The following is a 144,179-nucleotide window of genomic DNA, read 5'->3' as shown; positions in this document are numbered from 1 at the left end:
GGGGTTATAGGGGGTGACCTGGCAGGGCCTGGGGAGGAGTTTTCTGTCGCATGTGTCATGGCACATGCGACAGAAATCAGAGGAGTAGGGTGAATGCGGCCGGCGCGCTGCTGTGCGCGCGGCCATCTTGGATTTCTGGGAGGGCATCAGGGGGGGCACTTTGGCGACACCGGGGGACCGGAGGGGACCGGGGAGGAGATTTATCATTTTTGTTCATGCCAGATGGGAGATAAATAATTTTTTACCGGCGCTGTCATTTACTGTAACGTGATCATCGGTGTGCGGTGTATACCTGTGATCACGTGAGCGGGGACCGGAAAAACTGTCCTGAATCATGATCTCCAGGGTCTCAGCTAGCCCTGAAACCCCGGAGATTTTCTGATGCTGGGGGGGCGCTATTCACTTATTTCTGCCTGCTGTTTATAAATGGCAGATCAGAATAAGGCTACATTAACACGACCGATCCATTTTTGCGGTCTGCAAAAAACAGTCCATTTTTTTTCACGGGTGCATCCGTGTGGCATCCGTTTCCGTTCCGTAGACGGTCCGTATGTCATCTGTTTGTCATCCGTGTGCCTTCCGTTTTTTTTGTGTACTGCAAAAAAACTGAAGGAGGGTAAATGCATAAATTTACCCAGGATCCATAGCTTCATCCTACATGAGGCGGTCACATGTTCACTCCAGTGCCATTTTCTACTGCTTTTCACAGCGTAGAGCGCTCTGGTGATTTTCTTGTGCTTGTGCACTTCATATCAGTCTTTTCTGTCATTATAATGGCAGAAAGACACATAATGTCCCACTCTCCTGCATTTTGTAATTTTGCACCCTTTGGTGCCTTTCATGTGGCACTAAGGGGTGCTTAGCTTTGTATTTAGCCAAAAAAATGAAAACAAAATGACGTAGGGTTCCCACTAGTTTTGTAGCCAGCTAGGGTAAAGCAGACGGCTGCAGCCTGCAGACCACAGCTGGCAACCTCACCTTGGCTGGTAATCCAAAACTGAGGGCACCCCACGCTGTTATTTTAAATTAAATAAATAATTTAAAAAAAAAACACGTAGGGGTCCCCCCAAAATTGGATCACCAGCCAAGGTAAAGCAGACAGCTGGGGTCTGATATTCTCAGACTAGGGAGGTCCATGGTTATTGGACTCTCCCCAGCCTAAAAATAGCAGGCCGCAGCCACCCCAGAAGTGGCGCATCCATTAGATGCGCCAATCCTGGTGCTTCGCCCCAGCTCATCCCGCGCCCTGGTGCGGTGGCAAACGGGGTAATATATGGGGTTAATACCAGATGTGTAATGTCACCTGGCATCAAGCCCTGGGGTTGGTGAGGTCAGGCGTCTATCAGATACCCGACATCACCAACCCAGTCAGTAATAAAAAAAAATAGACGACAAACACATTTTTATTTGAAAAAACACTCCCCAATACATTCCCTCTTTAACCAATTTATTAGAAAGAAAAACAAATCCAGGTCTGGTGTAATCCAAGGGGTTGCCATGACGATCCACACTGTCCCAGTCAATGAAGAGCAGAATGTTCCCCATTGGCTGGGAGAGCAATGCAGTGACCTGAGCTAACATCAATGGGTCAGCCCAGGTCACTGCAGGGCATAACAAGTGCTGCTGTCAGCGAGGTACATTACCTGCGCTGATCTCCAGCACACTGACAGCACCTGTCACTGAGTTAAATGACCGCCGCCTTCACAGCCAAGTATCGCGAGAGGCCCGTGACATCACCGCTAGTCAGTCTCGGGTCGGAAGCAAGAGAAGGTGATGTGACAAGCGGCGGCCATGGAGGACAGTGACAGCGCTGAGGTCGGGATGGTGGGACTTCATCACCGCAGGTAAGCCGAGCGGGACCATGTGTGCAGTGTGTGTGTGTGTGTGTGTGTGTGTGTGTACACGTACATGCCGCGTGCAGGAGGGGGCGGAGTGAGCTGAGCGGGGAAGTGTGGGCTTACTGCACGTAACTAGGATAAACATCGGGTTACTAACCAAAGCGCTTTGGTTGGATACCCGATGTTTATCTTGGTTACCAGCTTCTGGCAGGCTGCCAGCGATGGCTCCTGCACACTGTAGCTGTAAAAAGCCCTGCTTTTTGCTGCTAGAACCGTTCTCGAACGTATCTAGAACTATCGAACTTTAGCAAAAAGCTCGAGTTCTAGTTCGATCTAGAACAGCCCCCAAAATCACTCGAACCGCGAACTGGAGAACCGCGAACCGCGCTCAACTCTACACAAGAGTAATTGGACATAGACTGAAAGGCTGTTTCATGGGTAGGTGTGGGCAATTCATTTGTTATTTCATTCTCAATTAAGTACATAAAAGGCCTGGAGTTGATTTGAGGTCTGGTGCTTGCAGTTTGAAGTTTTTGCTAAGAAGTAAACATGAGGTCAAAGGAGCTCTCCATGCAGGTCAAACAAAGCCATCTTTCATGTGCAAAAACACAAAAACAACAGGCAAGAAATTGCTACAATATTAGGAGTGGCTAAATCTACAGTTTTGTACATCCTGAAAAAGATGCAACAATGCAAAAGACCTGAACCCCCATGGAAGACAGCAGTGGTGGACGATCACAGAAAAATTACCATGGTGAAGAGAAACCCCTTCACAAAATCTAACCAAGTGAACAACACTCTCTAGGATGTAGCAGGATCAATATCCAAATCTACCATAGAGAGAAGACTGCATGAAAGATAATACTGAGGGTTCACTGCACAGAGCAAGCCACTCATAACCCTCAAGAATAAGGCTAGATTAGACTTTGCTAAAAAAATCTTAAAAAGCCAGCACAGTTCTGGAAGAACATTTTTTGGACAGATGAAACCAAGATCAAACTCTACCAGAATGATGGAATGAAAAAAGAAAGGCAAAGGCATGGTACAGCTCATAATGCAAAGCATATCACATCATCTGTAAAACATGGTGGAGGCAGTGTGATGGCTGGGCATGCATGGCTGCCAGTGGCACTGGGTCCCTAGTGTTTATTGATGATGTGACACAGGACAGAAGCAGCCGGATGAATTCTAGGGTTCTCAGAGACATACTATGTGCTTTAATCCAGCCAAATGCAGTCAAACTCATTGTTCGATGTTTCACAATACAGATGGACAATAACCCAAAATATAAAGTCAAAGCACCCAAAAAGTTTATTAAAGCAAAGAAGTGGAATATTCTTGAATGGCTATGTCAGTCACCTGATCTCAACCCAATAGAGCCGCATTTCCCTTATTAAAGACTAAACTTCAAACAGAAAGACCCACAAACAAACAGCAACTGAAAACCGCTACAGTAAAGGCTGGCAGAGCATTAAAAAGGAGGAAACACCACATCTGGTGATGTCCATGAGGTCAAGACTTCAGGCCGTCAATGTCAACCAATTATTAGAAATTAACATTTTATTTCCAAATATTTAATTTGTCCAATTACTTTTGAGCCTCTGAAATTAATGAATTGAGTTTAAAAAATGCTTTAGTTCCCTCACATTTTTAAGTAATAATTTTGTTCACCCCCTGAATTAAAGCTGAAAGTCTGAACTTAACTTCATCTGAGTTGTTTTATTCAAAATCCATTGTGGCAATGTACAGAACAAAAATGTGAAAAATGTTGTCTCTGTCCAAATATACAACGTTTCTACCAACATTAGGTCTTTGTCAAGCATAAGCTTGACAAAGACCTAATGTTTTTCAAAACGTTTCTGTGACATATTAAAGAAAATGTACTGAAAATAATCACTTGTGGGGTGCTGTCCATTTATTGGTTTAGGTACAAGAACATAGACAGGAGACAAGATGGGAACAGGTACAGGGAACTGGTCAGGTGCAGGATTCGGATGGAACTGGTTCAGGTTCACCGAGCAACTGACTAGAAAGGGGCCTATTGCTCAGGCACCTCCCAAAAGGGGAAGGTGCCTAAAATACACTGAGGCTCTCAGCGATATTAGATGGATGACTTTAGATGTGCGCATGTTGTCCCTCTAAGAAACAGGGACCATGGGCGCACACCCTAAGGGCCATACCCAGAGACCTGCATGGTGTGCACAGTTCCAAGCACAGGCAGAAAAGCAGGGCTGAGTCAGCGGCAGTGAATTACTCGGCATCCTTGCTGGGAGGGAGGTGAGGAACCATGCAGGGACGCCGGCGTTACAGGGACAATGCACTGTCAAAAATTATGATCTTTTATGCAAACTGAAAGAAAATTTCAACCAATTAACGGGCATTTTGCTTGATCATTGCATGATCGGCAGTGTGTTTGTATAGCACTATTATCGTGAATGAGCATTCCTAGAAATGCTTGTTCTCAATAATCTATTAGTATAAATAGACCTTTAATTTTATTTAATTGTTCGGATGCTGGGTTATAGCGATAAGTAGGGCTAATTAGGTGTCAATACTTCAACACCATGTAAATGGAAATAGGATGGAGGAAAGGGCACAATCAGGGATGGGGAGATGCAGAGGTAGTGAGTCGCCCCAGGCTTCCTCTGCTGCATAGGATGCACCAGTTTATAAATGATGCATGGTAAATTGGGGAAGCAATTATAGGATTTTTATGGCAGCTCATAGCCTTCAAGTTAGACTCCTATGAAATGTAATATAGAAGAAAAAGTTAAAGAGCTTGATCTTATGTTTATGTAAATATTGAAAGAAGCACTTTTTGTAATTTTCCCAATAAAGTATAGTTTTTACAAATTATCCACACACAAAAAAGAATTTGTCTACAAGAAAATGTGACAAAATATTTAGACATTTGCTTACTCCTTGCTTTGATTCAGACACTTCAATCACATTAAATATTTCTACTTTGTTAGTATATTAAAAAGTGTGGATATTTATTTTTGCTATTTTGTCAAGGTGCTTGCCTTTTTGACAGGATGGTTGCTGAATTTTTATGTCTGCTTTTCTAGTTGTAACAGGCCTCTAGAGACCTATGAGAAGGAAAAACACACATTCTTTATGCCTTTACAGTGCACATGGCTACAGCTGTTAAAAGTACTACTATTTATGTTGGCTATACAGTTTATGTTGGCTCAACTACTTCTTTATGGTTCAGAGTGAGTTATTCACATTTTATTAAACAGCCAGTGCCCGACTATTAAATATATGAGGCTTGCTTGAACATTCTGTGAGGACTGCAGCGCTAGTGTGGAACTATATAAAACATTAGGAGACTCCAAGAAGAAAAATGGAATTATATGTTGCAACGTTCATTACTGAACAGAATTAAATGTTTTACATGGTAATGATTCTATAGTAATGTCCATACAATTGAAACATAATTACTAGAAATAATCAAATTGGTCTGTTACATATTGAAATTGTGTTGAATTTTATGAATTTGAACAATTTGCAATTCAATTCAAGCAAATCGTCCCCAAAAAATATCTGCCGCTATTTAACATATGCAAAACAAGAATGCCACGGAAACACCATCACATGTTTCTCAATGCTGACAGGAAACTAGCCAGTTCTTTCACCGGAAAGGAACAACCACGGGAAGGGCAGTCTCCAGTCAAGGATGCCGCCTATTCCAAAACATGGTATCCATCCACAGACAGCTGTTTCGGGGTATTTGCCCATCATCAGTGTGGAGTAGGAAACTGGCTAGTGGGAGCTATGCCTAGTAGAAGACTACATAGGTAAGGATGGTTGACCTCGGGGAGATCAACATCCAACAACGCAGAGACACCATCACATGTTTCTCAACGCAGTGACACTAGAACAAGGCCCCCTGGGAAAATATGCAAAACAAGAATGCCGCGGAGACACCATCACGTGTTTCTCAATGCTGACAGGAAACTAGCCAGGTCTTTCACTAGGAAGGAACAACCACGGGAAGGGCAGTCTCCAGTCAAGGATACCGCCTATACCAAAACATGATATCCATCCACAGACAGCTGTTTCGGGGTATTTGCCCTCATCAGTGTGGAGTAGGAAACTGGCTAGTGGGAGCAATGCCTAGTAGAAGACTACATAGGTAAGGATGGTTGACCTCGGGGAGATCAACATCCAACATCGCGGAGACACCAACAAGGCCCCCTGGGAAAATATGCAAAACAAGAATGCCGCGGAGACACCATCACATGTTTCTCAGCACAGTGACACTAGAACAAGGCCCCCTGGGAAAATATGCAAAACAAGAATGCCGCAGAGACACCATCACATGTTTCTCAACGCTGACAGGAAACTAGCCAGGTCTTTCACTGGGAAGGAACAACCACGGGAAGGTCAGTCTCCAGTCAAGGATACCGCCTATACCAAAACATGGTATCCATCCACAGACAGCTGTTTCGGGGTATTTGCCCCTCATCAGTGTGGAGTAGGAAACTGGCTAGTGGGAGCAATGCCTAGTAGAAGACTACATAGGTAAGGATGGTTGACCTCGGGGAGATCAACATCCAACACCGTGGAGACACCATCACGTGTTTCTCAACGCAGTGACACTAGAACAAGGCCCCCTGGGAAAATATGCAAAACAAGAATGCCGCAGAGACACCATCACATGTTTTTCAACGCTGACAGGAAACTAGCCAGGTCTTTCACTGGGAAGGAACAACCACGGGAAGGGCAGTCTCCAGTCAAGGAAACCGCCTATACCAAAACATGGTATCCATCCACAGACAGCTGTTTAGGGGTATTTGCCCCTCATCAGTGTGGAGTAGGAAACTGGCTAGTGGGAGCCATGTCTAGTAGAAGACTACATAGGTAAGGATGGTTGACCTCGGGGAGATCAACATCCAACACTGCGGAGACACCACCAAGGCCCCCTGGGAAAATATGCAAAACAAGAATGCCGCGGAGACACCATCACGTGTTTCTCATCACAGTGACACTAGAACAAGGCCCCCTGGGAAAATATGCAAAACAAGAATGCCGCAGAGACACCATCACATGTTTCTCAACACTGGCAGGAAACTAGCCAGGTCTTTCACTGGGAAGGAACAACCATGGGAAGGGCAGTCTCCAGTCAAGGAAACCGCCTATACCAAAACATGGTATCCATCCACAGACAGCTGTTTCGGGGTATTTGCCCCTCATCAGTGTGGAGTAGGAAACTGGCTAGTGGGAGCAATGTCTAGTAGAAGACTACATAGGTAAGGATGGTTGACCTCGGGGAGATCAACATCCAACACCGCGGAGACACCATCATGTGTTTCTCAACGCAGTGACACTAGAACAAAACCCCCTGGGAAAATATGCAAAACAAGAATGCCGCGGAGACACCATCACATGTTCTAGTGTCACTGCATTGAGAAACACGTGATGGTGTCTCTGGATGGATACCATATTTTGGTATAGGCGTTTCCTTGACTGGAGACTGCCCTTCCCGTGGTTGTTCCTTCCCGGTGAAAGACCTGGCTAGTTTCCTGTCAGCGTTGAGAAACATGTGATGGTGTTTCCGCGGCATTCTTCTTTTGCATATTTTCCCAGGGGGCCATGTTCTAGAGTCACTGCGTTGAGAAACACATGATGGTGTCTCCGCGGTGTTGGATGTTGAGCTCCCCGATGTCAATCATCCTTACCTATGTAGCTATTTAACATACGGCACAGTATTGTATCAGCCACAGAAAGCTCACATTACTTCGGGCATGGCCATACAGGCTTCTCCATAATGCCTTGATGCTATCACATTACATAGTATAGCACAGCCAATCAGGACGGACCATCATCTATATATAGTTATATATACATACAATTCATTTATTTTGAATGTTGAATGCATTCATTATACATGGTCAAACAACTAGATCAATCTGACCCAAATTTGGTACATCAGCAAATCAGACACATGGAAAGGTTTAAATCACCAGGTATCAGCTATCTACAATTCTAGAGATATTCGCCAAAATGTCAAAACAAATATTAATTTACAGCCAAACAACTGGACCAATCTTCCCCAAATCTGCTGCATAGATAAATTGAGCACATCAAAAAGTTTTATATTAGATTTCAGATTTCTAAGTCTACTGTTTGAGATATTTGCCAAAAAAAAGTAACAAGTGAGCAAATAATATTATACAGCCAAATGACTGCACCAATCTGCTCCACATTGACCACACAAGTAAACCAGGCTTCAGTCTTCTCTATGACCTATTTGCCAAAAAATATAACACAAAAGCATTTGAGATATTCACCAAAAAAAACAGAACATAAATATTGCTTATATGTAAATCAGGCACTTCGGAAGATTTTAGACCAAGTTTATGCTGTCTCAGATCTACTCTTCCTGAGATATTTGCCACAAAAACGGAACACAAATGCAAATGTGACGCCCTCGACTAGCCAGGTAGTCACAGATAGACCCCCGCACTACACCTGTACCCCAAAAAGGTGTCATCAGCCAACCATTAAAACCCTAGTCACCTCTCTCAGTGCTTGATGGACACACCAGGGGGCTGAGCCAGGTAGTTGGCCACGCCCACCGAGGAGTTCGGAGGGCCTGAGGCAGGAAAAACAGTTCGGTCTAGTCTGGCAAGTCAGTCAGTGAGTAGAGAGAGGAGTCTGACAGGTGCCGGGGTTGGAGGCAAACGGTGGCCTTACCCTGCAGGAGCCGGGAAGATGGCTCGGTGGAACCGTGGTGGACCGGGACAGGGTAGTGGCCCACCGGTAGCGACCCGGGGAGCCGACTTGAAAACCGGAGCACACAGGGGGGTACTCAGACCCTGAAACGAGGTCCAGAATCCACTGGACTGAGTTAATTAACTGATTGCGGTCTGGACTATAGGTCCTTTCCCACCCAAGTCCCAACTGAAGACAACAGCCCAACGAGGAGGATAGAAAGCCACTGCACAGGCAGAGAGATCCCACAGGCCAGCGTCTGCGGGCAAAAGGGCTCTCCTGGCATCCACAAAGCCGGGGAGCGGACTCCTGTCGCTGAAGCGTTGCCAGTCCAAGTAAACAACATGGTGCAGGAGAAAGGCCAAGACCACCGAACCGGGTGGGGGACCAGACGCAGCCAGCTGCGGGCACCGACCACCATCAACTTGGTTTACCAGAGACTTGTGTGTGTCAATAACAGTGAGTACAACAGTGCCATCCGGCCGCGCATCGCCCTGCACCGCCCAGCAGCCCCCAATGGGGCCCGAAGGCACCATCCCTGCCTACAGAGGGGTTAACAAATTGCTGCATAACATCTCCCCCCGGGTGCCCCGTAACTGCAGCGGTGGTGTCTACCTTCACCACATCCCGTGGGTGGCGTCACGAACTCAAGCGCGGCTCCGGCCATGCACCTACCTAACCCCCACTAAAAGCGCCAGCATCCCCTTTCAGAGCGAAGTGACCCCGAGTCCAGAGGCACTCGAGCCACCCACCAACGAACCCGGATCCGAGCGGCTCGGCTGCAGCCGAGCGCGGGGCAGTACACAAACATTTAATTTACAGCCAAACTATGTGACAATTCTGCCCCAAATTTGCAACAATGGTAAATCAGGCATTTATAAAGGTTTTATATGACACTTCAGCTCTTTAGCCGTCCATTTGAGATACAGTATTTAGCAAAAAAAAATATAAAACAAACGAGGCCCATCTGTACCAAATTTGCAAGCATTTAATTCAGGCATGTCCAAAGGTATTAAACTAGGTTGCAGCTCTCCAAAACCTAGCATTTTACAGATTTTTTTTTTTTTTTTTTTTTTTTAAATAGAGCACCAATGCAAATATCAGTAACAGAAAAAGATATAATTCACAAACTAACAACAAATAGTTAAACCAAATACATCCATAAGAATCTTGGTAATTTTTCTATTAGCGTATATAAAAGTTTAGACAGGGAAAGCAGTGGTCATCATAGGATTTTACAGCCTAAAGCCCACTTTACACGTTGCAATTTCGCATACGATAGCGTATCAATTTGTTGAACGTGACGCACACACGATTAAACCCCGTTACACGTACTTACCCGTCCATACGACCTCGCTGTGGGCGGCGAATGTCCACTTCCTGGAATGGGAGGGACGTTCAGCGTCACAGCGACGTCACGCGGCAGCGGCCAATAGAAGCAGAGGGATGGAGCTGAGCGGGACGTAAACATCCCACCCACCTCTTTCCTTCCGCATTATCGGCGGCAGTCGTGGGAGGCAGTTAAGATCTGTTCAATGTTCCCGGGGTGTCACACACTGCGATGTGTGCTGCTACGGGAACATTGAACAACCACACGTTCAATTCTAGAGACAGGTACGATGTGTATGCGATGAACACGTTAACGTTCAATTGCAATCGCACGTACCTGTCACACACTGCAATGTACTTACAATGCCGGATGTGCGTCACTTACGACGTGACCCCGCCGAAACATTGTAAGATATATTGCAGCGTGTAAAGCGGGCTTAAGGCCTGTTTCACAAGTCAGTGAAAAATACAGATGTTTTTCACTGACATGTAAATAACGCATATGTACCTCCATGTGCTGTTATTCATGGCACACATGGGTTATCCATGTGCTATCCGTGATCCGTGTCCGTCATTCGTGATAGCAAATGGACGCATGCTCACCTGTCCCCGCTCCTGCTGTCAGTGGTGCTGAACTCTTCAGCTCTGCTGTGTTTCCGGCCACCTCTGCAGCAACATCCGGGTCGCAGTGACGTGCATAACTGAATATGCATGCCAGTAATTAGCCGGCTCCAAAGTAGCAGCCAGCAGCTGCCTGAGACAGCGTCGCTGGAGAAGGTGAATATAAAATGCTATTTATTTTCAATGTACGTGTTCCTCTGGTACGTATTTCACAGACCATGTGGTCTTTGGGACATCAGAGATGCCAGAAAAAAACGGACATGTCTCCGTGCGGAGCATACGGACACGCATGTACGCCACATGGGGACACGGTCAGTGAAAAATCACTACTGTGTGAGCAGACAAATTGATTATAATGGGTCTGCGTATGTCCGTGATTCTGGTACGTATAAAAACTGTAACATACGTACCAGAATCACTGACATGTGAAAGAGGCCTTAAGAAATGTGCTCAGAGTCCACAGCTCAACATTAGATGAAGGGAGAGAAAGGCCTAAACATATTGGACAACTAATGCAGTACGGTGAAAATAGAAAATGGGAGTAATAGTAGTCTGTAAATAATAAATATTCAATGTAGAGGAGAAGAGAGTGATAGGAGAGTTGCTTGACCCTTCATACCGTGTGTAAGTTGATCAGACAATGATATATTCACGTAGGGCATCTTGATCAGCTGCTTGTGAATTAAACTACACATTTTTTACATTCTTTAAGCACTCTAAACCAGAAAGGCATTTTAATGCTCCTCAATCCTATTTTTTCTACTGAAGAAAAAAGTGAATCAGAAAGTGTGCATCCTGACTTGTGATGCTGCCAAGTGATAAAACACACCTTTTTGTATTTTTTTTGTCGACTCTTTTTTTGTCAACCGTTTTTCTTTAACAAAGACAAAAATTAACAATAATACTACAGTCTGCTTGCAAATTCTGTTTTCAGGTGAGTATATAAGCTTTTTTTGTGATGGCCTTTTATCATAGGGGGAGAAAAATAAAGCCAAAAAAAAGAAAAATGTAATTTTAAATATAAATGTCTTAATTTTTGCATACCTGTTTTACTAGTTCAATTTGAAAAGCCTTCATGACACCAGAAAACTGCATGTGTTGCATTGCTGCTTTTGTCTTCCTGGGTGGTGTGCACTTACATGCCATTTTGTTTATAAAAAAAAAAAAAAAAAGTAAATCTATGCAATCAACTGTGCGCGTCTTGATTGGCACATCTGTTTATGGCCTGGCGATAGCGGCACAGGCGCTAGTAGTGTGCCACCCCCATGCCCACAGCAGCCGGGCTGCTCGGATCCGGACCCGCTGTGTGGCTCGAGGGATCCTTCGGACCCAGGAGCCACGCGGACACGCCGAATGAAAAAGGGGACGTAGTTGTACGGTCTTGGCTGTATTCGGTTCGTGACGCCACCCACGGTGTGTGGTTAAATGGGACACCCGCTGCTGTTGTGGGATAACCGGGGGAGATGTAGTGGCAGCTGGATGTTAACCCCTCCGTGGGTAGGCATGGTTGCCCCGGGCCCCGTGTCTCTGTGCAGGGTATGGCGATGGCAGGGGCTTGCACGCCCGGATGGACCAGGGGATGTTTGGTTACTCACAATTAAATGAATCACACGAGTCTTTTGGTAAACCAAGGTGCTGGTGGCCGGCTGCCGCTGCCGGTTGTACTCTGGTCTCCCACCTGGGCTGGTGGTCGCCGTCTTTTCCTCTGCACTAGTTGTGGTTGTGTGTTTAGACTTCCCGGTATGGAACACGGGAGTCCGCTCCCTGCCTTCTTTGTGCCTGAGGAGCCGTGCCCGCTAACGCTGACCTGCGGGATCTATGGGCCCTGGTGGTTGCCCTATCCCTCTCTGTAGGTGGTTGTCTGCTTTTGGGACTTTGGTTTGCACAGGACCTGTAATCTTGCCCTCAATCGGTTGATTAGCTAGGCCGTTGGTTCCGGTCCTTGCTTCAGGGTCCGAGTACCCCCTCTGTGCACGGTTTCCGGTCGGGTCTCTGGTGTCGGTACCGGCGGGCTCCAACCCTGTCCCGGTCCTCCTCGGATCTGCTGAGTCGACTTCCCGTCTCCTGCTGACGGAGACCACCGTCTGCCACCTAGCCAAGGTACCAGGGCTCCAACCCTGGCACCGTCCAACTTGAACTTCTCCTCCGCTGGAGCTACACCTTGCTCCAGCCTCCACTCCTCTTAACTTGAACAACAACTTTATCTGTTTGTTTTCCCACTCTGGTCTGTCTAGACCCCTAGGTGGGCGTTTCCTAACCGCCTGGTCCCGCCCACTGGTGTGCCTGTCTTGCCCTGAGGGGGGTGACTAGGGTTTCAGGTCGGCTGTATGTGACCTAGGTGAGGGAAGGTGTTATTCGGGGGCCTATTGTGTGACTACCTGGTTTTGCCAGGGCATCACAGTAGTACTGCTTTGAGCCAGGGCAAATGTAGAGGTGGGAGATTGATAGTGGATGGAATGGCAAGTAGCTAATGACATTTACCACACTGAGGCAACTGGCAGCCAATTCATGGATTAACTGCTCCTTTATGAAATCAAAACTGACAGTAAATCTCAGCAAGGCATACGTTTTCTTTCTACCCCACCTGATGCTCATCTTTCTTCTAGCCAGAACGCATCCTCAAGAAGTACCTGGTTGGTGTTATCATCATGGCACTACTGGGCATCCCTCAATTTCAATGGGAAGTAAGCATGATGTGTCTTTCACCTTCTGCACTGGCCCACCATTGCGCTTATTGTCTTCAGCGTTACCCATTTCTTGGTGGTTTTTCAAGAGTTAGGCTATGTGCGCACTTTGCGTCGAGGTAGTTGCAGTTCTAAACGCATCCTCTGGCAGAAATGGTCTTTGTCAAATTTGGTTTTTATTTAGGCGTTTTAGCCTAATTTTTACCGCGATTTACATAATTTTTCACTGCTTAAAGTCAGATGCGTTTTGACTACAAATACAATGCTAAATAAAGTTCAAACATGCAAACACAATGAAAAAAAAGGAATAAAATTATATCAAATATCATGATTAAAATCATATACAAAATAGCTTATTTTATTAAAATGATAACTGTTTGCTAATATTTATGCATAAAATAACGTTAATTTCTTGATGTTCATAAATTTAATTATTGGACTGTGTGTGTGTAAAGGGACATATCATGCCCTTAATATTTTGTCAAAAACACATGCATTTATTTGGTCCAAAAAGCATGCTTTCTGCATCAAAAAAGCATGTAAAATGTTAGAATTTTGAAGAAGAATGCGTTTTGAAATTTCTCATTGACTCCAATGTTAGCAAAACACTGCCAAAATGGCAAAAACAATTGACATGCTGCTTCTTTGTGGGGGGAGGTGGGGGGAGGGTTTTTTGCAGCACATGTGGGGGGAGGGTGGCTTGCAGGACATGTGGGGGGAGGGTGCCCTCCCCCCACATGTGCTGCAAGCCACCCACCCTCCCCCCACATGTGCTGCAAGCCACCCTCCCCCCACATGTGCTGCAAGCCACCCACCCTCCCCCCACATGTGCTGCAAGCCACCCTCCCCCCACATGTGCTGCAAGCCACCCTCCCCCCACATGTGCTGCAAGCCACCCTCGCCCCGGGGCCCCCCCTCCTCCATGTGCCATCTCTCTCTCCCATCAGACTCTGCCCCCCTCCCCGATCTGCTGCCTGCTCTCTCCCATCCTCTTCATCTACTGCCCCCTCTCACCCTCCTCAATCTGTTGCCTCCTTCATCTGCTGCCTCTTCTGTCTGCTGTGATCCTGCTGCCTAGATCCATCCTGTAAGGTAGGTATCCCCATCTTACCTCCCTCCCCCCCATCCTCTGCCGCCCCTCCATCCGCTGCGCCATTTCCCATCATCCATCCGCTGCATCCATGAGTAGCGCGATCAGCTGCTGTCAGTCAGGTAACTCACGGCCACCGCTGGATCCAGGGTAACCTCAGTGACAGCAGCTGATCGCGCTTCTCATCTCATTAGCTGCGTGGAGGTGACCGGAGCGGCGGTGTCTTCTGCTGCTCCTGTCACCTGCATGCAGCAGAGCTGGACGCGACGCTGGAGGTCCGTGGAGTACGCCGGACATGGAGGGTTTGTCGGGGTTAATAAATTGGTAATGAGGGAATTTGTTTGTGTTTTTTATTTCTAATAAAGGATTTTTTTCGGGTGTGTGTGTTTTTTTACTGTAACTTACAGATTAATCATGGAAGGTGTCTCATAGACGCCTGACATGATTAATCTAGGACTTATTGGCAGCTATGGGCTGCCAATAACTCCTTATTACCCCGATTTGCCAACGCACCAGGGTAAATCGGGAAAAGCCGGGTACAGCACCAGAACTGTCGCATATAATGTATGCGGCAATTCTGGGCGGCTGCTGACTGATATTGTTAGGGTGGGGGGCCCCCCATAACGTGGAGCTCCCCATCCTGAAAATACCAGCCTTCAGCCGTATGGCTTTATCTGGCTGGTATTAAAATGGGGGGGGACCGCACGCCGGTTTTTTTAATTATTTATTTATTTATTTTACTGCACAGTATAGACACGCCCACCGGCTGCTGTGATTGGGTGCAGTGTGACACCTGTCACTCAGCGTGGTGGGCGTGTCTCACTGCAACCAATCACAGCCGCCGGTGGGCGGGTAAAGCAGGGAATACGAGATTGATTAATGGGCGGCCGGCTTTTTCAAATTAGAAAAAGCCGCCGGAGCAGTGTGAACGCCGTGCAGCGCCGGGGATCGGGGAACGGTGAGTATGAGAGAGGGGGGGACACTTCAGTCACTCGGGGGATTAGTGGTCACCGGTGAATCCTTCACAGGTGACCGCTAATCAGTACACGGCACAAAGACAGAGCCGCGGCATGACAATGAAGTCGGGTGAAGTTCACCCGAGTTCATTCTCATCCCGCTACTCTGTCTTCCGACATGTAGTAACGACATTTTGCATCACACACGTACATTTCACACGGACAACACATACACATGTCAGTTATTTCACTCACGCACACACGGACATTCCACACGCACATACGGCTAGCATACGGGATACACACGCAGGCCACACATACCATAAAAACGGACATAAAAAACGGAAAACGGACCTGAAAAACGGCCCGTTTTACACGGACGTGGTTTTCACGGATGTGTGGCGGAGCCCTTATGGTGCATTTTTTCCTGATACCCTTGTGATAAAAAAAGCTACCTGGTTGAAGCAACAGTTTTGTGGTAAAAAAAATTTTTTTTCTTTTCACGGCTCAACGTTATAAACTTCTGTGAAGCCTCCAGGGGTTCAAAGTGCACATCAAACATCTAGAAAAAATATTTGAGGGCTCTAGTTTCCAAAATGGGGTCACTTATGGGGGAGCTCCATTGTTTAGGCACCTCAGGGAGTCTTCAAACCCGACATGGCGTCCGCTAATGAGTGCAGCTAATTTTGCGCTCAAAAATTCAAATGGCGCTCCTTGCCTTCCGAGTCCTGCCGTGTGCCCAAACATTTGATTTCCACCACATATGAGGTATGTGCGTATTCAGGAGAAAATGCACGATACATTTTATGATGCATTTTTCCTGATACCCTTGTGAAAATACTAATTTTTATGGCTAAAGGAACATTTTTGTGTTAAAAGTTAAATTTTCATTTTTTCGTCTACATTGCTTTGGTTGCTGGGAAGCTCCTAAAGGGTTAATAAACTTCTGGGATGTGGTTTTGAGCAGAGTGAGGGGTGCAGATTTTAGAATGGGGTCACTTTTGGGTATTTTCTGTCGCCTAGGTTTCTCAAATCACTCCAAACGTGATGTGGTACCTAAAAAAATATTTTTTGTAAATTTTGTTGGAAAAATGAGAAATTGCTGATGAACTTTGAACCCTTCTAACTTCCTAACGGAAATTTTTTTTTTTTCAAAAATTGCGCTGGTGTAAAGCAGACAAGTGGGAAATGTTATTTAGTAACTATTTTGTGTGACATATCTCTCAGATTTATGGCCATAAAATTTCAAATTTTGAAAATTGCAAAATTTTCAAACTTTTCGCCAAATTTCCGAAAATTTCACAAATAAATGCAAAACATATCGGCCTAAATTTACCACTTACATGAAGTACAATATGTCACGAAAAAACAATGTCAGAATTGCCAGGATCCGTTGAAGTGTTCCAGAGTTATAACCTGTCAAAGTGACACTGGTCAAAATTGCAAAAAATGGCCGGGTCTTTAAGGTGAAAACAGGCTGGGGGCTGAAGGGGTTAAACGCTGAGTTTTTGCCAAATTTTCTGCAACTAAAACGCTGCGTTTTTAACAGCATTGTGTGCACAAAAATCCCTATTTCCCATAGACTTTACTATAAAATTAAAACGCATGCCTTTTGGCATTAAAACACTGCAATTCAAAACGCTGCGGAAACGCAGGACAAAAGGCTAAGTGCGCTCATAGCCTTAAACAACCCATTTTGAAACAGCAATATACTCTGGAATCTTTGCCATAGAGAGACCTTGCTGGTGCAGTATAACTACCTTCTGGCTTGTTGATGTGCTCAGTCTTGGCATCATGTATGATTTGTGGAATAAAAGGAGAACAAGGAATCCTGGAATTGATTATATAGCCTGCACATTGCTATTATTTTAACATTATTAGGTCAGTCTGGGCAGTGGCGTAACTAGAGTTTGATGGGCCCTGATGCGAAATTTGGACCGGGGCCCCCCTCTACATACCCCGACACTTAGGGTACGGGATAATGACACTGACACTCGGTGTACAGGATAATGACGCTGACATTTGGCTTTTACCCACAGCACCCAGGTTTCCCATGATCTGAAATCCCTCTATCAGCACCCAGCTTTGCTATGTTCTGATATCAATCTTACCCTCAGCACCCAGCTTTCCCATATCAGAGCATGGGAAAGCTGGGTGCTGAGAGAAGATGTACAGCAGAGCATGGGAAAGGTGGGTGCTGAGAGAAGATGTATAGCAGAGCATGGGAAAGCTGGGTGCTGAGAGAAGATGTACAGCAGAGCATGGGAAAGCTGGGTGCTGAGGGAAAGAGCCTTTTCCCCTTCACCACAAAACATTACCATCCCATGCTTGTATCTTTGTCCCCCTTGTATATAGTTCTCCAAATACTATAATGGCCCCCACATAGCCTTCCATATAGTATAAAGGGTCCCACATAACCCGTCATATATTAGAATGCACCCTAATAGTCCTCCATGTATTATAATGCATTTCCCATAGTTCTCGATGTATTATAATTCACCCCATAGTTCTCCATATTTTATACTGCACCACAGTCCTCCATGTTTTATAACCCCCATAGTCCATGTATAAGGTAGGCTCCATAGTCCTCCATGTATTATAATGCAGCCCCATAAATCATCATATTGTATTATGCAGCCCTATACTCCTCCATGTATAATGCACCCCTATATTCCATGTATAAGGTGTCCTTTATGTTTATTATGCAGTCCCATAGACCTCCATGTGTCATGCAGCCAGCCCCCCCCCCCCAGGGCCTCAATGTGTCATGCAGCCAGCCCCCCCAGGTGTCATGCAGCCAGCCCCCCCAGGGCCTCAATGTATCATGCAGCCAGCCCCCCCAGGTGTCATGCAGCCAGCCCCCCCAGGGCCTCCATGTGTCATGCAGCCAGCCCCACCAGGGCCTCAATGTGTCATGCAGCCAGAACCCCCCTGGGCCTCAATGTGTCATGCAGCCAGCACCCCCAGGTGTCATGCAGCCAGCCCCCCAGGGCATCTGTGTCATGCAGCCAGCCCCCCAGGGCCTCAATGTGTCATGCAGCCAGAACCCCCCTGGGCCTCAATGTGTCATGCAGCCAGCACCCCCAGGTGTCATGCAGCCAGCCCCCCAGGGCATCTGTGTCATGCAGCCAGCCCCACCAGGGCTTCCATGTGTCATGCAGCCAGCCCCCCCAGGGGTCATGCAGCCAGCCCCCCCCCCCATCCTGGGCCTCCATGTGTCATATAGCCAGTACCCCCAGGTGCCATGCAGCCAGCCCCCCCAGGGCCTCTGTGTCATGCAGCCAGCCCCACCAGGGCCTCCATGTGTCATGCAGCCAGGGCCTCCCCCAGGGCCTCAATGTGTCATGCAGCCAGCCCCCCCAGGTGTCATGCAGCCAGCCCCCCCAGGGCCTCCATGTATCATGAAGCCAGTCCCCCCAGGTGTCATGCAGCCAGCCCCCCCCAGGGCCTCCATGTGTCATGCAGCCAGCCCCACCAGGGCCTCAATGTGTCATGCAGCCAGAACCCCCCTGGGCCTCAATGTGTCATGCAGCCAGCACCCCCAGGTGTCATGCAGCCAGCCCCCCAGGGCATCTGTGTCATGCAGCCAGCCCCCCAGGGCCTCAATGTGTCATGCAGCCAGAACCCCCCTGGGCCTCAATGTGTCATGCAGCCAGCACCCCCAGGTGTCATGCAGCCAGCCCCCCAGGGCATCTGTGTCATGCAGCCAGCCCCACCAGGGCTTCCATGTGTCATGCAGCCAGCCCCCCCAGGGGTCATGCAGCCAGCCCCACCAGGGCCTCCATGTGTCATGCAGCCAGGGCCTCCATGTGTCATGCAGACAGCCCCTCCAGGGCTTCCATGTGTCATGCAGCCAGCCCCCCCAGGGGTCATGCAGCCAGCCCCACCAGGGCCTCCATGTGTCATGCAGCCAGGGCCTCCATGTGTCATGCAGCCAGCCCCACCAGGGCCTCCATGTGTCATGCAGCCAGGGCCTCCATGTGTCATGCAGCCAGCCCCTCCAGGGCCTCTATGTGTCATGCAGCCAGCCCCCCCCGGGCCTCCATGTGTCATGCATCCAGTACCCCCAGGTGTCATGCAGCCAGCCCCCCCAGGGCCTCTGTGTCACGCAGCCAGTCCCACCAGGGCCTCCATGTGTCATGCAGCCAGGGCCTCCATGTGTCATGCAGCCAGGGCCTCCATGTGTCATGAAGCCAGCCGCACCAGGGTTTCCATGTGTCATGCAGCCAGCAAAATAAAAAGACAAGTACCTCTCTTCTCCTTCCGACCATTACGACCGCGGTAGTTACGCCCCTGCCGCCATATGTCACACCCCTGCTCCCCATACAGCCTGCACCCCCCATATCACACACACTACATTCTCATATGTCTCACACCCTGCTGCCTGTACCTCAACTTACCCCTCTCAAACACTCTGCACCCCTTCACAACCTTCTGTTAAAGTCTGCAGCCCTCATCTGCCACTCACCCTGCACACCCCTCATGTCCTCTCTTTTTTCATTACGAGTCATAAGTCCAAAATCGTTCAGGAATCAGTATCTTCTCCTGCTTTCTGCCCGGCAATCCTGTGTCTCCTCCCACACAGTCACATGGGCGTGACATCATCGCAGGTCCTGGAAGGATGGATTCCGTGTGCTGTGCAGGAGCACTTCTGCTCTGCCGCAGGTCAGAGAGCCCCTCTCACAGGCCGGCCCCCTGACGGTCGCGTAGTCGGCCACTACACAGCGGCACTACACATAGGGGCCCGGCAGCCGGCTATGCAGAGCGGCTGCCGGGCCCCTATAACCCAGCGGGCCCGGGCGCAGTGGCGACCTCTGCGACCGCGGTCGTTACGCCCCTGAGTCTGGGCTTATTTCTGAATCATTTCTCATTCTACTAGATCAACTTCAGTCAATTCTAAGCACTATTGTGAATAAGAAGTGTCTACGACCTGCACACCAGCCTAAGATCGCCATGTACCATGCCAAGCATCTGCTAAAGTGGTGTAAAGAACATTGTAACTGGACTCTGGAGCAATGGAGATGTGTTGTCTGCAGTGGTTAACCCAGTTTTACTACCTGGAAGGCTGAAGAATGAATCTGGGGTTGGCAGATAACGCTACCTACCTCAATGCTTAGTGCCTAATGTAACATTTGTAGGAGGGGGGTAGTGGTATATAACTGATTTTTAGGGATTGAGCTAAGCCCCTTATTCCCTGTGTAGGGCATTTTAGACAACTGCTTGCTTCCATCTGCTAAATTCTACACATTACATTAAATGCAGCAATTTTATAGTTCATATTTAAAATTAAAATGTAAAATAGTCCAAGTCTTAGATTTCAGAAAGAAAACTGTAGAAAGTGTGACACATAAAGTAACTCAGCGTGGCTCAAAATGAGAGTGCATGAAAGCTTTTATTTCAGACAGTTTTTGATCTGCCTCTTGACATCAGCACTTAATAACAGAAATAAATGTGGAAAACAGCAAGAGGCCTCCAGGCTCAATGGACCAGGTTTACACTGTGGTAGCAGACGCCTGTTTGAATTAATCTTTATGTTCTCTGATCTCTGAACAACATATGCATGCAGGGCCGCCATAAAAACACTGCGCTTTTATTGGAACACTATATATATATATATATATATATATATATATATATTGTATATATATAGTGTATATATATAGTGTATAATATTTTATATATATATATATATATATATATATATATATATTATATTATATTTTATATTTTTATATATATATATATATATATATATATATATATATATATATATTATATATATAATCTTATATTTTTTTATGGAGCAACACTGAAGATATGACCCTCTTATACAATGTAAAGTAGTCAGTGTGCAGCATGTATAAGAGTGTAAATTTGGTGTGCCCGTTAAATAATGCAACACACAGTAAAAACCACTGCCAGCAAAGGGAGTACACCCCTAAGTGAAAATAGCCAAATTGTGCAAAATTAGCCATTTTCTCTCCCCATGTCATGTGACTCATTAGTGTTACAAGGTGTCAGGTGTGAATGGGGAGTAGGTGTGTTACATTTAGTTTTATCACTCACACACTCTCTCATAATGGTCACTGGAGTTATAATATGGCATCTCATGGCAAAGACTTCTCTGAGGAACTGAAACAAAGAATTGTTGCTCTGCATAAAGATGGCCTAGGCTGTAAGAAGATTGCCAACACCCTTTAACTGACTTGAAGCCTGGTAGGCAAAACCATACAGCGGTTTTACAAGACAGGTTCCACTCAGAGCAGGCCACACCATGGTCGACCAAAGAAGTTGAGTGCACGTGCTCAGCATCACATTCAGAAGTCTTTTTAAAATAGATGGATGAGTGCTGCCAGCATTGCTGCAAAGGTTTAAAGAGGTTGGATCACTGCATCAAATTGGTCTGCATGACTGTCGTTCCAGAAGGAAACATCTCCTAACCATGATGTAAAAGAAAGCTTGCAAACAATTTGCTTAAGTCAAGCAGACTTAGGACATGCATTACTGGATCCATGTCTTGTGGTCTGATGAGACCAAGATAAACCTATTTGGTTCAGTTGGTGTCACGCGTGTGGGGCAGCAACCAGGTGAAGAGTGCAAAGACAAATAAGTCTTGCTTGCAGTCAAGCATGGTGGTGGCAGTGTTATGGTTTGGATGCAAGAGTGCTGCCAGCTGTGGGAAGCTACAGTTCTTTGAGTGAACCATGAATGCCACATGTACTGTGGCATACTAAAGTAGTGCATGATCCCCTACCTTCGAAAAACTGGGTCACAGGATAGTATTACAACACTATAATGACCTCAAACACACCTCCAAGATGAACACTGCCTTGCTAAATAAACTGAGGGTAAAGGTGCTGGGCTGGCAAACTATGTCTCCAGACCAAAAACCTATTGAGTATATGTGGGGCATTCTCAAATGGGAGGTGAAGGAGTGCAAGGTCTCTTACATACACCAGCTCCATGAAGTAGTCATGGAGGAGTGTAAAAGGATTCCAATGGCAACCTCTGAAGCTCTCGTGAACTCCATGCCCAAGAGAGCAGTGCTTGAAAATAATGGTGGCCACACAAAATATTGGCACTTTGGGCATAATTTGGCCATTTTCAATAAAGGGTGTACTCACTTTTGTTTCCAGCGGCTTTTACATTAAAGGCTGTGTGTAGAGTTCTTTAGAGGGCACACAAAATTTACACTGTTAGACAAACTTTACTCTGACCACATTGTATCAAAATGTCTTATCGTCAGTGTTGTACCATTAAAAGATAGAATAAAATATTTTTTAAAAAGTGAGGTGTGTATTCACTTTTGTGATATACTGTATATATATATATATATATATATATATATATATATATAAATTAACGTGTCACAGATTTTCTAATTACATATCATTTTAAAGGTGCTTTTGACATGAAATTCTCACCAGATGTTGGTTACAACCCATACAGTCCACACAGGGAAAGAAATTAAACCATAGCTGTCCATAAATTAAGTTATGTGTAATAATGACAGGTAAAAAGCAATGAACACAAGGAGAAAGAGAATTGCAAAAAGCCATGTAAAGTCATGATACCAGGTGATATCTATCAGTAATTAAAAAGCAATCCTGCCACTTAGTGACAAATTAATATCAGCTGGTTCAACTGATGGCCTATAAATAGGTATCTCATTACTTGGGTGCCACACAAGAAACATCTCATGAAGGGTAAAAAACAGTAAGTTGTCTCAAGATCTTCTCAACCATATTGTTGCAAAACATACTGGGGGTATTTTTTACAGAAAAATCTCTAAACTTGTGAAAGTTCTATGTGAGCACTGTTGGGGCCATAATACAAAAGTGTAAGGAACATAATTTCCCCATAAACTGTCCACAACCAAGTGCACCCCACAATATTTCAACCAGAGAAGTGAAAACTTTCAGCAGAACTGTTGTCCAAGAGCCAAGAACAATCTGTGGAGACTTACAGAAAGACCTGGAATCAGCAGGTATATTTGTTTGTTACGGGGGGCTGTCTGATAACCTAAAGGAGTATCAGACAGTCAGGGTCCACCGTGCAAAGACTCTGCTGCAGACTATGGCAGAGTGCAATACCTCTGTTAACTCACAGAAGGATATAATAAGTAAGTAAAGCAATTCCTCCCTTACTTGGAGGGTGTGTGGAATGATCTCTGTTAATAATCACAGAGACAAAGGCAATGTGTGCGAAATGGCACCTACCTAGGTCCGCTCTTCTAGTGGTGCAAAAGAGACGAACAGCAGCGTAAGCCGCACAAAGCTCCTACCTGCGTTCGCTCCACTAGTGTGCGAGGACACGAACCACTAGATATGGCACCTGCCTAGGTCTGCTCTTCTAGTGGTGCAAAAGAGACGAACAGCAGCGTAAGCCGCACAAAGCTCCTACCTCTGTTCGCTCCCCTAGTGTGCGAGGATACGAACAACTGCCAGACGCAGTATAAGGAACGTTACCCTAGCGGCAAAGTCCACCTACGAGTCGAACCACAAGGCCCAGCCAGACCATGTGCCTCAGGCACCTGCCTATGTCCGCTCCCCTAAGAGGTAAGGATATGGACAGCAGCCGAAGCTGTAAGGTATAAGAACGCTACCCTGCCGGTAGCGCTCACCTAGCATAGACAGAGGAATGCCTAGAGGAACGCGCACAGAGCGTCTACTCTTATGCATGAACCAAGAGGACTGAGCGCCATGCGGCATGTGTCAGGGTCTTATATAGACTCTGTGCCTCATCCAAGATGGAGGACACCAGAGCCAATCCGCTGCCAGAACGACAGGAGTGACGTCATGCTGGCCTATCACCGAGCAAGGCATCACAAGCACATGACCAGCGACCAATCGGCATAGAAGGTGTCAGAGACATGTGACCTCGTGTCAGCGATGATGTCACCCGCACATGTGCAATGGCTCCAAGATAGGACTTAGTCTCCGGCGCTCGCACATGTGCAGTAGCAAGAAATCTGGACTTAGTCTCCAGCGCTCGCACATGTGCAGTAGCAAGAAATCTGGACTTAGTCTCCAGCGCTCGCACATGTGCAGTAGTAAGAAATCTGGACTTAGTCTCCAGTGCTCGCAGCAACCGTAACATTGTTTCAATGAAAACAATAAGTAATGCATTCCGTTTCCATGCCCTGTAAGCACACTCACCACACAGGGCTCCATTGCTGAACAAAAAAACAAGTTAAAGCATTTTTAAAGTTTACTCAACAACATTTATGCAAACCTGTGAAAGACTGGGAGAAGATAGTCTAGTCAAATGAGACCAAAATCGAACACATGGGATGCCATGAGAAATATGTGACGCTCTGGCGCCGCCAGGTGGTCACACATTGTAGGCCCCCGCACAACACCTTCCCTCACAGGGTTAAATCTTGCCAATCAAATCCTAGTCCCCCCCAGGGTAGGAAAGGCACACCAGTGGGCGGGACCAGGCAGATGGCGAACACCCACCTAGGGGTCTAGAGAACCCGGGGCGGGAAAAACAGTGAGTTAACAGTTCAGTGGAGAGGAGTGAGGAGTGGTGAGAGGAGCAGGAGGAGCAAGACTGAGTTCAAGTGCAGAGAGAAGTTGCGTCGGGGTTGGAGCCCCGGCATATTGGCTAGGTGGCAGACGGTGGTCTGTGTCTGACAGGAGACGGGAAGACGGCAGCCGGAGATCTGAGGTGGACTGGGGCAGGGTTGGAGCCCGCCGGTACCGACACCGGAGACCCGACCTGGAAACCTTGCACAGAGGGGGTACTTGAACCCTGAAGCCAGGACCGGAACCAACGGCCCAGCTAATTAACCAACTGAGGGCAGGATTATAGGTCCTGTCCCAACCAAAGTCCCAAAAGCAGACAACCACCCACCGAGAGGGATAGGGCATTTGCCAGGGCCCAGGAGATCCCATGGGTCAGCATCAGCGGGCAAGGCTCCCAACCAAAGTATCGGGAGCGGACTCCCGTGTTCCACACCGGGAAGTCCACCTTACAAAACACAGTGTAGAGGAAAGTGACCGAACCATCACCCCGGGTGAGGGACCAGGGTACACCTGGCCATGGCGGCCGGCCACCAGCACCTTGGTTAACGAATGGACTTGTCTGATTTATTTAATCGTGAGTAAACTGAGACTCCCTGGTCTGACCAGGCGCGCCGGCCCCTCCATCACCATCCCCTACACCGAGTCACCGGACTCCCAGGCAACCATCCCTACCCCCACAGAGGGGTTAACAACCAGCTGCCATCCCATCGCCCCCAGGTGCCCCCACAACAGCAGCGGTGGTGCCACACTTCACCACACACCGTGGGTGGCGTCACAGACTGACTATGGCAAATCCCATACAAATACATCCCTTTCATTTGAAGTGTCCGCGTGACCCCCGGATCCGGAGAATCCCTCAAGCCACACCGCGGATCCGGATCCGAGCAGCCCGGCTGCTACTCACGTGGGGGTGGCACACATACCATGTTTGGAGATCAAAAAGAATTGCATATCACCCCAAAAACACCATATCAACAGTGAAGTTTGAAGCTTGGAAAATCATGATGTGGAGCTGTTTTTCAGTAAACGACACTGGCAAATTTCATATCACTGAAGGAAGGATAAATAGACAAATGAACCAAGACATTCTTGTTAAAATTCTGATGCCGTCTACCAGGATGATGAAGATAAAATGAGGCTTGATATTTCAGAAAGACAAAGCTCTCAAACACACAGCCAAAAAAACTCTCAATTCGTTTCAGAAAAAAAAATAAAACTACAAGACTGGCCCAGCCAATCACCTGACCTGAAATCAATAGAACATTTCTGGAAAGAAATAAAGCTCAGAGTCCATGGAAGGACCCCACAGCATCTTCAGGAATTGAAGAGTGTTTGTGTGGAAGAATGGAACAAAATTGCACCTGAGCAATGCATGTGACCTAGTTTCTCCAAACAGGAAGTGTCTTGCAGCTATCATTGCCATGAAAGCCTTTGTACAAAGTACTGAATACATTTCAGTAAGCTTATTCAATACTTTTTCCATGTTTCATTTCTCATTAATACACGCAGCTCAATTAATGGACAACTTTGATTTGATTTCTTTGTCAGTGTGGATTGGATGGGTTGTTTCCGACGTCTAGGAAGAAATTCATGTAAATACTACCTTTAGAAATATATTTACTTACAAAATTGAATACTTATTTTGCCCGCTATATATATATATATATATATATATATATATATATATTATTTTTTTTTTAAATATAGTGCTAAAGTATAATGTTTTTTGTATGCCACTGGATATAGGATTAAAGAGTAAAGAAAAAATCCCTTTCGGCGCTTCCGGAGGTGCTCCATTACCCACGTGGGAGCACCTGTTCAGGACTCTCATTGTTTTTCCCGAGGATTCGTGCTGCATACTGGAGGATTAATAAGAGAGTTGATCCACTACACGGGTCATACTAGCGAAAACAGAAGAAATCTGCACAGTGAGTGTAAAATTCGTACGATCATTGCAATCTGTGTTTACATACATCTACACTTAGATTTGGCGCCCGTTGTCCTCTTCTTTTTTTCTTTCCTTTATACTGGATATAGGATGAGAGCATAGTGAGTGAACAGTCAGGGGTGAAAAACAAGAGCTCAAGCAACAATTGTTAGATGAATAATCCAAAGTGGAGATGTAGGAAATTCCAGGAACCAGGTCTTGGTCAGAATCAATACATGTATAATTCAAATACAGGAGATTCTGTGCAGGAGCTTGGTCTGATCAAACTATAGCATCTGGCCAGGGTAGGAATCAAAAGAGAGTATACAGACATTACAGCATGGAATCACATCTGCTGCTTTCTGTAAGGAAAACACATTTCCCTGCCTGTTTAAAAACTTGTTTTACCTCACAGAAAGAATTAGTTGTGATCACATGCTAACATATCTGTATACTCTTTTGCTTTCTCCCCTACCCAGGAGGTGTGGTATATCTGACCATCCTGCACGGTCAAATACATCCATTACACAGGAGCACATATATAAGATTATCTTGGGGCAGGAACATTTTTTTAAACACTTCCTATTGTGGAACTTATTTTTATTCTTAGATCTATGAAATTAAAATGTACTTTGCAAATCTGCTTACAGCGAGCGTCCTACACCCAGGACTTGGACTAGTCACAAGGAAAGAACATTAATGTAAACCCCAAAAAGCATCAATCTGCAAATATCAAATATATAACATTTACAAAATATACACAATAAAAGCTTGATATAGTTGTATAACGGTTTACGACTATTACTCTGTCCCTTATTGTCAAATGGATGGTTACAGTGATTATAAAGACTAATGCATACCAAAGAAAAGCTAGTTTACATAGAAAATGAGACAGCGATCTCCACTAGCGAATAGTCAGTAAACATTGCACATTTTCAATGATCCCACCAGTGCCAACTCTAAAACAATTGACCAACATTGAGGGGAAATTAAAGCCGCAGACATTTCTGGAATTAAACCGCCCTTTGTTTCTAATTGTCATGACAAATTTGAAGGTGAATAAATATTATTTTTTATAATAATGCATTCTATTTTTACTAAATACCTATATTAAAGACCCTGGCAAAGGGTTAAAGAGCTTAAAGAGTTCCTGAGGTCATTCTGGCTTTTTCCTTTCCCACCAGAACTTTAATTCTGACAGTGAAAGACACATCAGCAGGCCAGGTACTATTGTCACCATGGCAACTATATGAGCCGCGAAATAAAACTTCAAGTGTGGTATGGTTGCCTTGGCAACACTGCCATGAGACCTGCGTCTCTCACCAGCAATATTGGTGCTACCCTTCAATAAAAATAAGCATATCTTAAAAATATTAGGCTTATATTTTGGTCAAGAATTATGATGTTTGAAAATAAAAAAAAAAAAACAGGAGATGAGAGGAGATGAACACTAGGTTTTAATCTAATATATAAAGCTGAGTGTATGTGTGTGTATGTATATGTGTGTATGTGTGTATGTATGTCCGCTAAAGGAATCTGCACCATCGCATTTACAATCATGAAATTTTGCACAGACGCTTGATGTGACTCACGGAACGTCATATACTATGTTTTGATGGGAAAATTTAACCCCGCGCTTTACAGTTACTCTCCAAAAACACTGCCTTCATTAAAGTCAATGGAGCTGTGACCTAGAGGTTATTAATAGCAGCTGTTAGTGGTTGCTATAGGAAAAAATACATTGTTAGTATAAGAAGCTTATGTGTGAGGTAATAAGATGTCACTGGGTAGACAGATAGAGAGACAGAGACAGACAGAGAGAGATAGAAAGAAACAGACAGACAGACACACAGAGTAAGAGGCAGACAGGGAAAGAGACAGAGAGAGAGACAGACAGTCAAAGAGACAGACAGAGGCACACAGACAGATAGGGAAAGAGACAGGGAAAGAGACAGAGACAAAGAGACAGACAGAGACAGACAGAGACAGACAAACAGGGAAAAAGACAGAGAGAGACAGTCAAAAAGAAAGAGGCAGACAAAGACAGACAGACAGGGAAAGAAACAAAAAGAAAGAGACCGTCAAAGAGACAGAGACAGACAGGGAAAGAAACAGGCAGACCGAGAAAGAGACAGACAAAGAGACAGACAGGGAAAGAGACAGAGACAGGGAAAGAGACAGACAGGGAAAGAGACAAAAACAGGGAAAGAGACAGACAGGGTAAGACACAAAAACAGGGAAAGTGACAGAGACAAGGAAAAAGACAGGGAAAAAGATAGACGAGGAAAGAGACAGACAGAGGAAGAGACAGATGAGGAAAGAGACAGGGAAAGAGAAAACAGGGAAAGAGACAGAGAGACAGACACACAGAAACAGACAGGTAAAGAGACAGACAGAGAGACAGACACACAGAGATAGAGACAGACAAAGACCGAGACAGACACATAGAGACAGACAGAGGCAAACAGACTGAGACTGACAGGGAGACAGTTACTATCCTGGGAAACGCCCAGGTACTACAGCTAGTATAAAATAAATAATCCATACATTTTTACCATTGCACCCTTGAAGGGAATGTTTAAAATACAGGTCAATTTGTGGATAGCATATTATATAAGGGTGCTAAGAATACTGATATATACTGTAAAATTGTGACTAACAAATCAATTAAGGTATTTATTTTACATTTCTTCCTATTCTGTTTTTAAGAGTCCAATGGGCGGTCCTTGTTATAATGGGGACAAAGAGGTACCCTGTTTCCCCGAAAATAAGACACTGTCATATTTTTTTTTTCCCAAAAAAAACACTTGGTCTTATATTCGGGGGAGGGCTTATTCTCAGGGAAACATTGTTGGGGGAGAGTTTACCCCTTCAAAACATGCAGATACCCCTTCCCAGAATCGTCATACTTACCAAATCCCGGGCGTCTGCGTGGCTCCCAGGTCCTCCTGCAATCTCTGGTGGGCGCTCCCAGCAGGTATGATCCACTCCATCCTCCCCTGCTGCTGGCTAACACTCACACATCAGATCGCATACACACATTCTTACACACACTTTCACACACACACTCATGAGATCGCACATACAATCACGCGCACACACACCACATCCGGTGATACTACTTGCTTCCAGCTAGCAAGGGACTATCTGCTTTCTTGTCTCTATGATGCGTTTCACTGCTGGGACCTCCATGCATTCCACCCGCAGGTCCTGGCACTCCACTGCACAGCATCACAGGTCCTTCTGCCACCCAGAAGCAATCAATATTGCTAGATTTGGTGAGTGTGTGTGCAATCTGATGTGGGATTGTGTGTGTGTGTGCGATCTCATGTGTGTGTGTGTTTGTGAGATCAGATGCGTTCCGCCGCAGGTCCTTAATGCATTCCAATGCTCCCAGTCAGCGTTTGGTGAGTATGATCATGGGGTTCTTCTGTCTTCTTTCTTCTCTCTTTTCAGGTGTCTGCTTTCTATAATGAAGTGTCCTGCAGTATTCTTTATAGTGTACCAATCACCAGGATTTTCGTATATAACCTAAAGCCAGTGCTATACTGGCAATATTAGGCTGATTCTCTACATACCTTTACTGGTCAGTTCGGATATATAAATTTTGAAATCCAAGAAAGTAAAGTTTATAAAATTTTCAGCTAAAGAAGTGATAGCAGCTGAGGATCAGATAATATCTGGGGGTATTCAGAGTTATCCCTTCCCCCTGTTAGAATTAGCCTAAGTATTTTACAAGCGATTTACATTTTCCATTGCAGGACCTGTGTGAAGTCTTAAGCCTGCTTTACACGTTGCAGTTTGTTGTGCAATCACGTTTGCGATGTGACACGCCCAGATCGCAGATGTGATCTAATGAGATAGCACGTAGGTCGTTCATTTGCTGTCACACGTGCGTTAGTAGCTATGTTAAATTGATCAATTTTGTGTGCGATCCTTTAGATTATGTGTTCTGTGACGTATGCATTGGGCACCCTTTGTTTTGTTTTTTTATTTATTGACTTGCCAAGCGTGTTTAATGTGTAGGGATGCGTTTTTACTATGTCATCTGCCATTCAGCTCTGCTACATGGCTGCTAACAGCAGACACAGACAGCCATGTAGCAGAGCTGAATGGCAGATGACAGCAGACACAGAAAGAGCCGCACGATCAGAATGAACTCGGGTTACCTTCACCCGACTTCATTGTCATGCTGCTGCTGTGTCGCGTCCTGATTAGCGGTCACCAGTGAAGGACTCACCGGTGACCGCTAAACTCATGAGTAACTGAATTGAGCAGCCCTCTCTCATATACTCACTGATCCCCGATCACCGGCGCGGCGCTGCACGGCATTCACACTGCTCTGTCGGCTTTTACAATTTTGAAAAAGCCGGCCGCTCATTAAACAATCTCGTATTCCCTGCTTTCCCCGCCCACCGGCGCCTATGATTGGTTGCAGTGGGATACGCCCCCACGCTGAGTGACAGGTGTCTCACTGCACCCAATCACAGCAGCCGGTGGGCGTGTCTGTACTGTGCAGTGAAATAAATAATTAAATAATTAAAAAAAAACAATTTTAAAACCAGCCAGATAAAGCCATATGGCTGAAGGCTGGTATTCTCAGGATGGGGAGCTCCACGTTATGGGGAGCCCCCCAGCCTAACAATATCAGCCAGCAGTCGCCCAGAATTGCCGCATACATTAGGTGCGACAGTTCTGGGACTGTACCCGGCTCTTCCCGATTTGCCTTGGTGCGTTGGCAATCGGGGTAATAAGGAGTTATTGGCAGCCCATAGCTGCCAATAACTCCTAGATTAATCATGTCAGGCGTCTCCCCGAGATACCTTCCATGATTAATCTGTAAGTGACAGTAAATAAACACACACACCCAAAAAAATCCTTTATTAGAAATAAAAAAACACAAACATATACCCTCGTTCACCACTTTAATAAGCCCGAAAAACCCCTCCATGTCTGGCGTAATCCAGGATGGTCCAGCATCGCTTCCAGCTCTGCTGCATGGAGGTGACCGGAGCTGCAGAAGACACAGCCGCTCCTGTCAGCTCCACGCAGCAACTGAAGACAACCGCGCGATCAGCTGAGCTGTCACTCAGGTTACCCGCGGCCACCGCTGGATCCAGTGACAGCGGGTAACCTCAGTGACGGCTCAGCTGATCGAGCTATTCCCTTCATTAGCTGCGTGGAGCTGACAGGAGTGGCGGTGTATTCTGCAGCTCCGGTCACCTTCATGCAGCAGAGCTGGAAGCGATGCTGGACCATCCTGGATTACGCCGGACATGGAGGGGTTTTTCGGGCTTATTAAAGTGGTGAACGAGGGTATATGTTTGTGTTTTTTATTTCTAATAAAGGATTTTTTCGGGTGTGTGTGTTTATTTACTGTCACTTACAGATTAATCATGGAAGGTATCTCGGGGAGACGCCTGACATGATTAATCTAGGAGTTATTGGCAGCTATGGGCTGCCAATAACTCCTTATTACCCCGATTGCCAACGCACCAGGGCAAATCGGGAAGAGCCGGGTACAGTCCCAGAACTGTCGCATCTAATGGATGCGGCAATTCTGGGCGGCTGCTGGCTGATATTGTTAGGCTGGGGGGCTCCCCATAACGTGGAGCTCCCCATCCTGAGAATACCAGCCTTCAGCCGTATGGCTTTATCTGGCTGGTTTTAAAATTGGGGGGGGACCGCACGCCGTTTTTTTTAATTATTTAATTATTTATTTCACTGCACAGTATAGACACGCCCACCGGCTGCTGTGATTGGGTGCAGTGAGACACCTGTCACTCAGCGTGGGGGAGTGTCTCACTGCAACCAATCATAGGCGCCAGTGGGCGGGGAAAGCAAGGAATACGAGATTGTTTAATGAGCGGCCGGCTTTTTCAAAATAGTAATAGCCGCCGGAGCAGTGTGAATGCTGTGCAGCGCCGCGCCGTTGATCGGGGATTGGTGAGTATGAGAGAGGGGGTAAGAGGGATAGACTGACATGGACAGAGAGAGAGGGACAGAGATAGTGACCGACTAACAGAGATTAGTGAATGACAGACATTGTGAGGAGCTTCAGAACGCAGCTTTTCAGCTGCGCTCTGAAGTGGACCTTTTTTAAGCTGCGGTGCAGAGCGCACACCTGCGCACATAGCCTCAGACATCAAAATCGTATGAGGGATGTCACACGTTTCAATTGACTAGGTTTGTGCAACAAAACATTCAATTCTAGACAAAGATACGATGTGTTTGCGATCAACGGTTTTGCGTTCAATCCTGATTGCATGTAGGTGTCACATGCAGATACCTCACAAACGATACCGGCTGTGCGTCACTTACAACTTGACCCCAACGACGGATTGTGAGATATATTGAAGCGTGTAAAGTGGGCTTTACCCATGTGACCAGAAGGGGTGGGGCCTCAGCCAACAGAAAAATGTTGGTTTGTGATATCAGCTTTGTTGACTGAGGCCCCGCCCCTTCTGGTCACATGGGTATGACCTCACACAGGTTCTACAAGGGAAAAATGGAATCATTTGTATAATACTTATGTTAATTCTAACAGGGGGAGGGGATAACCTATGAATTCCCCCAGATATTATCTGATCCTCATCTGCTGTCACTCAAGAAGCTGCCGATTTTATAAACTTTACTTTCTTAGATTTCAAAACCTAAACATCCGAGCTGACCACTAATGGTATGTATAGAATCAGCCTGATAGTGCCAGTATAGCACTGGCTTTAGGTTATATACGAAAATCCTGGTGATTAGTTCCCTTTAACTTTTTTAGCTGCATGGAAACTTCATAATTGAACTGCAACTAGGTCTTATTTTCAGGGGAGGTCTTATATTTAAGCCTTGCTGAAAACTCCCGTTAGGCCTTATTTTTGGGGTAGGTCTTATTTTTGGGGAAACATGGTAGTCAGTAAGGAGAACCGCCCACTGGACAAAATCAAGAAGAGTAAGAATTAAATAGAAAAAAAAGCTCTACTGATTTTTTTTGCTACTAATCTTTAAATGTTATATGCTGAGCATCTTCTTCTGCTTGATAACATGCTGCTCATTGATCGGATTGAACATTCTTTTTTAACTTCATGTATTATTTTTTCTTTAATGGGTTTTTTCTTTGTTTTTCAGCTTTTAAAGCAACCACACTAAGTGACTGTAACGTGTTAGGGTTTGTTTAAGAGAGAAAAAAGCTATTGGTAAGTCATTCTATGATTCACCATAATTGGTCCAAACATCTCAATTTTAGCAAAATGTCGTTGGTTCTGGGAGATGCTATCAAAATCACAGCATGGATGAGATTAAGGTAACTTTCACTCATCTCTCAAAATAACAGATAATCTACCTAAAAATGAGCCATCTAATTATAGCCCCTAAAGAAATACTTTTATATATCCACCTGCAATCTTTCCTCTTTCACCAGAGGTTTCTGTAGCTGTGAAGCTATGGTTATAACCTACAAAGTAGATACGCATTCTTACAGAACACCCTTTGTATTGAACACAGATTGTACTTCCCTATCCAAGGTTGCAATTCATCATACAAGCGTCTATAAAAAACAAAGCATATAAATGAAGACACAGGGGACCAGTTTCAGCAGTCACAATATGGTGTTCTCTTCAGCTGCTCATCCACAGAATTGCACCTCCACCCTGCTGTGTTTACCCTCATGTATATTTCAGGCTTTCCTCCCTCCAGCTCAGTAAACACATATGAGGGGAATATATTCCTAGACACAAGGCTTGCACCACTAAAGTACATTTCAACCTAAAATAATGTCTTGTTCTAGGTGAGCAACACAACTACACGCTACATTAGCCTTTACCTATGAAACCCCAGAATCCAAACCATCAGAAGTATGAATCCAGACAATAACCATCAAAATACAAGCTTCTCTCTGTTCATGTTTCATACTGTCTGCAAGGTGCTGTTTTCACAGTATTAGATTAATGTCAGGTTCCATCAAAAGAGTTGAAATCCACAATTTAAAGCCTAAGGGGCCTCCCGATTATCCCACAATGGTAGATGTAGAGGAAATAAAGAATCCAGCAGTATAAGGCTGTGTCCGCACTTTCCGTTTCCACCTGCGTTTCAGCTGCTTTTTAGGTCCGTTTTGAACTGCAAGTAGGATGACGCAAAGTGCGGACACAGCCTAACGGCTGATTCGGTATTTCAACTGCCCTGTTGCATTGGTGCCAAAATCCAACCAAGAGCAACATCCACATGTTGTTCGCACAGGTTTCCTAGGAGTATTCTACTCTAGTTTTCTGCCACAAGCCTAAAATATGCTGAAAGTTATATTTTCCTTTGTAATCTATCTCATTATTTTTTCTGTAATGGAAAAATATATACGTCACTCTGCTTAAAATTGGAAAATGGTGCTTGAGTATGGGTTCAGTCCATATAATATAGCAAAATAAACCTTGGCACTTAAGATTGTGATGATTGAAAGGTTTGTAATAGCAATGAAATAATTTTTTGACGTTTCGGTCATATACAATTAACCTTCAACAGATTATGAGCTGATTGCTGAGTGTTAATGGGAACCAAAAGATGCAGTGCAATGTAGAGGCGACAACAGTCTCTATATCGTCTTTACAGTCTCTATTCTCTCTCGACACTTGGCATATACTTAAAGATAGGCATGATATACACTGTGTTCCAAATTATTATGCAAAAAATATTTTTTCATATTTTCCTAAATTAACTTTATGAATTGCAGTCATTGTTATTTTCCAGTCATCTACTATTCGAGTATAATTGAAATGTTTTTGATCACACTGCCTATGAAAACAGTATATTTTTAAAAATAATAAACACTCAAAGTGCACTCAAAATGCATGTTACAAATTATTATGCACAGCAGAGTTTTGAACCTTTTTATTTTTATTTTGAAAAACAAAATGGTTAATTGTGAAATTCTAAGCATTATCAGCTTATTACAAAATGAAATCAAACAGTTTTCAAGTCAAAACTTAATTCTAGGTGATGTTACATTTGCACATAGGACCCCTTGTTTGAAAGAAGCTTCTGAACTCTCTCGTCCATTGAATTTGTCAGTTTTTGGATGGTTTGTGCTAAAATTGTTTTGCATGTGGACAGAATACCCTCCCAGAGCTGTTGCTTAGATGTGAACTGCCTCCTGCCATCATAGATACTCCTTTTGATGATGCATCAGAGGTTCTCAATGGGGTTGAGGTCAGGAGAAGATGGTGGCCACACCATAAGTTTGTCCTCTTTTATGCCCATAGCAGCCAGAGATGCAGATGTGTTATTTGCAGCATGAGAAGGTGCATTATCATGCATGAAAATGATCTTGCTGCGGATTGCACGGTTCTTCCTCCTGAACCATGGCAGGAAGTGCTGTTTTAGAAACTCCACATAGATTATGGAGTTCATCTTTACCCCTTCAGGGATCCTAAAGGGGCCGACAATCTCTCTCCCCATGATTCCAGCCCAAAACATTACTCCACCTCCTCCTTCTTGGCGCCTTAACCGTGTTTACATGGGGTGTCCATCAACCAGCCATCCTCCACTCCATCCATCTGGACCATCGAGGGTTGCACGGCACTCATCGGTGAACAAAACAGTTTGGAACTCAGTCTTCATGTATCGTTTGGCCCACTGGAGCCGTTTCGTGCAGTGGATAGAGGTGGTCGACAGGATGGCTTACGCACAGATGCAACCTCTGAAGGACCCTGCATCTTGTTGTTCGGGGGACGTTGGAGGCACCAGCAGCTTCTAAAACTTGTCTGCTGCTATAACAAGGCATTTTAGCAGCTGCTCTTTTAACCTGACGCAATTGCCTGTTGGAAAGAGTCCTCAATTTCTCCTTATCAGCACGCACACGTGTGTGCTGTGAATCAGCTACATACTTCTGGATTGTGCGATGATCACGATGAAGTGTCTTGGCAATGTTGATTGTAGTCATGCCTTCACCTAAATACTCCACAATTTGTTGCTTCTCAGCAGCCGACACATCCTTTTTCTTTCCCATTTTGACAAAAAATGTAGGCTGCTTAATAATGTGGAACAGCCTTCCGTGCGGAGCTGCCGCCCGACCACCGTGCGGAGCTGCCGCCCGACCACCGTGCGGAGCCGCCGCCTGACCTACACCCCACCTATTGTCTCCTCCCCATAATCCTATAGAATGTAAGCCCGCAAGGGTAGGGCCCTCTTCCCTCTGTACTAGTCTGTCTACTGTAATTTGTATACGTATTTTGTATGTAACCCCCTTCTCATGTACAGCACCATGGAATTAATGGTGCTCTATAAATAAATAATAATAATAATAATAAGTAGTCTTGCCTTTATTTGGACACACCTTCCAAACTAATTTGCACAGGTATCTGCAATTGCTTTCAGAGATATAAAGAGCCCGGACACACATCACTAGCAATGAGTTTACATGACAAACAAAAAATTTCTAACCTTATCACTCCTAAACTCTTTTTGCATAATAATTTGGAACACAGTGTACTTCCATGTTCTTTTTCAATTTATAGGGTTCTTGTGTGATGCCCCAGGACTATTAGGTCATCACAGGGTACTGCACATGCTGCCCTTCCGTGCAGTATTCTGCCTTCCCATTGGTTCTGGGTCCCTACTTAAGTGGTGTTGCCGCTAACCGCAAATAACAATCCTAGAGACACCCTGCATCACACCCACCTGACACACCAGTGGACGGCTTGAGAGGAATAGAGTCGCCCACCTCGGAGGTCAGGGAATGGGAGGTGAAGTGTGTAGAGAGTAGAGTTTAGTCAGTGAGTGGAGGAGGAGTTGAAAAGTAGCCCTCAAGCTGAGAGGAGCTCAGAGGAAGTCGGGAGTGGGGACTCCCGAAGTAAGGTGCTCAGACCCGTCAAGCAGGACGGCCAGCAGCCTGGCCCTATCACCGGTCCGGGACTGAAGGTACGACGGGGTACATGGACCCTAGGTCGGGGAGTAGCTTCAGGCAACCCGACAATTCACTTGAGGAGAACGGAGCCTTCACGATCCATTCCCACCTGCTCCAGAATCAGGGCATTAGCGCAACGAGGGGGATAGGACCTTCCAACCAAAACAGTCCAGAAAATCCCAAGTGTGAGCCCTGAGAGCAATTTCCCATACTTAGCCATAGTAGGGAGCGGAGCCCGGCTAGTTCCAAGCTAGGGGCCATCAAGTTGAAGTCTAAACTAAGTGCCAGGAGGCAGGTCACGAATCACCAGGCAGCACCACTTGGGGACGGGATCCGGACAAGCTCCCCTCAGCGGCAGCGGTGCCCAGAGACTTGGTTTACCCGGTTGTCGGTGTCTGCTTATGAACTGAGTGAGTACGAGAGTGACTTCTGCATCCCCACGGCATTCCCCCTTCACCGAGTCCCGGGGCATCCCTTACCCGTGGAGGGTTACAACACCGAGCTGCCCCGTTCCATCATCCCCGGGTACTCCCAACAGCAGCGGTGGTACTCCTAATTACCACACACCATGGGTGGCGTCACGAACTATAACTCCCCTGTAAATACCGCCCCTTTTCATTCAAGTGGCCGCACAACCCCCAGGTCCGGAGACCCTCGAGCCACAGCGAACCCGGATCCGAGCAGCTTGACTGCTTCCACGGGGGCGGTACACCTGCATTGAGTGAGCATAGCAATAAAGTATTGACTATGAGTGAGTATGTATAAAATTGGGCAAGATATCGTTTCATGCACTTTTTTATTTTAAGGCATCGGCACTTTATGGCTCATTTTCTGTAAGGTGTTGATACATTAGGAGTGTATGTAATGTGCATATGGACTGCTTATCCCCTTGGAATCACCCACCATATGTTTTTTTTAGTGTGTCCGTATAACTGTTTTGTTTTTATTGTATATTAATTCACTGAATGAGGTGTAATAAAGATTTATATTTTTTATACATAGTTGTATAGCATCTTGCATATATTTTATAGTTCGTTTTTTTATATGTATACCGTGCTATGGATGTATGTTAAATGCCACTGTGGGTTAAGGGTACTTTACACTCTGTGATATCGGTACTGATATCGCTAGCGAGCGTACCCGCCCCCGTCGGTTGTGCATCACGGGCAAATCGCTGCCCATGGCACACAACATCGCTCGGACCCGTCACACTACTTACCTGCCTAGTGACGTCGTTGTGACCGGTTCGTTCGGCATCACAGCGATGTCACTAAGCAGCCGCCCAATAGAGGCAGAGGGGGCAGATATGAGTGGGACGAACATCTCGCCCACCTCCTTCCTTCCTCATTGCGGGCGGCCGCAGGTAAGGTGAGGTTCCTTGTTCCTGCGGTGTCACACATAGCGATGTGTGCTGCCGCAGGAACAACGAACAACCTGCGTCCTGCAACAGCAACGATATTTGGGAAATCGACAGCATGTCAACGATCAACGATAAGGTGAGTATTTTTGATCGTTAGCGGTCGCTCGTACGTGTCACACGCAAGGAAGTCGCTAACGAGAACGGATGTGCGTCCCGAATTCCGTGACCCCAACGACATCTCGTTAGCGATGTTGTTGCGTGTAAAGTGGCCTTTAGGTTCTTGGGCCTAGTGTCCATGTCTGAGATAGGGAGAATATATTGTGAACCACTTCGGGACAAAGACAAATGTGAATGTTGGTAAACTCACTAAAGCACTGAGCAGAATACATACCACTCTATACTGTAAAGAACCGAAAATGAATGAATAAAGCAGGTATGGTGAATTACCACAATTATAGAGTTTAGTAAATATGAAACATTGTTACAAATAGAGTACAACATATGCTGTCTTGTAAGAAAGAGATGTACGACCCGTCTGATAACATGTTATATTGCATCTAAATTGAATTTTTGTTTCTTGTACTCTATACATATAATGGTGTAGACCCCCACATTTAGGCCTGCAACACACATCCGTGCCGCCGGGACGTGTTTGCCATTTTTTACACGTACCGGCGGCACGGAGACACGTACAGCAATGCTATCCTATTGTAGCAGGCACACACACGTAAAACCACATGGAACGTGCGTCCGTTTGTACGTGTGTGCGTTTTTCTACACGCTGACATGTCAGTTTTTCTCCGGCATCACGGGTGTCACACGGGCCGCACCCGTACCACACTGATGTAGTGTGGATGTGTCGCGGGCGGAGAGGACGCGCTCGCCATGCTCGGGTCCGGGGCTTCTGCTGCTGCTGCTCGGTGGCTCAAGCAGTGGACTGGACCCGGGGCCTCGAGCAGCGCTCCTCACCCGTGAGTGAAAGGGGGGGTGGTTTGGTTAGGGAGATTGTTCGTGACGCCACCCATAGGTCGTTGTGATAATGGCACCACCGCTGCTGGTAACGGGGATCCCGGGAGAGATGGTAGGGTGCAGCTGAGATGTTGTCCCCTCCGTGGACAGGGGTTGGTGATCACGGGGCCCAGTGGTGGTGATGGGGAGGCTGGATGGCTGGGGTGCAGGGACTGCGCGGCGCGGTGCCGGACGGCACTGGTGTATTCACTCAGACAATCACTGACAGAGTCTCTGGTAAACCAAAATGGCCGGATGGACAGGTCCCGCAGCCGGCTGCAGTGTTGTTGTTGTGCTCTTCCCGGATGGCTGATGGTGGCTGTCTTTCCCTGCACCTTTGAAAATGTTCTTGACTCCTGTGGTTGCCCACCGGTAGTCCGCTCCCCAGCGTATAGGTACTATAGGAGCCCGTTTTGCCCGCAGGCGCTGGCCCTTGGATCTCTAGCCTGTGGCGGTGGCTGTATATCCTCTCTGGATGGACGGTTGCCTTCAATCGGGACTTAGTGGTTGAGAAACCCCTGGGATTCCTGTCACATTCAGATTTGACTATTGACGGCGGCTCCAAGCCTGGTCGGGGTTCGATGGCCCTGCCTGTGTGCTTAGCTTCACTCCGTTCCCCGGTCCGGTACCGGCGGGCCGACACCCAACCCCGGTCCTTACGGCTCTGCGGAGTTCCACTAACTCCTGCAGACGGCCACCACCGTCTGCTGTCAGGACCGGGAGGACTGGTAGACCCAGGAGGTGGATCCGCTGGACCGAGCACCCCACCGGGGGGCAGGGTACACGGCAGCCGGAGCACTGGCGTGGCTGGGACGGGAGCCGCGTCCCACAGGGGACGGGAAGAACAAAGTCACTGGGGTCACGGGGTTCCTAAGAGACAGTGCAGGACACTGGTACAGGTGCCGGGTAGTAAAGACAGGCAGTAGTACAGGACACGGCACAAGGGGACCTGAGCACCTAGCTCACAAGACAAGGCTTCAAGACACGTTGATCAGGCGCCACCCACATGGCAAGGCCAGTCTTATATACCCAGCACAACCTCATGTCATTTCCTGCTGCAGGTGTGCTGGGCCTATAAGACCAGGAGAGTGGGCGCGGCCCGGTCCTATACAGAAGCATGAGTCTTAGGGGCACTTTTCACACTGCGACATCGCAGGCCGATGCTCTGATGCCGAGTGCGATAGTGCCCGCCCCCGTCGCAGCAGCGATATGTGGTGATAGCTGGCGTAGCGAAAATTATCGCTACGCCAGCTTCACACACACACTCACCTGCCGTGCGACGTCCCTGTGGCCGGCGACCCGCCTCCTTGTTAAGGGGGCGGGTCGTGCGGCGTCACTGCGACGTCACACGGCAGGCGGCCAATCGGAGCGGAGGGGCGGAGATGAGCAGGATGTAAACATCCTGCCCATCTCCTTCCTTCCGCATATCCTACGGAAGCTGCAGTGACGCCGGTAGGAGATGTTCCTCGCTCCTGCGGCTTCACACACAGCGATGTGTGCTGCCGCAGGAGCGAGGAACAACATCGGACCATCGCGTCGGCGTAATTATGAATTACGCCGACGCTGTACCGATGATACGATTACGACGCTTTTGCGCTCGTTAATCGTATCATCCAGGCTTTACACACTGCGATGTCGCATGCGATGCCGGATGTGCGTCACTTTCAATTTGACCCCACCGACATCGCACCTGCGATGTCGCAGTGTGCAAAGCCCGCATAAGACTCAGAGTCAGACTCCTGAGACCAGGAACAAGACTCAGGGGAGCATGAGCGGGAGCGGCAGGCGTGACCGACAGACACGTGAACTGGATCATTGGGCAAGGAGCGGTGGTGCGCTGGCGAGGCTGGATCAGTGGGTATGGAGCGGTGGTGTAATGCAGGTGTGACTGGATCAGTGGGTACGGAGCGGTGGTGCAATGCAGGTACGACTGGATCAGTGTGTACAGAGCGGTGGTGCGATGCAGGAACCGGCTCAGTGGGTAAGGAGGGCTGCCGGGACACCGGGAGCGTGACAGTACCCCCTCCTTGAAGCCCACCTCCCCGCGGCCGGGACATGTAGGCGCGCCGAAGAGGGGCAGCAACGTACTTTCGGGACAACCAGGACCGGGCCTCAGGACCGCAATCCACCCAATCGACCAGGAAGGACTGCTTACCCCGGACCGTTTTCATGGCCACTATGTCCCGTATAGGAGAACCCAAGTCAGCGGCAATGGAGGCAACGGAAAGGGGAGGACAGTCAGAAGCAGGACTGGAGTCTTGGACGACCGGATCGGGCGTCTCAGACTGGGTACAGGACAGTGTCTCATCCTCAGTAGCCGGTGGCATCAAAGTCTCAATAGCCAGGGACGGTGGAACGATGCTAGACTGCGTCGTCTCTTCTTCAGGGCCCGGTGGTACCAAAGGCTCAAGTACCAGGAGCTGTGGTACAACACTGGACTGCGTCGTTTCCTCTTCTTCTTGAGGCATGACAGGGTCAGGTGCCAGGGGCTGAGGAACTGGCTGTAGACAGTTATCATGGCACAAGGGACTCCAGCGAGTGATTGCGCCAGAGCGCCAACTGATGTCAGGGTCATGGAGTTGTAGCCAGGGCAGACCCAGCAGAAGCGCGGGAGCCATTCTCGGGATGACATACAAAGTAATAGTCTCAGTGTGCAGAGCACCAACACAGAGTCTCACGGGTTCGGTTGTATATATGACAGGTTCGTATAACGGTTTTCCGTCCACGGAGGCGAACCAGAGGGGTTTGGCAAGCAGGGTCACAGGTATCTGGTATCGGGACACTGTAGATTGGTGAATGAAATTACCCGCTGCCCCCGAATCGATGTGAGCCTCTGCCGTGAACCGGACCCTCTCAGTCGTAACTTGGACAGTCTGTGTAACTGGGACTGAGGGGATTCCAGTACCAAGGGTGGCGGTTCCCAGCATCCCTTGGACTCGGGGTCTTCCTGGTCTCTCAGGGCATGAGCGGAGCAGATGTGAACAGCTTCCACAATAGAAACACAGGCCCTGGGCGAGTCGCTCTGCACGGCGTTGCTCAGCTTGGCTCAGTCGGTCAATTTGCATTGGTTCAGGAGTAGAATCGCAGAACGGCAGTGGCGGGGGAACGGTAGACCTCTGCGGAATGGAGATGTGACGGATTGGTCGCTTCTCCCGGGATACTTCCTTGGTTCGCTCTTGGAAACGGAGGTCAATCCGGGTGGCTAGGGATATCAGAGCGTCCAAAGTACGGGCAACGTCACGACCGGCTAATTCGTCCTTAATGCGGCCCGACAGGCCCTCCCAAAAGGCTGCCGTCAATGCCTCGTTGTTCCAGCCTAGCTCGGAGGCAAGCGTGTGGAACTGGATGGCGTACTGGCCCACCGTCAGGGTTCCTTGGCGTAGCCGGAGGAGCGAGGAGGTAACTGCGGTAGTGCATCCCGGTTCATCAAAGGTACTTCGAAAAGCCTGAAGGAATTCCCGGATGTCGGTCGTCACCGGATCCTCGTTCTCCCACAACGGATTTATCCAGTACAACGCCTCGCCTTCCAGGTGGGACATCACAAAGGCTATCTTGGCTTGGTCGGAAGCGAAGAGGTGCGGGAGTAATTTGAAGTGCAGCGAGCACTGGTTCAAAAACCCCCGGCAGTTCTTGGGGTCCCCAGCATACCGAGGCGGAGCAGCGAGGCGAAGTTGCGAGACCGCGGAGACAATGAGTTCGGATCCAGACATCGTTTGGTGCGTGGACTGAGACGAGGCAGCGGTCTGTAACGTGTACAACCGGTGGTCCACAGACGTCAGGAACTTCAGTATGCGGTGTAAGGTTTCACGCTGTTGCACCAGTTCCTGGCGTAGTTCAGCCAGCTCAGACGTTTGTGCTCCAGCGGGATCCATGGCCTGATCAATCTGTCATGCCCGGGAGGACTGGTAGACCCAGGAGGTGGATCCGCTGGACCGAGTACCCCACCGGGGGGCAGGGTACACGGCAGCCGGAGCACTGGCGTGGCTGGGACGGGAGCCGCGTCCCACAGGGGACGGGAAGAACAAAGTCACTGGGGTCACGGAGTTCCTAAGAGACAGTGCAGGACACTGGTACAGGTGCCGGGTAGTAAAGACAGGCAGTAGTACAGGACACGGCACAAGGGGACCTGAGCACCTAGCTCACAAGACAAGGCTTCAAGACACGTTGATCAGGCGCCACCCACATGGCAAGGCCAGTCTTATATACCCAGCACAACCTCATGATTTCCTGCTGCAGGTGTGCTGGGCCTATAAGACCAGGAGAGTGGGCGCGGCCCGGTCCTATACAGAAGCATGAGTCTAAGACTCAGAGTCAGACTCCTGAGACCAGGAACAAGACTCAGGGGATCATGAGCGGGAGCGGCAGGCGTGACCGGCAGACACGTGAACTGGATCATTGGGCAAGGAGCGGTGGTGCGCTGGCGAGGCTGGATCAGTGGGTACGGAGCGGTGGTGCAATGCAGGTGTGACTGGATCAGTGGGTACGGAGCGGTGGTGCAATGCAGGTATGACTGGATCAGTGTGTACGGAGCGGTGGTGCGATGCAGGAACCGGCTCAGTGGGTAAGGAGGGCTGCCGGGACACCGGGAGCGTGACATCTGCCAACCTTGCTGTCAGTGTACGGGCTCCAACCCAGCACTTGCAGTATGTGACCTCTCCCTTTCACCTCCTAAACTCATCTACTGCTTTTCCCACCTCCAGGACTGTGAACTCCTCAGTGGGTGGGGCCAACCTCCTGGCTCCACCCCACCTGGTGTGGACATCAGCCCCTGGAGGGAGGCAACAAGGATTTTGTGTCTGACTGATGTGCCTGTCTCGGGGTGGGGGTGTCGTGTTGTAGTCTCTGTGACGACCTGGCTAGTCCAGGGCGCCACATACCCCCTTGGTTAAATGCAGACCGTCCGCGGGCTGGCTGTCCATCACCGGTTTTATTTTTCAACTGCAAAAGATATAAAACATGTGAAAACTTATTTATAAATCTTCCATTAACGGGAGGCATGGTACTTTAACGTTACAAACACATTTTTATTAATAACGGTCGGCTTCCGCTCTCCCACCCAAACAACCTGACCCTGATGCTGCCCCTAAGAAGTGGGCAGCACCCTTTGACCCCAGTCCAGATCCAGGCTGCCCAAGCGGGAACGGGTACTGTTATGATCCGGAACCATGGAAGACCACCACAAATCATTGGCAAAAGGTGACAAGAGCATTGGCAACTAATCTGGCCGCCATCCCCTTACTAACCATCACAACTAGAAGTAGCCGAGGGGTGAACTAACATCCTGTGCACCGCGAACCCAGCTGGAGAACTAACTATCCTAAAGGTAGGAAAGATGAATAATTCTCTGCCTCAGAAAATAGACAAAAATAGCAAGCCCCCCACATTCAAAGACTGCGGTGATATAGGAAAAACACAATACACAGGTAGATGACAGGATTAGCAAAAGGTGAGGCCCCCGCTGACTAAAATAGGAAAGGACAGGAAAGGGACTGATGGTGGCCAGAGAAAAAACCTGCAAAATACCAACTTCCTGATAGTACAAAAAGGCCCTCAGATCGCTCGATCTGAACTCCGTCCTATACCAGGTGCCCTTGTCATACCAATGAACAGAAAACAAGAATTATAACAAATTCAACAAGCCACGAACACATGGACCCAAAGGAGCTATACTCCACACAGAACTGCAGGGAGATCCTCAACAATCCACTGAGGGGGAAATTCCCTGGAAGGAAATAAACTGAAACCAACCACAACAAATGACAAACCCAGATAAGCAAAAGAACCAGACAATAAATAAAGAGCAAGCACTTATCTGGAGTAGATGTGGTGTAAAGCAGGATTAAGCAGGCTGGAGATACAAAGAACAACTGACATCTGGCAACAGCCTGCAATCAGACCAGGACTTAAATAAGCAGAGAGTTAGCAAAGGAAACACCCACTGCACAATACACCTGGTCCAAGTCCAAACCATTCCCGGCCACCAGAGGGAGCCTTCCAGCAGCCAAAACATAACTAACATTCACAACAGTACCCCCCCCCCCTTGAGGAGGGGTCACCGAACCCTCACCCACGCAACCGGGTCGCTTGGGATGAGCATGATGGAAGGTGCGAACCAACCTGTCCGCATGAATGTCAGAAGCCACAACCCAAGAGTTATCCTCCTGCCCATAACCCTTCCATTTCACAAGGTACTGAAGCTGACGCCTACTGCGACGGGAATCCAGAATTTTTTCAACCTCATACTCCAGATCCCCTTGTACCAAGACAGGGTCAGGAGGTGCTGCTGCAGGAACTGCTGGCTCCACATGTTTCTTCAACAAGGACTTATGGAAGACATTGTGAATCTTAAATGACGCAGGCAGAGTCAAACGGAAAGATACAGGGTTAATAATCTCCGAAATCTTATAAGGTCCAATAAATCTGGGCTTAAATTTAGGAGATGGAACTCTCATAGGAATATTTTTAGAGGACAACCACACCATGTCCCCTACTGTAAACCGGGGACCAACAGTCCGACGCCGGTTGGCAAACTTTTGGGCAGTTTCTTGGGACTGAAACAATTTATTCACTACCTGCCCCGAAATCTGCTGCATTCTATTGACCACCGAATCCACCCCTGGACAGTCAGACGCCTCAAGCTGCCCTGAGAGGAACCTATGGTGATACCCAAAATTGCAGAAAAAGGGGGACACCAATGTGGTAGAGCTAGCTCTATTGTTAAGGGCAAATTCAGCCAAAGGCAAAAACGAAACCCAGTCATCCTGATCCGCAGAAACAAAACACCGTAAATAGGTCTCTAGGGTCTGGTTAGCCCTTTTAGTCTGACCGTTGGTCTGAGGATGAAACGCCGAGGAGAAAGACAGCTGAACACCCAATTTGGAGCAAAAAATCCTCCAAAACCTGGATACAAACTGCACCCCTCTGTCAGAAACAATGTTTTCGGGAATACCATGCAAACGAACAAAATGTTGGAAAAACAAAGGCACCAACTCTGATGAAGACGGCAACTTAGATAGGGGAACCAAGTGGACCATCTTGGAGAATCTGTCACAGATCACCCAAATCACAGTCATTTTCTGAGAGACAGGAAGCTCTAAAATAAAATCCATAGAGATGTGCGTCCAAGGTTTCTTAGGTACAGGCAAAGGCAATAATAGCCCTCTAGAACGTGAACAACAGGGCTTGGACCTAGAACAAACTCCACACGACTGCACAATCTCGGGACAGGGAAGGCCACCAAAAAGAGCGTCTCACAAGATCCCGAGTACCAAAAATGCCAGGATGACCCGCCAAAACAGAGCAATGAACCTCAGAGACAACTCGGTCTCTCCATTGGTCTGGGACAAACAGTTTCCCTGTAGGACATCTCTCAGGTTTATCCCCCTGAAATTCCGCCAGTGCCAACCGCAGATCAGGCGAAATAGCCGAGAAAACTACACCATCATTCAGGATAGTAGACGGTTCGACAACCTCCAAAGAGTCAGCGCAGAAACTCCTGGAAAGGGCATCGGCCTTAACATTCTTGGTACCCGGCAAAAAAGAGACCACAAAATTAAACCGGGTAAAAAACAAAGCCCACCTGGCCTGCCGAGGATTCAACCTCTTGGCCTATTCCAGATAGATGAGATTCTTGTGGTCCATAAGCACCACAACTTGATGCCTAGCCCCCTCCAACCAATGCCTCCACTCTTCAAATGCCCACTTCATAGCCAATAATTCCCGGTTCCCCACATCATAATTCCGTTCAGAAGGAGCAAACTTCTGAGAGAAAAAGGCACAGGGCTTAAGTTTACCCGAAGTAGCGTCTCGTTGAGACAGAACAGCACCTGCTCCGATCTCTGAGGCATCGATCTCAACTTGAAATGGGCGAGACACATCAGGTTGATGCAGAACTGGGGCAGAAGTGAATTGTCTTTTAAGCTCCTGGAAGGCCACAATAGCCTCAGGGGTCCAATGCTCCGCATCAGCTCCCTTCTTTGTCAAATCCGTCAGAGGTTTGACAATGGCAGAAAAATTGGCTATAAATTTACGGTAAAAATTAGCAAACCCCAAAAACCGCTGCAGGGATTTTAGAAAAGTCGGTTGCACCCAGTCGTAAATAGCCTGAACCTTAACCGGGTCCATTTCGATAGCAGAGGGAGACAGGATGAAGCCCAAAAAGGAAATCCTTTGCAACCCAAAGAGGCACTTTGACCCCTTAACGTACAGTGCATTATCCTTAAGTATCTGAAAAACATCCCGTACTTGCCCAACATGAGAGTCCCAATCATCAGAAAAAATCAAGATGTCATCCAAATAAACAATCGAAAATTTACCAATAAGGTCCCGAAAAATATCATTCATGAAGGCCTGGAAGACGGAGGGTGCATTAGTGAGCCCAAAAGGCATCACTAGGTACTCAAAATGTCCCTCAGGAGTATTAAAAGCCGTCTTCCATTCATCACCCTCCTTGATACGGATGAGATTATACGCACCCTTGAGATCCAGTTTCGTAAACCATTTGGCACTCTTCACTCTAGAGAACAGATCAGACATCAGAGGCAAAGGGTACTGATATTTAACCGTAATTTTATTAAGAAGACGGTAATCAATACAAGGCCTCAACGAACCATCTTTCTTAGCAACAAAGAAGAAGCCGGCACCCAAAGGAGAAGATGAGGGCCGAATGTGCCCCTTCTCCAATGATGCCCTGATGTATGACCACATGGCATGGCATCATGTTCGGGCATAGACAAGTTGAAAATCCGTCCCTTGGGAAATTTACAACCGGGCACCAACTCAATGGCACAGTCACAGTCCCGGTGTGGGGGCAGAGAATCAGATTCCTGGTCATTAAATACATCACGGAAATCAGACAAGAAGGCCGGAACATCAACTGCCTGAGCAGACGTGGATGACACGGAAAGGTCCTGATGCACACCTTGACAACCCCAACTAGCTACCAACAAGGATCTCCAGTCAAGAACCAGATTATGGGTCTGCAACCACGGAAATCCCAGTACCAAGGTATCCTGTAGATTATGCAATACTAAAAATGTACAAGTTTCCTGATGCGCTGGTGCAACTCTCATAGGCACCTGGGTCCAAAATTGGAGTTTATGTTCTGCCAAAGGGGTAGCATCAATACCCCTTAAAGGAATAGGAGTTTGCAAAGGAACCATGGGGAAACCACAATCCCTAGCAAACCCAAAATCCATCAAATTGAGCGCTGCCCCTGAGTCCACAAAGGCAAATGCAGAAAAAGAAGACAATGAGCAAATCAATGTGACAGACAAAAGAAACTTTGGTTGCAAAGAACCCACAGTAACAGAAGTAGCCAATCTCCTTTCACGTTTAGGGCAGACAGAGATGTTATGAGAAGCGTCTCCACAATAGAAGCACAGTCTATTCTTCCGTCTGAACCCCTGCCGACTAGTATTAGAAAGGACCCTATCACACTCCATAGGCTCCAAAGGCTGTTCCACAGGCACAAAACCAGCAGGTATCTTCCTGCGCTCACGTAAACGCCTATCAATCTGAATGGCCAAGGTCATAGAGGCATCAAGACTAGAAGGGACGGGAAATCCTACCATTACATCCTTCACAACATCAGCAATACCCTTGCGAAAAAAAGCCGCAAGCGCATCATCATTCCATTTGGTAAGGACCGCCCACTTTCGAAATTTCTGACAAAACGTTTCTGCAGAATCCAAACCCTGAGTTAAGGACAACAAGAACTTTTCTGCTTGGTCCACAATATTGGGTTCGTCATATAATAATCCCAAGGCCTGAAAAAAGGAGTCCACATCATTGAGAATCGGATCATCAGACGCTAAAGAGAAGGCCCAGTCCTGAGGGTCACCACGCAGCAAGGAGATAACAATCTTAACCTGCTGTACGGGATTCCCTGAGGACTTAGGGCGCAGGTCAAAAAATAATTTACAATTAATTTTGAAGCTCAAAAATCTCGCCCTATCTCCCGAAAAAAATTCAGGAACAGGAATCTTAGGCTCTGTAAGGGGAGTCTGTGCAAGATAAGACTCTATATGACGAACCTTAGCATCAAGATGAGCCACACGCTCCTCTAATTCAGCCATGCTAGACAAAAGAAATCTTCCACAGAACCCAAAGAAGAAGAGGAAAAACACAAAAAAAAAATATTTTCTCAGCAGCTTTTTTTTCTTTTTTTTTTTTCTTTCCTTCCTTCTTAAGAGTACCCTTTACATTTGCTGGCCGGATGTACTGTTATGATCCATCCCCTTACTAACCATCACAACTAGAAGTAGCCGAGGGGTGCTATAGGAGCCCGTTTTGCCCGCAGGCGCTGGCCCTTGGATCTCTAGCCTATGGCGGTGGCTGTATATCCTCTCTGGATGGACGGTTGCCTTCAATCGGGACTTAGTGGTTGAGAAACCCCTGGGGTTCCTGTCACATTCGGATTTGACTATTGACGGCGGCTCCAAGCCTGGTCGGGGTTCGATGGCCCTGCCTGTGTGCTTAGCTTCACTCCGTTCCCCGGTCCGGTACCGGCGGGCCGACACCCAACCCCGGTCCTTACGGCTCTGCGGAGTTCCACTAACTCCTGCAGACGGCCACCACCATCTGCCAACCTTGCTGTCAGTGTCAGGGCTCCAACCCAGACACTTGCAGTACGTGACCTCTCACTTTCACCTCCTAAACTCATCTACTGCTTTTCCCACCTCCAGGACTGTGAACTCCTCAGTGGGTGGGGCCAACCACCTGGCTCCACCCCACCTGGTGTGGACATCAGCCCCTGGAGGGAGGCAACAAGGATTTTGTGTCTGACTGATGTGCCTGTCTCGGGGTGGGGGTGTCGTGTTGTAGTCTCTGTGACGACCTGGCTAGTCCAGGGCGCCACATACCCCCTTGGTTAAATGCAGGCCGTCCGCAGGCTGCCCGTCCATCACCGGTTTTATTTTTCAACTGCAAAAGATATAAAACATGTGAAAACATTCAAAAAAGCATATTTATAAATCTTCCCTTAACGGGAGGCACGGTACTTTAACGTTACAAACACATTTTTATTAATAACGGTCGGCTTCCGCTCTCCCACCCAAACAACCTGACCCTGATGCTGCCCCTAAGAAGTGAGCAGCACCCTTTGACCCCAGTCCAGATCCAGGCTGCCCAAGCGGGAACGGGTACTGTTATGATCCGGAACCATGGAAGACCACCACAAATCATTGGCAAAAGGTGACAAGAGCATTGGCAACTAATCTGGCCGCCATCCCCTTACTAACCATCACAACTAGAAGGGGTGAACTAACATCCTGTGCACCACGAACCCAGCCGGAGAACTAACTATCCTAAAGGTAGGAAAGATGAATAACTCTCTGCCTCAGAAAATAGACAAGAATAGCAAGCCCCCCACATTCAAAGACTGCGGTGATATAGGAAAAACACAATACACAGGTAGATGACAGAATTAGCAAAAGGTGAGGCCCCCGCTGACTAAAATAGGAAAGGACAGGAAAGGGACTGATGGTGGCCAGAGAAAAACCCTGCAAAATACCAACTTCCTGATAGTACAAAAAGGCCCTCAGATCGCTCGATCTGAACTCTGTCCTATACCAGGTGCCCTTGTCATACCAATGAACAGAAAACAAGAATTATAACAAATTCAACAAGCCACAAACACATGGACCCAAAGGAGCTATACTCCACACAGAACTGCAGGGAGTTCCTCAACAATCCACTGAGGGGGAAAATCCCTGGATGGAAATAAACTGAAACCAACCACAACAAATGACAAACCCAGATAAGCAAAAGTACCAGACAATAAATAAAGAGCAAGCACTTATCTGGAGTAGATGTGGTGTAAAGCAGGATTAAGCAGGCTGGAGATACAAAGAACAACTGACATCCGGCAACAGCCTGCAATCAGACCAGGACTTAAATAAGCAGAGAGTTAGCAAAGGAAACACCCACTGCACAACACACCTGGTCCAAGTCCAAACCATTCCTGGCCACCAGAGGGAGCCTTCCAGCAGCCAAAACATAACTAACATTCACAACAGGGTACGGTGTCTCGCACCCGACTGTCACTTCAGGGGACCCTACGCCCATGGGGGACCCCTGACCCCCGGAGGATTGCCACCGGTTGCGGTAGTGGCAGGCCTGGGCCATCTCTTTCCTCCAGGCCCATCCTCCAAATCAGCCTCTCCGGAGGCGGCAACGGAAACATGCCCAACATATTTACATTTCCACCAGTTTGTGGGTGCCCTGCAAGTTCTCAGGCATGTCCATAAGCAGTTTCTTATGCAACGGTACAAAGGGTCCCTGCGGGGACTACTTGCCGGCAACGGCCGGATCAATCACAGTGCCAATCAGGTAAAAACTTCAGTTGATTCCCAGTCATTCGTTTTCTTATTTACACACTCAACGCATAATGTCCTACCCTAAATGGTAGTTTCCCTGTACCTAAGCGGGGTTCGACCTAGGTTGGGACGTGTGGACCTTCGGGGCCCAATGTCAGTGGTGACAGGCAGTGGGGCAGAGGAAACAACTGGTTCCTCTTCCCGTCTATCGTGTGGGGCAGGCGGAGACATAGGGGAACTGGGTACAGGCGCATCCCTGGGCACTGGCTCATTGTCGGCTACTTCCATCTCTTTTTCCTCCACGGGTTGTGGGAACAGTATCACTGGAAGAATCACTGCGCCGTTCTGCGTAGGCCAGTCTGTCGGGAAATCGCCCATCATGGTGTGGATTACCCCTTTCTCTTTCTCCCCAGCCGGACTGGGGACCGGAGCTTCAGTTGCCACCCTCAATGGCGGTGGGCACCTCTTCAGGTGGTCCCTGGAAACCATGGCCAAAGTCTTCCCCTGGTCACGACTGATCTGGTAGGCCTTCCCATTCTCCCATTCAGTGGGTTGTATGACATACGGGGTCTTCTCCCATTGATCATCCAGCTTATGGGTTCTTCTCTTTCGCTTCAGTACTACATCCCCAGGCTGAAAGTGACCTGCAGGAGCCTTCCTGTTGAAGCACTGCTCCTGCTGTCCTCGACTCCGACTCAAGTTCGTTTCTACGTGTTCTTGGACCTGTCGGTACTGTGCAGTTCGCCGAGTGTCCCATCCAGCAGTCGAAGGGAGGGCTTCTGGGGCTTCCAAACCCATCTCTAGGTCTACTGGCAGCCGACCGGGTCGAGCTCTCATCAGGTACGCTGGTGTACATTTGGTAGAGCTGGAAGGGATGTTATTGTACATATCGACCAGGTCAGGTAGCTTTTCTGGCCACAGGTTCCACTCCTCTAGCGGTAATGTCTTTAGAAGACCCAGGACCAGATGGTTCATCTTCTCACACATGCCATTGGTCTGGGCATGCTAAGGCGTGGTCCGAATTTTCTTGCAGCCGTACAACTGGCAGAATTCTTGAAACACCTCTGCTTCGAAAGCCGGGACCCAGTCGGTAAGCACCCTCTCCGGGTACCCGTGCGGTCGATAGAAATAGGCATGGAATACTCTAGCGGCGGTGCGGCTGATCAGGTCCTTGACTGGGACAACCACCATGAATCTTGAATAGTGGTCTACAATGGTCAGAGCATAGGTGTACCCACTTCGGCTATGGGTGAGCTTCACGTGGTTGAGGACGACCAGCTCCAGCGGCTGATGCGTAATGATTGGGCACAGAGGGGCCTTCTGGCTGGCCTCGTCCCTTCTCCTCAGTGCACAGGGACCACATTCTCGGCACCAGGCCTCCACAGACTCCCGCATCCCACTCCAATAGAATCGCTCCCTGAACAGCATCTCCAGCTTCTTCCACCCAAAGTGCCCGGCAACGTCATGGTATGCCCACAGGACAGTGGGCACGTTAGTCTGGGGAATCACCAGCTGGCGAACCTTCTCGTGGGTCTTCAGGTTGATCAATTCCCGATACAGCTTCCCCTGGTGCAGGTACAGCCGGGCTCGTTCCCTCCACAGTCGTTGGGCCTCGGCGGGGGCGGCAGGGTCTATTCCAGCCGAGCCTTGTTCCACCAGGGTCTTGACCAAGCGGACAGCAGGTGCCTGGTCCTGGGCTTCTTGCCACCCCTGGCTGGGCAGCGGATCTAAGTTCACTTGTTGTTGATGGACATGCATTTTCTCGGCTGGCAGCCGGTGGAACGCAGGCAACTCGATTTCTTCGAGGTCATCATCATCCTACCCTTCTCCCAACAGGTGGGGCATCCGGGAGAGTGCATCTGCATTAGCATTTTTACGGCCGCCTCGGTACTTGATGGTGAAGTTATAATTGGCCAACCTGGCCACCCACCGCTGCTCCAATGCACCCAGCTTAGCTGTATCCAGATGGGTTAGCGGGTTATTGTCCGTATAAAAGATGAACTTGGCTGCCGCTAGGTAATGGCGGAATCGCTCGGTGATGGCCCACACCAGTGCTAAGAGCTCAAGCTTGAAAGAGCTGTAGTTCTCAGGATTCCTTTCCGTAGGTCGGAGTTTCCGGCTAGCATAAGCGATCACCTTCTCACTTCCGTCCTGGATCTGGGATAGGACTGCTCCCAAGCCTACATTACTGGCATCGGTGTAGAGGATGAATGGGAGACTGTAGTCGGGGTACGCCAGGATTTCTTCCCCGGTCAAGGCCGTCTTCAGCTGGCGGAAGGACTCTTCATGCTTTTCTTCCCATGTCAACGGGGTTCCAGGGGACCTGCAACCCTTGGTCTGTCCCACGAGGAGGTCTTGCATGGGGGCGGCCATCTTCGTGTATCCCTTAATGAAGCGGCGGTAGTAGCCCATCAGACCCAGGAACTGTCTCACCTCCCTCACCGTGGTCGGCCTCGGCCAGTCCTAAATGGCAGTGATCTTTTCGGGATTTGGGGCGACGCCTTCTGCGCCCACCACATGTCCGAGGTACTGCACCTTGGGCTTCAATAGATTGCAATTGGAGAGCTTCAATTTCATCCCGTACTTGGCAAGGGACGCGAACACCTCCGCCAGGTGCTCCAGGTGGGCTTCATACGTCTGTGAGTATACAATTACATCGTCCAGGTACATCAAGATGGTCTCAAAATTCAGATGTCCCAGACAGCATTCCATCAGCCGTTGGAAGGTTCCAGGGGCGTTGCACAGCCCGAACGACATGCTGTTGAACTCACAGAGTCCCATGGGTGTAGCGAAGGCGGTTTTCTCACAGTCTTCAGGCGCCACGGCCACCTGCCAGTACCCACTGGTGAGGTCAAGGGTAGAGAAATAGTTAGCGGTTCCCAGCGCGGCCAGGGACTCTTCAATACGGGGCAGAGGATAGGCATATTTATGCGTTATCTGGTTAATCTTCCGGTAATCCACACACATCCTCATGGTGCCACCCTTCTTCTTTACCAGCACCAGCGGGGCGGCCCAGGGACTGCAGCTATCCCGAATAACTCCCGCCTCCTTCATGTTCCTCAACATGTCTTTGGCGCATTGGTAGTGTGCAGGGGGGATAGGTCTGTATCTCTCTTTAATGGGGGGATGCTCGCCAGTGGGGATGTGGTGTTGGACCCCTTTAATCCACCCAAAATCTAGGGAATGTTTGCTGAAAACTTGCTCGTACTCCTGTACCACCCTGTATACCCCTTCTTTGTGATGTGTGGGGGTATCATCAGTGCCTACATGTAACTCTTGACACCACTCATCTAACCGCTCCGGGGATAGGTGGTGACTGGCAGCAGGCGGTGAGGTCAGGGGAACGGCCTCCTGAATGGTGTGGGGGTCTAGAGTAAGCAGCTTGGCAAGGGTAGCATATCGGGGAAGCCTAACCTCCTCCTCCCTGCAGTTTAACACCCTTACGGGCACTCTCCCTTTCTTGACGTCTACCACCCTTCGGGCGGCCATTACTGTGGGCCAGTGTTCGGAGGGCATGGGCTCTACCATGGCTGGGTAATCCCGTCCCTGGGGACCTACCGCTGCCCTGCACCAAATCATCATCTCACTCCTGGGAGGCACAATCAAATGGGCCGCATCCATCACTCTCACTCCCCCAATCTCCCCTCCTGTTGAATTCACTTGCTGCAGATACATCAAGGCCCGGATCTCACGCTGCACAGCCCTCTGTTGGCCTCCTGCTGCTGTGGCGGCCAGCTGCTGCAGTAGGGTCAACACCTCACTCATGTAGTGCTCCATCACATTAGTCCCTAGCACTACCTTTGGGTTATGGTCGCTGGGTTCATTCATTATCACAATCATTCCCTGGTGCTATAGTTCAGCCCGTCCCACGGTCATGGCCACTTGTTTGTACCCCACTTGGGTCAAGGGGAGTCCATCGGCTGTGACCAGTGTCATGCTATCATCTGGGGGGGCAAGCTCATCCCCCAATACCGCTGATACAGTGTGTAGGGTATCGTGGTTACCTGGGATTCAGTGTCCAGGAGTGCCATCAGCGGGATGCCGTCCACTGCCAGAGGGATGATGGGCCGGGCTCCGATGTACCGGTCCCGCCAGTCTGGGGGGCCACTGGGTTCTACTCCTGAGGATTGGCCCTTGGCCCCAGGGGTTGCTCGTTTAACGGACACCGTCGGGAGTAGTGGCCGGGCTTGCTGCACCTGTAACAAATTGGAGGTCCATACCGTGAGTCATTGGCCCTTCTCCGCTGCATCCAGGGGACGTCCTCCGGGCTGTCGGCGAGCTGTATCCTCCCCGGGGGCTTGGGTCTCGTCGAAGGCTGGATTGCGGCAAGGATCTTAGCGAGATCTCCATCCATGCGACGGACCTGGGCAGCCAGCTCCTCCATCATCCCGCCAGGGGCTGCAGGCGCCGAGGGAGCGGGGAGAAAAGGGGCTACCATGATGGGAGCCGTCTCAGCTGGCCATGGGGCCACTTCAGGGACGTCGGATGCTGGGGGCTGCAGAGCTTTGATGGCCCGTTCTTTCAGCACGGCAAAGTCCACATTAGGGTGTTCTAGGGCCCACAGCCGGAGCTGCTTGCGGTCCTCCGGGGATCCCATCCCCTGCACGAACTGCTCAACTAACATTTTGTTGCTGTCCACATCATTAATGGTATCCACCCACTTCAGTGTACGGAGGGAGGTTTGCAGGCGCAAGGCATAGTCTCTGACACTATCTGCAGGCCGCTGTCGACATTGATAAAACTGCATCCGCAGCTCGGCTTCGGTGCGGGTCTCGAAGGCAATCTGTAGCTTTTCAAAGATAGTGGCCACGGAGGCCCGGTCCCCCTCGGTCCAGGTCTCCGTCTCCTGCTCAGCCGCGCCGGTTAGCTGCCCCAACACTACCGCTGCACGTTGCTTACCGCTCAGGGGATACAGTTCTAAGACCGGGTTAAGCTTTTTCTGGAAGACCTATAAAGCATCAGGTTTCCCGTCGTACTGCGGCAGCCAGGTAGCTCCGGGCACATAGGGCAAGGAGAACGGCATCACCTGAGCAATGGCGGGGGCCGCAGCCTCCCCTGCTCATGTGGCCGGAGCACGGCCTGGCCCATTCTCATTCACAGGCGCCGCTGCGGCTGCGACTGCCGCTCCTCCAGCGGCTTCGTCGGGCGCAGACATCTTGTTTCTGCCCCCCTTGGTCTTTTCTCAGCACCTCCTCTTCAGGGGCGCGGCTTCGGCTTTCGCGCCTCCACTGCTCGAGAAGACGCTCGAGCGGGAAAATCTTCGCGCCCAAGATGGCGTATTCTGAAATTTTTCGGCCGGACACCCCCGGCGGGACACAAGGCGCACTTCTACCAGCCGGTAGAACGGTAAGATCCTGTTCGTGATGCCAAGTTGTTACGGGCGGCAGGGCGCTGCGCTCACCACGCTCGGGTCCGGCGCTGCTGCTGCTGCTCGGTGGCTCGAGAGGTGGGCCGGATCCGGGGACTCGAGCGGCGCTCCTCGCCCGTGAGTGAAAGGGGGGTAGTTTGATTTGGGGATTTGGTCCGTGACGCCACCCACGGGTTGTGGTGAGGTTGGGCACCACCGCTGCTATTGACGGGGATCCCGGGAGCGATGGTAATGAGCAGCTGGGATGTTGTTTTCCCCTCCGTGGGTAGGGGTTGGTGGTCACGGGGCCCGGTGAGGTGTCGGGGAGGCAGGGTTGGCAAGGTGCAGGGTCGCTTGGACTGCGCAGCGCAGTGCCGGATGGCACGGTAGTACTCACTCAGCCACAAATGGATGCAAAGTCTCTGGTAAACCAAACGGCTGGATGGACGGGTCCCGCAGCCGGCTGCTGTGGTTTCTCTCGGACGGTTGGTGGTGGCTGCCTTTCCCTGCACCTTTGTGTATGTTCGGTCCCGATGGCTTCCCACCGGTAACCCGCTCCCCAGCGTGTATATGTGCCGGAGGAGCCCTTTTGCCCGCAGGCTCTGGCCCTTGGAACTCTAGCTGTGGCGGTAGCTGTATTCCCTTTTTGCTAGTTGGACGGTTGCCTTCAATCGGGTCTTGGCTGTTAGGAAACCCCTGGGGTTCCGGTCACTGACGGATTTGACCTATTTAACGGCGACTCCAAGCCTGGTCGGGGTCCGCAGGCCCTGCCGGTTTGTGCTGGCTTCACTTAGCTCCCCGGTTCGGTACCGGCAGGCCACCGCCCATCCCCGGTCCTACGGTTCCGCGTTGATCTGCCTCTCCTGCAGACGGCTACCACCATCTGCCAACCTTGCTCTGGGTGCCCGGGCCACGTACCCGGACACAGTCAGTTTGCTCCTCTACTCCTACTTCTTCACTCCTTCACTTTTCTGACTGCACTCTGCTTCTCACTCACTGATCTGACTCCCTTTTCCCGCCTCCAGGACTGTGAACTCCTCAGTGGGTGGGGCCAACCGCCTGGCTCCACCCCACCTGGTGTGGACATCAGCCCCTGGAGGGAGGCAACAAGGATTTTGTGTCTGACTGATGTGCCTGTCTCGGGGTGGGGGTGTCGTGTTGTAGTCTCTGTGACGACCTGGCTAGTCCAGGGCGCCACATATGTGCGCCATGGCAAACTTTCACCAAGCCCCCGACCACACCAATAGTCACACTCATTTATCATTTCTTCATACCCTGGCAGGAGGAGATGTCACAGGGGCTGTGACAGTGAAAGACATTCAGCAGACATCCAAGATTGCAAGGTCTAGACCCAAATCCTGGACTCTTGGCTGTATCCGAGAAGGTTAGGACTGGAGTTAAGTGGATCGATTTACAGGACTCTGGTCCAGCATCCAGGTCAGTGATACTTGGAGGCTGGACTAGATGCACCCAAAAATCCCTTCCCTTCTGGCATCCCTGTCGCAGCTTTTGATTAGCCATAACTGCCAAATGTCATCTGTGCATCATGTTCATCTCAATTTGGGACCTATGAATTTATTTTTTGTTCATTAATTCATAGTCGTAGCAGCCAGAACTTTATCATCTTGATGTACGCTTCATTATACAATAGCTGGCTTTTTGGTGCCTGTAGGACCGTGTTCACATATTGCATAAATCCTGTGGGGGGGGGGTCCCCGCATGTGTCCGCAGAAGACTATGCAACAATCTTCTCTGATTACTGTATTTTTGCTTCATTTTTTATTCCTTTTCCTCCTTATTTAATGTGTTTTTAGTCCAGATGTGAGCTGCATTTTTAAGTATTTTTTATAGTATAGAAAAGCTTTGATTCTGCATTATTGATGAGTGAGAACTAAAATGTTACCGTGCTCGATACACAAATCAGCAAGTTGGAACTCTCAAATGGGCTCTACTTGACTAACGAGTATAATGGAAGTCCATGGGAAACTCGAGCATTTTTCAGGAAGACCCTAACAGGAGGGCTGGAGAGGCAGGAAAACCACTGAAGTGGATGGAAACACAGCTCAAATACAATGGTAATGTGGCGCCCCTGACCTGGTCAGGCACCACTGAGTACTGCACCCATGCTGGGGACAGTACAATACAGGTAATCCAGAAGGCTGACCGAGGTGTGACTACACAGGCGCATAGTGATCAGGTCTCACACATGTACCTATGAGAGGACCCCTGGGGATCCCAGGAGGGGGAAAAGCCTTCACCTCCACTGGAATAGTGGAGGGGGCCAAAAGCCTCCATCTCCTCTCAAGGGGTGTGGTAAGAGAGCCTGGTTGCTAGGTGGCGTAGGCAAGAACAGGAGAGGAGGGGCAGTGAGCCGGTTCAGTGCAGTGCAGAGTCCAGGGAGCTCCGAAGGGAGCAGACCCTACCCCTGGGGCTGTTGCAGTCTGACAGCGTCCGCGCAGTGACTACCGACGGGGGAGAACGGTCACCTAGGAGTGCTACCCGAAACCCATCTCCAGCTAGAGAGAGAGCACAGAGTGGGAAGTAAGGAGACTGCTAGGGAGAACCAGGCCCAAACGGGCGGCAGATCCCGGAGCGGGGATAGATCCACCTTTCCTTGCTAAACCTGCCGGTGTGGGGCCCTCAAAGCCCACACCACAACACCTAAAAGCCGCAGCCACGTAGCCACAGTTAGGGCCCACAGTTCACAGGAGGCAAGTAGCTGGAGTGATCTGGCCCAGGCAACAAGCAAACGGCAAACGAAGGGGAGAGAGGCTTCAGCAACTTCCCTGGGTGACCCCCATAGGGACTAAAAGTCGGGGTCACCCCAAACCACTAAGGGCTAAGGAAGGCGAGTTGGTAGTCACCATCAGAAGTCAGCCGGAAGGATACCTGGTTCCAGCCTGGTTCATCCCAGCTACGCCCGGGTTACTCACCCTGCCATCTAAAGTGAGTAAAACCCCTGAAAGACATTCTGCGTGTGTGGAGTTATTCTGCGCCTTGTGGTTCCACGCACCTACACAGGGCCCTGGGGCTTGCCTCACTCTCAGGAGGCTACTACACCCGACTGCACCCACCATCAGCCCCAGGCATCCCTTAATCTGCAGTGGCGGTCCCCACTGACCGCAATTCTGAGAGTGGCGTCACGACAAATAGAAGATTTCCTACCAGTGACAAGATCCAGCCGAGTGGAGTCCCTGAAGGTAATGCACCGACACAACACCTGAGGGGCTTCACAGTAACACCATGAGGAACACACCTAGATGCATCACTCCCAGGTCGCTGCTGAGTACGATGTTGTAAGAGTATTACAGCATTTTTACAGACTGACAATAAAACATAGAAAACCAAAGATGAAATGTATTTCCAGGAAACATTCTTTCCTGTATAATGATTTGTATACAGTGCCTACAAGTAGTATTCAACCCCCTGCAGATTTAGCAGGTTTACACATTAGGAATTAACTTGGCATTGTGACATTTGGACTGTAGATCAGCCTGGAAGTGTGAAATGCACTGCAGCAAAAAAGAATGTTATTTCTTTTTTTTTTTTTTTTTTTTTTTAAATTGTGAAAAGTTTATTCAGAGGGTCATTTATTATTCAACCCCTCAATCCACCAGAATTCTGTTTGGTTCCCCTAAAGTATTAAGAAGTATTTCAGGCACAAAGAACAATGAGCTTCACATGTTTGGATTAATTATCTCTTTTTCCAGCCTTTTCTGACTAATTAAGACCCTCCTCAAACTTGTGAACAGCACTCATACTTGGTCAACATGGGAAAGACAAAGGAGCATTCCAAGGCCATCAGAGACAAGATCGTGGAGGGTCACAAGGCTGGCAAGGGGTAAAAAACCCTTTCCAAGGAGTTGGGCATACCTGTCTCCACTGTTGGGAGCATCATCCGGAAGTGGAAGGCTTATGGAGCTACTGTTAGCCTTCCACGGCCTGGACAGCCTTTGAAAGTTTCCACCCGTGCCGAGGCCAGGCTTGTCCGAAGAGTCAAGGCTAACCCAAGGACAACAAGGAAGGAGCTCCGGGAAGATCTCATGGCAGTGGGGACATTGGTTTCAGTCAATACCATAAGTAACGTACTCCACCGCAATGGTCTCCGTTCCAGATGAGCCCGTAAGGTACCTTTACTTTCAAAGCATCATGTCAAGGCTCGTCTACAGTTTGCTCATGATCACTTGGAGGACTCTGAGACAGACTGGTTCAAGGTTCTCTGGTCTGATGAGACCAAGATCGAGATCTTTGGTGCCAACCACACACGTGACGTTTGGAGACTGGATGGCACTGCATACGACCCCAAGAATACCATCCCTACAGTCAAGCATGGTGGTGGCAGCATCATTCTGTGGGGCTGTTTCTCAGCCAAGGGGCCTGGCCATCTGGCCGCATCCATGGGAAGATGGATAGCACGGCCCACCTGGAGATTTTGGCCAAGAACCTCCGCTCCTCCATCAAGGATCTTAAGATGGGTCGTCATTTCATCTTCCAACAAGACAACGACCCAAAGCACACAGGCAAGAAAACCAAGGCCTTGTTCAAGAGGGAAAAAATCAAGGTGTTGCAGTGGCCTAGTCAGTCTCCTGACCTTAACCCAATTGAAAACTTGTGGAAGGAGCTCAAGATTAAAGTCCACATGAGACACCCAAAGAACCTAGATAACTTGGAGAAGATCTGCATGGAGGAGTGGGCCAAGATGACTCCAGAGACCTGTGCCGGCCTGATCAGGTCTTATAAAAGACGATTATTAGCTGTAATTGCAAACAAGGGTTATTCCACAAAATATTAAACCTAGGGGTTGAATAATAATTGACCCACACTTTTATGTTGAAAATGTATTAAAATTTAACTGAGCAACATAATTTGTTGGTTTGTAAGATTTATGCATCTGTTAATAAATCCTGCTCTTGTTTGAAGTTTGCAGGCTCTAACTTATTTGCATCTTATCAAACCTGCTAAATCTGCAGGGGGTTGAATACTACTTGTAGGCACTGTATAAGGCAAAGTGAGAAAAAAAAAGTGCCTCCTAAATCCCTTAATAGCTGGGCCTTCTCTCACTATATACCCCTGTCGCCTATGACTACTATAGATAACATAGTTCAGGGGAAAATAAAACTACACCCACCGGTAGTCACCATTAAATGTAATTTTCACATTTACTACCTTATCTGTGTGCATGTGTTGTGTGTGACATGGTCAGAAACATCCTGTTTAATTTATGAAGGAGGGACTCTGAAACTCACAAAATCTATGCGGACAATGCAAGAACTGTCAAAAATTAGAAGACATAAAGGAGAATCTCATACACATTCTGTTAAGATTGTTAGGTAGTCGTAATCAGCGTCAGACTGGCTACCGGAGGAATCTCCAGTAATGCCAGCCTGGGTTAGGGTATCTGCATTGCACTCCGGAGCTCTCACCTGAGCTCCGACATGCAGCCTAGACTGAGCCGTGAGCGCCGAGTAATTGGTTCCTCGGCGATTGCGGTTCAGTTAATGACAGCTGCAGACAGGCCAGGGTGATCTCCGGTGCTCTAACCTGAACTTCGGAGAGCACCGGAGATCACCCCGGCCTGTCTGCAGCTGTCATGAACTGAACCGCAATTGCCGGGGAATCAATCACTCGGTGCTCGCGGCTCAGTCTAGGCTGCACGTCGGAGCTCAGGTGAGAGCTCCAGAATGCAATGCAAATACCCGAATCCAGGCCTGGCATTACTGGAGATTCCTCCGGTAGCCATTCCGACGCTGGTCGTAATCCTAGACTCATAAAGCATATGCACTAAGTGCAAGGGTTGCCAAAAGCTAGAAGAAGGAACTGCAATACACCCTGAAAGACATGTAGAGGAGGTCTTCAGAAAATATGTTTTACCCATTTTGAAGTAGTGGCACACCTAGACTGGCAAAGTCTAAATGCAAAAGCTGAAAAACATATACTCCTGGGGGTATAGATCTATATATGTAAGAGAGTTGTAGAGGTAGGCCTCATACATATCCTGAAAAAAAATATGAAGGAGGGTATGATGATGACACTCTAAAAATTATAAGTGAGGGTCTCATGATGACACTCTAAAAATTTTGAGTGACGACTGCCTGATGACCATCTAAAAATTTGAAGCAAGGGCCATCTGATAACCATCTAAAAATTTTGAGAGGGGGCCACTTGATAACCCTCTTAAAATTTGGACCAGGGGCTGCCTGATGACTCTCTAAAAATATAGAGCCAGGGTTGCCTGTTACCCTTCTTAAAATTTGAAGAAAAGGCAGGTTAATGACCCTCAAACATATTAGAGAGGCCTGCATGAAGACTCTCTTAACATTTGGAGCAAAAGCCTCCCCATGACCCTCTTAAAATTTAGACTAAGGGCCACAGGCTCTAAAAAGTTTGAGCAAGAGCAGCCTGTTTACCCTCTTAAAATTTGGATCATGGGTCACCTGATGACCCTCTAAACATTTTAAGCTAGGACCGTTCGGATAACCCTTCTAATATTTTGAGCGATGGCTACCACATTACCCTCTTAAAATTTTGAGCGAGAGCCGCCTGATGACCCTCTAAAAATTTTGAGCAAGGACCACCTGATTATCCTCTTAAAATCTGGAGCAAGAGCCTCTTCATGACCATTTAAAAATGTTGAGCTAGGGCAACATGATGACCTTTTTTATATGGTGGCGGAAGAGGATAAGAAAATAAAAACATGATCCACATCCCCTTTTTTGAGTGGGAGGGGGCGCATGACAATACACTAAAAAAATGGAACATTTAAATTGGCTTGAGGCTCCACTGCTGTCATCCAGTGAGGTTGAAAAGTCTGGGCCAATACAGGCCTTTTTCATTTTGATAAGCGTCAGCCTGTCAGCATTTTCAGTTGACAGTCAGATGAACCTATCTGTTAATATGCCTGCAGCGACACTAAAAACCCACTCTGACAAAACACTAGCGACAGGGCAGGCCAGGATTTCCAAGGCATAGAGTAACAGTTCCTGCCACGTGTCCAGCTTTTATACCCCATAGTTGTATGGCACAGAGGAATCACGCTCGTACAGTTGGTTAGGTACTCCTTCACCATCTTCCAAAATATTTCCCTCCTTGTGAGACTTCCCCTTGCATCAGGACCTGTTTGCTCGGATGGTCTAATGAAACTGTCCCAGACCTTTGATAATGTTTCCCTGCCTCAGTTGGATCTGGGGTAGGTCTCCATTGTCTTTCCCCATTGATTGCCCAAGCAATTATGACCTCTGCTGACAGTGTCATCAGATGGGAATTTTTGTACTAGTTGTTCGACTAGGGCCTTCTGGTATTGCACCATATTACTAGCCCTCACCGCCACAGCAAAAAGAGTTGGAAAGTTCTCCTGGTAGCGTCGGTCGAGAAGGGTAAACAACCAGTAATCGGTGTTGGCCAAAATGCATATAAGGCTGAACAGACAAGATGAAGCTGGTGAAGTAGTACCCTCTGTAGCGCAGAAAGCCATCTTCTGTTCCTTCTTATCCTTATCACCTTATGTACTTTCCACCTCCATCTCCACCTGGTCCACATGAAAAGATTGCTCTTGAGATCTGCCAGCATTTGAGTACACAGATGTGAGATGGTTATGCTGATTTTGATATCATCGCCGCTCATCTTTTTGTTTGATTCTTCAAAGTTTTGTAGAACTTCACAGATGGCAGACATGTATGCCCACTCATCAGTTTGTGTCGCCCAGGGATAAGGGGTACTCAGATCCGGGCCAAGGGGTCACTTCTGTGAGTATCATAGTAGCGTTACCCGGTCTGTGATCCCAGGCTCCACAGCAAAAAGGGGATTAGGTAAGGGAGATTGTCCGTGACGCCACCCGTGGGTTGTGGTGATGAGATGGTGGCACCGCCGCTGCCTCTAGGGACTGCACCCGGGACTGATGGTGTGGGGCAGCAAGGTGGGATCCCCTCCACGGGTAGGGGAGGTGTAGTCCCGGGGCCCAGTTGGGAGTTGTGGTGGTGGCAGGGATTGCAGGGATTTCCTACACTCACAGTTCGGTTATCGTGGTGCTAGATGAAGCTGGATTGATGTGGAGGGTCAGGAACGCAGATGGAAGAAATACTCAGAGTCTTTTGTAAACCAAATTGCTGATAACTGGTGCCCACAGATGCTGTGAGGACGGGTCCCACACCCGTGCATGTAATTCAGGTGTTGTTCTCCTGCCTGATGTCTGTGTCTGTTTTGTACACAGGTCCGGACTGGGTCCCGACAGTCGGCACCGGGATGCCACTACCCTCTCCCGGTCCACTTCGGGTCCCACAAGCGGCTGGCCTATTCCTGAGGCCCTTACTGCCACTTTCCTAGCTCCACACAGGGGCTGCTTCCAGACCTCTCTCCTCCTGCAGACTGACTACAGCTCAAACTCTGCTCTGCTCTTTTTAAGCTCCTCTGGCCCCCCTCCCTTTTTCTGGGGAGGGGGTGAGTGGGGCCTGATTGGCTGGTGTGTATCTGTGTGGGAAACTCCCCAAGGGAGTGTGAGATCTGCACCAAAAAAATGGATGCAGACCTCTGACACCCTGGTTTTGCCAGGGTGGCACAAGTTCTTATCTGCAGGGGCTGACTGGAATACTGATGGACATGCACCACTTGGTATTCAACTACTGTCCTCTGCTGCTCACAAAGCCTTCCCAACCTGTGTAATGTTCAATTCCAGTGTGTGGTTACATTGCACTCAATGAGCTGGCATTTGTAAGTGCGCTGCAGGACTGCCAGACTGGCAGCAGCTGTAGCTGACTTGCAGAAATGGGCGCACATGCGGCACAGCTTCACAAGTAGCTGAGAAAAATCTGGGTGGGTTTCCAGAAACAACTGAACCACTAAGTTGTACATGTGGGCCACTCATGGTACGTATGTGAGCTTGTGAAGCTTCAAAGCCACCACCAGGTTACAGCCATTATCACCCATGACCATGGCTAGGTGTAGGTTCAGCTGCGAGAGCCACAAATCTATCTGGTCTGTTATAACTTTCCACAACTCTGTGGTGGTGTGTTGTTTGTCACCTAAACAAATTAGTATCAGCAGAACCTGTTGCCACTTCATCGAGGCAGTTCTGCACTGCATCCAGCTTGCAACTGATATGGACTATGTGCTACGAAATGACAATTTGGAAATGGAAGATAAAGAGAAGGAGGGGGGGCATGAACTGGTGAAGGAAACACTGATGGAACTAGGGTCTGCAACCCTCAGTGTCTGTAGCAAGTGTGGTAGACTGTGGAGACCCGCGTGTCTGAAACGGTGCCTTCCCCTCCTCCCACCAGTCCCCAAATGAAAACACGGCCAGGCCTAGATGGGGTGAAAACAGGTCGGTCACAGTTTATTAAATTCAAAGGTAGAAAAGGGCCCTTCCATGTCATTACTAGCTCGTCGCCGCAACCTTGTCTGCGACCGACCGGCGTACAGCCAACGAGCGGTTACGACCTTTGCCCCTCCCCACCTTTTCCGCTGTGACGTAATTTCAAATACAAGGGTTTCATCTCTATTCATTTAACATACAATTATTCTGGTAAGAAAACAATATAAATACTAAGAGGATACTGAGAATATAAGGGAGGGAGGGCAGGACAAATGCTTTTAGGGGGCAGCCGGAGGGAAAGAGGAAATCACTGACCCCGGGCACTGAATTTAACCCCTGTAGGTGTGGCTGGACCCCCCCTTTCCCCTGTGATCCCGTTGGTCAGCTGGGCATCCCAATTAGTGGCTCACCTGGGGAGTGGTGGAAAGAGGGGATATGGGCACGACCATTGTCTCCTTTAGCATTGGTCAAGTGGACTCCACAGTCAGAGGCACGTTCCTTAAGCAGTACCGTGCCTGCCATTCTAGGGTCTGACTCGGTCCTCACCTCCAGAAGGTTTACCCAGTGTGCCTTCAGGGAAATGTAGCATCCCTACCCACAAACACTTGTTCACATCTCAGTAGTTATGTGGACCTTCCCAGGAACTATATTGGTCTAGGCGCGAGTGATGTCATGTGAAACGTGCAGGTGTAAGGCGGGGTCGGCACACAAGGAAAAATAGTGACAGCTGGGGACCAAGTATAATGGGACTGCCGCCGCCTTGACGTTGCAGAAAACATCAATGTCCACACACATTGAAATGGTAACATTTCCAGGTCAAGCTGTCTGGAAATGTGCCCTATTAGTATTTGAGCCTGTGAGTTGGTGGCTAGGTATTTATATTTGCATTCCTATGCCTGGGGTAGTGACAGCTAAACCCTTTGCTGGGACAAAGAATCGGACATGGCTGCTGATAGTGCTTGTAAATGTGCAGCAACAGGTGTAAGGTGGGTGGCATCCACAACTGCATCCTGGACAACTGATTGTCAAGCATGTAGCACTGACAAAGAGGCAGTAGTGTCATCTGCAGACACTGATTGTGGACCCAGGCATTCGGCCCACCAAGTCGGGTACTTTGATGACATTTGCCTGAGCATGCTGGTGGTGGTCAGATTGGTAGTGATCAGGTACCAGCTGATCTTTTTATGGCACAGGTTGCAAAAGCCCATTCTTTTATCGTCTGCACTTTCTTTAAAAATGTGCAAGACTGGGGAACACCTAACCCTTGGCCTGGGAACTTGTCACTTGTGAGTGCTATGGGGAAGAGTTTCACGCCTTCTGTCCCTGGCCACTCCACTGCCTCTTTCTGACTTTTGCAGTGCTGTGGATCCCTCCCTCTCTGACCTGCTGTCTTCTCTCTGTATGGCACCTTCCCCGGTTAGGACAGTGACTTCATCGTCCACCACCTCGTTTTCCACTTCTCGTACTCTGGTCCTCCTGACTTACTCATCTAACAACATCACTTGTTGTCAACTAAGCCTTATCATCATCTATCTCTTCAGCAATAATTGCCGTTCCCCACCATCTTCTTCCTCTAACCGTAGCCACTCAAATATTTGGGCATCACTACACATGATCTACTCATGTCCCTCTTGAAACATGCAGATTGAGAGGCCAGAAACAATAGATGGAAATATAAAGAGCTCCTCGGAGTGTCCAAGTGAGGGATCACTTGTCTCCTGGGACAGGCCATGGTGGGAGGAAGGAGGATCAGGGTGAGGATTATGTGGTCCAGACTCTTTGGCAAGTGAGACTGTGTGGAAGAGAGGGTGGTGCTGGAAAACATACTAGAAGCATTATCTATCATCTAACCCACCACCTGTTTGCAGTGTTCTGACTTCAAGAGTGGTGTCCCATGCCCCAGTGCAAAGTGGGACAGGAAGCTAGATCTCGTGGATGAGCGTGTGTGTTGTGCTTCCACAGCAGGCACAGTGTCATCTGGCCCACATCCTCGGCATCTGCATGCATCAGCAGCAGCACGTTCACTTTCCACTCCCTTACTTCTCATTTTATAATAGGTATATAATATCTGTGTCACGCTCCCGGTCCGACCGCGCCGCTCACCCCCCGTCGCTCCAACCCCTGGGGTCCCCGCTCACCGCCGAGCCTGCTCTCCTGCTACCCCGTCCATACCTTTTCCCCGTCGGTCCCTGCCCTGTGCTGCTCACTCACTGCAGCCTCCTGCGCCCCAACGTCCTGCATCTCTTCCTGTGGTCTTGGCTCTGACTTCCGGGTTGCGGCCCTCACACATGCACACTAGGGGGTGCGCGTGTGCACTCTCCTTGACTTAAAGGGTCAGCACAGCTGTCCGGAATATCACTAATAAGTAACCTTGGGTATTTAAGACTTGCTACTCCCCATGGTCAGTGCTTGTTCAACGTGTCCCTGTAGCTTGTCTCTTGTACTAGTTGTTCAGGTCCCTCTATGCCTGTGCTTGGTGTAACTCTGTCTCTGCTTGCAGATCCCGAGTATCGTTCTGAGCACACACTCCAGCCTGATCCCAGTAACCTGCACCAGTCTCCGGTTCTGGACTTTAGCCTGATCCCGTTAACCTGCACCAGTCTCTGCTCCTGGACTTCAGCCTACTCCCTGTGACCTGCACAAGTCTCAGTTCTGGACTTCTGCCTGATCCCTGTACCTGGTCCAGATCGGCTCCTGCATCCAGTGTCTTTTGCTTATCCCAGCTTTCATGCATCCAGGCCCTCTGCGGTTATGCCTGACAGTCCCTGTATAGGGATTCGCTCGAGGCAGCGTCGCAGGGGAGTCCGGTGCATGGTCCAGTGGGTCCACTCCCAGGACTATCCTTACAATGTGCCTGCAAACTTTCTGGTATTAATAATGAAAAAATATGTAGCCCTGAAAAGGACTTTTGTTTCTAGGTTGCAGCAGCAGTATACATTTAGATAGACTGTAAGGCAAAAAACCCTGCCTATATGCCTCTAATCCAAAACTATCCCTCCTCCATCAGCTATCCCTACACTGAATGCAGTTAACAGCAGTTTTGCGAGATAAAGGACAGTACGTAGCCCTGAAATGGACTTTTCTTTTGATGGTGCAGTAGCGATATACAATGACACTGCCTATATGCCTGCTCTAATCTAAGCTATCCCTCCTAGATCAACTCTTCCAGAGGACAATGTGCCAAAAATCATGTCCCCAGGTCCTATATAAGATAATGAGACTAAGCACTCCAAGAGTAGATATAATTAATTAGTTGATTTATAATATCTACTCTTGGAGTGCCTAGTCTCATTATCTTGTTACGGAGTTGGACCCTACTAGTGCACCCATTCCCACAGAAGTGCTGTGTCCTTATATTCTATTGCAGGTCCTATATAAGGCCCAATGAAGCAATGTTGCTGGCTAATGACAATAATGCCCGGTAATCGACATAGCTTCGGCATTACAGTGTATGGCAGGCAATCCTCCTATGTTAATTAGCTGTCTAACAGCCGTAAAACATAAAGTGTGTGGACTCTAGTAAGGCGTTTGAGTACCCACCATACTCGGCCGAGTAACAAAAGTACTTGAGCACCCCAATGCTTGCTTGAGCATTATGCAGTGGTAAGCATGCTCGCTCACTACTGTTCAGCACTTAAAAAATAACTGCAGTTTATTACATGCATTTTTTTAGGATTCACAAAGAAGCCTCTAAAGAAAACATGCAGCAAAACCACACAGTCTTGCAAGGTCTTTAGATGCACAGTGAGTGACATTTTCATGAAATCACATCCACTTTGCTTGAACAATTATAGAGCAATAGAATTTCTGTGCAAAAGAATTAGCATAAAAAAACGCAACACTTACACTACATGTGAACATGGCCTAAATGTCCAAGCAACGGGGATGTGAATACATAAAACTTTAACCGATGTGCGTCTAAAGAATCTCCTGAACTGTGCAGTTTTGGTGCTTTTTTCTTTATAAATGTCTATGTGGAGCCTGAAAAAACATAGGTGAAAAAAAATTAAAAAACAACGTTGCATTTTTAAGCACAGAATCAAAGCTTTTCTGTAGTATTAAAAAAAGCATTATGGCCTAAAACACACTTCCGCATAAAAAATGTACGTGTGACACGTTCTGTTTTTTGGGTCCGTGTTCCGTTTTTATGGGTGTTTCTCTGGTACGAATGACATCCGTGTGATGGCGTATGCTTGCCGTGTGTGCGTGTGGAATGGCTGTATATGCGTACGTGTAATGTCCGTGTGAAATGATCCGTGTGTGGTGCTAAATGTCGTTGATACATGTCGGCTGACAGCAGACAGAGTTGCTCGATGAGCATGAACTCGGGTGAACTTCACCCGACTTCATTGTCATGCCGCGGCTCTGTCTGGGTGTCGCGTACTGATTAGTGGTCACCCGTGAAGGACTCACCGGTGACCGCTAATCCCCTGAGTGACTGAAGTGAGCAGCACGATTAACGCTGCTGTCACTCAGGTTACCCGCGGCTAGCTGGATCCTGACCGCAACTCACCTGTGACTTCATCGCTGTCACTCAGGCGACTTGCTGTCACAGGTGGAGGATCCAGCGGTGGCCGCTCGTAACCTCGGTGACAGCACAGCTGATTGCGTGGTTCACCTCAGTTGCTGCGTGGAGCTGTCAGGAGCGGCGGTGTTCTTCTGCAGCTCCTGTCACCTTCATGTAGCAGAGCTGGAAGCGACGCGGGACCTCCGTGGATTACGCCGGACATGGAAGGGTTTTTGGGGCTTAATAAATTGGTGAACGAGGGTATTTGTTATTGTTTTTTATTGCAAATAAAGGATTTTTCGTTGTGTGTGTTTATTAACTTTAAATTACAGGTTAATCATTGGGGGTGTCTCATAGGCGCCTGCAATGATTAATCTAGGACTTAGTGGTAGCTATGGGTTGCTGCCATTAACTCCTTATTACCCCGATTGCCAACGCACCAGGGCAAATCGGGAAGAGTCGGGTATAGTTCCAGAACTATCGCATCTAATGGATGCAGCAATTCTGGGCGGTTGCTGGCTGATATTTTTAGGCTGCGGGGCTCCCCATAATGTGGAGCTCCCCATCCTGAGAATACCAGCCTTCAGCCGTATGGCTTTACCCTGGCTGGTATCAAAATTGGGGGGGGACCGCACGCTGTTTTTTTTTAATTAAATTAATTATTTACTTTACTGCCCAGTATAGACCCGCCCACCAACGGCTGTGATTGGTTGCAGTGAGAAATCTGTCACTCAGCGTGTGGGCGTGTCTAACTGCAACTAATCATAGGTGCCTGTGGGCGGGGGAAGCAGGGAATACAAGATTGATTAATGAGTGGCCGGCATTTTCAAATTAATTGAAGTCACGTATCTTTGGAACAGCTGTTCTTCGCCGCGCTGATGATCGGGGATCGGTGAGTATGGGACAGGGGAAGATACAGACCAAGCGCAAAAGGGATGATGACTGAGAACAGCAGAAAAAAAGGTAAGTAGACTGACATTTAACAAAAAAAAAAAAAAACCCGACATCGTTCGTTTAAAAATGCACACGGACGGTACCTGCTGAACACGGACATGCTACGTGTGCCGTCCATGCAGGCACGGACCCATTGACTTTAGCGGGTCCGTGCCTGCGTGCTGACTGCCAAAAACGGACATGTCGGCCGTGTGGGAAAACGCACACACGTACTAACCACACGGACACACGTTCCATGTAATTTTACGTGTGTGTGCCATGTACCATAGGGCAACATTGGTCAACATGTCTACGCGTCTCCGGTATGTGCAAAAACATACCAAACACATACCGGAGGCACGGATGTGTGTTGCAGGCCTAAAAGGGGGAAATCGCATAAAAGAAACACAGCAAACGCAGTAATCAGAGAAGATTGTTATTGCGTTGTGTAGTGCCTACACCAGCAGAAAACTTGAAGAAAAAAAGCTATAGGAAAAATGCATCATTCACGGTCTCAGCGTCACATTTTTATTACATTACTTATGGATTTCATAGAGAAAAATAATTGATCACACCATATTTTTACAGTATTTACCAACACTGTAAATAATCTGATCGCAGGCTTTTACTATTACAGGGACACCATATATCTCAGTTATTTGAGATGTTTATTATTTTTTTTAAAAAAAGCAATAAAAATATCATTATTGTACTTTTTTTTAGTATTTTTTTGAAATTTTATAGGAAGAAAGGATGAAAAAAATCTTTATTTTATTCTCCCCCTAGAACACACGGAAATAGAAATACACTGCCATTTTTAATGTATCTTTGTCATGACATTGGAGCCTGTGGCTCATGGCTTTAGCTATTGCTTGCAATTATAGAGTCTGTTGGTTCAAGCCCCAGGGATAGCCAAGGGAAAAAAAATCCCAATTACTATTTTTTGAGTAATTTTATAGGGGAAAAAAAATCTGATTTTCATCTTCAACTCTAGAATACAGAGACATAGAAATAGACTTCTATATACAAATGTATCTCTATGTACCTGTATATTATGCTACTGAGTTCACTTCCTGCAATACAGCTCAACTATTCTAACCTCACTTCACAGTTGGCTACGGCTCATAGTTAGACCTGCTAACTGCAAATGTGGAGGTCATGAGTTTGATTCTTGTGGAGATCAGCGAAGATGAGAGTTGTTTATTTATGTTATGTGAATGCAGAAAGATGCTGGAACTGTCCCTTAAGGAGGTGCTATGGTGCCATCAAAGAGAGGGAGAGGAAGTTGTGATAAAAGCCCTGGCTAATGATGAGCGAGTGCTACCGTGATCAATACTCATAATAAGCAGTTGCATGCTCAGATGGGTGGTACTCAAGTATTCGAGTATTACTGAAGTCAATGGGAAACGCAACCATTCTTCCAGGGGAAAAGAGAGAACTTTCAGATCACAACATGTTGACCATCCTTGATCCTTATAATTACGTTTCTTGAGAATAAAGTCTAAATTCTCATAGCTTTCCTTCAAGTAGACATCATGTCCTATAGGCACTGAAGCATACTTGATGCCATTGTGCAGTAGCACTGCTTTCAGACTTTTTTGGATAAATCAATTAAGAGTCTCCACTCTCTCACATTGTATTTAAAGAGGACCAACCAGCAGGATTTTGCTATATGAGATAACGGCAGTGCCATAAAGGCACTAAGATGCTGAATGCAGGCATGCATGTTATAGAAAGATGTGATGCTTGGTTGATTAAATATCTTTAATCAAAGTTGCAGAAAAGCACTGTACTTTGATTGATGTGTGCAACATGGGCGTATATTTGTGGGTCAGATCCTCGCATTTATTCCTCCTCCTTCAGTGTCCTCTGGGTTGCCCCATTTTCTTTATTTAAATATTGCACTTTGATTCCAGCGATGTCTAAAGCCGCGTTCCCAGTGCCCACGTAACATTGTTATGGCAGGCGAGCCTCGTGACCAATCAGCGTCTGGTGTCTGTTTCCCCTCCTTCGGACATATGAGCAGGATTTGAGCTCTATGCTAACTTCCTGTTCAAACGTCCAAAGGCCGAGAGAAGGAAGCTGGCACCGATTAGTTGAGGGGCTCGCATGTCATAACAATATCACATAGGGCCCCGGGAACACGGCTTTAGACATCGCTGGAACTGCCGCCCCAACGGAGGTGAGTATAGGCTTATATATTTTTAAGGTGGCAAACAAGGGGAAGGAGAAGGGGATGTCCAAGTAGTGCACATCCCCTTTAATGTAAAGTGTATGCAGTTTGTATTCTAAAATCTGCTGGTAGATAAACTTTAATGATTGCCTTAAAAAGTGAACATTTTTACAGCAACATTTCCAAAACTAAATAATGATGAATTGAATGGATATTATATGTCAGACCTGTTTTTTATTGCAGTGATATAACACTGTAAGTTTGGCAACTAGCAGCCGAAATACCTCATGTGCTGTATTCCACAGCTTCATTCCAATGTTAATCCGTGACACAATTTCTGATCATGACACAAGTAATTATCATAATTTATGGTAATGAGATACAATTATCTTATTATTTAAATAATATTTATATATTTATTTCTTAGAAAATCTGAACTTGCGTGATGAGCTTGGTGATAATGCGGCTACATATGGGTTGCCAGGTTACAGAATCCAGACAATGAGCCGGGGTCTATAAAGCAAATGCCTGCCTGTTACCAATCACACCATAACAAACCACGGTGCTGGACTGGAGGGTAACGAAGGAGTTAATGGAATGCCTCAGCTAACACAGTGTGAAGTAAACCATCAAATATGGGCTGAAATAAACAGGCCATTGCTTCCACATTGCTGTGGCATTGTTCATCTGACCTTGCTGGACTCTCATTTGCCAACCATCCTCCTGTCTCCATAGTTACTGGATGTGAAGACCAGCTCCCTTGAGTCTCCTTGTAGAGTAACCATGGTGATTTGGAGAGCCGTGCCAATGAAAGACATAGGACTTGACTGAAGGAGACGCGAGTCCTGATACAAGAGACTCAAAAAGGGCAGGAGGGTGCGTAATATATACAAATAGAAGCACCGAACACCATAAATAAAGGAGAATGGAGAAGCAAGGTGGCCTGGGTATTTATGAGCAATCTAAGGGTTAAAGAAGTCAATTAGTAATAGCCACCATTATAAATCTACCAAAATAATGTCTGAAAAAGAAAAACTTTATTTATTTATCTATTATCTATTATCTATCTCTCTATCTGCTCTTCAAAAAACAAAGTGCTAAGCACCTGCTGACAAAATTAAATAAATGTATAGGAGCAGACTGATATATTATACAAACAAATCCAACTATATACTGAACACTAAGATATATATATTCTATTAAACCTCCCTGTCCTAGGTCCAGGTAGACAACATTGAATGGTACGTAGGATCCAAATTTAATTAGTGGAATAAAGACTAGAGGGGTTCACATTACCACACATTATGCTACCTCACACTTTGCCGCCCCGGCGCAGACCAGGGTGCTCGGATCCAGGATGGTTGTGGCTCGAGGAGTCTGGACCCGGGCTCGACACTCACTCTGATCCTTGAAAGGGGATTATTTACAGGGGAGACGTTCGTGACACCACCTGCGGGTTGCAGTAATGGGAGTACCGCCACTGCTGGAAGGAGTACCGGGGTAGATGGTGGGGAGCAGCAAGGTGTCAGTCCCTCCGCAGGTAGGGAAGGCCCTGGCCTCTGCGGTTTTTGATGAGATCTTTGGGAGCGCAGGGTGCAGGGGAACCAGGGTACTCACTGTGGGTAGTCATGGTGCAGGATGAGGATTATAAAGCAGACACTCACACTGAAGATAAACCAAAGACTCTGTGCATCACAGTCTCTACAGGGGAGCCCGTCAATTTGTCCGCTCCCACCGGTGTCACTGGGTAATCCGGAGCCGCCTCCGTGAACAAGTTAGTTCTCTGTTGTGGCCCCTTGACTTGAAGCTGTTGGGGCCCCGCTCACTATGTTTTTAGTGTAGCTGTGCTCTTGATTGCTGGTGTCGCGGGCGGGGAGGAGGGTGTCAGCACACTACGCTCACCCCTTCTGCTCGGGTCCGGCGGCTGCTGCTCAGTGGTGGCTCGAGCCGTGGGCCGGATCCCGGGGGTTCTCGAGCGGCACTCCTCGCCCGTGAGTGAAAGGGGGTTGTTGGGTGTGGGGATAGTTTATTGTCCGTGACGCCACCCACGGTTGTGGTGATTTCACCACCGCTGCTCAATATGGGGATCCCGGGGATGGTGATGCGGAGCAGCCAGGTGTTGCATTGCCCCTCCGTGGGTAGGGGTTGGTGATCCCGGGGCCCGGTGATGAAATGGGAGATGCAGGGCCTGGTGGGCGCAGGGACGCGGGGGCAGCGCTGTGCCTTGCAGCACTGTGGTACTCACTCAGCCTGAGACGTTGACACAGTTTTACGGTAAACCACACGGCTGGAAAGACGGTTCCCACGGACGGCTGCACTTGCTCTCCCAGTAGGTGACGGTGATGTCCCTTTTCCTTGCACCTTTGTTTCTGTGTTGGTAGCGATGGGTTCCCACCGGTAACCCGCTCCCCGGTTTCAAGCTGGACCGAAGGAGCTCTACTCTTTGCCCGCAGGCGCTGGCCCTGAGAAACTGGTGCCCTGGCGGTGGCGGTGTTTCTGCTACAATGGTTGGGCTGTTGCCTTCTATCGGGACTTGGTTGTTGGGGGATCTGCGTCCCCTTCACTGACGGATTAGGCAAATTCTGGCGACTCCAAGCCTTGCCGGGGTCCGAGAGGCCCCTGCCCTGGTGCTGACTGTCCTTTGGTACACTGCTCCAGACCGCCGGGCCACTACCCGTCCGCGGTCCTTCCAGGAACTTCCAAACGGTCCCACTCCAGACAGTCACCGCCGTTGCTGACCTTGCTGACCCTGTCCTGCACTCAGCTGGACTACTTCAGGCCTTCCACTCTCTTTCTTTTCTGTCACCACTCTTGCCTTCCTCCTTTACCACTTTACTTCCTTCACTTCACTACCTGTTTATTCCTCCACTTAGCTCCTCACTCAAGCTCCCCCTGAGCTAATCTTTACTCGAGCCCTGCCTGAGCTAATCTGCCTGGTACTTCCTGCCTCCAGGGCTGTGAACTCCTCGGTGGGCAGAGCCAACCGCCTGGCCCACCCCCTGGTGTGAACATCAGCCCCTGGAGGAAGGCAACAAGGATTTTGGTTTAGCTTTGGTGTTCCTAACTGGGGTGTAGGGTGTGGTGGTGTGATGACCTGTGACCCCTGGCTTGCCCAGGGCGTCACATTCCCCCTTAGCAAAATTCAGACCGTCCGCGGGCTGCCCGTCCAACACCGGTTTTATTTTTCTGCAAAATATAACATGGTAAACGGTAACATATATACATTTTTAATGAATCTTCCCATAACGGGAGGCACTTTTCTTAAACGTTTCAAACGGTTTACGGTTACGGTTTCCGCTCTCTCCCACCCAAGCAACCTGGCCCTGATGCTGCCCCTAAAGCCCAGGCAGCACCCCTTGACCCACAGTCCAGCACACGGTACCCGAGCGGAATCTGTCCTTCCCCTCCAGAGGGTAGCCACCGGTTCCTTTGGTGGCTGGGCCCCAGCCTGCTCTGCTGAGGGCCCTCCCTCCAACCTGCCTCTCCGGAGGCGGCATTGCGGAAACGGTAACGGCAAACAACTTATTTACAAGCCACTAACGTTTGTGGTTGCCCTGCAAGTTCACGGGCTTGTCCATGGATAGTTCCCATGCAAACTTTTTAAACGGTCCCCACAGGGACAACGGTGCCGGCTCCGGCCGGTTGCAAATCAAGCAGACAATCAGGTTACTGTTCGGTAATCATCTTATCATCAGCAGAACTTTCAAACAAACAACTCAGTGGTGGTCCCAACGGGGACGGTGCAGCGGGCATCCGCTGTCCTACTGGGTATTTTCATCCTCCTCACCCGGCTCGGGGTGGAAGGACACGGGCACCAGCCCCTCCAGTGCGTAGCAAGCACGGCGTGGAAGGGCCGCCCGATACCTGTTGCCCCCGGTTCGGGGAACATAAGTGGCCTCCATGCCAGGCAGGGCAACGACCCCCTCTTCTTCTTCTGACACAGGCTCAGTGTCAGGCCCGGAGTCGCTATCTTCTGCCCCCGCCGCAGTCACAGAGAGAGGCACACCCGACGGGCCAGGTGCGGTGCAGCACGCGAGTGAGTAGGACGGAGGTAACACAGGAGCCAGGGGCAGACCGGGTCCCTCAGCCGCAGCGGCCGGTCCCTCGGGGACACAGGGTCGTGGGTCACTCTCCAGCTCCTCCATCACGGCCTCCACTCCATACATTCGTGCCACAGCAACTAGCGCCTCCACCTCCGCGGCCCACTGCTCCATCAGCCCGCCGATCTGACTCCGATAGTGACGGCAAATCTCCGCCTCCCGGGCCCTCAGCCATGCCGCTGTTCCAGACACCAGCTCGGTAGTCTCTGCAGAACTAGGTGGGGCGGACATTCCCCGTTAGGGTCGGTGGACCGGGAGGGTCCCAGTGTGTTTGCTGCACCGCCACACTCACATGCGTCCAGCCGCCATCGCGTCCCCCTTAGCTCTTTCCGGCCCCTCCTCTCTCGGGGCGGGGTTTGGCCTTCGCGCCTCTGCTACTCGAGAAGACGCTCGAGCGGGAACTTTTCGCGCCAAAGATGGCGACTTCTGAAATTTTTCAGCCGGATACCTCCGGCGGTAACAAGGCGCACCTCTACCAAACGGCAGAGCGGTTAGATCCTGTTCGTGACGCCAAGTTGTCGCGGGCGGGGTGGAGGGTGTCAGCACACTACGCTCACCCCTTCTGCTCGGGTCCGGCGGCTGCTGCTCAGTGGTGGCTCGAGCCGTGGGCCGGATCCTGGGGGTTCTCAAGCAGCACTCCTCGCCCGTGAGTGAAAGGGGGTTGTTGGGTGTGGGGATAGTTTATTGTCCGTGACGCCACCCACGGTTGTGGTGATTTCACCACCGCTGCTCAATATGGGGATCCCGGGGATGGTGATGCAGAGCAGCCAGGTGTTGCGTTGCCCCTCCGTGGGTAGGGGTTGGTGATCCCGGGGCCCGGTGATGAAATGGGAGATGCAGGGCCTGGTGGGCGCAGGGACGCGGGGGCAGCGCTGTGCCTTGCGGCACTGTGGTACTCACTCAGCCTGAGACGTTGACACAGTTTTACGGTAAACCACACGGCTGGAAAGACGGTTCCCACGGACGGCTACACTTGCTCTCCCAGTAGGTGACGGTGAGGTCCCTTTTCCTTGCACTTTTGTTTCTGTGTTGGTAGCGATGGGTTCCCACCGGTAACCCGCTCCCCGGTTTCAAGCTGGACCGAAGGAGCTCTACTCTTTGCCCGCAGGCGCTGGCCCTGAGAAACTGGTGCCCTGGCGGTGGCGGTGTTTCTGCTACAATGGTTGGGCTGTTGCCTTCTATCGGAACTTGGTTGTTGGGGGATCTGCGTCCCCTTCACTGACGGATTAGGCAAATTCTGGCGACTCCAAGCCTTGCCGGGGTCCGAGAGGCCCCTGCCCTGGTGCTGACTGTCCTTTAGTACACTGCTCCAGACCGCCGGGCCACTACCCGTCCGCAGTCCTTCCAGGAACTTCCAAACGGTCCCACTCCAGACAGTCACCGCCATTGCTGACCTTGCTGACCCTGTTCTGCACTCAGCTGGACTACTTCAGGCCTTCCACTCTCTTTCTTTTCTGTCACCACTCTTGCCTTCCTCCTTTACCACTTTACTTCCTTCACTTCACTACCTGTTTACTCCTCCACTTAGCTCCTCACTCAAGCCCCCCCTGAGCTAATCTTTACTCGAGCCCTGCCTGGGCTAATCTGCCTGGTACTTCCTGCCTCCAGGGCTGTGAACTCCTCGGTGGGCGGAGCCAACCACCTGGCCCACCCCCTGGTGTGAACATCAGCCCCTGGAGGAAGGCAACAAGGATTTTGGTTTAGCTTTGGTGTTCCTAACTGGGGTGTAGGGTGTGGTGGTGTGATGACCTGTGACCCCTGGCTTGCCCAGGGCGTCACATTGGCACTTGGGATTTTAGTGGGCTGCGTTACTGTAAAGCCCTATCCCCCGCGGTGTGCTGTCGCCTTCAATCTCTAAGTTCCTAGGGAAGTTCATAAAGAGACTCTCCCTTCCAGGTTAATTATCAGGACGTTGAACCGGCTCCTGACCTAGGGTCCTGTACCCCATCGTGCTCGGTACCGGTCAGTTCTTTTGGGTTTCTGATGCCGACAGTCCTCCTAGACTATGTCCGTCGCACCCTTCCAATGTCACTGCCACCGGTCCCCGACTCCTCTGGTCCCGGACCATCATTTGCGACCCCACCTTGGTCTAGCTCCCCTGGAGCTACTACTCCAGCTCCTCATTCCTTGAGGGCTCTCACTTACTTACGACTTCTTACTTCCTCCCTCCCACCAGTCTGCCTGACCCCTAGATTAGTGGCCTTATTCCGCTTAACCAATCCACTGGTGTGTCTGACAGGTCATGATGTGAGGTGTGATTGGGATTTGTGCTGATGTTAGTCACACCGCTTTCTTAGCAACCTGGAACCATGGGGGGTAAGTCCTGCACCCTGAGTAAGGATTGCAGTACCCTGTGGCACCCTGATATATTCAGGGGCGCTCCATTACCATAATCCGCACACAATAGTGTGGCTTTCCTTTGTGAAGATCTTGTTCTTGACCTCACACTCACACCACCACTCTCATATACCATCCCGGTGCAGAGCAAGACTGCAATTGAGGCTGGAATGGAAGTCTGCCCTCTAAAGTGTCCCGCTTTTCTCTTGGATGCAATGATAGCCGGAAAATGGTCTAAAGACTACAAGGACAACTCCATGAAGAGTCCTTGAAGAGGGAATGTCTCATTGGCCCTACTCCTGGGATAATGAAATGCAGTGCCATAATGTACAGTAGCCAAACCTCTGGTCTTTATTCCAGGTACACCAAGACTTACATTGATTTGGTGGTAGAACCAGTACTGGACTGCCAATCATCCAGTAATTCCAGGACAGTCCGTAAAAATAGGGCACTTTTTTGCAAAAAAAATTGCATCCATGATTTTTTTAAGCTGATAAAAATTATACAAGTGCAATTATCATAATTTTACAAGTTCGAGGGAATGCAGCTGACATCTTCATATCAGAATTATAGGCAGTAGAAGTGTATCACTTCATGTCATAATGATTTATTGTATTTTTACAATATGTCCATAAAAAAATATTTTCTGTCCAGGATTTTTGATAAGCTGTCCAGAAAAAATAAAAAGTCAAGTTGGCAACCCTGAACTAATGGAACGGTAATTTGTCTAAAGTGTCCATGGAGATGTTTATAAACATAACCACAGGGCCAGCGTCAGAACCCGGCGCATCTGGGCAAGTGCCGGGGACCTGAACCACAAAGGGGGCCCACTCACAGATGGCAGGGTAGCGTAATGCCAATGGCGGCAGGCCACACAGCCGCTTTGGAGCCCGTGAGTCAGAGAGGTCTGGTACCAGCGCTGCACTGACCCCAACCCCTCTCCTGTGGGCCCCTTCCCCCGCTGAGGATTGCACTTTCAATTGTATCAGCATCGCAGATACAGATACAACTCAAAGCAATGATGACAGAGGGAGCAGCGTGCTCTCTCTCAACATTCTCCGTTTTTCTCGCCATGTATCTTAGGCCGTAGGCTCCTGCAGCTGATCACACCGGTACAAAAGTAGTAATGTGTGATCAGTGTGATGTATATTAACTAGTCAACAGCCTGTCCCCTTACATAGTCACTGGTGTGCATACCTTATCTCCCCATAGTGATGTTTTTTTAGGTTTTTTGCACCCAGTTCAGACTTAGAATGGTGTTCCAAACGTTATTCGTTATTGTTAGTAGTTTTTCGTTTGTGAACCCTCCCCACCACACCTATTGCCAATCCATATAATACGCATAAATAGCCTGGGTCTCAGCTTCCCATACACGCTAAGTTTTTTAACTGCATGAGAGGACACACACAAGCTAGGGATCCCAACGTAGAGAAATACTTTGGCGTAGTGTTGGGGCTCTATTGCATTGATCAATTCAGTAGCTAAATTTCTCTTGATTCATATGTTCATGGCAGTAATGCAGATTCCATTTTTCACATTTTCACTCTTCATATAGCTATTGGATTTTTCAAGTCAGTATTCACACAGCAGTTTCTGCTATTCCATGTATTCCCCTTACATAGTCACTGGTGTGCATACCTTATCTCCCCATAGTGATTTTTTTTAGGTTTTTTGCACCCAGTTCAGACTTAGAATGGTGTTCCAAACGTTATTCGTTATTGTTAGTAGTTTTTCGTTTGTGAACCCTCCCCACCACACCTATTGCCAATCCATATAATACGCATAAATAGCCTGGGTCTCAGCTTCCCATACACGGTAAGTTTTTTAACTGCATGAGAGGACACACACAAGCTAGGGACCCCAACGTAGAGAAATACTTTGGCGTAGTGTTGGGGCTCTATTGCATTGATCAATTCAGTAGCTAAATTTCTCTTGATTCATATGTTCATGGCAGTAATGCAGATTCCATTTTTCACATTTTCACTCTTCATATAGCTATTGGATTTTTCAAGTCAGTATTCACACAGCAGTTTCTGCTATTCCATGTATTCCCCTTACATAGTCACTGGTGTGCATACCTTATCTCCCCATAGTGATGTTTTTTTAGGTTTTTTGCACCCAGTTCAGACTTAGAATGGTGTTCCAAACGTTATTCGTTATTGTTAGTAGTTTTTCGTTTGTGAACCCTCCCCACCACACCTATTGCCAATCCATATAATACGCATAAATAGCCTGGGTCTCAGCTTCCCATACACGGTAAGTTTTTTAACTGCATGAGAGGACACACACAAGCTAGGGACCCCAACGTAGAGAAATACTTTGGCGTAGTGTTGGGGCTATATTGCATCGATCAATTCAGTAGCTAAATTTCTCTTGATTCATATGTTCATGGCAGTAATGCAGATTCCATTTTTCACATTTTCACTCTTCATATAGCTATTGGATTTTTCAAGTCAGTATTCACACAGCAGTTTCTGCTATTCCATGTATTCCCCTTACATAGTCACTGGTGTGCATACCTTATCTCCCCATAGTGATGTTTTTTTAGGTTTTTTGCACCCAGTTCAGACTTAGAATGGTGTTCCAAACGTTATTCGTTATTGTCCAAAAACGGTGACTGCAAGAGAAAATGCATCCACTTAAAGGAAGAGTTCTTGTCCCAGGACAACAACTGGAATCTCTATACACATGGAAATATCCATGTTCATGAAAATCAGTTAGTGAAATTAGGGATAGTGTACCGCCCCAGCGCCAGCAGCCGGGCCGCCGCTCGGATCCGGATCCAGATCCAAGGTGGCTCGAGGGGTCTCCGGACCTGAGTGGGATCGCGCGGACACTCGAACTAAAAGGGGGGTATTTACAGGGGATTTTGTGGTTAGAGTTCGTGACGCCACCCACGGTGTGTGGTAAGGTGGGATACCACCTCTGCTCTTGGGAGCACCCGGTGGCAGTGGAATGGCAGCCAGATTGTTTAACCCCTCCATGGGTAGGGGGGAGATGCCCCGGGGCTTGGTGATGGTGAGAGGGGAGCACCGTTGGAGAGGAAAGGGGGCACTGCGTACTCACTCAGTCCAATAACGCTGACACCGACAACTTGTAAACCAGAATTCTTAGCACCACTGCAGCAAGGAGGGAGCACGCTGGGATCCCGTGCCTTACGATGTTGCCTGTTAGCCTGTGACCTTGACCTTGGCACCTCTGTCTGTAGTTGGTCTCTCTCAGCTTGAAACTGAACGGGTCCCACTCACCCGTATGGCTAACTGAGTGAGCTTGCTCTCAGAGTTCACGCTTGGGATTTTCCGGACTGTATATTGGGAAAGTCCTATCCCCCTCGTTGCGCTAGTACCCTGGTTTTGGAGCGGGTGGAGGACGAATCGTGAAGTCTTCGCCCTCGTCGGGTAAATTACCGGGACGCGTAAAGCTACTTCCTGGCCTAGGCTCCACGTACCCCGTCGTGCCGTGGCTCAAGGCCACCGGCTGCCCTCCTCGGCAGTTCCGTGCCCCTTGACACGATCCCCTGCGACCGGGGTTCCGGCTTCTACCAGGCCCAGACCAACGTCTGACACCTAATAACTGAGGAGCCCAGCTCCTAACCTCCTCCAACGACTTGTGACCTCTCCTCTCGAGAGTCACCACTTGACTGACTACTCCTGACAGTCCTGACCTCCCCTTACCAACCCCCCAAGTGTCCAGCCCTATTCCCTTCAGGCTGTCCACTGGTGTGTCTGGTGGGTGTGGTGCAGAGTGTTTCTAGGCTTTTGATTAGCTTGTTCTTAGCAACACCATAGGTTAGGGATCCATAACGAAAGAGAAGATGGACACCATGCAGAAGGGCAGATTGCACAATGTCCTGTGATGACCTGATAGGCCGGGGCGTCACAATAGCACTTCGATGTGTGTGGTGAATGCTGAGTGTGCGGCCACAGGTTGGTGAAGAAGGAGCTGCTGAGCCAAACGTGCAGCCATTCTCCAGTACACTGCTGAGCGCAGGGTTCAGGATATAGTGGAGAGAGATTGAATAAGATATTTCCAATTTAAACTATAGTGAGGCCTCCTGTAGAGTACTATACTGTAGCTTTCAAACAAACTGCATATGTAAATGTAATATATAATTAACAAAACATATATCTTCCACTGAATGAGGCTGGTAGGCTTACTTTCAAAATTTAGGACAGAATGGCTGTAAAATTATTTTTGAACGTTTTCCCGCCTGATTTTAAACTGAGTATTCTGAGTCTAGTTAGAGCTGAACTCGTAAAACTTTCATTTTAATATCAGGCCTGATTAATTATTAATTGTTGTTTTATTAAATCGGCCCTAGAATGTATTTAAAAAACAAAGCAAATCAATAAGACTGCAAACCCCATTGGGACAGGAACTGATTTGTTAATATGTTGACACCATAGTGCAAGAAATGGAAAATAAAGAAATAACGAAAGACAATCCAATGATCACCGAGTTTTCATTAGCCTAATAAGCAAACATCTATTTTAGATTTAGGTTTTTTATTAGGCGAGTATTCCAGTCAAGGTAGACAATAACATTTTAGGTGAGCATGAGTCCCAACACAGGAACCCCCATGGATGGGTCTGGTGATTCTCCCATGACTGCAAGACCACAGCTGAGAGGAGTTGAATGTTCCCCACCACTTAATTGTGGTTTATAACACTGACAAAGAGAGCAAAGCTCATATCTTAAATGGAATAGACATTGGAATAGTAGCAGTGGCATACCACCAATGGTGGCAGACCACGCAGCCACTATGGTGCCAGTGAGTCGGGGAAGCCCAGCATCGCAGATACCAATACATTTGAGATGAAAAAGGGAGCTATTTGACTTGCTAAATTTTGGAGTTGCAAGTCAAATTTATAGCCACTATGATTGTCTATAAAATGATGGTAGTCTAATATTCAAAGCTGTAGTGGATAGTGAGATATGGAGCCTAAAAGTCAAATGTTCAAAATATTGTTACCTTTTTGCTCGTCAGTGTATATGGAGGACAATGGGAGGGTGATTATATATGGAGGACTAAGTGCATTATAGTATATGGATGACTATGTGGGGCTCATTATATTATATGGAGGACATTGGGGGGTGCATTATACTAAATGGAAAGCAATGTGGGGCCCATTATACTATACTGTGGAGGTTCATTATACTATATGGTGGACTATGAGGAGCCCACTATACTATATGGAGGGCTATGGCTTGCATGATACTATAAGGAGGACTATGTGAGACCTATTATACTATTTGGTGGCCTATGTGGGGCCCATTACACTATATGGAGACTTATGGGGGGTGCATTATACCATATGGAAAGCAATGTGCGCCCATTGTGCTACATGAAGAACTATGGGTTGCATTATAATAATATATGGAAGGCAATGTGGAGTCCATACTACTATATGGAGAACTATGGGGGTGCATAATACTATATGAAGGTGTATGCAAGGTCAATTATACTATATGGAAGGCTATGTGGAGGCTATTTTTATATTTAGGGGGTTATGTGGAGACTATTATACTATTTTAGGGCTATGAGGTAGCCATTATACTGTATGGAGGACTATTTGAGGGCCATTATATTGTATTTTTACCAATTATACAGAGTGAAGGTTTATGTGGGGTTCATCATACTTTGTGGAGGCCATTTTACTGTTTGACAGGCTAGTGGGGGCCATTACACTGTATACAGAGTTAAGAAGTGTGGGGGCCATTACACTGTATGTAGGCCCATTATACTGAATGGAGTACTCTGTGGTGGTAATAGTTGGGGATCATACTGTGTTGTGGTCACCATACTTTTCCGGAGTAGTTGAAGGGGTACAGTAGGCTTATCATACTATGCATGTGAAGAGTATTTTGATGATATTCACTGTGGGGTTATCATACAGTGTTTGTGGGATACTTTCGTTGTGATATATGTTCATATGTGACCCAGTCAAATATTAATTAATGTATTAATTTATTTTTTTGGGGTGCCCAATTAGAACTACTTCTATGGGGTCCATGATTTCTGTGTACACATCTGAGTAATAGGGTAATGAACGACTTCCTTGCCATGGTCTTGAAATTAGGGGGAATCAATGAAACACCTGCAGATTTATTCCTGACTGTTCTGTCAAATACCTGCGTTTTTGCGGCATATTTCAAAGAATGAGCATGTCAATTCTTTCCAGCGTTTTTCAATGTTTTTTCATTGATACAACCCATTTTGTAGAAAAAACGCACCAAAACGCTAGTAAAAAAAATGCACCAAAAACACAGATGACTGAAAGGAGATTTCCTGCCCCAAGATCAGGTATTTTGGTGAGGAAAGAAACTTACCAAAAAAGCCTCATATACAATAGGACCAATTGAGTTCAATATACGCAAAACAAAAAACCTCAATTTCAATTAAAATTTAAACTTTTATTGATATATTTTAAAATTTAGACACCCATAAATAGTGAACACACAAAGGGCATAGATGATGAAGGGGAGGAGCTAAATATATGGGGTCCCTATAGCACCCTATGGGACCTTGCTCCTACCTGCCAACGGAGGGTATGACGCCGTAACTGTTTTGGGCGCCCCTGTTCCACATCGGCTCACCCTCTAGTTGCCCTGGATAGTTAGTGAATTAAAATAGTAATTACACTACGGATGGCCATACAATAGTACTAGAATGTATTAAGTACAAAGTGCTCATGTAATCACACTGTCTGATAGATAACAGCTTCCTATCAGGAAAACCAGGACAAAAAATCAAATATTAAGCCCCAATAAAGGTAGGCTTCTACAGAAAAATTAGTCCATAGTACATGATCCAGTACAAATTAGTACATGGTACAACAAAGTGCTCATATAATCACACTGTCTGATACATAACAGCTTCCTATCAGGAAAACCAGGACAAAAAAATCAAATATTAAGCCCCAATATAGGTAGGCTTCTGCAGAAAAAATAGTCCATAGTACATGATCCAGTACAAATTAGTACATAGTACATAATACACAATCTACATTAACATAATGGAGGAACACATTAACATAATGGAAAATTCAGTTCCATCTGTCAGTTTTCCTCCCCTGTCCCAGTGTGATATAGTATGGTATGGCAATCACACATGGATAAACTTTTACACAATCATAATTGCACAGATTTGCACTGATGCTGATACATGTAATCATGCCTCAGGGCAATCATGCAGATGATTCTTATAGAGCAGAAAAAAGTGGTATAGATAACCCCACAGGGAAGAAAAGAATGGTTACTTCCCTTTTAGCAGCATGCTCTGTATCGCCTCTACGCGTTTCCCCTTTCCATGATATAAGGATCTTCAGGAAGCTGGAGGTTTGCAGTTATCAGATGTGAATGTAGGAGTAATCCATGGCTGTGTGCCACACAGGACTCTGCCATAACATTCCTGGACAGCGCAAAGGAAAGATGGCGGAGCAGAGCTGGTCGCCAGAGCGTGCTGTTCCCGGGGCCGCGACCTGGATTGAGGAGGAGGAGGAGCAGCAGCTGTGTAGAAGGATGCGGACGAAGTTCCTATTCATCTTGAATCACTGGAGGGAAGAAATGAGGAGCCTGGCGATGGCGGTAAGAGCCTGTGAGATCGAAATCCCACGTGAAGAGAGGGGAAGCGGTTACCCAGTCCTTACTGATTGCCCAAATCCGGCCACAGCGGCTGATGGATCCGGACCGTCCCCGCTCGATGTGAGCACTCCACCGTCACCTACCCCGTCATCGGCGGACGCCGAGCTGCCCACTACTACTCTGGCAGCGGAACCTACGGTGCATTCATATGACGCCCCAGCTGCATAAACCCCAGTTCTGTCCCGCATCCCGGTCACGACAGCGATCACTCGGACACCGGCCAGACCACACCCGGCCACATCACCGGGCCCGTCCTCAGAGGCGGAGCACCCGGACCCTGCAACTCCAGCTGCGGAGCAGTCGGTTCCTCAATCTGCCAGGGCGGAAGTGGAGCCTAAAAATCTCCCAGTTCCACTGTTGCGCGGCATCCCAATGGCTGCTGAAGCCGCAAGAGTCCACTTAAAGCCAAAGCCAGAGCCACCTAGGGAGCCGAGGCCGGACGCTGACGCCCCCTACTGTGAATGACACCAGCAATTGCAAACCGAAATAACAACATGAAATCGGCGACGGCGAGAGCTTGCCACCCGGAACAGAAAGGAGAAGGAGCAAGTGAGGAACGCTGCTTCACGAGTCAGAGGGCCATGGTGCCGTAGTCTCGTGGATCGGTTTGACCCTGAGCAAGGGTGGGGGTTTATCTGGGAAGCAGGCCTCAAAGCTGGGGAGTTCGTGTCCCGGTGGGACGTGGCGCAGCACCTCCCCTGGGGACACCCCAAACGGAATCTCCAACCTGAAGATATGGTCACCTACACCCGGCATTGCGGAGAGCGGGGCTGGTATGCCCTGAAGGTGACCAAGCATGTGATGCCGGAAGAAGAGTTTGTGCCGGCATCGGTAGCACGTGGTCTCAAGGAGGCATGGCTACGGGACCCGGTAGTTTGAAAAATGCTAAAAATACCAGTAGTTTAATTATTCCACAGAACTGTTAGGTATCGGTGTTTTCGTTTGTTATTTTCCATAGTTTATTATTTTCCATATAGAAAATGTTAGCAAATAAGTGTCTAATCAACCAGTTTAAATGAAAAGAGTGAAAGTCACCTGATTTACAAGAAGATTGTTAAGATGTGTGCGCCCGATACATGGACTATGTTGAGTTGATATATATAGTATATAGACCAGCTGAAGCACCAGACAGGTGCGAAACGGCCGCCGTCGTCTTTGGACGTGTGTAGCGTCCACTCCCTCCCCTCCACTCCATGCACTTGTAACCTGCACGAATAAAACAACAAAACTTGCACAAGCAGCAACTGGTGAGTGCCTGATGTTTTTTCCTTTTTTATTGCTCTGAAACTCATGTTATTGTACATAGTTGCACCTCCTGTGCCCACCAGAATCGTCTATCACAACGCCCAGAGCCTAGTCACGGACCCACCATAAGTATGCAGCGGGTCAGGTTGTTTGGGTAGAGGATTAACGGGATCTGGGATATTGGGACTGGACTGTCGTGGGAAGAGGCTGCAACGGAGCAGGTTGAGTCTCCGCTACCACTGAAACCGGTAGCGTCCCACCATTGACGAGATGAACTCTTAAAAATGTTGAGTAACATTTAAGTGACAAGCCTCCCTGATGAGGGATGTATGTGTAAATAAAAATGTTAATTTTTCTTACCTTTTCCTACAGTTAAAAAAAAAATAAATAAACCTCTGATTTCCTGTGGCTCGGGGACGAGCTACGTTTAACCAAGGGGGAATATGTCGCCCTCGCCTATCAGGTCGTCATAGGGTATTGTGCAATCTGCCCTTCTGTGCAATATCCACCTCCTCCTTGGTTACGGGTCCCTAACTAACCTTTGGTGTTGCCAAGAACAGCTAATCAAAATCCTAGGAACACTTTGCACCACACCCACCAGACCCACCAGTGGACGGCCTGAGTGGAATAGGGTCGCCCACTTGGGGGGTTGGTAAAAGGGGAGATCAGCAGAGTCAGGAGTCAGTCAGAGAAAGGGAGTGTGTAGTGTCGGAGGTGAAAGTGAGAGGAGGTCAGGAGCTGGGCTCCTAGGAACTACTAGGTGGCAGACGTTGGTCTGGGACAGGTAGGAGCTGGACCCCAGTCGCAGGGGATCGTGACAAGGGGCATGGACTGTCGAGGAGGACAGCCGGCGGCCTTGTGCCATCACTGGGCAGGGGCCAGGGCATGACGAGGTACGTGGACCCTAGGTCAGGGAGTATCTTCAGGCGTCCTGACAATTTACCCGACGAGGATGGAGCCTTCAAGATCCGTTCTCCACCCGCTCCAAAATCGGGGTACTAGTGCAATGAGGGGGATAGTACTTTCCACTGCACGGTCCAGAAAATCCCAAGCGTGAACCCTGAGAGCAAGCTCCCTCAGTTAGCCACACTGGGGAACGGGACCCGATTAGTTTCAGACCAAAGGGGCCAACTAGAAGACAAGGTGCCACGGAGAAAGGTCACAGGCTAACAGGCAACACCAAAAGAAACGGGACCCAGGTGTGCTCCCCCTCAGAGGCATCGGTGGTTCTCCATCTTACCACGCACCACGGATGGCGTCACGAACTTTCCACACTATCCTCTGTACATAACCCCCTTTGTTTGAGGAGCCTGACGAGCCCCCAGGTCCGGAGCCCTCTCGAACCACCCCGGATCCGGGTCCGAGCAGCCCGGCTGCTGATGCGGGGACGACACATATATATGGCCACATATTATGGGGAGAAAGGGTGGGAAGGCGGAAGTATATTTGGTCACACAGTATGGGGAGAGAGAGTGGGGAGGGGGAATGTATATATGGCCACACAGTATGGGGAGAGAGGGTGGGAAAGTATATATGGCCACACATTATGGGGAGAGAGGGTGGGGAGGGGAAAGTATATATGGCCACACATTATGGGGAGAGAGGGTGGGGAGGGGAAGTATATATGGCCACACAGTATGGGGAGAGAGAGTTGGGAGGGGGAATGTATATATGGCCGCACAGTATGGTGAGAGAGGGTGGGGAAGTTTATATGGCCACACAGTATGAGGAGAGAGGGTGGGGAAGAGGGGTGTATATAAAGAGACAATATGAGGAGAGAGGGTGAAGGGGAATGTATAAAGACATAGTATGGGAAGCGAGGTGGGGAGTGCATATGAACACAGTATGGGGAGCAAATGGGGAAATAAATTTTGAGGACACAGTATGGGGAATTTCAGGACTATATGTGAGCAAGGGGGGAATATTAATAATTATTTAATAATATTGTGTACCCAGCATGGTGAGTAAGCGGGCAGAATGGGGAAATAAGAGAAGAAATGTATGGGGACACAATATGGAGAGTGAGGAGGAATGAGTGTGGAGGTAGTGAATAGACAATATGGGATGGAAAAAATGTGAGGGTGCACAAAATAGAGACTGGGTAATAGGGGGTAGGGAGAGGGTACAGCATGGGGGAAACAGTGTGAGGCTATAGCGAGGAGGAGTGTGTGGTAAGGCGGCACAGTAAAAAGACTGGACAGTATAGTAGGGACAAAGTGTAGAGGGCAGTATGAAGAGCGGGCTTAGTATGGAAAGGCAAGGGCAATGCGGAGGACATGTACCATTAGGGGGACATCGTGTGCCTCAAATATTATGCAGAGAACACAGTGAGGGGCAATTAATTATTCAGGGGCACAGTGTAGGGAAGATATTTTTATATAGGAGTATTATTGTCAATATGCTATTTTTAAGGGTATCGTGTAGTGATGTGCTGCAGAACACTGGAGAAAATGGAAGTCTGCAGAGACAAACTGTGGATGTGAAAAGTCATCATGGTGTCTGGACAAGATGAAGAAAAGAAAGAGATTACTTGGATCAGAGACAGCTTCCTCTATAAGGTCCCTGAATGTAAATGATTATCTGTGGTACTGACTAATTCTTATGAGTACCGAGGTTCCTGTATGACCGCAGTCTGCTGATGATTAATAACAACTCCAAGTATCTCTTTACAATTGTTAAGGAAGTACTGAAAGTTGTAGGTTCATGCAAATGTATATGGATCTGACCTGACATTACAATTGATGTGCCATATACTGATGGTGGTTCTGGTCATGTATTTCTGTACTGATGAGGGTTTTAATCTGTATTTCTATACTTATGGGCTTATATGGATGTATTGATGTACTGCTGGTGGTTCTGGTGATGAATTTCTGTACTGCTGGTGGTTCTGGGGATGAATTTATGTACTGATGGTGGGTGTGATGCTGTGTTTCTGTTCTGATGGGGGCTGTAAATTTGTAATTCTGTACCTCTGATTGTACTGGTGATTGTATATCTGTGCTGTTATTAGTTCTGATCCTGTGCACAAGTAACAATTCATAACTTGTAAAAATGTTACAGATGGCTATAATAAATAGGTTGTCCACTAGTTTAACATTAATGACCAATCCTTAGGCGGGCTTTGCACATTACGACATCACATGCCGATGCTGCGATGTCGAGTGCGAAAGTCCCCGCCCCCGTCACAGCAGCGATATCTTGTGATAGCTGCCGTAGCGAACATTATCGCTACGGCAGCTTCACATGCACTCACCTGTCCTGCGACGTCGCTCTGGCCGGCGAACCACCTCCTTCCTAAGTCACAGCGACGTCACACGGCAGGCGGCCAATAGCAACGGAGGGGCGGAGATGAGCAGGATGTAAACATCCCGCCCACCTCCTTCCTTCTCATAGCAGCTGGGACGCAGGTAAGGTAATGTTCCTCGCTCCTGCGGCTTTACACACAGTGATGTGTGCTGCCGCAGGAACGAGGAACAACATCGTACCTGTCGCTGCACCGCCATTATGGAAATGTCAGAGAATACAACGATGATACAATAACGGCGCTTTTGCGCTCGTTCATCGTATCAAAAAGGTTTTACAAACTACGCCGGATGTGCGTCACTTTCGATTTTACCCCACCGACATCACACCTGCGATGTCGTAGTGTGCAAAGCCGCCCTTAGGATAGGTCATCAGTGTCTGATTGGATGGGGTCAGGCCCTCCAGCCAATCAGGTGCTTTAGGTACTGGCAGTGGCAGCAGATGGCTAGAGTGCTCAATTTCAGATCTGCTCAGTTTGCTGATAGTGGCCGCGGCTGGGTACTGCACACCCGCTCCAATTCAAATCAACGAGGCGGATGTGGAGTATTCAGCATACTTGTGCTCACATGGCCATACACTCTTGCTACTGGCATGTGAGAATTCTAAAAGTGTGCAGAGCATACATTGCAAGCATTCAGAAGTCTGGAGTCACCTAGAGTGACTCCAGACTTTCATCATAAACCTGGACAACCCCTTTAATCATAAAATTAAGCACTAAAGCCCTATCCTAACAGCATGTCCTATACTGTCTATCAGGATTCAGCTCTGCATTCTGGTTCCAGCAGCAATTTTCACATTAAGTCATGTGACAATTCGCTTCTCTCTCTACTTCTCTGTTTTTCATTGAACATTGAGAGAGTTAAGAAGAGCAGCTCGTCTGCACATGACTAAGGGGTACTTTGCACGCTGCGACATTGCTACTGCGATATCGTCGGGGTCAAATCGAAAGTGACGCACATCCGGCGCTGGTAACGACGTTGCAATGTGTAAAGCCTAGATGCGCCGATAAACAATCGCAAAAGCGTCGTAAATCGGTGATCTGTGTAGCGTCGGTCATTTTCATAATGTCGCACCAATAGGAGATACGATGCTGTTCCTCGTTCCTACGGCAGCAGACATCACTGTGCGTGAAGCCGCAGGAGCGAGGAACATCTCCTTACCTGCCTCCACCAGCTATGCAGAAGAAAGGATGTGGGCGGGACGTTTACGTTCCGCTCATCTCCGCCCTTCTGCTTCTATTGGCCGCCTGCCGTGTGACGTCACTGTGATGCTGCACGACCCGCCCCCCTTAGGAAGGAGGAGGGTCGCCAGCCAGAGCAACGTCGCAGGGCAGGTAAGTGCGTGTGAAGCTACCGTAGCGATAATGTTCACTACGGCAGCTATCACAAGATATCGCATGTGCGACGGGGGCGGGTACTATTACGCTCGGCATCGCTAGCATCGGCTAGCGATGTCACAGCGTGCAAAGTACCCCTAAGTGTGCAAATTATATATGAATGAGTCACATGACAACTACCTAAACTATGGGAGGGGCGCCAAACAAAATTCTTGCCCCGGGTACCATAAAGCCTATACACACCTCTGCCTCACAGTCACATACATGTATATGTTATTAAAAAAAAAAAAGAAGAGAACCATACGACCAAAATCCAAAGTGCAAAAAGTGAGATCTTTATTGGTAGGGGTAGGTGCAGGGCGGCACAATACAAGTGGGACAACAGACGATCAGACACTGACCATATTAAAAGACAGTCAATCAATACAATAGTACATCCATATAGAGATCACAAAACCTCAATCACCATATGTACATAGGGGAGACCATTGAAATCCGTACTTCAAAAAAATTGAAAAATTACAGATGTCCACAGAGTGGAATATGTCATCACAATTGTCATCACAGGGAGAGGGGATTTACCCATATATCCCATGTATCAACCTACTCACATAAATCCAATGTGTTGACAATTTCAATGGAGTCCCAAACTATGCACATTGATGATGAGATCTCGCTAGAGGCATATCCTGATTAAACAACAATCTAGAACTGACACAATACGCATCAAATCTACACGAAAACAATGTATAGATGTCAACAGGTGAGATTGCATTATCCAAAAGAGGGAAAATTTCCCCACATCTCCCAGCAATCAAGATATCCAATTAATATCAGTATCTTAGTAATCTCAAGGGAGACACCATTGTATATATAAATGATGCATCAACACTATGTACATCGTCTGCACTAACATCACTCTGTGAAACCCACAATGGGCATCATAGACAGACTGTGGTCATGGCTATGATCAGGAAATGCACACAGGTTATCAATGGACGTATGACACCACTCAGGAAAGGCTATACCATTATATATAGGACGAAACAAGCATTTCTATATGACTTGTTAGCGTGAGTCCTCACTATTGTACCAAGGTACCTCTATATATAGGGGGGACCTCACAAGAATCATACCAGTATTATGGTAAAGCACTATACCTGAAGGATTGGTGGTCAGTGGATGTTGTCCGCGTCCTTCCCGACGGCCGTTTCGGCGAGAAGCCTTCGTCAGGGGGCGTGTATAGAGTGAGGGAACATGTGGTTTAAAAGGAAGCGTCAACCAATCACCGCCGGTTACAGTATTGGTGACGCAGGCAGTAACCAGGGCAGCATAGGACGCTCAACGCCAGCTGCGCATACTTCCCGTCCGACGGTTCCGGTCACATGACCGCCACGTGTGCGCATCACGTGGCCGTCACGTGAGCGGACGTCACACAAGGAAGACGGCGCGGCAGCACAGAGACGCCCACTGCTCCCATAACGCCTGCGCATATATACACCACTATTTCATATGTAGTATAGAGTCAGCATTAATGTGAGGAGAATTTTTATGGACGGGACAAGGTGCTGGATATATAGTATAGCCGATACATATGTGTGTCATGGATGCATGAATACTTCATATACACAGTGACAGATGTAAACATGACATATACAGAAGCATGATATAACTATGGATCATAAACATTTAAGTAGTAAGCAACCAAAGGATCAGCGTGGAAAACATAAAGCATTAAGCAAATCCATTTCCCCATAAAGAACTTGCAACATGTGGGAACATCATGATATGTGAGAAATCAGTTTATCGGAATTCAATATTTGGTGATATATCCGAACCATGGACATGACATCATGAAAAAAATTTATTATTATTATATAGGATGCCATCATGCCAAATCATGTTGATCCCCTGCGTACATTCCCATAGGATGCAATTACGTCATGTATATCAGGCAAACCACCCACTATTAATAATAGCAGTAGCATCCAAAAAAACCATAATGCTCTGTGGATATAGACTCCAAAATATGGAAACTTCGTGATATCATGAAAAATCGAAACTCCATACTTGGTGGTAGTTCCAAATAATAGTCATGACATCACGAAATAAGTAGAATCCACCATATAAAATCATGCCGATCCTCTACATATATACACATAAAGTGCAGTTGTATCATATATATCTCATGGGGGCTGCCCAGTATTAACCATAACCATAACATCCAAAAGGTACAATGCTCTATACGTATACACAGGCTAATACACAACCAGAATATCAAATGTTCCTAAAGCTTGGTGCAGTCCCGACTCTTCACATAAATATAGAGACTTCATGATGATATGGGGAATTCATCCAATTTCAGTCATACAGGTATGTCCAGAGGATGAGAGGGAGACGCCTACAATGAATAAATTAAAATTAAAAACTAAATGACATACATTAAAACCAAAAATATAAAAACCACATAGAATACCCCCCACATATAGATGACACTAGGAGGACCATGGTTATCACAAAAAGGAGGCATAAGAGATATTTTCGTTCAATCCCAGAGGGTGAAGAGTCTTTAATTCCCAAATCCATCTTGTCTCCATTTTGGCCAGTCGTTGGCTAATCTTGCCACCCCGGATGTTAGAATCAAGATGGTCAATGCCCCTGACTCGTAACAACATAGGATCAGATTGATGGTATTGTTTAAAGTGACGTGGGATGGTTTTTAATGATGAGATATCGGAGCAGTTAGCTGCTGCGATAATCCCATTAACGTGTTCCCGAATACGTACTTTAAATTGCCTAGTTGTCAGGCCCACATATATTTTGGGGCAGGGGCAGATGGCATAGTAAATGACTGCCGACGTTGTGCAGGTGATAAATTTTTTAATGGAGAAAGTGTGTGTGCCCATAGAGTCCGTAAACGTATTCATCCTGTCCACATTCGGACAGGCCACACAACGACCACATGGTGCACAACCAACACGAGGAGCCACAGGGCCAAATGGAGTTGGCTGAATGTTCTCGTCGTAATGGCTTACCACAAGATGATCACGGAGATTTTTAGATCTCCGAATACTCAACATTGGTCTCTCAGAGATCATCTGAGCCAATATGGGATCAGCCTGCAAGACTGGCCAAAATTTCTGCAGGCAAAATCTCATAGCTGAAAATTGGCCATGGTAGTCAGTTACGAATCTCACAGTTTCCTGTGATGGAGATTTCTTGGGGGCGTACAACAGGGAGTGGCGGGAAGAATGCCTCGCTCTGTTGTAGGCTCTCTTCACACATCGTTTACTGTAACCTCTTGCATAAAATCTATGCTTGAGGTCCAGTGCACGTTCTTCAAAGTCCGGATCGGTGGAGCAGATCCTGCGGAGCCGCAGGAACTGGCCCACCGGAATGGACCGAATCATGTGACCAGGATGTGAAGAGGACGCATGCAACAACATGTTCCCTGCGGTCTTCTTTCGAAATATGTCCGTTTGGATAATATTGTTAGGATCTCTTTTGACAATCACGTCAAGAAAATCGACGGACTGAGCATGGTGAGTGTAGGTGATATGAATATTATAGTCATTACAATTCAGGCTCTTCATGAAGTCATGGAGTTCAGTCTCAGTACCCTGCCAGATCAAAAAGATGTCGTCGATGTACCGTGTCCAAAAGGGGACACGGTCCATCGACGGCAGCTGATCTGACAGGAAGAGGTCCCTCTCCCACAGCCCCAGGAACAGGTTGGCATAAGAGGGGGCAAAGGAAGCCCCCATCGCTGTTCCCTGGAGCTGCAGGTAGAAAGACCCCTTAAAGACAAAAAAATTATGAGTTAGAGTGAACTCCAATAACTCCATGATAAGAGCCACCATGTCAGATGGTAAGTTCGACATCTCTAAAAAGAATCGGGTGGCTCGAAGTCCGTCACAGTGTCTTATGCTGGTGTAGAGAGATTCCACATCCCCAGTCACCAGCACAGAATCATCACCAATGCTCAGTCCATCGATCTTCCTGAGGAAATCGCCTGTATCCTTAATAAAGGATGGTAGACCCTCGACAAGCGGCTGGAGCTTGGTATCTATCCATCGGTTTACATGTTCCAAAAAATTCCCTCTACCGGATACAATTGGTCTACCAGGAGGAGGGCTAATACCTTTATGAATTTTAGGCAGGAGGTACAGTGTTGGAATTGTCGGCTCAGATACCTGGAGGGCCGAAGCTAGGTCTTGGGTGATAACGTTAGTGGCTAGTGCGGTTTTGAGGATCCCCTGAAGCAGGGACGTAAAGGCAGAAAGCGGGTTAAAGGTCAGCTTTTTGTAGCAGACCTTGTCCCGCAACTGCCTGAACGCCTCCCTCTCGTAGAGGTCCCTTGGCCACACCACCACGTTACCACCCTTGTCCGCAGGCTTCAGCACCACTCCAGGCAATGTCCGCAATTCCCGCAACCTGGTACGCTCCTGCCAAGAAAGATTATCATGAGAGATACCAGCTGGAATATTGTCGAACTCCTTGGAAACCAGTTGCACAAATAACTCCACATTTGGGTATGATGAAAGGGGAGGGAATTTTTTAGACCGTGGACGTATTGAGAGTGGAATCTTACCTCCTTCTGGAGTAATATGTTCCATGGCCAATTCCTCGAGATCACGTAGGGCTACTTGTTCCTCCTCTGTAGGAAAGAGTTTTTTCAAATTAGTGTCAAAAAAATATCTTTTAAAGATTAAGGAACGAGCAAATAAATGCAAGTTCTTCGTGGCCAAAAAGCGATCAAATCTGGCAGTTGGTGAAAAGGAAAGACCCTTTTCCAAGAGAGAGAGATCAGAGGGAGAAAGGACATAAGAACTAAGATTAATCACCTTATTCGAGAACTTGTATCCAGGTGTTCTATAGTTATTTGTTTTTACAGCAGGTGTCATATTCTCTCTCGATCTCCCAATCAATAAGCCAGATCGGGTGGTAATACTGGATTGGGCCGAAGTAACATCCGACTGGTCGCTAATTGAAGACACAGAGGAAAAAGAGGCGGAACGAGTTGCCCTAGGTGATCCAGAGGGGGCCTGTCTCCAGAGGTAGACCGTCTTTTGGGAAAAATCCCGTAGATCACGTGCCCACTTTTTAGCTTGTGTGTCATGGATTTTCTTGACACAGTTATCGAGATTTTTTTCAAGTCTTGAATCAAAGACAGATAATTGATCCGACGGACACAATTCCTTAAATTTGGATTGTGCCTCATCCAATGAAATATCTATATTGGAGATGCTCTTGGTGTTAGACTCAACTAACAATTCCATAAAGGTTGAGGAACACATGTTGCATGCCTCCTCCCATCTCAGGAAATGCACACAGGTTATCAATGGACGTATGACACCACTCAGAAAAGGCTATACCATTATATACAGGACGAAACAAGCATTTCTATATGACTTGTTAGCGTGAGTCCTCACTATTGTACCAAGGTACCTCTATATATAGGGGGGACCTCACAAGAATCATACCAGTATTATGGTAAAGCACTATACTATATATTCTTTTTGAATATTAACTTTACTGTGTTTTGCACAGACTGTACTCCAGCCATGGACTACAAGGCAAAGGAGAAATGTTGGCTGGATCAGGCCAACCAGGTGTATGGTGAATTGGACGGCGGTATGACACCTACAAGTGATCACAATCTGGAAGAGGCATCTTCTATAATCCAACAACTACATTCAAAAAGATCCAAAATATGGTGGAATCGTCAATTCCTACAGAGATATATTTCTAAGAAGTTCATACCCCGAGGGCTGAGAGTCCGTGTTATTCCCACCTTCTTCATTGATGACCAATCATTCATCACGAGATGGGAGGAGGCATGCAACATGTGTTCCTCAACCTTTATGGAATTGTTAGTTGAGTCTAACACCAAGAGCATCTCCAATATAGATATTTCATTGGATGAGGCACAATCCAAATTTAAGGAATTGTGTCTGTCGGATCAATTATCTGTCTTTGATTCAAGACTTGAAAAAAATCTCGATAACTGTGTCAAGAAAATCCATGACACACAAGCTAAAAAGTGGGCACGTGATCTACGGGATTTTTCCCAAAAGACGGTCTACCTCTGGAGACAGGCCCCCTCTGGATCACCTAGGGCAACTCGTTCCGCCTCTTTTTCCTCTGTGTCTTCTATTAGCGACCAGTCGGATGTTACTTCGGCCCAATCCAGTATTACCACCCGATCTGGCTTATTGATTGGGAGATCGAGAGAGAATATGACACCTGCTGTAAAAACAAATAACTATAGAACACCTGGATACAAGTTCTCGAATAAGGTGATTAATCTTAGTTCTTATGTCCTTTCTCCCTCTGATCTCTCTCTCTTGGAAAAGGGTCTTTCCTTTTCACCAACTGCCAGATTTGATCGCTTTTTGGCCACGAAGGACTTGCATTTATTTGCTCGTTCCTTAATCTTTAAAAGATATTTTTTTGACACTAATTTGAGAAAACTCTTTCCTACAGAGGAGGAACAAGTAGCCCTACGTGATCTCGAGGAATTGGCCATGGAACATATTACTCCAGAAGGAGGTAAGATTCCACTCTCAATACGTCCACGGTCTAAAAAATTCCCTCCCCTTTCATCATGCCCAAATGTGGAGTTATTTGTGCAACTGGTTTCCAAGGAGTTCGACAATATTCCAGCTGGTATCTCTCATGATAATCTTTCTTGGCAGGAGCGTACCAGGTTGCGGGAATTGCGGACATTGCCTGGAGTGGTGCTGAAGCCTGCGGACAAGGGTGGTAACGTGGTGGTGTGGCCAAGGGACCTCTACGAGAGGGAGGCGTTCAGGCAGTTGCGGGACAAGGTCTGCTACAAAAAGCTGACCTTTAACCCGCTTTCTGCCTTTACGTCCCTGCTTCAGGGGATCCTCAAAACCGCACTAGCCACTAACGTTATCACCCAAGACCTAGCTTCGGCCCTCCAGGTATCTGAGCCGACAATTCCAACACTGTACCTCCTGCCTAAAATTCATAAAGGTATTAGCCCTCCTCCTGGTAGACCAATTGTATCCGGTAGAGGGAATTTTTTGGAACATGTAAACCGATGGATAGATACCAAGCTCCAGCCGCTTGTCGAGGGTCTACCATCCTTTATTAAGGATACAGGCGATTTCCTCAGGAAGATCGATGGACTGAGCATTGGTGATGATTCTGTGCTGGTGACTGGGGATGTGGAATCTCTCTACACCAGCATAAGACACTGTGACGGACTTCGAGCCACCCGATTCTTTTTAGAGATGTCGAACTTACCATCTGACATGGTGGCTCTTATCATGGAGTTATTGGAGTTCACTCTAACTCATAATTTTTTTGTCTTTAAGGGGTCTTTCTACCTGCAGCTCCAGGGAACAGCGATGGGGGCTTCCTTTGCCCCCTCTTATGCCAACCTGTTCCTGGGGCTGTGGGAGAGGGACCTCTTCCTGTCAGATCAGCTGCCGTCGATGGACCGTGTCCCCTTTTGGACACGGTACATCGACGACATCTTTTTGATCTGGCACGGTACTGAGACTGAACTCCATGACTTCATGAAGAGCCTGAATTGTAATGACTATAATATTCATATCACCTACACTCACCATGCTCAGTCCGTCGATTTTCTTGACGTGATCGTCAAAAGAGATCCTAACAATATTATCCAAACGGACATATTTCGAAAGAAGACCGCAGGGAACATGTTGTTGCATGCGTCCTCTTCACATCCTGGTCACATGATTCGGTCCATTCCGGTGGGCCAGTTCCTGCGGCTCCGCAGGATCTGCTCCACCGATCCGGACTTTGAAGAACGTGCACTGGACCTCAAGCATAGATTTTATGCAAGAGGTTACAGTAAACGATGTGTGAAGAGAGCCTACAACAGAGCGAGGCATTCTTCCCGCCACTCCCTGTTGTACGCCCCCAAGAAATCTCCATCACAGGAAACCGTGAGATTCGTAACTGACTACCATGGCCAATTTTCAGCTATGAGATTTTGCCTGCAGAAATTTTGGCCAGTCTTGCAGGCTGATCCCATATTGGCTCAGATGATCTCTGAGAGACCAATGTTGAGTATTCGGAGATCTAAAAATCTCCGTGATCATCTTGTGGTAAGCCATTACGACGAGAACATTCAGCCAACTCCATTTGGCCCTGTGGCTCCTCGTGTTGGTTGTGCACCATGTGGTCGTTGTGTGGCCTGTCCGAATGTGGACAGGACGAATACGTTTACGGACTCTATGGGCACACACACTTTCTCCATTAAAAAAAATTTATCACCTGCACAACGTCGGCAGTCATTTACTATGCCATCTGCCCCTGCCCCAAAATATACGTGGGCCTGACAACTAGGCAATTTAAAGTACGTATTCGGGAACACGTTAATGGGATTATCGCAGCAGCTAACTGCTCCGATATCTCATCATTAAAAACCATCCCACGTCACTTTAAACAATACCATCAATCTGATTCTATGTTGTTACGAGTCAGGGGCATTGACCATCTTGATTCTAACATCCGGGGTGGCAAGATTAGCCAACGACTGGCCAAAATGGAGACAAGATGGATTTGGGAATTAAAGACTCTTCACCCTCTGGGATTGAACGAAAATATCTCTTATGCCCCCTTTTTGTGATAACCATGGTCCTCCTAGTGTCATCTATATGTGGGGGGTATTCTATGTGGTTTTTATATTTTTGGTTTTAATGTATGTCATTTAGTTTTTAATTTTAATTTATTCATTGTAGGCGTCTCCCTCTCATCCTCTGGACATACCTGTATGACTGAAATTGGATGAATTCACCATATCATCATGAAGTCAATATATTTATGTGAAGAGTCGGGACTGCACCAAGCTTTAGGAACATTTGATATTCTGGTTGTGTATTAGCCTGTGTATACATATAGAGCATTGTACCTTTTGGATGTTATGGTTATGGTTAATACTGGGCAGCCCCCATGAGATATATATGATACAACTGCACTTTATGTGTATATATGTAGAGGATCGGCATGATTTTATATGGTGGCATTCTACTTATTTCGTGATGTCATGACTATTATTTGGAACTACCACCAAGTATGGAGTTTCGATTTTTCATGATATCACGAAGTTCCCATATTTTGGAGTCTATATCCACAGAGCATTATGGTTTTTTTGGATGCTACTGCTATTATTAATAGTGGGTGGTTTGCCTGATATACATGACGTAATTGCATCCTATGGGAATGTACGCAGGGGATCAACATGATTTGGCATGATGGCATCCTATATAATAATAATAAATTTTTTTCATGATGTCATGTCCATGGTTCGGATATATCACCAAATATTGAATTCCGATAAACTGATTTCTCACATATCATGATGTTCCCACATGTTGCAAGTTCTTTATGGGGAAATGGATTTGCTTAATGCTTTATGTTTTCCACGCTGATCCTTTGGTTGCTTACTACTTAAATGTTTATGATCCATAGTTATATCATGCTTCTGTATATGTCATGTTTACATCTGTCACTGTGTATATGAAGTATTCATGCATCCATGACACACATATGTATCGGCTATACTATATATCCAGCACCTTGTCCCGTCCATAAAAATTCTCCTCACATTAATGCTGACTCTATACTACATATGAAATAGTGGTGTATATATGCGCAGGCGTTATGGGAGCAGTGGGCGTCTCTGTGCTGCCGCGCCGTCTTCCTTGTGTGACGTCCGCTCACGTGACGGCCACGTGATGCGCACACGTGGCGGTCATGTGACCGGAACCGTCGGACGGGAAGTATGCGCGGCTGGCGTTGAGCGTCCTATGCTGCCCTGGTTACTGCCTGCGTCACCAATACTGTAACCGGCGGTGATTGGTTGACGCTTCCTTTTAAACCACATGTTCCCTCACTCTATACACGCCCCCTGACGAAGGCTTCTCGCCGAAACGGCCGTCGGGAAGGACGCGGACAACATCCACTGACCACCAATCCTTCAGGTATAGTGCTTTACCATAATACTGGTATGATTCTTGTGAGGTCCCCCCTATATATAGAGGTACCTTGGTACAATAGTGAGGACTCACGCTAACAAGTCATATAGAAATGCTTGTTTCGTCCTATATATAATGGTATAGCCTTTCCTGAGTGGTGTCATACGTCCATTGATAACCTGTGTGCATTTCCTGATCATAGCCATGACCACAGTCTGTCTATGATGCCCATTGTGGGTTTCACAGAGTGATGTTAGTGCAGACGATGTACATAGTGTTGATTGCATCATTTATATATACAATGGTGTCTCCCTTGAGATTACTAAGATACTGATATTAATTGGATATCTTGATTGCTGGGAGATGTGGGGAAATTTTCCCTCTTTTGGATAATGCAATCTCACCTGTTGACATCTATACATTGTTTTCGTGTAGATTTGATGCGTATTGTGTCAGTTCTAGATTGTTGTTTAATCAGGATATGCCTCTAGCGAGATCTCATCATCAATGTGCATAGTTTGGGACTCCATTGAAATTGTCAACACATTGGATTTATGTGAGTAGGTTGATACATGGGATATATGGGTAAATCCCCTCTCCCTGTGATGACAATTGTGATGACATATTCCACTCTGTGGACATCTGTAATTTTTCAATTTTTTTGAAGTACGGATTTCAATGGTCTCCCCTATGTACATATGGTGATTGAGGTTTTGTGATCTCTATATGGATGTACTATTGTATTGATTGACTGTCTTTTAATATGGTCAGTGTCTGATCGTCTGTTGTCCCACTTGTATTGTGCCGCCCTGCACCTACCCCTACCAATAAAGATCTCACTTTTTGCACTTTGGATTTTGGTCGTATGGTTCTCTTCTTTTTGTTATTAATTACGACTTATCCTCAGTCCCCATCCAGGATTCTATACATATTATAATGGTCACTATTTGTATTCATGTCTGGTAAATCATGGTGTGGCTGTGGTTCTTTTTGAATGTATATGTTATTGCGTTAAGCAGTTGATTAAGATTTCATGCGTTTGCTTGTACCTTCTATGCACAATTCTACAGGTTACTTTATTGATATTATACTTATAATCATTTCACATAAAATCTACAATAATTAGAATGGTTTTCAGTTCCTGACTATAGTTGAGCGCGGTTCGTGGTTCGAGGTTCTCCAGTTCTAGGCTCGAGTGATTTTGGGGGCTGTTCGAGATCGAACTAGAACTCGAGCTTTTTGCAAAAGCTCGATAGTTCTAGATACGTTCGAGAACGGTTCTAGCAGCAAAAAGCAGGGCTTTTTACAGCTACAGTGTGCAGGAGCCATCGCTGGCAGCCTGCCAGAAGCTGGTAACCAAGATAAACATCGGGTATCCAAGCAAAGCGCTTTGGTTAGTAACCCGATGTTTATCTTAGTTACGTGCAGGAAGCCCACACTTCCCCGCTCAGCTCGCTCCGCCCCCTCCTGCCCGTGGCATGTACACATATACACACACACACACACACACACACACACACACACACACATGGTCCCGCTCGGCTTACCTGCGGTGATGAAGTCCCGCCATCCCGACCTCAGCGCTGTCACTGTCCTCCATGGCCGCCGCTTGTCACATCACCTCTCGCTTCCGACCCGAGACTGACTAGCGGTGACGTCACGGGCCTCTCGCAATATTTGGCTGTGAAGGCGGCGGTCATTGAACTCAGTGACAGGGGCTGTCAGTGTGCTGGAGATCAGCACAGGTAATGTACCTCGCTGACAGCAGCACTTGTCATCCCCTGCAGTGACCTGGGCTGACCCATTGATGTTAGCTCAGGTCACTGCACTGCTCTCCCAGCCAATGGGGAACATTCTGCTCTTCATTGACTGGGACAGTGTGGATCGTCATGGCAACCCCTTGGATTACAGCAGACCTGGATTTGTTTTTCTTTCTAATAAATTGGTTAAAGAGGGAATGTTTTGGGGAGTGTTTTTTCAAATAAAAATGTGTTTGTCGTCTATTTTTTTTATTACTGACTGGGTTGGTGATGTCGGGTATCTGATAGACGCCTGACCTCACCAACCCCAGGGCTTGATGCCAGGTGACATTACACATCTGGTATTAACCCCATATATTACCCCGTTTGCCACCGCACCAGGGCGCGGGATGAGCTGGGGCGAAGCACCATGATTGGCGCATCTAATGGATGCGCCACTTCTGGGGCGGCTGCGGCCTGCTATTTTTAGGCTGGGGAGAGTCCAATAACCATGGACCTCCCTAGTCTGAGAATATCAGGCCCCAGCTGTCTGCTTTACCTTCGCTGGTGATCCAATTTTGGGGGACCCCTACGTGTTTTTTTTTTTAAATTATTTATTTAATTTAAAATAACAGCGTGGGGTGCCCTCAGTTTTGGATTACCAGCCAAGGTGAGGTTGCCAGCTGTGGTCTGCAGGCTGCAGCTGTCTGCTTTACCCTAGCTGGCTACAAAACTAGGGGGAACCCTATGTCATTTTTTTTTTTCATTTTTTTGGCTAAATACAAAGCTAAGCACCCCTTAGTGCCACATGAAAGGCACCAAAGGGTGCTCCACTTTTTCTCCACTTTTTCTCCATTTTTTCCCCACTTTTTCTCCACTTTTTCTACATTTTTTCTCCACTTTTTCTACATTTTTTTCTCCATTTTTTCTCCACTTTTTCTCCACTTTTTCTTCACTTTTTCTCCACTTTTTCTCCATTTTTTCTCCACTTTTTCTCCACTTTCTCTCCACTTTTTCTCCACTTTTTCTCCACTTTTTCTCCACTTTCTCTCCACTTTTTCTCCACTTTTTATCCATTTTTTTCTCCACTTTTTCTCCACTTTTTCTCCACTTTTTCTCCACTTTTCTCCACTTTTTCTCCACTTTTTATCCATTTTTTCTCCACTTTTTCTCCATTTTTTCTCCACTTTTTCTACACTTTTTCTCCATTTTTTCTCCACTTTTTCTCCACTTTTTTCTCCACTTTTTTCTCCACTTTTTCTCCACTTTTTATCCACTTTTTCTCCACTTTTTCTTCACTTTTTCTCCACTTTTTCTCCACTTTTTCTCCACTTTTTATCCATTTTTTTCTCCACTTTTTCTCCACTTTTTCTCCATTATTTCTCCACTTTTTTCTCCACTTTTTCTCCACTTTTTCTCCATTTTTTTCTCCATTTTTTTCTCCACTTTTTCTCCACTTTTTCTCCACTTTTTCTCCATTTTTCTCCACTTTTTCTCCACTTTTTCTCTCCACTTTTTCTCCACTTTTTATCCATTTTTTTCTCCACTTTTTCTCCATTTTTTCTCCACTTTTTCTCCACTTTTTAATCAATTTTTTTCTCCACTTTTTCTCCACTTTTTCTCCGTTCTTTTTCTATGGTCGGTCTACTCATTAGCTCTGCCATGCATACTGTAGCTCTACACCTACTGCACATGTTACTTTATGATTGACATCTCTTTCGTACCAGAGCTGTCTAAAGGCTACTTTACACACTGCGATATCGGTCCCGATATCGCTAGTGTGGGTACCCGCCCCCATCTGTTGCGCGACACGGGCATATCGCTGCCCGTGCCGCACAACATCGCCCACAGCCGTCACACATACTTACCTGTCCGGCGACGTCGCTGTGACGGGCGAACCGCCTCCTTTCTAAGGGGGCGGTCCGTGCGGCGTCACAGCGACGTCACTGAAACGTCACTGGACCGCCGCCCAATAGCAGCGGAGGGGCGGAGATGAGCGGGACGTAACATCCCGCCCACCTCCTTCCTTCCGCATAGCGGCCGGGAGGCAGGTAAGGGGAGCTTCCTCGTTCCTGCGGCGTCACACGCAGCGATGTGTGCTGCCGCAGGAACGAGGAACAACCTCGTTACTGCTGTAGTAACGAGATTTGAGAATGGACCCCCGTGTCGCAGATAAGCGATTTTGCACGTTTTTGCAACGATGCAAAATCGCTAATCGATGTCACACGCAACGGCATCGCTAATGCGGCCGGATGTGCGTCACGAATTCCGTGACCCCAACGACTCCGCATTAGTGATGTCGCAGCGTGTAAAGCCCGCTGTAGCCTACTCTGACCCCATATTTGTCATTACTATATTGTCCTTGTACTGTATTATGACATTTGTATCATGTGTTTCATTTCTTGCTGTGTTGCAATTTTTTTGCTGCATCCCAATTGTACCTCTACATTGTTCGAGTTTATGTTATTGTTCTCTCACTCTTATGTGATACTGATTATTGTCATTTTTCATGATTACATGCAGATAAGTCCAATCTGACGAAGGCTCAGGCCGAAACGTCATTTGTAACTTATTTTGGACAAAAACATATATGCTTATGAAAATTTTTTTTTTCTTAATACGGACCAATAAAGAGTGATTTTGCATTACTATCCGTTGTGACTTACTGTCTTAGTCTGGGAGATTTAGAGTGCTGAGGTTACTCACTAATTTTATCTATTATTACCTCTGAGCACCTATATACCAGTGAGCAGAGCTTCCTCTACAGTAGTTCTCCTGATTAGGCATGCCCTTACCTCATGAGCAGGGCATTGCAGCTTTGGTAGCAACCATTACGACATGGACTCTGCTGCTGTGGACCCGAGAAGAGTGAGTGCAGATTCATTGCACCCACACTCCTCACATGAAGGGTCCGCACTCCTAGAAAATGGGGGATACGTTCCCTGAGTGTCTCCCCCCCATATTCTAGATGGTCCAGAGTCGTCGTGGGACCCCTTTATTTTTTTTCTTACAATAAATTGGTGAAAGAGGAAATGTTTTGGGGACTGTTTTTTCAAATAAATTTCTATTGTCGATTTTTTTTTTTTTGTTAGTACTGACAGTTTATGATGTTGGGTATCTAATAGACGCCATGACATCACAAACTGCTGGGCTTGATCTCATGTGACTTTACAGCTAGTATCAACCTGATTTATTACCCCGTTTGCCACTGCACCAGGGCACGGGATGAGCTGGGGTGAAGCGCCAGGATTGGCGCATCTAGTGGATGCGCCACGTCTGGGGTGCCTGCGGCCTGCTATTTTTAGGCTGTGAAGGCCCAATAACTATGGACCTTCCCACCCTGAGAATACCAGACCACAGCTGTCCGCTTTACCTTGGCTGGTGATCCAATTTGGGGGGGACCCTACTTTTATTGTGTAATTATTAATATTTATAAAATAATTATAAAAAAGAGCCTGAGGGGACCTCCACATTGGATCCCCAACCACGGTAAAGCTGCCAGCTGTGGTTTTCAGGCTACAGCCGTCTGCTTTACCCTAGCTGGCTATCAAAAATGGGGGGACCCAACGTCATTTTTTTTTTAAACTATTTTTTAAATAGAAAAAATTAATGGGCTTCCCTGTATTTTGATTGCCAACCAAGGTAACGGCAGGCAGATGGGGGTGGCAACCCATAGCTGTCTGCTTTATCTGCGCTGAGAATCAAAAATACCGCGGAGCGCTACGTCATTTTTTTAAAGATTTATTTTTACAGCACTGTGATGTCCAGCAATCAAAATACAGGGAAGCCCATTTTATTTTTAGTTATTTAAATAAATAATTAAAAAATATATATATGGGCTCCCGCTGCATTTTTTGTATTGCTAGCTAAGGGTAATCCAAGCAGCTACTGGCTGCTAACCCCCACTGCTTGGTGTTACCTTCACTGGCAATGGAAAATCCAGGGAAGCATTTTTTATTTTTTTTGCCAAAAAACTACAAAAAAAGGATGTGAGCTTCGCCATATTTTTGTATGCTAGCCAGGTATAGTAGGCAGGTGCTGGAAGAGTTGGATACAGCGCCAGAAGATGGCGCTTCTATGAAAATGTCATTTTCTGAGGCGGCTGCAGACTGCAATTCGCAGCAGTGGGGCCCAGAAAGCTCAGGCCAACCTGTGCTGCGGATTCCAATCCCCAGCTGCCTAGTTGTACCTGGCTGGACACAAAAATGGGGCAAAGCCTACGTCATTTGTTTTCTAATTATTTCATGAAATTCATGAAATAATAAAAAAAGGGCTTCCCTTTATTTTTGGTTCCCAGCCGGGTACAAATAGGCAACTGGGGGTTGGGGGCAGCCGTACCTGCCTGCTGTACCTGACTAGCATACAAAAATATGGCGAAACCCACATAATTTTTTCAGGGGGCAAAAAACTTCTGCATACAGTCCTGGATGGAGTATGCTGAGCCTTGTAGTTCTGCAGCTGCTGTCTATCTGTATGGAGAAGAGCAGACAGCAGCTGCAGAACTACAAGGCTCAGCATACTCCATCCAGGACTGTATGCAGAATTTTTTTGCCCACCAAAAAAATGACGTGGGCTTCGCCATATTTTTGTATGCTAGCCAGGTACAGCAGGCAGCCACGGGCTGCCTCCAACCCCCAGTTGCCTATTTGTACCCGGCTGGGAACCAAAAATATAGGGAAGCCCGTTTTTTTTAATTATTTCACTTATTTCATGAAATAATTAAAAAACAAATGACGTGGGCTTCGCCCCATTTTTGTGTCCAGCCGGGTACAACTAGGCAGCTGGGGATTGGAATCCGCAGCACAGGTTAGCCCGAGGTTTCTGGGCGCCTCTGCTGCAGATTTCAGTCCGCAGCCGTCCCAGAAAATGGCGCTCTCATAGAAGCGCCATCATCTGGCGCTGTATCCAACTCTTCCAACAGCCCTGGAGCCGAGTGGCTTGTTGGGTAATCATGAGTTAATACTGGCTTTGTTTTACTAGCTAGTATTAAGCCAGAGATTCTTAATGTCAGGCACCTTTGACCCGGCCATTAAGAATCTCCAATAAAGGGTTAAAAAAAAACACCACACAGAGAAAAAATACTTTAATAGAAATAAATACACAGACACATTAGAGACTCCATCTTTATTACCCCCTGTCAGCCCTCCACGATCCTGCTCTTCTGTCTTCTTTCTTTCTAGTGTAGTAGTAGTGACGATTGTAGTGAGGAAGGATGAGGTTCACCAGCTCATCACTTGGGGCTGGGGAACCTCATCCTCACTACAATCCTCACTACAATCGTGAAGCAGCGTGCAGCCTTCAATCCGTGAGTGATCAGTGCTGCTAGCGGTAACAGCGGTAACGCTGACAGATGCGTTACCATAGCAATGGTGCTCTCGGAGCCGCGGTTAGCGGTCACGTCACCGCTAACTGCGTTGCTATGGCAACAATGATCTCCGTTAATGACCGGCTGTGTCAGCCGGTCCCTAACGGAACGGGGAGTCGACCGTGTGCTAGAGCATGTCGCCGGTACACGGCGATACACATATGTGAACCGTGTACCGGAAAGATGCACTCGCAGGTCCTACATGACGCGTCATAGTCATGTGACCAGTCTGTAGCCAATGAGATAATAGCCACGTGCGTGGTCACATGGCTATTTTGACGTCACGATAGGTCCTGCATCTCTGCTGGCAGTGTAGGTCACCGGGAGGATTAAGCAATCATCAGATGGAATAGCGTCAGGAGACAGAGTGCAGAAGGGATCGCGGGGACCGGTAAGTGTTATGGCAATGTTTATTAACTGTTTGTGTACATTTATAATGCATTTTTATGTGTTTGTGATTGCCTCCCATTATAGCCTATTGGTTCGAGTTCTATTCGTCGAACGTTCGACGAACCGAACTCGAACGGGACCCCCGTTCGGCGAACCGACCTCGAGCCGAACCGCGACCGGTTCGCTCATCTCTATTCCTGACACAATTCACAACCAAAATGTTGAAAATATTTAATTGTGAATATTCCTGTAATCATGTAATAATAATTGGCAAGAGATTTGTGATCCTGGGATTAGGTCATATATCCCCATTTATATCCCACTCTAATCTGAGTATTTGATCTTGCTGTCAGTCACTATTGGTTTACAAGGACAATATTTCTCCCAAAGTAATTACTTTTGTCAATGCATATTAGAAATGTATGTAATTCTCATGTACGAGATCCCACACCTGCATCCCACATGCTGTCCCGAGACTTACTATCTTATTATAATCCTTCTTGGTTAAGAACCCTCATTAAGTAGAAAAACAGGAGTAAAATCCAATCACAAGGCAGAAGATTACTGAACATGGAGAAATATTACAGCGTCTGCTGATAAATACACTGGGGGAAAAGATATTGGTGTTGGCATAGATTGATGTACGGACACATAATTCAAACACATAAATGCTCCTCATATCTCATTATTTCTTATCAGCTGCAGTGTATGATGGATTTATCTATTCAGGCACTGTGAATGGCTTGCTGGGTGACACTCGCCAGGCCAACGTGCCAGTCCTTGTGACATGGCCGTGCACCATCATTCAAGTCACTTGTAGTAAATACAGGCTCATACTGTGACATCTGGAAGCCATATCATTTGTTGTAGGGGATTATTCTGAAAATATTTTGTGTAAAAAACGAGATGCAATTTTTTATGAAAAACAGAACATTTTCATATAAAATAAACTTTCATGTACAACTACAATCCAGTAGATCCTTTGTTCCTTAGATACTTAGATACATCTTTATATACAAAGTTGCAACTAAAATGATTCAGCCACTTCTGTATATTAGGTTTATTGGCAAAATTTACAAACTTTCTGCTGTTTGCAATAAATCAATTAAACAAGAATTTGTAACCCCTTCACGCACCCTGAGGTAAGCAAACATCGCAGTCAGGGTGTTCGTGTGGGTGGAGCAGGATCTGGCACACGGTTAGGCGTCATTCATACATCAGTGATTGTTTTACATACAAAACAAGTCATGGGGTCAGTGTTTTGTATCCTAGTTTCTTCAGTGTTTGGTCCGTGTGTCAGTGTGTTGTCAGTGATTTTTACTGATGAATATATATATATATATATATATATATCTCACGGGTGTCTGAGTGAGGCGTTATCCAGCTATCTGTAACAACACAGCAATCTCCTATCATTGCTGTTTAACTATTAAAAGACCGCTGACAGTCAGTGACAGAAGCATTTAACATGACAAGTAAGGCTGGTTTCACATCAGCGTTTTCCTGCCACACTGCCAGATCCGGCACAAGTACAGTACAGTTCAATACAGTTCACAGACAGTGCGGCAAGCCCCGGTCACATGCTGTCACATGCTCCGGTCACATGACCGCATGTGCCCGGAGCTTGCCAGTGAACTGTATTGAACTGTACTACACTTATGCCGGATCTGGCAGTGCGGCAGGAAACCGCTGATGTGAAACCAGCATTAGCTATGTAGCCAAACCAAAAGGTTATGCTTTGTGGGAGGATATCAGTGATACTTTATATTGCGGTACTACAGCATTTAGCATAAAGCCACGTGCATACGTTGAGTATTTGGTGAGTTTTTACCTCAGTATTTTTTAGACAAAACCAGAAGTGAGTAAAAAATACAGAAGGGGTGATGTGTTTCTATAAGGCCTCTCTCACATGTCCGTGAAAAACCACGCACGTTTTTCACGGACGTGTCAGAGGTGCATGTTGCCCTGCGTGACCCGTGTTTATGGGCTACGTGTGTTCTCCATGTGTTATCTGTGATAACACACGGAGAACGGGAACTTTCTACTCACCTGTCCCTGGCGTCGCTGTTCGTGGTGCTGATCTATGGTCTCCGGTCCTGCCGACTCCCCGCTGCTGCTGCTTCCGGCCGCAGTGAAGTGAATATGCAATGAGCATAATGAGCGAGGGTCAGCAGCAAGTGACAGCAGCGGCAGAGACTGCAGGGCTGGAGAAGGTGAGTAAAGGTTTGGGGTTTTTTTCTCACAGACACATGTCTTCTCTCCGATGCGTGTCACATGGGACACATCCGTGTGGTCCATTTGCATTACGTGTGACACGTTTGCGTTCCGTGTGACACCCGTGATGCCGGAGAGAAAACGGACATGTTGCCATGAGAAACACACGGACACACGTAAGTACGGAATGGACACACGTTCCGTGCGCAAATACTTACGTGTGTCCAAAACCATAGGAATACCTAGGTCTACGTGTGTACGTGTCTCCGGTACGTGAGAAAACTGCCAAACATGTACCGGAGGCACGTACGTGTGAAAGAGGCCTAAGGCCTCTTTCACACGTTCGTGACAAACCACGCACGTTTTTCACGGACGTGTCAAAGGTGTGTTTTGCCCTGCGTGACTCATGTTTATGGCACACGTGTGTTCTCCGTGTGTTGTCCGTGGTAACACACGGAGAACGGGAACTTTCTACTCACCTGTCCCTGGCGTCGCTGTCCGTGGTGCTGATCTTTGGTCTCTGGTCCTGCCGACTCCCCGCTGCTGCTGCTTCCGGCCGCAGTGAAGTGAATATTCAATTAGCATAATGAGCGGTGGTCGGAAGCAAGTGACAGCAGCGGCAGAGACTGCAGGGCTGGAGAAGGTGAGTAAAGTTTGGGGGTTTTTTTTCACAGACACATGTCTTCACTCCGGTGCGTGTCACGCGGAACACATCCGTGTGGTCCTTTTGCATTATGTGTGACACGTTTGCATTCCGTGTGACACCCGTGATGCCAGAGAGAAAACGGACATGTTGCCGTGAGAAACACACGGACACACGTAAGTACGGAACAGACACACGTTCCGTGCGCAAATACTTACGTGTGTCCAAAACCATAGAAATACCTAGGTCTACATATGTACGTGTCTCCGGTACGTGAGAAAACTGCCAAAAACGTAGCGGAGGCACGTACGTGTGACAGAGGCCTTACACAGTACCTTTTCCGCTGATTGTTCCACTCCTATTTTTGACTTACAAATACAAATACTGAGGTAAAAAACTCACCAAATACTCAACATGTCAACGTTGCCTTAGTGGTCATATGATCAGAGGTTCCCTCAAAGAGACATTTAAATAAAGTTGAAATATAATAAAATTGATGTGAAACATAAAAAAAATAAAAGTTTCAATCACCACCCTTTTGTCAAGTTCAAAGGCAAAAAAATTAAAAAAGATTTGAAAAAAAAAATAATATATATATATATATATATATATATATATATATATATACAGTTAGGTCCAGAAATATTTGGACAGTGACACAATTTTCGCGAGTTGGGCTCTGCATGCCACTACATTGGATTTGAAATGAAACCTCTACAACAGAATTCAAGTGCAGATTGTAACGTTTAATTTGAAGGTTTGAACAAAAATATCTGATAGAAATTGTAGGAATTGTACACATTTCTTTACAAACACTCCACATTTTAGGAGGTCAAAAGTAATTGGACAAATAAACCAAACCCAAACAAAATATTTTTATTTTCAATATTTTGTTGCGAATCCTTTGGAGGCAATCACTGCCTTAAGTCTGGAACCCATGGACATCACCAAACGCTGGGTTTCCTCCTTCTTAATGCTTTGCCAGGCCTTTACAGCCGCAGCCTTCAGGTCTTGCTTGTTCGTGGGTCTTTCCGTCTTAAGTCTGGATTTGAGCAAGTGAAATGCATGCTCAATTGGGTTAAGATCTGGTGATTGACTTGGCCATTGCAGAATGTTCCACTTTTTTGCACTCATGAACTCCTGGGTAGCTTTGGCTGTATGCTTGGGGTCATTGTCCATCTGTACTATGAAGTGCCGTCCGATCAACTTTGCGGCATTTGGCTGAATCTGGGCTGAAAGTATATCCCGGTACACTTCAGAATTCATCCGGCTACTCTTGTCTGCTGTTATGTCATCAATAAACACAAGTGACCCAGTGCCATTGAAAGCCATGCATGCCCATGCCATCACGTTGCCTCCACCATGTTTTACAGAGGATGTGGTGTGCCTTGGATCATGTGCCGTTACCTTTCTTCTCCAAACTTTTTTCTTCCCATCATTCTGGTACAGGTTGATCTTTGTCTCATCTGTCCATAGAATACTTTTCCAGAACTGAGCTGGCTTCATGAGGTGTTTTTCAGCAAATTTAACTCTGGCCTGTCTATTTTTGGAATTGATGAATGGTTTGCATCTAGATGTGAACCCTTTGTATTTACTTTCATGGAGTCTTGTCTTTACTGTTGACTTAGAGACAGATACACCTACTTCACTGAGAGTGTTCTGGACTTCAGTTGATGTTGTGAACGGGTTCTTCTTCACCAAAGAAAGTATGCGGCGATCATCCACCACTGTTGTCATCCGTGGACGCCCAGGCCTTTTTGAGTTCCCAAGCTCACCAGTCAATTCCTTTTTTCTCAGAATGTACCCGACTGTTGATTTTGCTACTCCAAGCATGTCTGCTATCTCTCTGATGGATTTTTTCTTTTTTTTCAGCCTCAGGATGTTCTGCTTCACCTCAATTGAGAGTTCCTTAGACCGCATGTTGTCTGGTCACAGCAACAGCTTCCAAATGCAAAACCACACACCTGTAATCAACCCCAGACCTTTTAACTACTTCATTGATTACAGGTTAACGAGGGAGATGCCTTCAGAGTTAATTGCAGCCCTTAGAGTCCCTTGTCCAATTACTTTTGGTCCCTTGAAAAAGAGGAGGCTATGCATTACAGAGCTATGATTCCTAAACCCTTTCTCCGATTTGGATGTGAAAACTCTCATATTGCAGCTGGGAGTGTGCACTTTCAGCCCATATTATATATATAATTGTATTTCTGAACATGTTTTTGTAAACAGCTAAAATAACAAAACTTGTGTCACTGTCCAAATATTTCTGGCCCTGACTGTATATATATATATATATATATATATATATATATTTGGTGCCATCATTTCAGTAAGGCTGTGTTGTGTGCTTACAATGTGTTTTGGTGAGTTTATGATGCTGCATATTTTCATTGTGTCAAAAAATGCAGCATCTTCCGGTTCCAGGAAAGTGGATGGGATTTATAGAAATCTCCTGCCCCCGGTGCTTATTTTTTACTCTGCATAAACGCACCTGAAGTAATGTTTTTCTAATCTACAACATGTCAGTTTTGCTTGAGGGTATGCGAAGTTTCATGTATGGATTTTTCCCATGGCAGTGGCATACCACCAATGGTGTCAGACCAAGCAGTCGCTATGGGACCCATGAGTTGGGGGGTTGATCGGTGCCAGCATCGGTATCAGGCTATCCAGCTTGAATTTGTACTTTCAACTGTATGGGCATTGCAGATGATGAAACATTTGAAACCAATGATAAAAGAGGAAGGGTTCTGCTCCCTCCCCCATTATTCAGCCACTGTGTCTGAGCTCTGACATGTCAGTGCTGCGGGAGCAATGACGTTGCTACTGTGTGCCCACTATGCCGAGATGTGCAGAGCCTCAGAACACACGCCACGGCAGAGACTGGAGCAATGAGAGAAAGAGGTAGAAGTGAGTATTTATTCACTTTTATATTTTTAAGCCATTGAGTAGAGTTGAGCGAGTACCTAACTATTCGTACTCGCTATACTCATAAAAAGTTCTGTCTAATATTCGTGTATTCGTTCCAAATAGCGTATGCAATGCAAATCAATGGAGAATACTCGTAAGGTAATGAGTAACCCGAATTCCGCACTATTCGCTACTCACATGAATAGTACGGCATTCGGGTTACTCTTTACTTTCCGAGTTTCTCCCCATTGACTTGCATTGCACATGCTCTTTGGAATGAATACGCGAGTATTAGACAGTACTCGTTATGAGTGTAGCAAGTACGAATAGTTAGGTGCTCGCTCAACTCTGTCAGTGATGATTATGGGGTATGCATTAAACTATTTGGAGGACTATGGTGTTACATTATAATATCTGGAGAACTATGATGATGTATTATAATATATGGAGGACTATGGGCGTGCATTATAATATATGGAGGTCTATGGGGGTGTTTATATTATATGAAGACTATGGAGTGCATTATACTATATGGATGACTATGGGGGGGGTGAATAATACTATATAGAGGACTATATGTGGCCAATTATACTATATTGAAGGCTATGTGGGGGCCACTATAATACTTGTAGGGCTATGAGGGAGCCTTTATACTTTATGAATGTCGATTTGAGGGCCTTTATACTGTATTCAAGCAATTATATAGTGTAAAGGTTTGTGCAGAGGGCTGTGTGGGTGCCAATATATTGTTTGGAGGGCTATTATTCAGTGTTAAGAGATGCATAGGCCATTATACTGCATTTAGGCCTATTATACTCCATGGGGGGCTATGTTGGGGTCATAGTTGGGGATCATACTGTTTTGGGGTATTGAGGGCAGGTGCAGAAGTGTCATCATATTGTGTGTGTGTGTGGGGGGGAGGTACTGTGGAGGAATTCACTGTGACTATCATACAGTGTTTGTGGAGCCATTTGTTGGCATCATACTTTATGGGTGCAATGTAAGGGAAATCTCTAGGCTTCAATAGGAGGAAAACTACTTTGTAAAGGTAGGTAGGTAGGTTTGTAAAGGCTGTAAAGTTATGAGATATGTTCTTATGTGACCTAAACAAATAATATTTTTTTTTTGGGGGGGGGCAATTAGAATTTCTACTATTCTGCCTCATAGACTTGCATTAGATGTAGAAAATCCACAGGTACAAAATGCAATAAAAATGAAATAAAAAAATGCAAAAAATACTAATTTTTGGAATGTGACCTAGAAGTTTGATTTCTGAGAATATAACAGCATTTAAACATACTTTAAATGCCTAAAATAAAAAATATAGAATTTTCAAAATTGCTGTTTTTTGGTTGCTGATGAAAACATTGCATGTACCCCTAAATGGTGTCAATAAAATAAGTCAGCTGGACATACAGAAAACAAGTCTCACGTACTCCATAGCCAGAAATGTTTTTAAAAAAAAATAACTGCTCTCAGAAAATACAGACCAGACCCAATTTTTTTTTTCTTACAAAGATCTGAAATTTTAAAAAAAGAAAGGAAAACAAAGAAAAAAACGTATAACTTTGGAAATTGACGTAATTGTGCTACTTATTACTATTTTAAGAAAAGGAGAAAAACTGAAAGTTCAAAAACAGAAAATTGTCCGCTTCTGAAGGGTTTACAAGTGGATTCTCCAAAGATAACATAAAGTACCACTTTTACTGAGTGATACAGACTCCAAATTATTCAATTAATTCATGAAAAATGTTTTTATTACTTAGTAGAGCACCTTCAATTGTTGTAATCTGCTACAAACATGATGCACATTTGTACACCAGCTTTTGGCAGTTTTCCGAAGAAACGTTACTCTATTTCTCATGGGCAGGGGCCTCCAGTTCATCATCATTCACCTGCTTCAAATCTCACAAAATATATGGGGCTTAATTCAGACGACTGTGATGGCACGGGGCAGAAATCATGTGCAAGTGCTGCATTTTCTGCGACCAGGCACGCTACAGTAAATTGTGGGTTTCATGTGTGTATGACGGTGCCTCAAAATCTGAGATCTCCAGTTTCCACTCTGTTGCATGTTGTACAGTACCTGTCCTATGGTATCTCACAATATAGCCACTAAACCAAGTCTTACAGCCATATTTATGTATGGTCAAACTTGTGAACAGATAGTAACGTGACACATTCTCCATCTTGCACATTGCAGTATACCTGCTCCTTTCCCAGTGTTAGACCTGTGACTCGCCCACCCCAGGGCCTTAGGTGACTAGGTGTCTGGCCGGACTAGTCCGGGGATAGTCAGCGGTGGCGGGACCCGACTCCATGACCCTGGCGGGGTCAATTAATATGACGGCTGTGGGGGTGATGATGATAATGTTAAAGTTTATATAAGATTCGTGACGCCACCTGTGGTAATTTGCAGCTATGGAGCCGCAACTGCTGGAAGGGACCTCCGGAGCTGATGTTATGGCAGCTAAGGTGTTTCTTGCTCTCCATAGGTAGAGCGGATACCCCGAGGCAACCTTTGGTACTTTGTAAAGTCTATGGTGTTTGTGGACGAGGTGCAGAATGAATCAGGCGACACAGGGCTTGCAGTTAAGGTCTTTTACTCACTGTTTTCTGAGTCCAGGTGCTAGCAAACCGGTTGCCCACAGTATGCTGGGATCCACTGTTAGGTGCCTCCGCCGATCCCGGGTAGTTCAGAGGTCAATACCGGTGCACCCCTCCTGTGTCTCTTTTTTGTCTGTCTTCCTAGCCTTGACCGTTGTAGCTGTGCTGGTCTTGGCCTCCACCACAGGGCCTGAACAAAGGAGGCTAACCGCAGTTGTATCTTGCCCTCTTCACAGGGGATCTGTGGCAGGTTGTAGCCCTGGGCACTTGCAACCACCCTAGGCCTTCGGTGTTACTTTTGAGGAATTGTCTTTCTTCCCTCTGTCTGGGGACTGTCCCCGAATGCAGCCAGCTCCCTCCACCCGATCTTCCAGTGGAACAGGCCACGAGCCAATATGCCACTCCGTGGCCCTGGAATCCTTTCTTTCTTTAGGTGTCACTGTGGCACCCTGGACTAGCCAGGTCGTCACAGGTAACACACACACCCCACCCCCCAGACAGTTACATTAGCCAGACACAAAAACCTTGTTGCCTCCCTCCAGGGTCTGATGTCCACACCAGGTGGGGCGGAGCCAGGCGGTTGGCCCCAACAACCGAGGAGTTCACAGGCCTGGAGGCGGGAAAAAGGAGTCAGTTGAGTTTAGTTAGAGTTTGGAGGAGTTGAGTTCAGGAGGTTGAAGTGAGAGGAGTAAAGTGGAGAGTGTCTGGGTTTGTGGCCCAGGCACTGACAGCAAGGTTGGCAGATGGTGGTGGCCGTCTGCAGGAGTGGTGGATCAACATGGAACCATAGGACCGGGGTCGGGCGGTGGCCCGCCGGTACATACAGGCAGGGCCATCGGACCCCGACTAGGCTTGGAGTCGCCGACAAAAGTCAAATCCGAGTGTGACCGGAACCCCAGGGGTTTCCTAACAGCCAAAGACCCGTAAGAAGGCAACCGTCCGCACTGTGAGGGTATACAGCCACTGCCACAGGCTAGAGACCCAAGGGCCAGCGCCTGCGGTCAAAACGGGCTCCTCCGGCATCCATACACCGGGGAGCGGACTACCGTTGGGAACCCATCATAGTCAAGACAGTACACAAAGGTGCAGGGAAAGACAGCCGCCATCACCTGTCCGGGGAGAGACACTGCAGCCGGCTGCGGGACCCGTCCATCCAGCCGTTTGGTTCACCGGAGACTTTGTGCATCTCTTGCTGAGTGAGTACACCCGTGCCATCCGGCACTGCGCCGCGCTGTCCCTGCAACCCTGCACCTCACCGACCCTGCCTCCCCGTCACACCACCGGGCCCCGAGAAAACCAACCCCTACCCACGGAGGGGGAAAACAACATCCCAGCTGCTCCCTACCATCGCTCCCGGGATCCCTGTCACCAGCAGCGGTTGTGCCCATCTTCACCACAACCCGTGGGTGGCGTCACGGACTCAATCCCCAAAACAAACCAACCCCCTTTTCACTCACGGGTGAGGAGCGCCGCTCGAGTCCCCGGATCCGGCCCACCGCTCGAGCCACCGAGCAGCAGCAGCGCCGGACCCGAGTGTTAGCGAGCGCAGCGTCCCCGCCGCCCGCGACAACTTGGCGTCATGAACAGGATCCTACCCATCTACTTACCAGTAGAAGTGCGCCTTGTGATCTCCGCCGGCGGCGTCCGGCCGAAAAATTTGAAGCGCCGCCATCTTTGGCGCGAAGATTTCCCGCTCGAGCGTCTTCCCCGAGCAGGAAAGGCGCAAAAGCGAAGCCCCGCCCCCAACAAGCGGAAGTGCTAAAGAGAACCAAGGGGGGGCGGGTGAAAGCCTGCCTGATGTAGCCGAGGCCATAAAAGGGGGACGCCAGGACTCTGCAAACATTTGGTTCCTGGAACACTGCTGCGCAAGATGTCCCGTCCGTCCGGCACCGCTGAAACCCCAGAGCCCACGCCAGGAACAGCGGCGTGGGTGGAGGTCCGGACCGCGCGGATGTGCAGTCGCCTGCAGGCCCAAGTGCAGTCCCTCGTGGAAGAATGGATGGCCGACATGGCGAAAGTGGCGGCGACCGTGCAGAGACGCGAAGTAGAGACAGAGTTGGAGGAGCGGGTAGGTGACCCACGCTGCGGCTGAGGGGCCCGGTCTGCGCCCGCTCACCCTGCTTCCTCCCCCGCTACCCGCTTCGGTTGCTGCTGCCCCGCCGCTAGGCCCGCTACCCCCACCATCGGTAGCGGAGTTCCAGCCGTCTGCCCTGGAGGACCAGCCTGCCAGCGATATCCGCAGACGACCCACACAGCTGCCATGGAAGATCCAGCGGGAGGTGCCCGTCCGCAAAGAAGAGCCGTCGGCACCGGAAGTGGCCGCACCTAAGTCCGTCCTGGCTCCGGTAGTCCGTCCGATCCAGAAAGAGGCGGAGGTCCAGCCGGTGAGGACCCCTGTTCCCATACCACAAACCTCGGCTGAGGCCGCGCCGGATCGCCGCTGTGAGGCAGCACCCCAGAACCGCGGGACCTTCCAAAAAGGGCGCCAGTTGTATGCAGCGTGAAGGAAGTCCTGCGGGGCCCGACCCATGTGCGGGGGCATCCAGACGCCCCTTATTGGGACAGGGAGCTGACCCCGCTGGGCCCGGAAATTGCGGAAAGAGAGCGACAAAGAGCTGAAGTGGTGGCCCGCACCATCCGCGAGAAGGACAACCTCTGCCATGCTACATTACGGGTACGGGGCCCGGTGTATGAAGGACAGGTCCAAAGGTTTGATCCCCACCGTGGGTATGGCTTCATTTATGAGCCAGGCCTGGAGGCCGAGGTGTTCGTGGCTCGCCGAGACATGCATGCCCATTTGCCGACGGGCCACCCAGGTTGAGACCTGCTGCCAGGTGACCTCGTGTCCTACACTTGACACTGCGGGGAGAGGGGCTGGTTTGCCCTCGATGTAAAGGTGAGGGAAGGCCGTAGTTTCCAGGCGGAGTCCCAGTCCTCTCCCCCACCTTGCCAGCAGGATGTCGAGGTGGAGCAGGTCTATGAGGAAGTCGACCTGAAGTAATGGGCAGCGGTCCACTGTTGCAACCTGTTGTCCCCGTTGGGACTCCCAGCACCGTTGTTTATGTGAGTGAATGAAGATTAATCAAACCGAAAAATCATCGGATTACCGTCCGAAAAGAGAACCGTCCCCATTGGGACTGGAGTTGTCCTTGTTCAGTTAACACCCCCCATACCCACATGAGAAACTGCTCATGGACATGGCCGAGAACTGGCAGGCCACCCACGAACTAGTGGGCCTGTAAATAGTGTTGTGGGATGGATACCGTTGCCGACCTCCAGAGAGGCAGATTGGAGGAAGGGCCTGCAGCAGAGGAGGCTGGGGCCCGGCCACCACCTGGACCGGTGGCCATCCTCCGGGGGTCAGGGGTCCCCCTTGGACGTGGGGTCCCCTGAAGTGACAGTTGGGTGCGAGTTACCATACCCATTCCCGCTCGGGCAGCCTGAACCTGGACTGGGGTCAAGGGGTGCTGCCCACTTCTTAGGGGCAGCATCAGGGCTAGGTTGCTTGGGTGGGAGAGCGGAAGACATCCGTCCATCCGTCAGTATTAAAAATGTTTTATATGTGCAACGTTAAAGTGATCAAAAGAATGCTTATGTTTTAAATGTTTACCGTTACCATGTTATTTATATTTTTTTCAGTTTTGAAAAATAAAACCGGTGATGGACGGGCAGCCCGCGGACGGTCTGCATTTTACCAAGGGGGAATGTGGTGCCCTGGACTAGCCAGGTCGTCACAGGTAACACACACACACACCACATGCCCCAGACAGTTACATTAGCCAGACACAAAAACCTTGTTGCCTCCCTCCAGGTCTGATGTCCACACCAGGTGGGGCGGAGCCAGGCGGTTGGCCCCACCCACCGAGGAGTTCACAGGCCTGGAGGCGGGAAAAAGGAGTCAGTTGAGTTTAGTTAGAGTTTGGAGGAGTTGAGTTCAGGAGGTTGAAGTGAGAGGAGTAAAGTGGAGAGTGTCTGGGTTTGTGGCCCAGGCACTGACAGCAAGGTTAGCAGACGGTGGTGGCCGTCTGCAGGAGTGGTGGATCAACGCGGAACGGTAGGACCGGGGTCGGGTCCACCGGTTCCGACCGGGGAGCGAAGTGAAGCTAGCACATACAGGCAGGGCCATCGGACCCCGACTAGGCTTGGAGTCGCCGACAAAAGTCAAATCCGAGTGTGACCGGAACCCCAGGGGTTTCCTAACAGCCAAAGACCCGTAAGAAGGCAACCGTCTGCACCATGAGGGTATACAGCCACCGCCACAGGCTAGAGACCCAAGGGCCAGCGCCTGCGGGCAAAACGGCCTCCTCCGGCATCCATACACCGGGGAGCGGACTACCGTTGGGAACCCATCGTAGTCAAGACAGTACACAAAGGTGCAGGGAAAGACAGCCACCATCACCTGTCCGGGGAGAGACACTGCAGCCGGCTGCGGGACCCGTCCATCCAGCCGTTTGGTTCACCGGAGACTTTGTGCATCTCTTGCTGAGTACACCCGTGCCATCCGGCACCGCGCCGCGCTGTCCCTGCAACCCTGCACCTCACCAACCCTGCCTCCCCGTCAAACCACCGGGCCCCGGGACCACCAACCCCTACCCACGGAGGGGGAAAACAACATCCCAGCTGCTCCCTACCATCGCTCCCGGGATCCCCGTCACCAGCAGCGGTGGTGCCCATCTTCACCACAACCCATGGGTGGCGTCACGGACTCACGGGCGAGGAGCGCCGCTCGAGTCCCCGGATCCGGCCCACCGCTCGAACCACCGAGCAGCAGCAGCAACGCCGGACCCGAGCATTAGTGAGCGCAGCGTCCCCGCCGCCCGCGACATCACCTGGGCCTAACTAGACCCTAGGATCTCCACCAGGAACTTCCTTCTGTCACTTTCTCCTTAGGTAACTACCTCCCTCTCCTCCTCCCTCTGCTCCTTCTGACAGACTGACTGAACTTGAACTTCCTGGTTCCCTCATCTACTCACACTTTCTGACTCCTCCCATACACCCACTGACTAGGCCCCACCCACACTATTGGGAACAGAAATGGGACTTACGGCCCCATGAATACATCTATGGGGGTTGCTACCACTATGCCTGACCCAGTGTATGCCTACCAATTGGTGTGTGCAAGTTTAGTCTGTGGACCGGTAGGTGGCCCCATTCTTACCCAGGATGGGATATCACACCTCTGGCTGAGGTGCAATATCTCTGTGGCGACGGAAGCCTCAGGGGCGCCACACCTGTTTCACACATCAGTGAAAAACAGATGTTTTTCACTGACGGGTTAAAATCGCATATGTCACTTTGTGTGCCGTGATTCACGGCATTCGTGGGTTCTACATGTGCTATCCGTGATCAGTGATCTGTGATCTGTGATAGCACATGGAGATAAACTCGCCTGTCCCCGTTCCTGCTCTCCATGGTGCTGAACTCTACCGGATGCTGTCTCCAGCCGCTGTGTCTCTCACCGCTGCATCTACTTCTGGGTTGACAGTGCAGTGCATAAATGCATATGCATGAGAATAATTAGCCAGATTGGAAGCAGCAGAGAGCAGCGGACGGAGACAGCACTGCACTGTAGACAGGTGAGTTTAAAAAGCTTTTTATTTTCAATATACGTATTTTTTCTGGTACATATTTCATGGATCACACCATAGTGTGGTCCGTGGGAGATCACTGATGCCAGAAAATAATGGACATGTCTCCGTGCAGATATCACAGACACACGTGTGTGCACCGCAGAGAGACACGGTCAGTGAAAAATCACTGATGTGTGCGCAGACCCATTGATTTTAATGGGTTTGCATACTGTATGTCCGTGATTCTGGTACGTATAAAATTTGTCACATACGTACCAGAATCACTGATGTGTGAAACAGGCCTTACAGAGTCAGTAAACCCCATCCCCAATTGTGGGGTGGTACTCCACTACCCTAGGAACTTGTTGGGACAATGACGGACTCGTTGCAACTTCTCCTGTGCAGTATGTTTCTGCTGTGGCTCTGGGGATGAAGAACCTCCCTGGCTTCCTTTTCGCTCTCTGACATGCTCATCGCCTGCTCCTCAGAATCTCTATCCTCAAGTTAAATTCACTGCAGGGATTCTCCCACAAGCTCCATGAGATCTTTCCAGACACGAGTCGCATGGAAAATGGCTGCAGCTGGTGATTCACCACATCCTTCCTTCTCATTCAGCTCCGCTTCTTCCAGGGCTGGTTTGCCGATGAGTTATCAGTCACTTTCATCAACGCCGCCTTCTGCACCCTTCACTGATCATCACTCTCCTGATCAGTGGTACTTCATTTTCAATTCCACCCTCCTCTGCAATGCAACTCTAATCCTGGGTCGGATCGTGGCTTCAGTACATCCCACTTCTGGGCGGAAACTCCAGTGGGCTAGGCACATTTTTGCACTCTCAAGCGCCGGTTAGTCCCACAATGGACAGTCTTCTTTCTCATCAGACAATGAGCCGTCGCCATCTTGGGATCCATACTCCTATCCGCCATCTTAGGTTGACCAGCTTCAAGCACTCTTTCACCTGTGCCATCAGTAATCTTTTACCCATCTTACTTTCTGATGTGAGGGACTCAGTCCTGCCAACTACGCCAAATGTAATATGACATGGAGCATTAGCCATGGGTGAGTGCTGTGTTTTCTGCGTCCCAGTGAAGCGACCGATGGGAGGGCCGCGGGTGTGTGTGTATGCTCTATTCCAACAAAATCCCCATACTCAGATTTTACCGGTAGTAACATTTCTTTACTAGGAAACATGTTTATAATACAATCAACTGAGCTATCTGCACACATGGGTATAGGAAGCCCCTGGACTTTCACTCCTTCCGGGTATGCAGCAAGAAAAAAACAACAACAAAAAATGGCGGCAACTTTCCCTAACTTTCCCTACAAACACGTACCAGTCTATCCCGAAAGAAGATGTCGCTCCCACGTCGCAGGCCTGGGGTCTCGCGGTGATGAGTCCCGGTGCAGCGCTGGAGAGATGAAGCTCCTCGGTCTTTTCTTTTCTTTTATCTTCCCCAGCTGGTGACGGATTATAAGTAGTCTTTTGGTCCCGGAGCACGCCGGGCAGAAGAAGGCAGGTCACAGTCCCTGCAATTACACTCAGATGGCGGTGCTCGGTAGTCCGGTTAACTCCCTGAGGAAAACAAAGTTCTGCAGACTGGGAGTGACAGAAACTGCTTTCACCGGGTGATTTCTTCCTGACTTTTGCGGCAAAACGAGCCCTCTCTTCAGGGAGACCACACGCAGGACTCTCCTCACTGAGCTCCGGAGCTGAACACCGCTTTCCCGCGTCTTCTCTTCTGGTTTTTCACACACCAGCTCCTGTGGGGAATTTCCCAGCTCTGTGTTTGTCGTTGTACAGTACGACGCTGCCCCCTTGTGGGCAATTGCTGGAACAGTATTCAAAGCCATTTCTACAGAAGGGATACAGTCGGACTTGTTGACCCCATTACATACCCCCCCACTTAAAGGTTGGCAGTCCCTGTCAACTACCGTCGGTTCCCAGGCAGCGATGACTGCAGACGTTACAGGGGTTGGTTGAGAAGTGGGCCATACGTACTGGTCCCTGTAAGACCGCCCGGGCGGGATCCCAGCAGTGGTGCGGTCAGTGCGCCTCAAGGGTCGGTTGTTCCCCTCCCTGTCACTGTCTCTACGCCCCACTCCAGTCAGCACCCCGGGGAAAGAACTGGGTTGTGTAGGGAGGTCACTGATCTCAGAGTCAAGGTGATCACTGTGCCGGGAAACGTCCGTGTCGTCAGTCGTGTTGGTAGTGTCATCCCCTCCGGGTACTGTGGTAGGGGAGTCAGGCTGGGATCGGCAGGGCCGCAACATATTTCGGTGCACAGTGCGGATGCTGTGATTGTCTTCACCCCGCACTCGGTATACATGCCCGTTGGGGTAGTTATGGCAGACGTCAACTCCAGGGCGAAATAGGTTCAGGTCATGGACCCCTTTTCCGGGGCGACCAAAGAGAAGGGTGTGTGGAGTGTAGCCAGTCACAGAGTGGACCTGGTTGTTATAGGCCCATACTAAATCAGGAAGGAATTGAGGCCATTGGTCTTTCTTATCATCGGCCAAGGTGCGGATCAGCTGGAGTAGGGTCCGGTTGAAGCGTTCACATGCACCGTTCCCTTGTGGGTGATAAGGAGTGATCCTCGACTTCTGGATCCCATACATCTGGTGCAGCTCTTCGATGACTCGGCCCTCGAAACAAGCCCCCTGGTCGGAGTGCAACCTCTCCGGGCACCCGTAGACATGGATGAACTGTCGACAGATGGCCCGAGCAGCCGATTCAGCCGTCTGGTCTTTGGTAGCGACAGCGACAGCGAATTTTGTGAAGTGATCCACCATGACTAAACAATACTGATAGCCACTGCTCGCCGTCCCAACCAGCAGATAATCCACCATCAACAGCTCAAGGGGTCTGGATGTTTTAATTGTCTGAACAGGTGCACGCTGCTCAGAGGACTTGTGTAGTTCACAGGTGCGACAGGTCTGGCAGACGTCTTCAACCAGCTTGCGGAGCCCCGGACAATAGATGGACTGTTGAACCCACCGAAAAGTCTTGTCCATTCCGAAGTGTCCATTCCTTTTGTGGGCCTGGACCACCATCTCAGGGGCCAATTGTTCAGGCACTACAACTTGTGCGCATTCTTCCAGCATGTGTGACAAGAGAACCTTCCGGTATAGCACTCCTTCTCTCAGAATCAGCCGGTCCCACTGGCTGAGCAGGGTCAAGGTCCCGGTAGACAGTCGCGCCCGTATATCGGCGGGAGGCTTCTGCTGCCGTTTCACCCATTGTTTGAGTAGAGCCCAATCGGGGTTCTGGTCCTGAATCCTGCACCACTCCTGGGGTGGCAAGGCGACTCCCACCGGAGTTCCAGCTTCGCCCACAACGAGCTGGCGGTGATCCACCATCTGTTGGGCGAGCTTTGCAAAGTCAGGTGTCTCGTCCCCTTCTAATTCTTCATCCCGGTCTCGGTTGAGTAAGGGGTATGACACTCTAGACAGGCTGTCCGCATTTTGGTTCTCAGCGCCAGCCCGATACTTGATCTTGTAATTGAACTTGGAGAGCCGAGCCATCCAACGCTGCTCCATGACTCCGAGCTTCGCATTTTCTAGATGGGCCAACGGGTTGTTATCGGTCAGGACTAGTACTTCGGTCCCCGTGAGATACCCTGCAAATTTCTCCGCCATAGCCCACGTTAGGGCCAACAGCTCCAGCCGGAACGAGCTATAATTGGTGGGGTTCTTCTCGCCCTCATGTAGGGACCGACTGGCATAGGCTATGACCCGTTCCTTGCCGTCTTGGACCTGTGAAAGTACTGCCCCTAGACCCTGTAAACTGGCATCGGTGTGTAGTTGGAAGGGCAGGTTGTAATCCGCATATGCCAGGATGGGGGGAGACGTTAAGGCACCCTTTAGGGCTTGGAAGGAGTCTTCCTGGCTGGGTCCCCAGCGGATGAGTCGTCCTCTGGGGCCGTTGGTGGTCCCTCGAAGCAGATCCTGCAAGGGTGCAGCAAGCCGGGCGAAGTTTTTGACGAACCGGCGGTAGTAGCCGGCCAACCCCAGGAAAGCCCTGACCTCCTTGACGTTTGTGGGCTGCGGCCAATCCCGTACGGCGGCTATCTTCTCTGAAGATGGCTGGACGCCTTCGGCTGAGATCCGGTGACCCAGGTAATTGATCTCGGGCTGCAGAAGACGGCACTTGTTGGGTTTCAACTTCAGGCCATGTTCCCTCAACCTACTGAACACACGGCCCAGCTGCTGCAGGTGTTCTTCAAATGTGGCCGAATAGACTACAATGTCGTCCAGATAGATGAGGGTGAAGTCGAAGTTGAAGTCTCCCAAGCAGCGCTCCATCAGCCGCTGGAAAGTCCCCGGCGCGTTGTTCAGACCAAAGGGCATCCGGTCAAACTCGTACAGGCCCATGGGTAAGATGAAAGCAGTCTTCTCTCTATCTTTCTCATGCATAGGTACCTGCCAATATCCGCTGGCCAGATCCAACGAGGAGAAGTATTTGGCTTTCTTCAGGGCTGTCAGGGATTCTTCGATCCTTGGCAGAGGGTACGAGTCCCGGATGGTGCAAGCATTCAAACAGCGGTAGTCCACACAGAATCTCAGGGATCCGTCCTTCTTCTTGACTAACACTACCGGCGCCGCCCAGGGGCTCTGGCTTTCCCGGACCACTCCCGCGTGTAGCATGGAATTCAGGAGATTTTTCACTTCTTGGTATTGCTGGGGAGGAATTTGGCGGTACCTTTCACGGATAGGAGCAGTGTCACCGGTGGGGATCTCGTGTTTGATACTGGTGGTGCACCCAAAATCGGTGTCGTGCCGGGCAAAGGACGCCTGATGCTCTTGGAGTAGCTCTTCCACCTGAGACACCTCCCGTTTGGAGTATTGGGATACGTCCAACTGACACTTCTCTCGGAGTTCTCACCCCACGTTGGTGTCACCCGCGACAGCGGCCATGGTAGAGACCGTCACTGTCCAATCTCCCTCTGTAGACGGTACAAACTGGAGGGGGCTCATAGGGTTCACCTCTTCGGTTAGAGCGTAGACTCGGCCGAGCTGTGTCCCGGCTTCTAGGTCAACGCTCACATTAGCCGTGTTGCCCAGCCTGACAGGAATTCTTCCCTTTCTCACTACTGCTAGAGTTCGAGCGACTAGTGGGTTCAGCTTCCCCTCCCTCGGGGAGCGCGGCTCAATCAGCACCTCCACGCCTTCAAACTGTCTCATGGTGCCAAGGGGTAGTGAGATAACTGTCTCTTTTCCAGCTGGTAAGGTGATCCTAGTATGGCGGGGTACGGTGACCGTGGCCAGCGGCAGCTGTTCTTCGGTCATTCGCTGGAGGTTGCAGGTCCGGACCACTTGTTGAAAGGCACGGCGGGTGGCCTTATGTGCGGTCACTCCTTGCCAGTACTTGGGCCCCTTCTTGGTAAACAGCACCAGATTCAGGTCCTTCAAGATGTTCATCCCAATAATCATGGGCGTTTCTGGTTCAAAGCCTTCCCTGACCACAATTATCCCTCTCTTCCCGAGATCTTGGCCACAGATTTCGGTGTTCATCCAGGCAACTCCCGACACCGGAATGGGTAGATTATTGGCTGCTTTGATCTTGATGGCGGTATCAGGGTCATAGGCAACTCGCGGTTTTAGACATTCTTCGTAGAACTGCTCGGAGATAGTGGATACCTGAGACCCAGTATCCATTAACCCTTGTACGGCGATCCCTTCCAGTAATACTTCTAGGGTGGGGCTATTTGATGCAAGTTTGTTCCGTGGCTGGCTCTGTTTTCCTACACCCCTCTCTTTGGCATCCCCTGTCGAGTGAGCCTCTTTGACAGGGGCGTCTAGTTTAAAGGCGGCCTCTGTTGTGGGACCTGACTTGCTGGTTCTGGTAGATCGGACTGTGGAGGAGCTTGAAAGTTCTGAGGGCAACGGTTGGCTCTATGGCGGGGATCGCCGCATGTCCAGCATCTTCCCATCGGCCGGCTGGGTTGTTGTCTCGCTTGCCGGCCCGCCTGTTGATCTAAGGTGAGCTGTAACACCTGTTTCTGCAACTCTGCCACCATCTGTTTCAGTTCCTCCGTGTTGCTGTTCGGCGTCCCGATATCAGATATGGACCTGCAAGCCGCGGTATATGTCTGTGTCTCCACGACAGGCCCCCTTGAACGTTCTATAGCTTCTTGTTTGGCCTCAGCGAACGTAAAGGCCGGATTTATCCGGAGTAGATCTTGCAATGAGCGGTTAAGGTACGGGTCTCTCAATCCGGTCACAAACTGATCTCTCAACACCAGGTCACGGGTACCCGTACTAGCTATCTGTTCTTCTTTTCTACAGGCTTGTTCTAGTAGCACTTGAAGGGCATTGGCATATTGAGGGATGTCCTCCGACTCGAGTTGCGTCCGCCGGAAAAACATATAGCGCAATGTTCCCGCATATGTGGTCGGTCCATAGGTGTTCTCCAGCACCCGCACTAAGTCATCCAACGTACGCTGGCCCCTAACCGTCTCCAGCCTGACTGTCGTCCACGCTTCCCCTTCTAGTGTTAGCATGGCCATTTCTGCTAAGGTCTTAGGGTCAGTGTTATACATTTCCCCCACTATCTTAAGTTGTTCAGTCCATTCCGTTACAGGATAGTTCCGTCCGTCAAACTTCCTCACCTGATTGACAATAGACGGCGGGGGAGCTGTCTGGTTATAAGTTACTACCGGGGGATGATTTTGTTGGTCACACATCCTGCCGACTACGCCACATGAAGCGACCGATGGGAGGGCCGCGGGTGTGTGTGTATGCTCTATTCCAACAAAATCCCCATACTCAGATTTTACCGGTAGTAACATTTCTTTACTAGGAAACATGTTTATAATACAATCAACTGAGCTATCTGCACACATGGGTATAGGAAGCCCCTGGACTTTCACTCCTTCCGGGTATGCAGCAAGAAAAAAACAACAACAAAAAATGGCGGCAACTTTCCCTAACTTTCCCTACAAACACGTACCAGTCTATCCCGAAAGAAGATGTCGCTCCCACGTCGCAGGCCTGGGGTCTCGCGGTGATGAGTCCCGGTGCAGCGCTGGAGAGATGAAGCTCCTCGGTCTTTTCTTTTCTTTTATCTTCCCCAGCTGGTGACGGATTATAAGTAGTCTTTTGGTCCCGGAGCACGCCGGGCAGAAGAAGGCAGGTCACAGTCCCTGCAATTACACTCAGATGGCGGTGCTCGGTAGTCCGGTTAACTCCCTGAGGAAAACAAAGTTCTGCAGACTGGGAGTGACAGAAACTGCTTTCACCGGGTGATTTCTTCCTGACTTTTGCGGCAAAACGAGCCCTCTCTTCAGGGAGACCACACGCAGGACTCTCCTCACTGAGCTCCGGAGCTGAACACCACTTTCCCGCGTCTTCTCTTCTGGTTTTTCACACACCAGCTCCTGTGGGGAATTTCCCAGCTCTGTGTTTGTCGTTGTACAGTACGACGCTGCCCCCTTGTGGGCAATTGCTGGAACAGTATTCAAAGCCATTTCTACAGAAGGGATACAGTCGGACTTGTTGACCCCATTACACCAGCACACTACATTAAATTGTGGGTTTAGTTTTTGTGTATGTGTGATAATACCTCAGAGCCTGAGATCTCCATTTCCCACTCTGTTGCACATTGTGCGATACCATTCCTCTTGGATTTCACAAAAAGGACACCAAACCAGGGCCTACAAACACAGTTTCTTTTATGCATGGTCAATCTTGTGAACAGGGAGTAACATGTGACACACTCTCCATTAATGATTGATTAACTAACACGGTACCAAAACTTTTTTCTTTTAACACTCTCCATTATGCACATTACAGTATACTGGATCTTTTCTCAGAGATACAAACACTTATTTGCAGCAACAGGGACAAGAGTTGGCAGACAGTTGTATTGCCTGCATCTTCAAAGATATAGAGCAGATACAGGTCCAAGTGTGTCGCTATGGCTCCTATACCTCGCGGTTTGCTTTGCTTCTTCCTTAGGGCCGCACTTAGAGCAAAAACCCTATTACAAAGTGTCCACAGCCAGGACCTTTTTCCTCTAAGCTCCCCTTTCTGCTGACTAACATGGATTCCACACTTCAAAGCTTTCCTTGCTGGAGTCCTGCACTTGCTATAGTCCTTTTGCACCTCAGTAACCTTTATATCTTCCTTCCACTCACTACTCCCTACCTCCAGAATTAACTCCCACTAATCTCTATTACTCCTCTCCCTGAGGGCAGCCCTTCAGTTAACCCTGTAATGAATATAACACTAACTGCAGCCATAAAGATGACACAGTAAAGTCACTGAAAGCCACATAAGACCAATAAAACACATACCAAACATTTGCAGTAAAACAATTCCTGCAGTGATTGTGTGCCGCCCCAGCAGCGAATCGAACCGCTCGGATCCGGGGGTGGTGTCCGTTCGTGGCTCGAGGGTCTCCGGACCCGGGGGCTTAGGGGCCACACTCTAAAGTGAAAGGGGGTATTTACAGGGGAGTTATCGTTCGTGACGCCACCCGTGGTGTGCGGTAACTTGGAGTACCGCCGCTGCCGTTGGGAGTACCCGGGGTGATGAAGTGGGGCAGCAAGGTGTCGTTGCCCTCCATGGGTAGGGGCAGGCCCCGGGACTGTGGATGATGCTACGGGGTGCCGTGAAAGGGGGGTCATTTAGGTACTCACTCAGAAAATAAGCAGACGCTGACAACTGGGTAAATCAAGTCTCTGAGTGCCGATGCCTCTCAAAGAGGAGCTCGTCCGGGTCCCATCCCCTGCAGTGCTGCCTGGTGATCCGTGACCTGCCTCCTGGCAGAAAGTTTAGATTCTCCGTAGTGGCCCGATAGCTTGAAACTTGCCGGGCTCTGCTCCCCACTGTGGCTAAGTGAGGGAACCTGCTCTCAAGGCTCACGCTTGGGATTTCAGTGGGGTGCTTGTTTGGAAAGCCCTATCCCCCTCATTGTGCTAGTGCCCCAATTCTGGAGCTAGTGGAAACAGTCCATAAAGGCTCTGTTCTCTGCAGATTAATTGCTGGGTTGCCTGAAGCTTCTCCCCGACCTAGGGTCCGTGTACCCCACCGTGCCTTTGGTCCCGGACCGGTGATAGGACCAGGCTGCTGACCGTCCTCTCTGACAGGTCCCAGGCACCTAGCCTCAATCCCCTGTGACTGGGGGTCCAACTCCTCTAGGTCCAGACCACCGTCTTCAACCTAGTCAGCTTCCCATTGGAGCCACTACTCCCAGCTTTTTATGAGCTCCTCTCAGCTCGAGGGTTACCACACTTCTCCTTTTCCACTTCTCTTCTACACTCCTCACCTCCCCTACCTGACCACTAGGTGGGCGACCCTATTCAGCTTAAGCCGTCCACTGGTGTACCTGGTGGGTGTGGTGCAGGGTGTATCTAGGATTTTATTTGCTGTTGGAGGCAGCACTGCAAGATGGGGACCCATAACCATGAGGGATTTGAATACTGCATGGGAAGGGAAGTTCGTGCAGTACCCTGTGACGACCTGAATAGTCCAGGGGCTCACATTGCCCCTTGGTTAAACGTAGCTCGTCCTCGAGTTACAGGACATCCAGTAATTTATTTTTAAGAAATAATATTTTTATTAACAGGTTCACATCCCTCACAGGGGAGGCACATCACTTAAACATTGCATTAACTCTTAGAGTTCATCTTTTATAAAAACAGTGGAACGCTACCGGTTGTATTGATAGCAGAGGCTCAACCTGCTCCGTTTCAGCCTCTTCCTGCAACAGTCCAGTCCCAACGTCCCGGATCCCATTAACCCACCACCCAAACAACCTAAACCCCACTGGTTCCTAATTGGTTCCGTGACAGGGTTAAAGTCCCGGATTTAAAAAGGACGACTTTGGTAGGCACAGGAGGCGCAACTTATTTACAATGAGCACAAGTCCGTGCTGGCTGCTACCAGTCCCGCAGCCATGGTCCATTTTTACTACTATATATAAAAGGAAAACGGAGTCCAAGCACCAGGTGCAAATATCATATCAACTTTCTTAATCAGGTAAAGTACTCTGTTGATTAAAACCGGTAATCATCATTTTGCATATGAACACCACTTATCATTGCTCAAGAAAAGTAACAAACTATGGAAAATAAGAAAAGAAAACACAGATTTCTAACATTTTTAACTTTAGATAGCCGGGTCCCGTGACCAAGATTCCTTGTGACCACGCACCACGGACGCCGGCAGGATCTTCTCATCAATCACTACGTGTTTGGTTACATCCAGGGCATACCAGCCCCGCTATCCACAATGCCAGGTGTATGAGATCATGTCTCCCGGCTCCAGATTCTGCCCAGGATTCCCCCTGGGGAGTTGCTGTGCCACATCTCGCCGGGACACAAACACCCCAGCCATGAGGCCCGCTTCCCGGATAAACCCCCATCCTTAGTCCTGGTCAATGCGTTCCACAACACCACAGTACTGCGGCCCCCTGGCTCGGAAGGTAGCTTTTCTCATATGCTCCTTTTCTCCTTGGGTACGGGCAGCTATCTCCCATCATCACTGATCTCTTGTTGCCACTTCCAGGTGTATTTTCTGTAGTTGCTTTTCTCTTTCGCAATAAGGGGCATCAGCGTCCGGCTTCGCCTGCCTCACTGGTAGTTCTCGGAGATGGACTCCTGCCGCTCCAGCAGCCGCCGGGATGCCGTGCGGTGGCGGAGCTGGTATCTCCTCAGGTTCCGCCTCCACCATGATGAAAGAAAGGACCGACTGCTCCGCAGCCGGGGGTGCAGAGTCCGGGTGCTCCGTATCAAGGTATGGGCCCGGTGATGCGGCCGAGTCTGGTCGGGCCGAAACTGGGGTAGACTCTGTCATGGCCTAGTCGGGGGGGTTGGGTCGGAAGCTCTGCAGCTTACTCTTGGCAAATGGGAGCTGAAGGTTCCGCTGCTGGAGTTGGGATAGGCAGATCGGCGTCCGCCGAGGACGGGGGTGACAGTGGTAGAGCGCTTGCATCGGAGGGGGGCAGACAGGACCCCACAGCCATATAGGCCGGATCAACCGGGGCTGGGTAGCTGCTTACCCGCTCCTCGCGTGGGACTTCAATCTCACGGGCTCGCACCGCCATTGCCAGGCTCGTCATCTCTTCCCTCCAGTGGTCCAGAATAAAGAGGAACCGCGTCCGCATCCTCCTGCAGAGCTGTTCCATCTCCTGCTCGATCCAGGTCAAGGTCCCAGGAGCACCGCGCTCTGGTGAACAGTCTCATGCAGCCGCCATCTTGCCTCTGTGGTACCCAGGAATGTTATGGCAGAGTCCTGGCATCCCTGCTCCACTTCGGCTGTTAAAGGCTGTCACGCCCCCTCGGATTTCGCCAGGCACTCACTGGTGCGCTGGGGCCCACTGGGAATTTCCAGTTCCGGGCAAACTCTCAGGACAAAGGGCGGGGCTTCAGCTTCGCACGCTTTTGGTCAAGAAGATGTCGTTTGGTGCCAAAGATGGCAGAAAATGGCAAAAAATAGCGGTCACGGGACTTTTGACAACGCAGTTTTCGGATTTTAAGGCTCACGTCACCCAGGTCAGTGGGTCCTGTCCAAATCCTGTTCATGACACCAGAAGTTTTAGAGGTGTGCCGCCCCAGCAGGGATCAAATCGCTCGGATCCAGGGCGGGTGTCCGTTCGTGGCTCGAGTGTCTCCGGACCCGGGGGCTTAGGGGTCACACTCTAAAGTGAAAGGGGGGATTAACAAGGGAGTTATAGTTTGTGATGCCACCTGTGGTGTGCGGTAACTGGGAGTACCGCCGTTGCCGTTGGGAGTACCTGGGGTGATGAAGTGGGGCAGCAAGGTGTCGTTGCCCTCCACGGGTAGGGGCAGGCCCCAGGACTCTGGATGATGCCACGGGGTGCCGTGAAGGAGGGTCACTCAGCAAATAAGCAGACGCTGACAACCGGGTAAACCAAGTCTCTGGGTGCCTCTGCCTCTCAAAGGGGAGTTCGTCTGGGTTCCGTCCCCTGCAGTGCTGCCTGGTGATCCGTGACCTGCCTCCTGGCACAAAGTTTAGATACCACACTTCTCCTTTTCCACTTCTCTTCTACACTCCTCACCTCCCCTACCTGACCACTAGGTGGGCGACCCTATTCCGCTTAAGCCGTCTTCTGGTGTGCCTGGTGGGTGTGGTGCAGGGTGTATCTAGGATTTGATTTGCTGTTGGAGGCAGCACTGCAAGATGGGGACCCAGAACCATGAGGGATTTGAATACTGCACGGGAAGGGCAGTTTCTGCAGTACTCTGTGACAACCTGAATAGTCCAGGGGCGTCACAGTTGTGTCAGTTGTTTTACCCTCCATTCAGCAACTTTATTTATTCTGAGAGTGCAGATTTTTTTTTAATTTGTTTACTGCAAAAAGCCAAAGTGCATGTTGCTGATTGGTTACAGCATTCACATGACACAATAATGGAAAACGCAGTGCAGGCATCTCAGGAGTGGCACTGTTTTCACGCAGTTTTGTTTGTTTGTGTTTTACTATTAAGAAAAGATTGTCCATAAGGCTAGTTTCACATTTGTATTGAGCGACATCCGTTGCATTGCGTTGTGTGACTGAAGCTACGGATGTGTTGCATATAGTGGCACAACAGATGCAACGGATCGTACAAAACAACGGAATCTGCTTCTTTTTTTTTTTTTTTTTTACAGTTTTACTATTGTGATCGATCAGCTGATCACCTGGCTGCCGGGCGATCAGCTGATCGCTCTCAAAAGCTGGCTACCGGGCGATCAGCTGATCGTTTGGCCACTGAGAGACAAAACAAAGTATCTGTGAATTAAAAAAAAAAAAATGAGCATGCGCAGTGAAAATATAAAGGATTCCGACGCTCAAATCAGTCGCAATCCGTCATCCATACAAGTCTATGAGAAGCAGCGGAATCCGTTATCGGATTCCGCTGTTTTCCAAAACGGCGGATTGCGACTGAAGGAAAACAACGCAAGTGTGAAACTAGCCTAAAGGGCCATTTACACGCTGCGACATCACTAACGATATAACGTCGGGGTCACGGTGTTTGTGACGCACATCCGGCGTCGTTAGCGACATCGCAGCGTGTGACAGGCTGTAGCGACCATAAACGATCGCAAAAGAGGCAAAAATCATTTGTCTGTGAGAGGTCGTTTATTTACCAAAAATCGTTGTCTGGTCAGTAGCGATGTTGTTCCTTGTTCCTGCAGCATTACACATCGCTATGCGTAACACCGCAGGAGCGACGAACATCTCCTTACCTGCGTCCACCGGCAATGAGGAAGGAAGGAAGTGGGCGGCATGTTCCAGCCACTCATCTCTGCCCCTCCTCTGCTATTGGATGGCTGACGTGTGACGTCGCTGTGACGCCGCACTAACCGCCCCCTTAGAAAGGAGGCTGTTCGCTTGCAACAGCGACGTCGCAGGGAAGGTAAGTCCATGTGACGGGTGTTAGCGATGTTGTGCGCCATGGGCAGCGATTTGCCCATGACGCACAACCGACGGGGGCGGGTACTCTCGCTAGCAATATCGGTACCAATATCGCAGCATGTAAATTACCATTAGGAGGAAATCCCTTAAACTGCACAACTACAGTTACCAGCAAGAGCGTATTAGAAACTCATAGAAAGAATATTTTGAGATCTCATGCTGTAATGTCTTGTATGATCTTTTGCATCCTCCTCTGCCCAGGATGTAAAAGAGCATACAGACATTACAGCATGTTCTTGCATGGTCAGACACGGCCATTACACAGTATATAACAGGGGCATAATTATAAGATTATCTCAGCACAGGAACATTTTTTTTAAGACATGAAATTGTGGAATGTATTACTATTCCAAGATCTATTGATTAAAATTAAGTTTGTTCATGAGAAAACCCCCTTAACACCTCATTTACATTGTAATTTAAACACTGATTTCTCAGAAATATAAGAGCAACAGCTAGATGATATAAAAGGTGTCAGTGGATTTATCTTTCAAAGACCTACATGTCCATATATGGCCTGTTTCACACCTGCGTTGAACGGCATCCGCCACAATGCGTTGTGTGATGCATGTGACAGATGCATTGTAAATAGTGTGATATAAAGGCAATGGATTCCTGTGAAATAACGCGTTGCATTAAGCCGAGAGAGTGCCCCCATCATCACTGCACACACCCCGGCACTACCGCACTCATCATCATCACTGCACACACCCCGGCACTACCGCCCCCATCATCATCACCGCACACACCCCGGCACTACCGAACCCATCATCACTGCACACACCCCGACACTACCGCACTCATCATCACCGCACACACGCAGGCACTACCGCACTCATCATCATCACTGCACACACCGGGGCACTACCGCCCCCATCATCATCCCCGCACACACCCCGGCACTACCGCACTCATCATCATCACTGCACACACCGCCGGCATTACTGCCCCCATCATCACCGCAAACACCCCGACACTACCGCACTCATCATCATCAGCGCACACATGCAGGCACTACCGCACTTATTATCATCATTGCACACACTGCCGGCACTACCACACCCATCATCATCACTGCACACACCCCGGCACTACCGCACTCATCTTCATCACTGCACACACCGCCGGCACTACCACCCCCATCATCACCACACACACCCCAGCACTACCGCACTCATCATCATCACTGCACACACCCCGGCACTGCCGCACTCATCATCATCACCGCACACACGCAGGCACTACCGCACTCACCATCACTGCACACACGCCGGCACTACTGCCCCCATCATCATCACTGCACACACCCCGGCACTACCGCACTCATCATCACCGCACACACACAGGCACTACCGCCCCATCATCATCCCTGCACACACCCCGGCACTACCGCACTCATCATCATCACTCCATACACCCCGGTACTACCGCACTCATCATCACTGCACACACCCCAGCACTGCCGCACTCATCATCATCATCACATACTCCCCGCCACTACCACACTCATTATCACCGCACACACCCCGGCACTAACACCCCCATCATCACCGCACACACGCAGGCACTACCACACTCATCACCACAGACACGCAGGCACTACCGCACTCATCACCACATACACACCGGCACTACCGCACCCATCACCACATACACACCGGCACTACCGCACCCATCATCACCGCACCCACTACCTCAGTGACGTCCCAGCTGACAGCGCGACTCACTCAGTTGCTGCCTGGAGCTGACAGAGAGAGGTGGTGTTCTATGGCCGCTCCTGTCAGCTTCATGTAGAAGAGCTGGATGCGTCGTGGGACCTCGTGTGGATTACGCCGGACCTGGAGGTGTATTTGGGGATTAATAAAGTGGTGAAAGAGGGTGTTTTTTATCTTTTATTCTAAATAAAGTATTTTTTCGGGTGTATGTGTTTATTTACTTTCACTTACAGGTTAATCATTGTGGGTGTCTCATAGATGCCTGCCATGATTAACCTAGGACTTGGCAGCTATGGGCTGCTGCCATTAACTCCTTATTACCTTGATTGCCATTGCACCAGGGCAATTCGGGATGAGCCGGGTAGAGTCCCGGGACTGTCGCATCTAATGGATGTTGCAATTCCGGGTGGCTGCTGGCTGATATTGTTAGGCTGAGGGGCTCCCCATAACGTGGGGCTCCCCATCCTGAGAATACCAGCCTTCAGCCATGTGACTTTACCTTGGCTGGTATCAAAATTAGGGCGGACCGCACGCCGTTTTTTTTTAAATTATTTATTTATTTATTGTACTGCTTGATATAGACCCGCCCACCGGCGGCTGTTATTGGTTGCAGTGAGACAGCTGTCACTCAGCGTGAGGGCGGGTCTGACTCCAACCAATCATAGGCGCCGGTGGGCAGGGGAAGCAATGAATACTAGATGGAATAATGAGCGGCCGGCTTTTTCAAAAGAGGAAAAGCCGCCGGAGCTTTGTGACAACTGTGCAGTGCCACTCCTGTGATCGGAGTATGAGAGAGGGGTGGAGAGGGGGGAGAGAGACCAGGAGTTATTTTAAACAATTTTGATCGTTCTACTGGACATGCTGAGCATGCGCAGTAGAATGTGATGGATTCCGCCGCTTAGTGCATAGCGGCGGAATCCGTCACCATAGACAATCATTAGACACCGTGGTGGATTGCAACGGAATCCGTCAAGGTGCGCTATTTTAACGACACAAAAAACGCTACAGGCAGCGTTCCTTCCGACTGACGCAGAGTCAAAATAACGACGCTGCGTCGTGCAGTGGATGCAACGCAGACACTTGCGTTACAGTGCGTCGACCATACAAGTCTATGGAGAATAGCGCAGTGCGTTAACGGACTGCGCTATTCTCCATAGCGGCGGATTGCGCTGAACGCAGGTGTGAAACCGGCCTATGCAGTAAGGGTGCTTTGCTCTTACTAACTGATTCACTTTAAATCAACTGATATGTTCGTATAATTCAATTAGCTGAGCTAACGAGAAAATTTGAGACAGCTGGAATTCAGTGGAAATGTTTTTGGTTAATTTTCATGGCAAGCAATAACTGCAGTTTTTTGCAATTCATCTGATCACACTTCAACAACAATTTATATACGGTATATTGCAAATTGTCACTAGGAAAACGAGAGCAGCAAACTTTGTCAAAAACAAAATATGTGTCTGCTTAAAACATTTTGGCCATGACTGTACATACATGACAGAAACCTGTCAATCAACTGGTGAAACTAGGGAGAAGCCGGACAGAGACTAATCAGGTCTCCCTCTCTTTCCCCTATTTTTCTCTGAAATGCCACAGTATTTCAAACTAGGACATATCTGACTGCAATCATTCAGGCTGGCTCTGTTTGATACTGTCCATGGTTCAATCAGCATGACTCTAATGATACTTGCCCTTTAACAATTGTTTTGTGCACATGAATGTCCAGTCGGCATGTATAAGCAGACTATAAAAATAACTGCCAATCAGCTTCAGATAGCCATTCAGCAAATGTTTATTGGCTGGGATTGTCCTGTGTAAATAGATCCATATACCTTGTACTTGATGTCTTCTCTCATTGGAGTCTTTTTCATCCCTTTCTTCTTTTTCTGGTCTGGACACCAGGGTGACTTTTCACATCCACAGCTTGTGTAACGCCCCATGTGGCAGGTGTTTTCACCTACTCGTCGATGGGCCGGGGGTGCAGATCCTCTGCGATGTCACGGGGTGGCCTGGCCCACTTCCATTACCCCGAGGTATACAGGTAGGAGTGTTAGAGGGTGGTAGGGAGGATGGAGGTGATAGTTGGAAGTTAGGAAAGTCTTTTAGGATCGTTTTGATACCTGTGGTACGCGTCCAGGGATGGGGGCCGCCGCTGCAAGGTCTCTCACCAGGGCAGATGTCGGGGTGCAACCAGGATGGTATCGCTCCCCCCAGGCGGAGCAGGCCCCAGGAGCATGGCGGGGGTGGTGGTAGTCCCCGTTGGTGCAGCAGCGCTGGGCGACGGCACCAGTAAAGGAGAGGCAGAGGCAGGGGCTCTGGTTCCAGGTCTTTTTACTCACAGGTAGTTCAAACGCTGCCCCAGAGTACCGATCTCCGCCACAACGGGCTCCAGTGTCCCGATCTGTATGCTGATAGCGCGGTTCCGTAGTAGGGCCGGTCCTCAACCCCGGATCCTATATGCTATTTGGTTGCAGACTCGTTGGGACAGGTCCGGTGACTGTTCTAGCCATTCTCTGCGACCCTTGCAGAGTTAGTAGATAACGTGAAGTGTATCTGCCCTAGAATTCTGTATCCCGACAGCACTGGTCCAGTGGAAGCAGCCGCCTGCTTCTCCCCAGCGGCTGTGTTGAACGCCTTGGCCCACAGAGCTGATCGCGGCACGTCCGCTCTGCTCTGTGTCTGAAGCTGTTCTCCTTTTGTTGCAGTTGTGTTGTGTGTTCTGAGCTGTTGCCCTCAGCCGCTGCTACCGGCTGGTTCACTACTCTCAGTAGGTCAACCTGCTCTTCCCACTATGTGCTCCTGACTCCCCCTGGGGGTTGCTTCTCCCTGACCCTGAGTCCCCAGTTCCAGTGGATCGGGTTGCCCCTGGTGCAGTGGCATCCTGTAAACCTACCGCTGTAGTGACCCCCTATTGTGATCCGACCCTGGCCCAGTCCCCATTGTGGAGGGCAACCCACTGACTGTATGTTTGTGTGAGTGGAAACCGGCATGAACCTTCCCTGAATCCGGAATAAGTACTACACCCTAATGGGGATGCAGTACCCTGTGGCGCCTGAAGCCTCAGGGGTGCCACACTTGTCTTTGCAGACTTTCCTCATCTTCAATTTTCTGTAGCAAATCCCAATATGGTGCCAT

Source organism: Anomaloglossus baeobatrachus, chromosome 2 (assembly GCF_048569485.1).
Source record: "Anomaloglossus baeobatrachus isolate aAnoBae1 chromosome 2, aAnoBae1.hap1, whole genome shotgun sequence".
Taxonomy (NCBI): Eukaryota; Metazoa; Chordata; class Amphibia; order Anura; family Aromobatidae; genus Anomaloglossus; species Anomaloglossus baeobatrachus.
Note: the sequence above shows the minus strand (reverse complement) of the source record.